Here is a 144179-nt window from a genome sequence, read left to right as displayed (position 1 = left end):
ACCACAAATCACAATATCATCTGCAAACATCATAGTCCACGGAGACTCCTGTCTGACCTTGTCCGTCAACCTGTCCATCACCACTGCAAACAGAAAAGGGCTCAGATCCGATCCTTGGTGCAATCCAACCTCCACCATGAACCCGTCTGTCGTTCCTAATGCACACTTCACTGCTGTCACACTGTCCTCATAGCTGTCCTGCACCACCCTCACATACTTCTCTGACACACCTGACTTCATCATACAATACCACAACTCCTCTATCCACCCTGTCGTACGCTTTCTCTAAATCCACAAACACACAATGCAACTCCTTCTGACCTTTTCTATACTTCTCCATCAACATCCTCAAAGCAAATAATGCGTCTGTGGTGCTTTTAGTTGGCATGAAACCATACTGTTGTTCACAGATGGTCACCTCTTCTCTCACTCTGGCGTCCACTACTCTTTCTCATAACTTCATAGTGTGACTGATCAACTTTATTCCCCTGGAGTTACTGCAGATCGGTACCAGCACACTCCTTCTCCATTCCTCAGGCATCCTCTCACCTTCCAAAATCTTGTTAAACAATCTGGTTAAAAACTTTACTGCATCTCTCCTAAACATATCCATGCTTCTACCGGTATGTTATAAAAAAACTTATAATACTAATAGTAATAATAATAATAATAATAAAAGCTGACACTTGCTGGGGCTTGGTGTTGTGGTTTAGCATTTTTCACACTTTTCTATAAACCTTCTAGTTCATGCTTTTTTTTTTTTGGATAAAAAGAAGCCAAAGAAAAATCCTTAATTTTTAAAGACTCATCTCGGTGTAGAATGGCTTAGTTAGTTTATGTAAATAACGCCTGCCTCATTACACTAATTATTCTGGATCTACTCTATTTATATGATTTAATTTATATAGTTTTTTCACTGCAGTGCACCACTGTCATACCGTCCCACCTCTAAATTGAGGTTTGTGGTAATTGTGTGACAGCAGGTCTGGATAAAACCGTGGATTTCCTGCACTAATAACAGCTGAGCTGTCACTTCCTGTCAGTACTGTACTGTGCATGTGTGGAGTGAGCTGTAGAAACTCCTCATCAACTCACTCAGCCTGGAGCGTGAAGCTCTTCATTATTATGCAGCATTTTGGATGTTGTCTTTAGAGAAGTGAAAAAAAAAGTGCAGGCAGGGTGGAGTGGGTGGAGAAGAGTGATGGCAGGAGTGATTTGTGATAGAAGGGGATCTGCAGGAGTAAAAGGGAAAGTTTATAGGACTGTGGTGAGACCTGAGATGTTGTATGGTTTAGAGACAGTGGCATTGAGTAAAAGACAGGAGGTGGAGCTGGAGGTAGCAGAGCTGAAGATGTTGAGGTTTTCTTTGGGAGTGACGATGATGGACAGGATTAGAAATTAGAGACAGTGCATGTAGGACGTTTTGGAGATAAGGCCCAATTAAGCATGTGCAAAGGAGGTACTTGGGGTATATCGGTAGGAAAATGCTGAGGATGGAGCTGCCAGGAAGGAGGAAAAGAGGAAGGCCAAGGAAGAGGTTTATGGATGTGGTGAGTGAAGACATGCAGGTAGTTAATTTGAAAGAGGCGGATGTAGAGGACAGGGTAATATGGAGATGGATGATCCTTTGTAGCGACCCCTAATGGTAAGTATATAGAAAAAGAATAAATCAATAAAATACTACGACTACTACTAATAACAATAATACTTATAATAACTCACAATTAAAAAAGAGATTGGAGTCAGTGGTGATGGGTGAAGAGTTTTGTTATTAAACTAAGTTTATAACTAGATTGCATGCTTAGATAAAGTGGCCATACACAACAATGTTGAAAATTACATAAGCTGCGAATTTATGCAATTCACTAAATTCACTAATTCACCAATGAATTTATGTTGCACTAATTGCAATCCGTTATGTTATAACGCTCAATTTGGCTGACTAGAAAACCTTTGCCATAATTTCCAATGTTCGTGTTTAAAATAGAAAAAAAAAGATTATAGCCACTAAAGAATTTATACTAATTTGTGCTATATTTAAATACTGTATTTTTTTTGGTATCAATGCAGCTTTTAAAGCTAAAATTATATATATATATATATATATATATATATATATATATATATATATATATATATATATATATATAATGGAGCAGGTTGGGAATGGTGAAGGAGCAGGTTAAGGATGGTGAATAAGCAAGTTGAGGAGGGAAGAAGAGATTTTTCTATGGTAATTGTTACTTTAAATACATTCTTTTGGGGAGTTTTTTGGTCAGATTTCAGCTGAAATGTTTAAACTTGACATGTACATACATTGCCAACATAAATATTAGCATCATAAATTGGTTTATCCTGAACAAGCGAGCCAGTCGTGACTGTGATGAGGAAAAAATCTCCCTTAGATGGAATGAGGAAGAATCCTTGAGAGGAAAAGAAAACCATCATTTGGGTGACAACAAATATCTATTCTTTATAGTTCCATCATTGTTGAGTTATCAGTTGTTCACTGATGAAGGTTTGAATGCAACCTTTTTTTTTTTCAAGTTGAAACATTTTAGCTGAAATCTGACCAAAAAACTCCCCAAAGTATTTAATTAAAGTAACTTTTACCATAAAAAATCTCTTTAATTAAACTAGAATCTTAATATTAAAATGGTTTTCATATCTGAATATTTTGCAATTTTTTAACAATTGTTTGGAGTTTGGAGAAATAAAAATGTAACGAAACATGATGATTTAATTAGATATAGATAGATATACCTTCCAGTGGGCTCACCACCTGCAGGAGGGACCGTAAGGGACGGTGCTGTGAGGATTGGGCAGCAGTCGAAGGCGGGGGCCTACTTAGACTGCTGCCCCCACGACCCGAATTACGGATAAGCGGGAGAAAATGAATGAATGAATGAATAGATAGATATATAGATATTCCAAAAGATATTCCAAAATGTATTGCTGTGTTCAATTAGGGTTACTGATGTCCTATAACAGCATGTCCCAATATGTTTTATTCCATTTATACTACAGCAAATTCCAATAATTATGATTTAAATTAATAGCATGCTGTGTTTTATACTCATTTACAGTACTGCTGTGAAACATCTGTGAAACAATTAATTCCTGTGATTATTAGAGCTGAGATATTGCAGCTATAAACCGTTGTTTTCTTAAGAGTTTCTTTTTTTTTTTTTTTGTCGAAAGGTACAGACAGTTTATTTTAGGATTATGAACAAGAACTTGAAGATGCATCAGCCACAGTACAATACCTGATCCCAGAATTGAGTTGATGTCAAGCCATGACTGTCTGTGCCTGATTGATGTTCAATTGCACTTAAATTACAGCATTTAACATACGCCCTCATACAGAGTGACCTACAATTACCTGAGCAGCTGAGTGTTAGGGGCCTTGCTTAAGGGCCAAACAGTGGCAGCGTAATGTTGCTGAGATTCAATCTCATAACCTTTTGAGCGTAAGTTCAACATTTTAAGCACTGACCTTTCGCTTTCCACCTTGCATCTTACATTTATCTCTCATGGTTGTTATTGATTTTCACAGTCCTCATATTAATAATCAGGTTATAATTTTTGTCCACATTTTTTCTTTTGTCATATTTGAACTTTTGAACTCTTAACATACATATTCTCTGCATTTGCCTCCAGTTGGAAACATGTGACATTTATGCTACTGAGAACCGACATTGTCTTCCATGCTGAAAAATGTCCTGTGTTGAAATTACAAGGTTAAAATTCAGACATAAAAAAAAGCACAATGTGCAAAAATCTGACCTTAGGGGAAAGAAAAACATTGTGATTCTTTAGAGTATTACATTAAATATGGTTGTGGCATTTTCAGGAACCATTAAAAAAATCTTGCTCTGAATACTGAAAGGGCACATATGCCAGTTTGTTGTGCTCCTTAATCAATATGTTATTTTCTGTATAAATACTTTTACATTTTTCAGGATTTTTTTTGTTTTCTTATATAAATCTACACTGTTTGGACAAAAATTTATCGACACCTGACCATAACATTGTATGTGCTCCCATTCCACATTTATTCCTAATTCACTGTTAAAGCGACCTCCACTCTTCTGGGAAGATGTTCCACTATATTTTGGAGTGTGTTTGTGCTTGAGGTTTGTGTTCATTCAGCTACATGGGTGTTAGTAAATTCAGGTACTGATGTAGGTGATCTGTGGAGGTTCATTCCAATGGTGTTCAATAGGGTTAATAACTCTATATCAGAAAATCTTCCACTCCAACCCATGTAAAGCATATCTACATGGAGCTGGATTTGTGCACAGGGGCACTGTCATGATGGAACAGGTTTGGGTCTATTATTTCAACTAAAGGAAAAATGCAATTTTATCGCATCAAATAATATCCTGTATAATTGTGAGTTTCCAACATTATGGTAACAGATTGGGGAAGAACCAGTTATGGCTGAAAGAGTCCCAATATTTGTCCATATATTGTATATAGTATATAGTATGGTCTAAAATTATAATTATACTTGAAAATCAGGTAAGTAAGAAAGTAAACTGATTAACTCAATCAGCCAATGATGTTAAATCAGCCAATGACGTGAATCTCTTCAAAAATCTGTTTTTAATCTGATAGAAAGCAATAATGAGATGATCAAATCCCTCCCTTTGAGCGCACAGTGAATTTAACCAGAGCTACTTAATCACACTTCCTGTATTGTACCTCAGGGCTGGTAGGAAGGCAAGCGCTCCACTTTCTCCCTTCTGAATATTCATGATGTGTACCAAGATAAAAATACACTTCTAGGATTTTTTTTGCAAATGATACCCGAAATTCTCCCTGAAAAGCCTGAAATAACTTCAGGCCGTCTAGATGTTCTGCTGCTGTTATTATGGCAATATGACTGTGTGAATCTACTTCTAGGTATTTGAAAGTGAAACACAACAACATGCCAGACATCCTTACAGATCACACACATCAGACACTTGTATAGGATTGAAAATGTTACAGGTCTTTCTTGCAAAAGAGATCGTTGACCTCAATGGGAATTCCTGGTAAAATAAAGCTCAACATTTTTTTTAAGTGTTGAAGATCATTTAAACCCTTTTTGCTTTATGAATGTGAAGTTTCTTCCCTACAGAGCATGTAAGTGTTATTAATGACTTGGGAGAGTTAATAGGGCACCTAATGGCTGTGCTGAATCTGAGCTCTAAAGCCTGAATCTACTAGCATTTTATTTCACCATTTGTCAAAAACTAATAATAAACCTTGCTTTGCTTTTTAGTACATTATTAATGAACTGAAATATTTTTTTATCTCTATTTAAAAAGAAAAAGCTTTTTTACCTCTGAGTACAATTTAGCCACTCTTACCCCATTATTCATTATTAGTCTTATAATGACTAATATAATATTTGCTATAATATAGACACGTTGTGGATTAAAGAATGGTAAAGTATTGTTCGAGAAATGATCTGAGTGACTCTGGAGTCTGAAGATATTTTTGCAAAAAAATTCAGAAAGAATTAAGAATAAACTGAAATGTATTAACTCCATATTAATGTAATAGGAATATTCTGGTAAAGGATCTTACACTCCCCACCCCAGGATGCATTACCTACAAATAACAAATACAGTAAACATCTGTTTGAACCTAAAAACAAAACATTTTTTGGTTTTTTCTAATTTGTACTTCTGTTATTTTGCATTTATTAATTTCTTCCCAAAGCACATTTTGGAGAGGGAAGAAAAAAGCTGACAGCTAATTTACAATGCATATCTTGATGATAAAATACTGTATACTAGTCATTAATACTCACGTCGTTTGACATCCTTGTCTAGACATCGCATTTATACAAGCGAGCAGGTAAAGGTTAAATGCTTTGCTAAAGGGCCCAGGAGTGGCAGCTTCTTGGTGCTTAATGCTGGGATTTTAACCAACCTACCAATCCAAAGTCCAACCTTTTAACCATCTAGCAACCACTTGTTGCTAAACAAGGTGCACACTGTACGGTTTTGGCCATGATTTTTTTTTAAACACATTTTTCAAATCTTAAAAGAGTACTTTAATCCCCGTTTGAAATTTGTAATCTGATTAATGGTTTAACATGTTCACAGTCGATTAATGGCCATTGAATAAATACTTTCCTCCTTAGAAATGAGTTTATTAGAGGGACAGCCCATGTAGGACGTTTTGGAGACAAGGTGAGGGAGGCGGGATTGAGATGGTTTGGACATGTGCAGAGGAGGGACATGAGTTATATTGGTAGAAGAATGCTGAGGATGGAGCCACCATGTAGGAGGAAAAGAGGAAGACCAAAGAGGAGGTTCATGGATGTGGTGAGTGAAGACATGCAGGTAGTTGGTGTGAAGAGGCAGATGTAGAGGACAGGGTGCTATGGAGACGGATGTGGCGCTGTGGCGACCCCTAATGGGAGCAGCCGAAAGAAGAAGAAGAAGAAGAAATAGTTTCCTCAGATGGAATTCTTGGAGTGTCAGAAGATTTCAGACTCTTTCCTGCGCTATGACTTCTCCTATGACAACCGTCGAACCAAGAGCTAATAGGAGCGCCGAACCTGAAGGCGTAATTAATGCGACAACTTCAAACCACCTCAGGTAAAATGTCGAAACGATTCAGGTGGACAGTACAGAAAGAAGAAAAACGTATTGAGTTACGGAGGCAAAAGCAGTGTTTGTATGAGTTTTTTATTATGAAGGCATATCATGAACAAAATGAACACTTCAGACTGTTTGCTACCATTAGCGAGAGAAAGCGGGTCTAAATGAGTCACAGATTGATGATGTCTTTTGCTTGTGTGCGTCAGTTTTTGATTGTAGTACAGTCTGACATTATGACAGCTGAGATCTTACAGTGGGACGTGTAGATCATGTACAGTTTTACAAGCAACAATTGCAATTCACACCGTGTCACACTCATAAAGCGGGCTGAAGAAGCTTGTTGTGCTTGTTATGGCTGATGAGACTCTGTCCTCTGTATGACTTCATACCGTTCTTGTGTGTCAGGTATTTCTTTTCAGATATGAACTGGGACCTCCAAACTGGGACCTTCAATGTTCATCGTCTATACAAAGCGGCAGCGTGGGATCTGAACTCATCTCTGTACATGCTTTACTTTTATTAACCGGAAATTTTCACATGCACCTAAATTTTTTTTAGTCATTGTGGATTGCTTTGTTAATCTGAAAGCCAAATTGCGTTTGGGTTTTCTTTAGCACGTCTTACTTGCATTGTGAATTGGACTTCAGTGAAACTTTTAATCACTATACTTTATCACGCCTGAGTGCTTCACCGACAGGTTTACACTTCCGTGACTACTTACTCCATGTACTCACTTTTATGAAGTACTAAGGTGCTGCTGAGGGACATCACCCCTGGGACACCCATTACCTTAATGCGGCCCTGAAGCCACTTTAAGTCTCAATCTTTACAATTGGGATACATAAGTATCTGACACTGTTACAGCTTAATACAATTCATTACGGTGCCAGTCGACAATTCTGGGACTTCGAGAGTCATTTTTCAACCTTTTCATTTAAGTTTGATGAAGGGAAAAAGAAATTTCCTGTCAGAAATTCGTTGAATTAGATTTATTGGCACCCACAAAAGACAGTTTACAGAGAACACGAAGAATGATGCGAAAATGGTAAAAGAGTGATTCCCAACCCTACAGTATGTTAATGTTGCTCGTAGATCATTTCTTGTCGGCTTCAGTGCTGCAGTTGTCGCTTGTTGTGCGTACCGTCCATCCATCTTGAATAAGCAACATTCGTGGCCCAAACACACAATATATTGCAATGTATTTATTTGTGTTTCAAGTTGATTTCAAATACATTTCAATCCAATCTAATACATTTTTATAAAGTCCAAAAATCTGTCATTTTGTCGTGTCACACTCCATCATGGACTCAAATATACAGGAACCACCGTAGCCATCCAATATGGCTGACCCAGTGGACAACACACACACACACACACACACACACACACACACACACACACACACACACACACACACACACACACACACACACACACACATATTTTAGCGTTCCCTGATTACTGATTGAGCACCAGTTGTCAGGATCTAGGGGGTTTCAGGCTAGATTTCTGTTTTTTCCACACCAAATGTTACCAGAGTGTTTGCAAATTCCTCGTTAGCTCCTATTCTTTTCATCTGAGTCTTGTTAGCATGTTGCGTATTTGCGGCCATGTTCACACTAATAAATTTTCGTTTGAATACGTATATTTTTCTCTACATTTTGTCCTTCCATCCACACTGAGATGGCGTATTCAGTCAACAAAAATGTAGCCTAATAAAAACACTCTCTAAAGTGGATCATTTTAAGTGTGGACTGTGAAAAGGGAAGCTTTTGAAAACTGTGATGAATTTTTAGTCGTTGACGTGACATTTCTAGAGTCAGAAAGTAAATTACGCAAGGCAGTATTGACGCAAGGCGACGCATCTTATTTCCTGTAAGCATTTTCGGATGTTTATGTAGCGACTTTTGGGAAACGCTAGTTTAGCTGAGTGATGATAGTTTCTCCTGTATTTTTCTCGAGTTCCCACACAGTGTAAGTCCTGTTTTTGTGAGTTTGTTTTGTTGCACAAAAGTTTTTCAAAACTTTTGGGAATTTCTCTTTTTGGATTTTTGGGACCAGTGTTTTGCGGTTTTTAGACATAATATGGATATAGATTTGGAAAAATATGGATCTTTTCTGAGTCTGCATATGGGTTCACCCACCGCCGTGTTTCACTGCTAGCGCTCCAGCCTCTTGTGCACTAAACCCCTGGTTCGACCCCTGACACTGGTGGGCCTAATTATCACCCACATGCCCACCATATACAGTACATAGATAGGGACTCTCTCACAAAACAAATTTCCTGAAATATCATAGAAGTATTTGTAGTAATTGTGCTCTTAATTGAGTTCTTACTAGGTCAAGAAAATACAATCATATAACCCCAATCTTATCGTCCCTACATTGGCTTCCTATTAAGTTTCGAATAGACTACAAACTACTGCTACTCACTTATAAAGCACTAAATGGTTTGGCTCCCATGTATCTATCCAGTCTTTTAACACGCTACAATCCGTCACGCTCCCTGAGATCTGAAAACTCTGGGCTTCTAGTAGTTCCTAGAATAGCAAAGTCCACTAAAGGCGGTAGAGCATTTTCACATTTAGCTCCTAAACTCTGGAATAGTCTTCCTGACAGTGTTCGGGGTTCAGATACACTCTCCCAGTTTAAGTGTAGATTAAAAACATATCTTTTTAGCAAAGCCTACACATAACACACATCACACACACATCACATCACAACCTTGTGCTCCAGAATATATGATTACATGCACATTATCAACTTGTGCTGTTGATATCATGAACAGCAGCTACTCTAATTCCTCTCCACTGCTTCTCTTTCTCTCCCCATCCCGAGGCATCCTGAGGTTTGGCCAGCTCCAGTCACGTCCCACCTCGTGAAGATTATGGACCTATGGATGATCATGGAGAAGTAGATGCCGAGTGTTTAAAGGCCCTGGCATGGAGAAGCTGATGCTGGATCTATGATGATCACAAATTGTTCTGTATTGTTGAAAGATTTATGACCAAACTCTTGATGTCACCCATATGAGGATGGGTTCCCCTTTGAGTCTGGTTCCTCTCAAGGTTTCTTCCTCATATCATCTAAGGGAGTTTTTCCTTGCCACTGTTGCCACTGCTTGCTCATCAGGGACAAACGCACACCATTCACCTTCACTGTTGTTTTCTGTAAAGCTGCTTTTAGACAATGTCTGTTGTGAAAAGCGCTATACAAATAAACTTGACTTGACTTGACTTGACTCTTTTGAAGCACTTAGGGTTGGTTTGGTTGTTACTATGTCGCCGTCTTCAAATTTGTCATTCTGGTTTTACTGTTTGGATACAGTTCACACATCGACTGAACCTTGCCTGATTTCCGACTCTGCTTTCTGTCTCCTGATTTGGATTGTTTTACTGAGACTGTTATTCATCTGCAACTGCATCCACCTGCGTGAGTGCACGTTACACAACACTTTTGATGTGTGTTAGACGACAGGCGTATTCCTTCTAATTATTACCAGCACAGGCTAATTGCACTCGTTATAAACAGACACTTATAATTTTTATTGCTTTCTTTAAAAGCATTATGTTTCTTTATACTGTTTATATTGGGGGGGGGGGGGGATATCCTAAAGTATTGATACTTTCGCTACCAGTGTTGTATGGAGCGGATCGATTATCACTTTAAAATAGCAATTGTTTCGTAATTCCGGGATTTTAATATTTAATTTATATGAATAGGAAAAGAAATTCTCCACTGTGCCTCTGTTTATTGGACAAACAAGTCAGCATTCTATTACTTCGCCATATATTTTTAGATCGCTGCAACGTCTGTGTGTTTTGAGAAAATTTATTTCCAAAAGCAGGAGAGTCGATCAAGTCAGAGCAGAAACAGGCTGAAGGGGAAAAATACCAACATCCTTTTGTTCTTTTACAAAAACCTATTAAGGGAAAGGAATGCAGAAACATGATGTGACTTTGGTTTGTGTGACAGATTATATTTTGCTAAAAGTGAAGTTTTTTAATAAATGTAATAAAAAAAGTCCAGTCCTATGCACAATATGTGGACAAAAGTATTGGGATGCCTGACTTTTTAAGCCATATGTGGATCTTTTTTCAAACTGTAACCACAAAGTCAAAGAAGCGTATAGGATTTGTCTTGTAGTCAGGTTTTAATAGATTAAAAGTAAAGTAACAAGTCTGGTTAGAAAATGTAAGAAGTAGAAAGTACAGATATTTGTGTAAAAAGATTTAATGAGTGAAGTAAAATACAGAAAAATCAGTACATTAACGAAGAATTTGTATACTGAAGAAGTTTACTTTCATAGAGTGTTCTTACATTGATCCTAAATGAGCAGGTAGACTTTATTTACAGAATTGCCTTTGTATTGCTAATTTGAAGCAATTGGATCCCACTACATGTGTGGTTTTGACATTGGACCTTCTAGAATGTTTAAGGCTCTGGCATGGAGAAGCTGATGCTGGATCTGTGATGATCACAAATGTTGAGCTCAACAGCTTCTAGTTTTATAACCATAAAGACTGTATAAGACTGTAGAAAGAACATCACTTATAATCTTATACTCCAGTGCTCATGTTAGTTCTCACTCCCCAGTGTTTTGTATTGTTGAAAGATTTATGATCACACTCTTGATGTCACCCAAATGAGGATGGGTTCCCCTTTTGAGTCTGGTTCCTCTCAAGGTTTCTTCCTCATAACATCTAAGGGAGTTTTTCCTTGCCACAGTCACGGCTGCTCATCAGGGATAAATACACACCATTCACCTTTACTTCTGTAAAGCTGCTTTGAGACAATATCTGTTGTGAAAAGCGCTATAGAAATTAACTTGACTTGACTTTACTTGACTTGAAGCACAAAATGTAAAATTTGTGTCATTAAAATAAAGAAATGATTGTAATCATGATATAAAATTGCTGTCTCATAGAAGTCAATGAAGTCTTTTCTTTCAGGTTATTAAACTAGCTGGATCTTGATCATGAACACCTGATTTCCTGTGTAAATACTTTTGTAAATAATGCTGTACTGTAAATCCTGTAATGTTTCCAGCTTGAAAAATGCTTGCTTGCTTGCTCAGCTTGAAGACGTGGACTTGATGGATCTGTGGATGAAATGACCGGACAGGTGCTGACATAACAAACACTGATGATTAAATAATCACAGCTAACAGAATTAGGACTCTATTGAAAACAAATCATTCGAGTCATACATTAAAGCTGGTTCCCAGATTCCAGATCCATTCATCACATCATAACCTCTGTGTGTTTTCTTCAGATCTTTCTCCACCCATTGAATTTAATACGTTTGACATACTGGAAAAGTAATAACTCACAGAACAAACATGTACTGTAATGATATTCATGAAATATTGTGGTGGTTTTTTCAAGTGATGTTAATACTGCGTGCGGCCTCATTTTTTTGTAGGGCTCCGGATAAGCAAATGTACTGTACTTGATGTGTGGTTTAACACTGAAGGGCACACTGAATCTCAGATCTTGTTTTTTAGGCAGAATTAAGGTTTGGATACAGGAAAATACTCTCACGCCAGTGGATATCTTTAAAATAACCATTAAATAATGCATTTCAGTGTCTTTTTTATTGAATTATACACCTGCCATCAATGTTACCTTTTTTGTTTAAATTTTTACTTCATCAGTCTTTTTTGTAATGAATAGATATTTTTTGGGATCCAGACGAGGATGGGTTTCCTCTTCAGGTTTCTTCCTTATACCATTTCAGGGAGTTTTTTCTTTCCACCTTTGCCATTGGCTCACTCATTAGGGATTAACCTATAGGCACTGATGTAAAAATTCAAAATTAATAACTACTTTATCTCTGTAAAGCACTTTTGGGTGACGTCCATTGTTAAAAGCGCAATTTAAATAACATTTTATTGAATTCATTCGTTTTTTTTTTTTATTTTAATTAACTTTTATTGAATAAAAAAACATAATATAGGAAATAACAACTAATTTTGTTCAAATAAATACATATCAATTAATAATTGACATTTATGGAATCAATTGTCAATTTGCATAAATGCAAAAACTACAAGATATTACCTCATGGTATTTATACATTTAATTGACCAAACTATAAAAACATTTTGCAGTTTAAATACTTATATAAATACTCAAATGCATATTTAAATATGGAGATTTTTTTATATTTTCTTTGTAAAAAGAAATATTTTGTTCATAGAAAAATAATACAACTAGATATTGTGACCCATTATTTTATGTACATTTTTATTTTCTCAAATTATTTTACCCTCTATTATATTAGTAAGACAGTTAACTGCTTTTCTCTTTTTTTATTTTGGAGGTTAATTTACAACATTTCCAGAGCAATCTGATGTTGTTGGGTGAGGATTGTGGGGGAAAACCCTGCTAGCTAAGCTAACCTGGTTTTTATTAGGGAAAAACATTTCATATGTTGATGTATTTACATCTCCTCTGGTTGACTTCATTCCCTGTTTTGTAAAATTCCCAAATGGAATTTTTTTTGCTATGATTATGGTAGTTCTGATTAGGCTAAAGGTTATGCTAGCTTAAATGAGGGACAAGCTAATATTTGAGTTAGGTCTCGTTTGTGTGTGTGTGTGTGTGTGTGTGTGTGTGTGTGTGTGTGTGTGTGTGTGTGTGTGTGTGTGTGTGTGTGTGTGTGTGTTCGTACAGCACGAGGATGGACCCCTGATTGTTTGTATATGAGCACTGCATTTAGCCACTAATGGCTGTTATTGGCTAACCCTGGGCTCCCTGATGGTTAAGTTGGATTAGTGCACAGCTGTCTGACTAAGTGATGCATGCTAATGGCAAAGGTCCAATTTTCCAGAATCCCTTCTGTGTTATAAATCAGAAACTCATAGACATAAGCGTTATAAAACCGCTAGGCTATTCATGCTGCACTTTAGGGTGAGAGAGGACACAGTGGCACATTTTCCTTCTTGAGTTGTAATGAGCTGAGAGCCTGGTGCAGAGATGACCGGCCATTAAAAACAGAGAGAGAGAGAGAGAGAGAGAGAGAGAGAGAGAGAGAGAGAGAGAGAGAGAGAGAGCCACAGAGGCACCAAAGTGCTACATGAAGGGAAATTAGATTTGTTAAACACACCATTTTTGTACCTTTTAAGAGGGTAAGAGAAAAGTGTGTGTGTACCAACTAGATGGCCGATACATGAGATAGATAGATAGATAGATAGATAGATAGATAGATAGATAGATAGATAGATAGATAGATAGATAGATAGATAGATAGATAGATAAGCACGCAGACAGACAGACAGACAGACAGACAGACAGACAGACAGACAGACAGACAGACAGACAGATTTCCTGCATAAAAGTTAAACACTTGTCCCATTCAATCCCTGTCACATTTGAGGTATCAAAAACAATATTAATAATGATCATTGTTTATATTTCTCCTGGTATCTGTTTAGAGCACTATCTGTTCTCAGAAACACTTGTCACAAATTGGTCTTAGAACCAAGTTCTTTGTGCATGGCGAATCAAATCTTTTTTTTTTCTTTACTTTTTCATATTTTACCTCCCTAAATAGATCTTTTCTAATCATGCCTAACATTTTCTACCTCAGGAATGTAATAATCATTTGCCAATTAGGCAAAAGCTCACAGTCGAATTTCTTCTGCTTTAATTAGATCATTCCTTCGCATAGACCGGCTTTAATTTGAATTTGTAAAAGCAGAAATATAAAAGTCATTACACCGAACACCCGGGGAACTGGTATTTGAAACTTATCACCAGCAGAACACACACGTGCTTTTACAGTCGAAGGAAGCCTTAGTAGCATTTTCTATGAAGCACTTATACATAAAAACAATTGTGCTTACAATTTTGTATAAGCATGTGCCACTATTTATTTTAGTGCCATGTTCTGTACTACATAATAATTATGAATTTATGATTTGCATAAATATAATATACTGTTTCTAATAATAAACTGATTATAACCAAGTACCCTGTCATCACTGTTTAAATCAATTATAGCGGACATGGGAGAAGCCGAAAGAAAGTTTATAGCGGACATGTTTTTTGTTAATAAGTCTTAGACATGACTGCTTTATAAACATGTATTAAAAAAAACACATACAGAGCGTGTTAGAACTTTGGAAACACCTAGTCTTTGAGTTTTCTATATTTCAACAAACAACAAGGCAAAAACATATGCATAGTGAAGAAAGTGGAGTCTAAATTTGGCATTTTTCTGGCTCTAACCAAAGAACTTACCTAAGACAGGGAACATAAGAGAAGATGTTAGCAGACTTCCTCACACCCTCACAGTCAAACATGGAGGTGGAAGCTTAATTATTTGGTGTTGTTTTGGAGCAGGGAAGTTTGGAGACTTATTTTGGATGAAAGGAAAACTAAACCAACATGGCACCCGTTCCATACTTCAGCACCAATTCCGCAATTCCGTCTGGACTGCAGCTCATTGGAACATTTGGACATTTATATATTAATTTGGTTAAACAAAATCTTCAAACCATCACATCACCAAGTTTGTTGCATATAAACAACAGGAACATGCATGTGTCTCAAAAACCAAAAATTTGGAAAAGAATGAATTTAAGATTAATTGAAAAGAAATGTGTGTGTGTGTGTGTGTGTGTGGGGGGGGGGGTGTTGGTTTGTTTGTTTTTTTAGTAATTATTCTGGAATTTATTTTTTCATTATAATATTAATTGCTATTAACTGTTATATTAATGAAACAATAATTATTTTATTGTTTTTAGTAATTACACTGAAATTATAACTACTTAATTACAACGAATCTATTATTATATAAGTATAGTAATAATAATAATTCATGTTTACTGTTTTCCTATTAAAACCTATAAAAAATTATTCTTTGCAATAAATATAATTTAATTAAAATGTTTTGAAAAGAAGTCAAACTTTTATAAATAAATATATCTAACAATAATCATGTCATAGAATAGATTAACTTTCCTTAAAGCATTTAGTCCTAAAATTATAAATGTTTGATTTTTTTAGGGTGGTATGTTGCATTATAAAAATTTTGTGCTAAAACATGAATTTATTCATATACTATAAATGCTGTTTCCACTCTGTTTGTACCTTGTTTTTTACACTGCCATGTTACTTGTCTTATATTTCATTCTATATGATTCTATATCTTGCCTTTTGCACTTTGCACTAAATGATTACTGCATGATCTCTGTATAGTTATCTAATGGTAAACCTTATTTTTCTGCACTTTTCACCTCTATATTTGAACACCATGTTATTTGCACAGAGTTGGTCTCTACTTACAACCTCACACCTGCACTTTTTATATATGGCTTTCTTATGAAGTGTGACATAAAGCTCCTGCTTCATGCTGACTCCTTCTCATCCAAAGCAACTCTAATGTCAGGGTGCCATAACCTAATGCACCAATGACATCCATAAAAGCTGGACTGTTAATAGTGTAGACTGGGCTCTTCTTTAGCCCCCGGGTGGTAGCTTTTTTCCCATCTGAGGCACTGTATCACAGCGGAGAAAGCTCTGCTCTCCAGCACTGAAAAGGATACCGTGGAAATTGAGCTAGCTAAACCGCTCACAGCCTCGCCACCTGAGTCGCACTCAGTAATTGAAGTAGTAGGCCCATTGAAGTGCAAGCCTCTGTCCTGCTGATTGCCACTGAATCAGCAGGCTGCTCATGGAGACCTATCCTCCTGCTGAGAATTGCTCGTACCTCAATATAACACATTCTGTTGTTGCCGATGATTATCGCAGGATCGAATATGTTAGATCCGGACTGGAGCCAAACCCTGCAGGACAGACGCTGTCGAGTGAGTGTCTTGGGTGGTTTGTTAAATATAACAGATTTTTAATTAGGTGTAAACTGTGGAGATTTGTGTATGTAATAAATGCTGCGCCATCTGCATATTGAAGTGTTTGCACGCGGAATTCATACAACAGCGCTGATTAGTTCTTCAATCTGATTGATCAGGAGATGTTGATTAATTTCCCAGAACGGCATCTTGTACACAGTAGTGTTATTTCTTACCAATTATAGAGTTGACACGTGCAAATGTATAAGTTCAGCTGAATATTTAGCAAAGACTGGTTTATACACATATAGACTTATAATATATATTTGTATATACCGTATTTTCCGGACTATAAGCCGCTACTTTTTTCCCACGCTTTGAACCCCGTGGCTTAAACAACGAAGCGGCTAATATATGGATTTTTCCTGGGTTTTTCCTGGTTTCACAAACTTCAAGACAAAAAACTGAGCCCCATAACATTAGACCAATGAAATTGCTGAACGGGTTCAGGTGAACCAATGAAACTCTTTATATTAAATCAGATGCGCTCCCACTGAATCGGGCCGCACCACATCATAAATATGGATGATGTTCCTCTGACGTTTGACCTGCCGCTCACTCGGACTGTCTACAGGAAATGCGAATCATTCTTCACGCTGAAAACAACCGGGCATGAAAAAACACACTTCACCTGTGTTCTGAGCTGCACGGCATCGGGAGAAAAGATTCACCGGTGGTGATTTTTAAACGCACGACGATGCCAAAAGATAAACTCCCGAGAGAAATAGTTGTGAAAGGAAGGAGGAAGACAGTGAACAGTGACTTTCTTGGTAGGCTACTGTTTAGATACAAGCCGTGTAACAGACACTGTCTTTCATTAAAGCCTGTGTAATGTTCATTAGTTTCAGTGTGAACACCTGCGGCTTATAGACAGGTGCGGCTTATTTATGTTCAAAATTAAAATCTTTGTCAAATTCAGTGGGTGGGGCTTATATATGTGTGCGCTTAATAGTCCGGAAATTACGGTACACACACACACACACACACACACACACACACACACACACACACACACACACACACAAACACACACACACACACACACACACACACACACACACACACACACACACTATATTGACAAAAGTATTGGGATGTCTGATTTTTTTTGATTGGTTCAACATCAAAACTGTTTTCACAAATCTGGAGGCACACAGTTGTATATGATGTTTTTGGATGCAGTGGCATAAAAATTTCCCTTAACTTGAAAAAGGGAACTCAAACCTTTTCATGACAAGGCCCTTGTGTACAAAGTCAGCTCCATGATGATATGCTTTACATGAGTTGGAGTGAAAGATCTCCTGCTATGGTTCAAGTTCAAGTTTATTTCTGTAGCTCTTTTCACAATGTACATTGCTTTAAGGAATCGTATTTTACACCTTTGGAATGAATGTGAACGCTGACCGCACCCCAGACCTCCTTACCTCACCTCACCTACATCAGTACCCGACTTTACTAACACCCTTGTGACTGAATGAGCACAAATCTCCACAATCACACTCCAAAATCTAGTGAAACATCTTCTCAGAGGAGTGAAGGAAAACAGCAGATGGGGATAAATGTGGAATGGGATGTTTATAAAGTACATACCAATCTAATGTTTAGGTGTCCACACACTTTTCTCCATATAGTGTATATATACATATATAGTTATGGTATTTCTGCATTTCTATACATTTTTATGACTAAGCCAATCTTTAACTGATTACTGATTTAGTTTAAAGTCATTATTTAGGCAAAATCATTGGTGTTTCATAATATTTTCCTTTCCATTTTTTTTAATTGATGGATTCAATGAATTGCAATGAAATGCTTTAATATTTGGCTGATTCTTATGACCAGACCTTTGTCCTAGACTTGGTTTGATAGCTCCTTGGATCTTTGGGATGCTGTTGGTTCTTCCAGGAACAGGTGCATTTATACTGAGATCATCTAGACACTTTACTCGCACACAGATTGAGTACAACTAATATAACTTCTGATGAGCAGAAATAACTGAGGGCTTTTACAGTAATGGGGGTGAATACTCATGCTTTCATGTTTCTCCATTTTGTGAAGATTCCTAACAAAAAATCCCACTTAAGTCTATTTCCGATGACCACAAAAGTGGATGAATAATTACACAAGACTCAGAAGCTACACTTTAACAGATTTACACTTTATAGAAAGGCACATTGTAGGCCATCTGTGGAAAGAGGCTATCACAAAAGCACTCAACCACACCTATGCTGGAAATGGGCCACTGTGGTCAGAGGGTGGGAAGGGGCATAGTGGGAGGCCTGGCAAACCCTTATACCAACTCAGGAAACAGGCTAGTCACGGTACACCTACAAAGTGCATTATTCATGAATGATCCTTATGTCAAAAAAAAGAAAAGAAAACGAAAAACACACACGTTAATTAAAAAACATGAATACATTATATAATTTTGCTGTGATTTTTGTCATTAAATCAAATATAAACATGATTTCAAAGCTCAGTGTAGGAGGAGATCAAAAAATATGAATGTTTTCCCTCCCACGCAGCATCATTCATCGTTGTTATCTGGGTCAATGAAAAGTGGGATGACTTTTCTGTTGATGGGACTCGCCATCAATGAGCTGCATCGTGCAGAACCGCACAACGTTATTCGAAGGGCTCAGCTGCACAATTTCAAACGCATGTTTTGATGCTTGTTTTCTCGTTCGAAATAATTTGTTTGCGTCAATTAAGCGGCTACGAGATCGTGCTCAGATTCAAAGCTGGCATTGCAATGTATCCTTGCAGCCATGTGCTCATAAAGATATTGCCCTCGAGAGGACCGCTTACACCAGTAGTGGATGAAGTAGACAAACCATGTACTTGAGTTAAAGTAGAGATTCCCTCTGTAAAATATGACTCCAGTAAAAGTGCTCCCTTTAAACTTTTACTTGAGTAAAAGTACAAAAGTATTTGCCTTCAAATGTCATGTCATGTCATGTCAAGTCAAGTTTATTTCTATAGCGCTTTTCACAACAGACATTGTCTCAAAGCAGCTTTACAGAAATCAACAGTTAAGGTGAATGGTGTGTGTTTATCCCTGATGAGCAGCCATGGCGACTGTGGCAAGGAAAGACTCCCTTAGATGTTATGAGGAAGAAACCTTGAGAGGAACCAGACCTAAAAGTGGAACCCATCCTCATTTGGGTGAAATCAAGAGTGTGATCATAAATCTTTCAACAATACAGAACACTGGAAAATAAGAACAAACATGAGCACTGGAGTGTAAGATTATGAGTAATTTTCTTTTTACAGTCTTATATAGTCATTTGTGGTTATAAAACTAGGAGCTACTGAGCAACTCATAAAATAGCTCAACATTTGCAATCATCACAGATCCTTAAGTATCTTAAAATGTACTTAAGTTTCCAAAATACTATGATTTATTATGACTGTAATGTTCTTATTCTAATTTTTGTCACAAGACTCTTTACTTAATCAACTCAGTTTATGTGAAAAGACAGCACACCGATCTCTCTCAAAAATGTTCTGCTTGCTGTTTAACTGATGCTGAACTGTATGTTGGTCGATCAAAACAAGTTTAAAATGGAACCCATGCTCGACCCTGATTTTGCAAAATCTAGTTGAGTAAAATGTAGAATGATAGAAATGTACTGAGGTTTAAGTAAAAGTCTCCCCGAATAGAAATACTTTAGTAAAGTACAGACATGTGTAAAAGCTACTTCAGTACAGTAACAAATTACATTCTCTTTATTAATGATATAGACGTAATGATTCCAAAAATATGACAGTATGTATATACACTGATCAGGCATAACATTAGGGTATTATATCATTATAAGCAGTGAAGTGAATGACACTGACACTGATTATCTCTTCATCATGCCACCTGTTAGGGAGTGGGATTTATTTAATAGGCAGCAAGTGAACATTTTGTTCTCAAAGTCAATGTGTTAGAATCTGAAAAAATGGTCAAGCGTAAGGATTTCTAAAAGTTTGACAAGGACCAAGTGATGTCTAGACGTCTGGGTCAGAGCCTCTCCAAAACTGCTGCTCATGTGGGCTGTTTCCGGTTTGCAGTGGTCAGTCGCTATCAAAAGTGGTCCAGGGAAGGAACAGTAGTGAACCGACAACAGGGTCACAGGCGGCCAAGGCTCATTGATGCACGTGAGGAGCGAAGTCTGGTCCGTGCGGTTCGATCCAACAGACGAGCTCCTGTAACTGCTGAAGAAGTTAATGCTGTTAATGCTCAATCAGTCAGAATTGTTTTGGCAGCAAAACTAGGACCAACATAATAATAGGCAGGTGTTCATAATGGTATGCCTGATCGGTGTATGTATGATGATTATAAGGCCTCCTCCCATGAGCTCTGTACTAAATAACAGCCAATGGTGACACGTTGGCTTCTGACAAACCATGTTAGCAGGGCACATATTTGTCTCTGTTTTGCACTTCACAGAGAGGACTGCTAAATAATTCAGATATTGTGCAGTTAGCATGGAGAGGTTGAGCTCTCAGAGTAAAGCATTTAATGGAAACGGGGTTACTTTCTCAACCAGCTGATGGTCCTCACAATGATCCACTGGCTCAGGGTGTGTCTCAAATCAACATCCTCTTCCACAAATAGCAAGCTACTTGATCATTCAGGCAATGACTACCTCCAGGGTCGCTGTATAGATTCTAAGCTCAGGTTACTGTCTGACTAGAGTTTCACATGTGGGTTTCCTCTGGCGTCTTTTCCCATTCACTGTCCAATATATCTCTCTCTCTAGTCTTATATGGATTTATGACCCTAATTTGGTCCTACACCCAAATGTGTGTATGCATGGTGCATCCCATCCATGGTATTATTTTCCATGCAGTGTTCCTTGGAAAAGCTCTGAAATCTTCATGATCCTGACCAAGTGATTAAGAGGATGAAAGAAGGAAACACACCAATGCTGAATGCTGAGAACTGAAATATTTGTCCAAATGTTACAGTAGATTAAAATGCACATTAAAATAGTAGGTGAAACTCTTCCTATATACAGTAAGTCATTACAATGCATTGTAAAATAAAATAAAATATGTAGTACATTTTAATAATCCACTGCATTCGCTTGTAAACACTACTACGTTATTTGACTGTCGTTAAAGACTTTCAGAGTTAAGTGTTTTCTTGCTAATGCTTTCTGTAAGTGTTCCCAACATTCCAGGAAAGGTCTCGAAAATAGGCCTGTCCAGTGTAATTTAACTCCCAAAGCACGCATACAATTATTTAAAATTTGTCTCCATGTTATTTTAGACTAGTGCTTTTGAAGCTGAGCCGGAAGTGGGGAAGTGCTAGCTCAGTGGTTAAGGCTCTGGGTTACTAATCAGAAGGTCAGGGTTCAACCCTGATCAACTTACAGTGTAAAATAATTGCTTAACCAGACTTACAAGTAAAATAGCTATAAAATAACTATACCAAATGCCCGAAATAAAGTTACTATTGCTCCCAAAACACATACATGTTTGAGTCAAATGGTGTTAATAGCAAAAAAAAATAAATGAATAAAAAGCTACACCAGAGCAAAAAGCAGTTGCCTATATGGCTTAATGGACAGTCCAGGCATACTTCCAGTAAATCTACTCCACTTCTAACTTAATCAGTTCACTCATCTTCCTGCAGGTAGTACTTCACAGGGAGTGAAACTGGCTGTTAATTTCAACTCCACTATTAGCTTACCCTTAAAAGCAGCGCATGTAGAATATGTGTGGAACGTGCGCTAGCAGGCGTCTAATGAAGTCTTCTGCACTATAAGGTCAAATATGGAAAGGGGGGAAAAAAAAGATAATGTCTTATACCTGGAAGAACGTATATAAAAAATACTCTATATAAACAAATTAAGTGGGTTCCTGACAATCACACCCATATGTGGTTCTTTCCATCACAAATTTAGAAGTTGAAGTTTTTGCATGCTGTAGATTTACTATTTCTGCTTTGTTGGAACTAAGAAACCCAAAGATTGTTTTAGCATGATGATGCTCCTGTGCACAAACCAAGCTCTGAGGACATGCAGTGAAAGAACCCAGAAGCCCAGGAGGGGTTCACAACCTTCTGATCCAAAGCCCAATGCAATGAAGATGAACGGGGGCTCCAGAATCTACTAAAAAGCCTTCCTAAATTTGCTGAGCTCATTATAATAGCGAATGTAAAGTATATCTGGAAGCTGTCCACAATATTTTAAATACAGCCATTTACACAAGCACTAAACGCACTATATTGGATCAGGTTTAAGGCAGCACTTAATGCTATATTTGCATGTTGAATGATCAGTTTAATTTCCAATCTATTGCCCCATTATTTCCTGGTTAATGCTAAATAATCGTATGGTGTTAAAAGCATTTATACATTATAATCAGAGCCATTGTGGTTGGAAGGTTTTTTTTTTTCCCATATAAAGAACAAAGTCGAACAAATAGAAAAGAGCTGCCATGGCCAAGGAAGCCTATTTTGTTGTGTTAAGTAATTTGTATGCCAGAAATCCAGTTAAAATTTACTTAAAAACAAGGAAATGGCTCTTGATGAAAAACAGGCATTTGACCTTTCTGTTTGGATTGATCTGAAAATGGAATTGGCTCATTTCCTGGACACGATGATAATTCCTTTTTAAATTCTACATAGATACTATGGATGGACAGATAATCTCAAAAAGTAACTTAATTCAAGGTCTAAGATTTCAATCAGCTAGAAATGATATCATAAGTAATCACACCTTAAAGTATATTTACAGCATTTGGCAGACACTCTTATTTAGAGTGACTTACATTTATCGTACTCATACAGCTGAGCATCTATGTGGTTAAGGGTCTTGCTCAGGGGCCCAGGGGTCGCAGCATAGTGTGGCTGGGATTTAAACTCGTGACCTTCGGATCCAAAGTCCAACGCCTTAACCATTAAGCTACCACCTCCTCCAAATGAACTTCTAAACACTTTACTTTAAACATACATATTACCATCGTTTATATTGGTTGCATAGCTAAACTTATTTCTGCACTTCGGAGGAAGTTTTGAGGTAGGAGATGGGAACAATTTTGAAACTGATGTGGATAATCAGAGAACATGCACTGCCTGCTGTCAGTAATTGTGAGCGCCACCTGTTTAATGGCAGGAATACATCCGCCATCTCCTGCTGACCCTGCTGAGGCGCAGCGTGTGATTGATGTTATTTTAAAAAGCTTCCCTTCCTCCTGTGGATCTGAACCCACATTGCAAAACATGTCAGTACCCTTTTGTGCAGCAGGACATTGATGAATGGTCCTGGATGTCAATCTGATTGTCAACTCCAAGCCCAAACAAGCTTCATAACCCAATTAATTCGGGCGGCTAAATCGGAATATATTAACTAGCCACGACTTTGTTTTCTTCCTGGTGGGATTGAAATGGGATAACTGGGGAGCTTAATAGCCTATTTGGCAACCTTGCAGGTGTTTGTAGTTGGGATTTGATCACATAGTATATCTGGACATTAACCGTAAGGACTTTAAGGAAGTAAAAGTGATTAATGAAATAAATAATGTAGTGATCTATCTATCTATCTATCTATCTATCTATCTATCTATCTATCTATCTATCTATCTATCTATCTATCTATCTATCTATCTATCTATCTATCTATCTATCTATCCATCCATCCATCCATCCATCCATCCATCCATCCATCCATCCATCCATCCATCCATCCAGCCATCCAGCCATCCATCTAGTGTAATGTGTACATTGCCAATCTCTCTCACTTTTCATAAACAGCCTCAAAAAACCCTGTGCATTTCTGCAATTATTCAATCAGCCAATCCCCATGGAAGCAGAAATACGCATAAAATCATTTACACCAGGTTCATTGCTTTTGTTCATTTTTAATTATCCAAATAAAAGACAGTTTGACCACAGTGACTTTGTAGTTGTTGTTGCCGATGTCAGATATGCCAGTTTATAGCATATAAAAAGTCCTTTACAGTTTTTCTCAGCTGCTTCGGAGCGTTTCTCAGAAATTAAATTCTCGAAACCATTCAACCTCCACATCATAAAGTCACTTGTGCACATCATAAGAGCATTTTTTGTTGCTTTGAACAAACTTGAAATGCTTTAGTACATAATCAACAAGTTCTCTAAAACAGGTCAAAGGTGAATCTCATGAACCTTCAATTGGAAATGGATGAACAACTAAGAAACAAACAAACACTTGTACAGTAAAAGTGTAAACCCTGTCTGGTCTCTTGTAATCGATATAAATCAAATAAACATTTAAATAAATAAATCTTTGCTGCTGAAATTCATATATACCGTACAGAAGGAAGGCAAATTTTGTGCATTTTCAGTCACTGTGATCCAAACCGTAGTTTATATCAAGAAATCTTGAAACTGTGTCGCGTCATACTGAAAACACGACTGAACATTCTGATGATTCTGTTTGTGAATGATGACAAAAGGGATTTTTCATTCTGATTAAATGTTCATTGACACAAATACTTACTTTTGAAAGAAGAACTAAGGATTTTATGAAAAGTACAGGCTTTTGCAAGAAATCCAATGTGTTGTGCTGTTTGTACAAATTGTTTTAAGAAATGCATTTACTGGTTCGCAAATATAAAAAATTCGAGAAATGCTCCAAAGCAACAGGGAAAAACGAAACATTTGTGCAGAAAATCCTAATAAAATCGAGTGCATGCCAACTAGTTCTCTAAAATAGGGCAAATGTGAATCTCGTGAACATTCAATTGGCGAGAGACGGAAAGAAACCCAGAATTACAATTTCTGAAAATGGATGAACGACCAAGAAGCTAACGAACACCAGTACAGTACAGTAAAAGTGTGAATCCTGTCCGGTCTCTTGCTAATCAATATCCCACAGTCATGTGCTGTTGAAATTCAAAGATGTCATACAGAAGAAATGTATCCCCGTGTGACTTCAGTTATTATAATCCAAACTGTAGTTTATATCAGGAAATATTGACACTGTGTGCAGTCACACTGACAACACGACTAACCATTTTGTCGATCGTGTTTGTGAACAATTACAAAAGCATTTGTCATTCTGATGGGAATGAGACGTTCCTTGACACAAATACTTACTTTCGGAGAAGAAATCTTGTACAATTTGATTTGAGAAATGCACTTACCGGTTTGCAAATATTAAGGATGATTCGAGAAAAGCTCTAAAGCAACAGAGAAAAACTTTAAGCAGCAGTTCTGATAAAAGAGGTTGGAGGAGAACGGGAAGACTGGTTCGAGCTGCCAGGAAGGCTAACTCAAACAACTTATTCTTTACAACCGTGGTGAGCAGATAAGATCTCCGAATGCGTAATATTGGTGTCAGAATGCTGAAGCTTGTTGTAGATAGGCCATAAATATGAATCCGAACCTAAAGGAAAAGGTTTATTCAAACTGGGTAGGTAAAGAATGAAAAATAATTAAATACATCACCTAGTCACAGTGCGATCTGGACAATTAAATGGATAGGTGAGATTCTTGAATGTTTTGTGTGGATGCCAGATGGTGATGATAAACCATTTGTCACTTCATTATGTAAGCCAAATAATTACATGAAACCAATTAGTGGTTTAATCTTATTTCTCTTTATAGAAAAGTCCGTTCCCAGTTAAATGCAATTAATCAAGGTGGGCATTCTTTAGACACCCACAGATAACTATTTGGAACTTTAATGGAAAGTATTTCAGTTTGTGCCTCTGTATAGATCAGCATCTGTAGTTCCATGGCAGTTTTTCTTTTGGTTATAAAAAGTATAATGGCGCATTACTAGCATTTATTTAAAAAACAAAACAAATCAAGCATTAGTGTTGCTTCTTTCCAGGCTGTGTACATTTTTGAACATGGCAATATATTTCAATATTTCCTTCATCAGACTCATTGGACCTTCAGGTCTTTAGTCTTTATTGGACAGCCAGGGGAAGTTCATAAGTTCAGGGGGAAGTAATAATGTAATTCCTGAGGATTTAACTAGTGTTACAGATGGACTCCAACTACAGTAGATGTGATTGTGTGTGAATTCAATTTAGTTCAACTAAAAGATCAGCCACCTGTAATTCGTTTCTGGTGCATTGCATTGTAGGTACCAGTGGTGTAAAGTATTTAAGGGAATGTATTTCGTTACTTTAATTAAGTAATATTTTGTATATTTGTGACATGATCCTGTAATTTTATTTGTTAACTAAAGATCTCTTATTAAAAGATTGCTTTACTACTTTGTCTTTTTTTTCTTTTTCTTTTTTTGACTGACTTGTTTGCTCTTCCTCCTTTCATTCTGGCATGTTGAAAAGGCTTTTGTGTTGATCTTGGTTCATGCAGTGTTGAGGTGAACAACTTGATTTGGGAAATAAAACCTTACAAATCAACTGTTTTTGGATTTTCAATAACATCTGTTTCGGTGTTGAGTTGCATCTCTGAATCTACGTTCAATATGAGTCAAATGCTCAAGAACCTAAATAGGACACTCAAAGACTTTTACTCAAGTCATATTGGAATTGGTGACTTTTAACTTTTAATGCAGTATGGTATCTGTACTTTACCTCAGGTATGAATTTCAGGTAATTTTTACACCTCTGGTGGGTATTGAGAAATTTATTTATCCATTTATTTTACAAATATTTACAAAAGACAAATATTCCTCAGCTAAAACATTAAAAAGTTGCCATTTTCTGCGTAGCTAGTGTTTGACGCTAAGCTGAGACACATACAACCGGCGCTTAAATCCCATTTAGCCCATGTAAAACTTTGGTGTTTCTTTATAGGTATTAGAGACAATATAAAAATTTGCCCATTTTTTCCCTCTGGTTGGATTTGTGGGGTATCTGGTTACACAATATCAGCTTCTGAAAATCATTAATAATGATATTATCTGGATTTTAAAGAAGTCATTTTCGATACGCAATAATCACGACCAGCAACTTTGCTATTGTACGTCTCGTATTTTTATACAGAATGATTTAACGCTGTAAAAACTGATACCATAAGAACTAAATTACACAAAATAGAGGCCATGCACTGCACTCAGAAAACATCAAAAAGTAATTACAATGTGTTACAGAGGTACAGAAAACATGTCAAAAATACTTACCTCTCAAACAGAGTTAAACAAAAAACAGTAACTATGTTAGGAATTTGTGGGGTTTTTTTTGTTTTTTTTAAAGAAGCCTACACACACAGTCATTTTGACATGCAGTAGAACAGACACACGCCCTTTCCCCCAGGAGAAAAAGTCCAGTGTTTGTTTGTTTTTTCCCTGCACCACCTTATCAAGTGTGTACACACATTTTGAATGACCTTTAGCTGAGATGTCTTACTCTCCCAGCGATCAGATGGACGTGTCAGGGTGATGGTGGCACTTTGAGGGAGTTGCAGGAGCCTTGGCTTTCTCCAGGATTTCTCTCACTGCTCCACTGGAGGGGAAGAAATTTAAGAGGTCAGGTTAGGGCTCCTAGTACATGCTTAGACCAAAGGTATCAAAGCTTTTGTACACAATGGACCAGTTTCGGCTTGCAGACTTGGCTGGTGGGGTGTGTTGGGGGAATTTGGGGGTTCTTACATATACAGTATATGACAACCTCATCGTAAGTCAAAAATATCTTAAGTGCTATGACTGTGTCTTTCCTGCTTCATGCTGATTTATAATTTTCATTCTTTGCTCTAATCTGATGGCTTTCCTCTTCTTTTTTTTCACTACAAGCAGGAAAATACTTGGGCACTTGGAAGACATGCTTTTATCACTAAAATTGCTGTTTGAAACAGTTTGAAACAGAAAATAATACACACTGAGACTTTACTCTGTCTACCATTAGCCAGAGTGGGGCATCTCACAGGGCGAGAGATACGCTCATCCCAGCTGCGCATCCAACGTATCGTACATCGTACGCTGCCTGAACATGTTGCGAGTAATATTTTATATTTTTACAATTTTGTCGTATTTAAGATCAGAAAAATGAAAGTTGAATCCTCGTAACTCTGGGACCATCTGTATATATATATATATATATATATATATATATATATATATATATATATATATATATATATATATATATATATACAGTGAGGAAAATAAGTATTTGAACACCTGCTATTTTGCAAGTTCTCCCACTTAGAAATCATGGAGTGGTCTGAAATTGTCATCGTAGGTGCATGTCCACTGTGAGAGACATAATTAATCTAAAATAAAAAAAAAAGAAATCAAAATGTATGATTTTTAAACTATTTATTTGTATGATACAGCTGCAAATAAGTATTTGAACACCTGTCTATCAGCTAGAATTCTGACCCTCAAAGACCTGTTAGTCTGCCTTTAAAATGTCCACCTCCACTACATTTATTATCCTAAATTAGATGCACCTGTTTGAGGTCGTTTGCTGCATAAAGACACCTGTCCACCCCATACAATCAGTAAGAATCCAACTACTAACATGGCAAAGACCAAAGAACTGTCCAAAGACACTAGAGACAAAATTGTACACCTCCACAAGGCTGGAAAGGGCTACGGGGAAATTGCCAAGCAGCTTTTTTTTTTGGGTGAAAAAAGGTCCACTGTTGGAGCAATCATTAGAAAATGGAAGAAGCTAAACATGACTGTCAATCTCCCTCGGACTGGGGCTCCATGCAAGATCTCACCTCGTGGGGTCTCAATGATCCTAAGGAAGGTGAGAAATCAGCCCAGAACTATACGGGAGGAGCTGGTCAATGACCTGAAAAGAGCTGGGACCACCGTTTCCAAGGTTACTGTTGGTAATACACTAAGACGTCATGGTTTAAAATCATGCATGGCACGGAAGGTTCCCCTGCTTAAACCAGCACATGTCCAGGCACGTCTTAAGTTTGCCAATGACCATTTGGATGATCCAGAGGAGTCATGGTAGAAAGTCATGTGGTCAGATGGACCAAAATAGAACTTTTGGGTCATAATTCCACTAAACGTGTTTGGAGGAAGAAGAATGATAAGTACCATCCCAAGAACACCATCCATACTGTGAAGCATGGGGGTGGTAGCATCATGCTTTGGGGGTGTTTTTCTGCACATGGGACAGGGCGACTGCACTGTATTAAGGAGAGGATGACCGGGGCCATGTATTGCGAGATTTTGGGGAACAACCTCCTTCCCTCAGTTAGAGCATTGAAGATGGGTCGAGGCTGGGTCTTCCAACATGACAATGACCCGAAGCACAAAGCCAGGATAACCAAGGAGTGGCTCTGTAAGAAGCATATCAAGGCTCTGGCGTGGCCTAGCCAGTCTCCAGACCCAAACCCAATAGAGAATCTTTGGAGGGAGCTCAAACTGCGTGTTTCTCAGAGACAGGCCAGAAACCTGACTGATCTAGAGAAGATCTGTGTGGAGGACTGGGCCAAAATCCCTCCTTCAGTGTGTGCAAGCCTGGTGAAAAACTACAGGAAATGTTTGACCTCTGTAATTGCAAACAAAGGCTACTGTACCAAATATTAACATTGACTTTCTCAGGTGTTCAAATACTTATTTGCAGCTGTATCATACAAATAAATAGTTAAAAAATCATACATTGTGATTTCTGGATTTTTTTTTTTTTTAGATTATGTCTCTCACAGTGGACATGCACCTACGATGACAATTTCAGACCCCTCCATGATTTCTAAGTGGGAGAACTTGCAAAATAGCAGGATGTTCAAATACTTATTTTCCTCACTGTGTATATATATATATATATATATATATATATATATATATATATATATATATATATATATATATATATATTACTTAATATAAGTTATTTAAAAAGAATAAACCGATATCATGCCGCATTGCTTCAGTTCTCAAGCATTGTCATGGAATGAGTCATTGACCATTTGAAAGCGGAATTATCTAAGTTGATTGTGAGTATAATACTTGTGACTTCGCTGAAGTTTTGTATTACTTTTCCTTAATAAAATGTTGCGTAGAGCAATCGGTTAATTCTTTTTGAATAACCCTGTATATCCAGGATATTCTCATAAAAGCGACCCAAAAGCAACTCTGTCCCTGTCCAGTATTGGGGGTGACCCTGTTGTTGGGCTTTTTGATTTATTGCACATTTAAAGTCTATTGCACAATGCACAATATAAACAAACTTTAACTGAAGAAAAACATAATACTTACCAGGGAAAGTCGGGGACAAATTACCTCTTTTAGTAAGTATTAAAGCAAATGGGTTACTGCGATGGGGCAAAGGTTGATGCAAGTGCTGACTTTCTTTATTAACAGCACAGTCAGACAGAAGAGACAAAGCAAACTATCCCTTTCTTGTTCAATTCAATTCAATTTTATTTCTAAAGCGCTGTTCACAATGGACATTGTCTTAAAGCAGCTGTTCAGAAAGTAAGAATTGATAAAAATTCTAGTATAATCCATTATATTCTTTTAATAAATAAAAAACTCCGTTAGATGATATGAGGAATGAACCTTAAGCTCAAAAGGGAAACCCATCCTCATCTGGGTGACACCACGAGTGTCATTATAAATTATTAAAACATTACAAACACCGGAGTGGGAAATATCATGAGCACCGGGGTGTGTGATTATGAGTAATGTCCTTTCTACAGTCTTCTACAGTCTGTTGGAGTTCTGGAACCAGGAGCGCCTGAGCAACTCATAAATTGGCTTAACATCTGAGATCATTATAGATTCAACACCAACTCCTCTATGCCAGAGCTTTTAAATGGTTAACGATGGAGAAACAGTGTATGTAGAATGGTATATTGAGTATTGATTAAGAGTTTAAGTCTTTAAAATCTTTAAAATCTTCTTGAAGTGGGATCCAACTAGAGCCAGTACATCTCTAGACAGCTCGGGATCCTCGCAGAGTCAGCATCTTCTCTTTCAAAGTCTAAAATCTTAATGAGATGAGACACAACGGGAGCTGGTGTGTAGATGCCTTGGGATCCTCATCTTCATCCTCAACCAACATCTTCATTGTTGTGCATCATCTATAATTATCTCAGGTTGTGTAGCCATTTTTGATTTCTTTGTCAGTGAACAATTCAGTGAATTAATCGTCATTATGTCTAAACCTTTAGAGCACAGTGATTTATTTTTATTTATTTTTTAACTTTTGTACTTTTTGGCTTGACACAGTTTTCAGTAATGATGGCCTCTGAAGTTTCCAGTTTCTAACTAATGCGACAAGCTGCATATTTTACCATATTATCTTCAAGAGAGAAACATATCAGGTGAGTAAAACATGGTTTATAGCTGTTATAGAGTAAGTGCTAACAGGAACGTGGTCATTCTATAACTCAAATACACATGTTTAAAGCATGACTTGTCATTCTTTAATAAATAAAACATTAAAATTGTTGGAACTTGCTGTGGAGCAGAAAGAATAGAATATTTGGTAATAAGAACTTGAATTATTTTCCTGTAACTGCATGCCTTGGTTTTTATTTCTTACATTTATATACTGTTAATACTACATGATGTGATTTTGCCAAAACTAACTTCCTCAATTCACGTATATGCAGTCATTTAAAAATAAAAGTACACCCTCTTTGAATTCTACGGTTTTACATGTCAGGAAATACTAAAAATCATCTGGTCCTTATTAATTTAAGGTTTCAAGTTATTTCAGCCCTAAATTTGCCAGTTGCCCATATAAGGAATCTCACGATAGTCCCTTCCTTCGTTTTCTCATCTCAGCCAAATAGCATCTCTTGATTTGATTTCCCTTCTTTTTTTTGCCTTAATTTGCTTTGGCCTTTTCTGCCATTCTTTTTCCGAGCTTGTTGTACGAATAGAGCTCGAACAGATGTCAAAATAAACCGTCTATTATGCGCCAAAAAGAGACTAGGTGCTGAGTGTTTAACCTTGGCTGGAGAAGCTGGAGAATTAAATAATTGAAGAAAACAGACTGAGGTTAAAAAGGTCAGCTACACATGGCTAATAGTTCCAGAGCACTTTGTAAAAAGCCTTGAAGATGTAAGATGAAAACAGGTTTTTTTGGGGGGGATGTGTGGAGTCGAAAGAGCCTCTGTGAGGGTCAACACCACTGTTGATCAATTTATTTTGTCAATTTAACCTCCATTTTAAGACACTTCTGAATTGTTATAAAGCTTAGGTATATGAACAATGGTATTGAGACATCGGACTTTTACAACCATAAATGGTTCTTCTCCAAACTGTTACCACAGCGTGGGAACATTACACATTACAGCAAAATTCTTTCTTCGCATATCTTAGGTTGATTGAATGCTGGGGTCAGAGGGCAGGGTCCGCCATGATACAGCTCTCCTGGAGCACAAAGGATTAAGGGCCCAAGAGTGACAGCTTGGCGATACAGGGGCTTGAACCCCCGACCTTCTGATCAGTAACCCAGAGCCTTTACCACTGAGCTATCACATTCAGGACAGGATATCTTTGGATGCAATAGCATGAAATTTTCCCTTCACTTGAACATGGAGACCCTAACCTGTTCTAGCATGACAATGGCCCTGTGCACAAAGCCAGCTTCATGAAGATATGCTTTATATGGGTTGGAATGGAAGGCTGACTGCACCCAGAGCCTACTCAGCTCACCTAGGAGAACACCAAGGAGAACAACTCTCCACAAGCAAACTCCATAATCTAGTGAAACATCTTTTCACAAGAAAGAAGAATAAAATAACAGTAAATAGGGACTAAATGTGAAATAGGATGCAAGTCTTATGCACAGGTGTCCATATAATGCACATTGCAAGTGTCTAAACTTCATGGGCATTGGGATTTGGTGGGATTTTTTTTCCTATGTTCCTTATTAACTAGTCATTTTGTCAGTTGCTCCCCACAAACATCTGAAACTCACACACTGAAGAAAGTGCTATCTGCCCTCTTCTAAATACACATAACTATTGACTAGAATTGCCATGACAGACAGAAGTAATAGTAACACCATGTCTCAGAGCCAGACATCACAGTACGTGTAACAGTTTTGTGTCATCTAGTGATGAGTCGTTCATGAACGATTCGTTCGAGTCTTCAATGTGACTCAGAAGAAAGAATCGTCTGAAAAAGCGATTCGTTCATTTTCTACTAGATGCACAGGAGCAAAGCATCACAAGATCTCCGTAGTTAATGTACAGGAAACAGAATTTAGTAGTTCATCTTATGCATTGCATAGTGTCAATGGGAGTCACGTGATAAAAGAACGAATGACTCGGACCAGAAAACTCATGACATGAACCACTCAATTCTGTTTCCTGTGTAATTGTCAGGGAACCACCAGCCTCGGTTCCATTCTACGCCCCGCACCCTCGCAGTGACTCTTCATAATACTAAAGTGCCTGCACCTGGCGCTCATCAGCACCCTTCCTATTTAAAGCCCTCACTTCCTCAGACCCGTCGTCCGTTCTACAGTTTCCCTGAAAGAACTCTTATGGACTAACTCCTTGTGGAACCCGTTCTAAAGGATTGAATAGATTCTATAGACTTTGCCTTTTTAAGAGATTCTACAGATTCTATGGACTTTGCCTTTCTTAAGGGCTCTACGGATTCTATGGACTTTGCCTGTACGGTGTCGACTACCTGTGTCTCCTGAAACAATCCGGATTATTCTCTGTTCCCGGAACTGCAGCTTTATTCCTGTGTGGATTCTTGTGCGAACTCATTAAACCTCTTTCCGTGTCACTTCGGTTTTCGCCTGAGTGTATAGCATTTTTGGGGGTCATGTGACAAACAACTAATGATGCAGACCAGAAGATATTCTATTTATGATCATTTTTGTTTAGCTGCATTGTCATATTTTCATTATTAGAACTATAGTCAAAGTTCGTGTACGTATACGTGTAAATAAAAAAAAAAAAAAAAAAAAAATTTAATTTCTGATCAAACGAACAAAATAGCTAAATAGCTCAAAAAAATGTGTCAATTTTGATAAACGAGATTGAAAGAACCAAATCACTAAAATGATCCGATCTGCCAGATCACTACCGTCTTCACCATCATCAAGATTGAAAATCGTGATCTCCATTTAAGCTTTTTAGAATTAGTTTTTTTAACATTCTAAGACAGGTTTAGATCCTGATTGCTAACAATCACATTTCTTAATCTGTGATCTTAGGTTATTTGACATAGCTACCTCCACAAGCGGGTGCCAGTGGGCAATGGGCTTCCGTGGGTAGCTTAGCATCTCATTCCAGTGATCCCGGCCCAGGCTCTCAGCCAGGCTCCCCACTCGACACACACCGATGATCTCGTTATGCCCGACACTGTGGACAACAGAATATCTTTTTTTATTATTAGAACCTACAAACAATAAATCTGTAAAAAACAGTGAACAATGAGTAATTACATCATAAGAAGATTGAGAGTAGCTTTTTAAGTAAACTGACACTTCAGGTAATTTCAATCAGCGTAACGGTAGCTAAAACCTTGTGATTTCCTTACACACTTAATGCCAGTAGATATGTGTCATAGTGAAATATGAGACACCGAGAATTAATTCAGTTTGTAATCAGATACCTGCTGTTCACACATCATCATCATCATCATCCTCATCATCATCATGGATGCCAAAGATAGAGAGAGAGCATTCTGTATACATAGCAGTTGAGTTTTGAATAAGCTAATAACATGCAATTTAGCCCACGAACCAGACGTGAGTGAAAGAACTTGCGATTATTTCTCCACCGACCACACATTAGTGAAGAGTTTTCCCCATTAGAGGAGAAGTCTACCTCTGCATTCTCAGAAATTATAATAAATTATTTAAATGCGTCGATGTTTTTTTAACTTCAAGGTTAAAAGCTGATTTTACAATGTGAGATCTTCACTTTGATTGCGATAAGTGCAACGATACAATCATTTTCTTTACAAAAATACACACTCTTTGTGGCGAAAGGTTTTAAGTTGAAAAATTGTTCAAGGTTCTGTAGAGAACAGTCACATCTGTGTAATTTCTGTTTTGGTTGTATCTATGCGCTTATCGATTTATAATCTGGTTATAATCACTAGTTCTTGGTTCTTGCCTGGTTAGCTTGTGCTGTTTCGTGTCTGGGTTTAGGTCTAATCATGATTTATGCCTGTCCGACTATATTGCGAAAACAATATACTGTATAACCTCAAATAGTGTAGTGTTTGGATGTACAATTGAATCCAACAACATGAAGTTTTTAGATGTTACCATGGAGAATCTGGAATAAAATGTATCCTCATCATTAATTAAAGAAAATCCTGCTGCCTTCAGCCTGAATGGTATTTTTCTCTTTAACATGCCAATATGAAATATTTAGGCATGCTTGACATCCATTAATTTTTTCTCTCATGCTGAAGAAAAGGTCATATAAATAGGAGCATAAAAATGCGTTCTGTAAGAATACAATCGGCCAGGCTCACGTCCGGGAACCATGCCATAGTTCCTTCTTTTCTTTCAATACACAGCCACGGGCGAGTTTAAATGCTTCCCCGGTACGCAGGGTTTCCTCCGAAATGCTCTTAAGCGTCCCCTGACATCGCAGAGTCTATCTCATTTGCAATCGAATGTGCTACTCAGAGGCCCATCTTTGATTGAGACATTAATGTGCGTTTCCCAGGGAGCAATGCGGGGCGGTTGAGTGGCCTTGAGGACGATGAGGATAGGGATGTTCGCCAGATGATATCATCTCATAAAATATTCACTATTAACAATACTTTGGAGCTAACGCCCACACCATTTTCCTTCCCTTTAATCTCTCTGGGTTTATCTTCCTTTCTTTCATTCTTTCTGACGGAAAACGTAGATCATAGAAAATATGTACATAAAAAATTAAAACAGTACATGATATACTGTAGGTGAAAAAATGGTCAGTGAAAAAATCTGACCAAGACCTTTATGCAGGATATACATTAGTTGTTGCATATCGAGTTAATTTTTCTGCTCACTCTGTAGAAGAGGAAAAGCAGATCTGAACTGCTACTAAATCCTGGTTTTAGCCAAAAGATTTTTGAAATAAGACGCCTCCACAGTTCTTGCTTTGACCCTGGCCAGAACTTATCGGCTTCTGAGAAAAAAGAAATCTTGGCACAGCAACTGCAGTGCATATAAGGTTTCTTACCGATCGTAGTCCATCACAGCGATTAACAGACTGATTTGGTCTATGTTCTCAGGAGGGACATCGAAAACTATGGCTTCGTTGTAGATGGGGTTTAGAGTGTTTCTCTTGGTGGAGGTTTTTCGCTTTTTCAGTCTCCGTCCATCACACATGAGCGAGACTTTCACATAAGGGTCTGAAATGCAGAAAGATCGAACAGGAATTACTTATTATACACATAAATCATTTTACAGGGAAACTAATTGACTTTCGAATACAATGGATTCTTCAATACAGATGTCAAGAGCAAAAGATTGAATTCCCATAGGATAAAATGAAGACTAATGTAATTGGAGGCACTCAGTGTGCTTGTTTGCAGCTAATTGGAATCAATTTCACCGTACAACAAGCAACCTTAAACATAAATCCAAGATCAGCAAGTGTTATTTAAAGAGCAAATAGTTATCTGGAGTGATATCTATCATGAAATGACCTGCCCAGTCACTGCACCTAAATCCTATTGAACTACTCTGAGATGAACTTACTCAAAAGGCTGGAAAAAAATCTCTACTCAACTAGTGAAGAACAACATTGGCAAGTTTTACAAGAGACATGGCAAAGTATTTCACTTGAATATTTGAAGAAAAGAACTTAAGCGTTTAAGGCTCTTATTCATACTAAAAGAGGATTTTTCAGTGAAAATAAAATTTTACATCTGTAGATCAAAGGTCAAAGTAAATCTCCATACAAATAAAAACATCTAGTTTGTTGCCTATAAACAAAAGGAATGTTTATGTGTCTCTCAAAAACCATAAAAGACTATGTGTTTCCACACGTTTGACATTTACAGAGCCATTTCTCCTAGTCATGATCTCAATTTAGTGCTATTTCAGCTATACACAGTACAGTACAGAGTTGAAAAACAAAACATTCAGGAACAAGGTTTACATTTATCTAGACTACAATTGGCAGCTTTCTTTATCCATAGTTTTTTACAGTTATCTCATGTAAACAACTGAGCAGCTATAGGGTGAAGGGTCTTGCTTAGGGACACCATGTGTGGCATGACCATGACCCATAAGTGGCAGCTTGGTGTGGCTGAGATTTGAACTCACAACGTTTGGATCCAAAGTCAAGAGTTCTGCTGTTCTTATGATTCTCTGTAGGGCCTTGCAATCTAGTACTGTGCATCTGCTATACCAGACGGTCAGGTATCCAGTTAGGATGCTCTCGATTGTGCATCTGTAGAAGAGGGAATGGACTTTGGGGGAAGAGAAACTTCTTGAGTCTGCGCAAAAAGTCAGAGAAGTGGACACCAAGAAACGTGATGTTGACTTTTTCTACGATGGTTCCGTCGATGTGTAAAGGGAAATAGTTAACCATCTGTACCATTTTGAAATCCGCGATCGTCACTTCGGTTTTGCTGATTTTAAGGCAGAGGTTGCCTTATTGAATCTTTTGACTTTTGCATATGAGAAAACTATAGAAGAGAAAAATTGGTGGCACAGAGGGTCTTAGGAGGGCATTTGTTTCACTCTTGTTCATTTCCTGTCCAATTATTTTTTTTTTTTTTGTGTGTTAAGACGGGTGTATTTCCCCTGGGGGTGATTGAGTGTGTTGCCATATTTGATGAAAGTAAAACATCAACAATCTCATTACAAATCAAATCTCATGGTGCCACTGAAAATCACAAGTTGCATTATGCAGATTAATATTCAAGACATTCAGGCTTTTTCTTAATAAAGACACTGAATACCGGAAGCTCCTGTAATGTCCATGGCTTTCAGGTTCCTGGCTTTGATGATTGTGATGGTCAATCGGCCCGCAGTCGGAAGATAGCAGAGTGAAAACATCAGATCTCCCAAATCCACATTATCCTGCAAAATAATCACAACACACAATATACCCACCACTTTTAATGTGAGCAAACTTAACATTTACAGAATGATGGTACATTACAAATGACTGTCAATGAAAATGGTCTCCTGTATCTTATAATCCATCAGACAACACAACATCCCAAGAAACAAACCGCTCTGAGCTCATTATCACTGCCAAATCATTAAAAACATGCTCTCACACTTTTGTCTGAAGGTGTCAAAAAATCCAGATGCAACCCCTAATCAAAAAAGACATACACTCATGTCCTGGAGCTAAAGATGTTCTCCAAGTTCCTCTGAGTGAGCTACCGATCCAATGGATCAGTGACTGAAATAAATCGGACTCGGATACAGAGACGTTTTTTGTGAAAACATTTTCTGAGGCCTTTTCCCACTCAGGGAATCCTGCACTTTTCTGAATACTCTGGCTTTCCATTTTACACCAAAGTGAGGAGAAGGACTAATTAATTAACACCTCTCTTCAAAATAGCACAATTTCACACAAGAACAACACCCTATTGCTTCAGAAAAATGTAGAAATGCTTTTAATAAGCATTTTATAGAATACTGTATGTATTGAATGCTATGTCTGGCCTAAGACACCTATTCAGACACCTATTTGCAGTGTACACAGTGGCTATTAAAAAATCTACACACCCCTGTAAAAGTTAAAAACCTGTAAAAGTGGGAAACAGGTTGGTATTTCATACATAATTGACTTAAATGTACTGGATAAAAATTAAAAAATTATAGCTAAACATTATTTCATTTTTAAAATATTGTTAGACAGGGCTTATGATACACTGTTTAAATTCTGATATCATGGCACTGCTGGCTAGCTCTCTAATGCTGCACCTTGATCATGCTCTACGTTTAGAGCCAATATTCTGTTATACTACACACTCTATAAAGAAAAGTGTGTGGACCCATGAGAATAAGATTGGTATGTTCTTTTCAAACATCCCATTCCACATTTAGTCCACATTTGCTGCTACAATAACTTCCACTCTTCAGGAAAGATTTTCCACTAGATTTTGTGCCACAATGGTGTTAGTAAATTTAGGTACTGATGTAGGTGAGGTGAGGGGGCCTGGGGTGCAGCCAGTGTTCACATTCTTCCCAAAGGCATTCATTAGGGTTTAGGTCAGAACTCTGTAGCAGGCCACTCAAGATCTTCCACGACAACACATGTAAAGCATATCTTCATGGAGTTGGCTTTGTGCACAGGGGCACGGTCAGGGAGGAACAGGTTTGGGTCTCCTAGCTCAAGGGAACGAAAAGTTCATGCAACCACATACAAAGGCGTCCTATACAATGGGGTGACTCCAAATTATGGTAACAATAAAAAAATAACAAATGTATCCAGCCATATGTGGTTCTTCAGGTAGCCTAATATTGTATGTATATTATATACATACACTGTATATATACACAGTATCTTACAAAGGTACACAGTGTCTCAACTTTTATACAACAATAAGGATACTTAATAATCCATATCCTTCTCTCCCAGTCACCCCTTCGATTGGGGGCCACCCCATGCAGCTGGGGATGGTTTCGCCCCAACGGCCTGGAGATCCATGAAATTACGGGGTAATTAACAATATGGTGGATTTGGACTTGTAGTTAATGTCACAGGACTATAGTTTGCATCTGATTACTATCACTGCACACCTCAAATTGTTTAGCTGTAATACATTGACATTCAATGCCACTCAGATGAGGATGGGTTCCCTCTTGAGTCTTGGTTTGACTTTATTGGCTGCACATTGACTATTTTAAAATATATCCAAGTTTAATTTCTTTAGTATTGTCCTTTGAGAGGATATACTAAAGTACATACATACACATACAGTACACACACACACACTCCTTTGCCCTCTTCTAGCTAGTTTCTTTGCCTAAGTTTGCTAGTCACAGCAAAATGAGTATCAACGTCTATAAGCAATTTGTATTTATAGAACGTAAGAGAATGATATACAGAATAGCAACAGGAATTAACTAATTAATTTCAGGTGCAATGTAACCCTTCATTCTATTTTATTTATTACATTGCTTAAACTACCACGATTTATATGCACTAATATTTATGAGAACTTTTATGAGCTCCGCAACTTCTGCACACGTCTTCCTGACTGTACCCAGTATCTACATTTTTTCTTTTATCAAAATGTACATCTTCTTTCTAAAAGCTTCTGTCACCAAAACAAATTCCTTGTGTGTATGGGCACACTTTGCAATTAAACCCATTCTGTATCTGATTCTGAATAATCTTGCAATAAAACAAAGACTTGTTTGTATTTTGGTCTCCTACTCTTGACCAGTCTTTGCTCGTAATTGATAAAGAGCTCGGGCTTGACTTGAAATCTAGCCACAGAGATTTCCTCAAGCTTTATATTGTCCATCTGCATACTTTTGCTGATATTCCGTGTATCAACAGAATTACATAACAGGATGGAAGAAATGGAAATATTAAAGAATGTATATGTCATAAATCATTGTTCGTGTAGCTTAAATGGCTTTCTAATGCGGACGGCAGTCAGCATTTTGCACGAGCGTACGGATACCAGGATTTCCATGGGCTCCTAATTATTCACTGATTATACCTACATTAATGGAAACTGCAAGATTAGAGCAGATGATAATGTTCCTAAGAGCATTTTAGAATCCGTACTAGGACTATTACCAAGAGTCTGATCGCTCTGTACCATCTTAATGCAGTCAGATATAAAAGCCTTTGACATGTTGGATAATAAGGTACCCACCCAGAATACAACTATCAATTTGAAAAGGCCAACTTCCAGTGAGATTCCGGACTCCTGCCTAACACATCCATCTCCTTTGTGCTCCCAAAGAGCTCCATGGGTGTATTAAGCTAAATTATCCTCGTAATATGAGTTCAGGGAGGTTCAGGAAGTTTCAGGACCCTCAGGTCTTTCTCGCAGCAGGATATTTTATTTATTATCAGTAGTGAAAGGTCATGGCCAGCTGCAGCTGCTTATTATCAGGATAGGTCCCCCTGACTGTGCCTGTCAGACTGGGAACAACGCTTATTACCACCCAACAGGGGGGGGAAATGGTGTTGCATCTGCAGTCAGGTACAATTACGTACAGTACATTTAATTATAGTCAGAGACATTTAAATACAGTATATCATTACTTGCTGTGCAAAAGGGGATTTGTACCAGAAGTTCAGAGTAGTGTCAGCAAGGTTTCATGACTGGACCAATTTCTAGTAATTGACCATTAAGTCCAATATCGTTGTAAGAAAAACAAACAAAGCAACACCCAGGGCTCTGGGCTTCCCAGGGTAAGACTAGCTCAAACCCAACATTTTCTTTTGAAAAAAATTCAATGCTCGCAATGTTTGTGGATAAAGAAAAGCAGAAAATTTAAAGTAAAGCTGCTTTGGGACAATTTCCATTGTAAAAACTGCTATACCAATAAAACTGAATTGGAGATTAGTTGTTAATGAGTTAAATAGCTATAACAAGGAATTAATAGCTTACTGGTAAAGATTTTGACCTGCTGCTTGGAAGGTCATGAGTTCAAATCCCAGCACCACCAAGCTGCCACTGCTCAAGATCCTCAAGCGCTCAGTTCTATAAATTCTGGATATGGGTGTCTGCCATAAATTGGTCAAAAGACTTGAATGTTTTGTGTTCCTAAATGAATATTTAGTTCAGAAAGTTCTTAAGGGGGGAAAAGTGCTTATGAACAGCGCTGCATCTAGTCGATAGTGTGTTCTCCATTGCTAGCAAAAGGGTTTCAGTTGCTGTCTGCTCTATTATGATGACTAATGGGTACCCAGGGAAGGATTTAACTTTAGCCCAATCTGAGTTTTTGTCTTGTTGGAAATACAAAGTTGAACAAATCAGCTGGATATACAGTATAGCACATATATAGTCCTCACCAAAAGTATTGGAACAGCAGGGCGGATTCTTAAATTTTTGCTTAAGGCATTTGAGCTTGAGATCAAAAGACGAATATGGAACAACTGATCAGAAATTCAGTGTATGGTCCAAAAGACAGCATACTGGAAAAAGGTATAAGGAAAAACAGGTCAGGACAAACAGAAAATGCAAACAATCAGTGAATTTACTCAAAAAGGCAAACAAGCAAAGCATGCAAAATAATCTGAAATGCTAAATTTGGGAATTCCTACAGGAAATATTAAGTGGCTCAAATGGAATTACAGTCTTAAAAAAGCTTTATATAGTTCCTTTTCAGTAACTCAAACTGTGTCGAAACGTGTTGGGAATGCGCCGAGTGTTTACGCTCTGAAATAATGTGTGTAATCAGTCAAAAACCGGTGGGGTGACGTCACAAGCAGAAAGTATAAAACGCATATGGAGTAAAGGCAGTGGCAGCTTCTGTTTGTTCGCGAAGCGCTTTGCACCGCAGTATCAAGTGCCCGCCCTGCCTCGGCCCCCTCAGGGACCTGGCCGGTTAACCCTGCCACAGCCAGCTCCAGCGAGCTTTCTCCTTAGTCTCCACCCAGCATTTTTGTGGTCCAGGGGATCTCGCCACACCTAGAGCTGTCTTAGGGCTCTGCCCTGGCTTTAGGCACACGGGAGGTCAGTCTCGAGAGACTGATACCCCTAAGGCACTTTCTGGCAGCTTGGAAAGCTCTTCCAGATGTTTCTCAGTGGGTCCTGCACACTGTAGAGGGAGGCTACTCGATTCAGTTCGGGTCTCCTCCTCCTCGTCTTCATGGGATTCTTCCCACCCTGGTGGGTAACCAGCAGGCTCTAGTCATGGAACAGGAAGTGAACACTCTCCTGAGGGAGGAGGCCATTGAGGTGGTCCGGGTTCTACAGCTGGTATTTTATAGTTTCCAAAAGGAAGGAAGAGGTTGCGTCCTATCTTAGATCTAAGTCAGCTGAACCGCTTTCTGATGAGACTCAGGTTCAAGATGTGGACTCTCAAGGAGGTCGTGCTTCAACTCAGATCCGAGGACTGGTTTGTCACGCTAGATCTAAAGGATGTGTACTTTCATTTATCCATCCTACCTTCTTACAGGAAGTTCGTGAGGTTCACTTTCGGGGCTGAAGCTTACCATTACCGGGTTCTTCCGTTTGGCCTTGCCCTTTCATCCCGTACCTTCACAAAATGTCTGGATGGGGCTATGGTTCCCCTAAAATCTCAGGGCATGCGCATCCTCAACTACATCGACGATTGGTTGATTCTAGCTCAATCAGAGCAGTTGGCGATCCGGCATCGAGATGTCGTTCTCGCCCATATAAAGGCGTTGGGGTTTCGGCTGAACGCCAGGAAGAGTGTGCTTCTAAAGTGCTTCCAATCTAACATCCAATTCTAAATCTGAAAGTAAAAGGGAATTTTATTGGAGCTTTTTTCTTAGGATGAAATGTCCACTCTGGAGCTATTTGCGCAAATGATAAATAATATGATGAAATGAGAGCAACATATACAGAGATCGCATATAATCTAGTAGAACATGGGGCAGGGAGGGACAGGGCAAGGAGGGATGGGGCAGGGTGAGGCAGGGTGGGGTTTGTTCCGAGGAAGTGTGTTGGACTCCCATTTCCTCTCTCTCTTGTTGCTTTTAAAAAGCATGTAGTGATCCATATGAAATTCTCAGACGTACGCCAGAATGTTATGAAGCCGCTGATGAATGATGCATTAATGGCTGATCAGTTATTTTACATCCGTTGTTTTAGAGTCCCATAAAACCCCAAAAAACTTTTTAAACAGAATTATTTCATCATTTATTTTTCATTTTCAAAACAAGAAACGAACAAAAGCAACATACACTAACCAGTAGAACACCTTTAGGAATTAGGAAAATAAGCTTTTCAGCATGATTACAGTAACTTCATTTCATGTAAAGCACCATTGCAAAGCCCCATTGTTGATACTTTTACAACAACAGCATGCACACAAAGTGTTTATCAGGAAAGCAAAGTAAAATTTCAGGAGTTTTTAACTATGTGCAAATGTTTCTAGCACTCAGCCTCTTTGTGTGAGCTAGGCATTAAGGGATGGGGCCTTGAGAATCCACCGCTCCTCTCAGGCTCTCTAATTCGATCACGCCCTTCCGTCTGTAGACTATAGGATAACAGTCGCCTCCATTCTCATAAGCACTTAAATCAAGTCAGCGGTGAAATTATGGTCACTCGCACGCAGTCAATGAGATTACAGCACGGTTGTGCAGAGGTTCAATATTGGCTGAGAGAGAGTACAGGCAGTCCATCTTGGGTGATTATCTGGGCTCACAATTTCCCCTGGAGCTCCTCTAACCTTTCTATGCTGTTTAAAGAAGCCTTTAATGGCGTACGTCATCCTCAAATACTGACACTGACTGCGTATGATAAGTGCAAAATGAATAGAGGTATGTTAGGATAACTGTAACCATGCTAACTCGCCATCACTGACTGCTAGCCAACTTTTCGCTACACAACAGTGAAAGGTGTGTTGCTTATATGAACTAATAAATATACAATATCTGCAATTTCTGAATAACATTAAAACAAAACAATTTTTATAATTGTAAATGCTACTTTTACAGCATCACTGTTAATATTAGTAGTAATAATGCAGCTTATTGAAGGTGCATGAAGGAATAATAATTAAAAAAATGAATTGTGAGTTTTTATGGATGGAGTATTCAATGCTAGCAAACATTTCATTTAGAAATAAAGCTGATGTTAGTTAGCTTTAACTACCCATATTAAAGTTTCTTGATTGAAACAGATTCCAATTTACCACTGACACTTAAAATGTGTGACCTGAGGGCTATTTTTCTTTGTTGCACTGTATGTTTTTATTCAGTTCACACATTTTTAACTACAGATTAAGTAAAGAATTTCCACACTTCAGATATTTAGAGTAATTTATTTCTTTTTATCTGGTAAATATAATGAGCAAACTATGACTTTGAAAGACTTCTTCTAAAGATTTCTTCTTTGTTGTCACTTGAATCATACTTAAACAGCAAAAATGCAAGCGAACTGTTATAAACTATTATTACAATTTAGCTTGGCAAATGTATCAAGCAAACTATGACCGTGTCGGCCTTTCAATGTTTTCACTACTTTTTCTACATTTGTTGTCACTTGGGCCAAACATGAACCCCAAAGAAGGCAATTAAACTAAAAACTAATCAGAAAAGGCAGACACAATAAGCGTGTGCTAAAGAATCTGACACTGAAAATCCCCACTTTTTCTTAAAGGATCAATTGCTCAGAGCTCAAATGGAATAGTAGAATGTAAAGTAGGCAAGACTTTGAGTAAGCTTGTTGACCCATTGAGTAAGCTAGTGCTAGGGAGTGGAAAACAATGCTATAACTTTAAATAAAGTTACATAGCACATATCTGTTCCCTCTAAAAATACTGGAGTGGCATTTGGTGTTTAAATCATTTGGGCTTGAGATGACATATTAGAATTTCAGAGTTTTAATTGCCTGATACAGTATGTACATCTAGATTAGGGGTCACCAACGTGGGCGGGCCTTTTCTAAAAATAGCTGTTTCCTACCTTGTTAAATCATTGTTGATAATTATTGTGAGAAATCATTAACATGATCAGTGTCTTCACATAGATCAGGGGTGTCAAACTCAGTGTCAAATCTGGCCTGATGTACAATTATATCCGGCCCACGAGATGATTTTATATAGATCTATTATTATTGTTATTAATGCAGAAGATACAGAAAGTAGAAGAGTTAAAGAAGAATCTGACATTTCATGTCCCATGTCAAGCATGTCAAGCAGTGGCGGTCCTTGCATTTTACATCTAGGCCTTCAATGTGTAGTAATATATTAGGTAATTATTATTAGTAATATACTTGTGTAGTAATATATTAGGGTAGTGCTCTAGTGATAGAGACCTCTAGCTGTGTGGAATAAGATTGTCATGCCTACCCATGTCAAGCAGTGGCGGTCCTTGCATTTTACATCTAGGCCTTCAATGGCATGCCACCTTAATCAGTCCACCTCATAATAATACCATCATTATGACACCATCAATATTATATATATAATATAACAGAGCGCTGCAACACAGACAGTTATCTCATGCAGGGAGTATGAATGCCGTTACTAAAGCTAGAAGCCCAGTGTACGCAATTCAACAAGTCTCCTTTCACTAAATCCATCGCTGCCCCACATACAATACATCATCTCTAGTAGATGGCTCCAGTGTCGCTAATTTAAATCTGTTTGGTTAAAGCAACACTTTTATTGTCATGTACTTGAAGTTGCAGAGGCTCTCAATGGTGATTGTGAAGGCCTCAAGGCAGGTTACTTTGACCTGGCAACATGTGAAGGCTGAAATGTGATTGGATAGAAACCCTAACAGAAACATACACTCCTGGAAGCAACACAACAAGGAGAAAAGCTATTAAATAAAGAGGATAGATTATTGGGAATCATTTAATACACATTAAAAAACATACGTCAGTGATTCTGATTGATTAGGCCAGAATTAGAAGGTGGTCCTTATGGTTTCCACTAATATCAAATAAAGAATTTCCAGACTTTTGACGCATAACATTTTACCCACTACTCTTAATATCAATCAGCTTAACGTGGTATGATGCAAAAATATCAAGATCACATCCTAGCACAGTAAATGTGCAAGAGTGTACTAGTACTGTTAAGAGTGTGACATTTTGATGTCTTTGTATAATTATGCGATTTGAGTTCCTGTAGCGATATTGTCGTGGATCTGAGGGCAGGAAAACATCCTTATTGTATACGTCAACATTCCGGACAGCTCATTCAGTAGCAGTAAATCATCACGATTGACCTTTCAATCCTCCTTCAATATCTGTCTCGGTGTCTCTATTTCTCTAGCTGGGAGTAATGGATTGACCTTTACATTCGTTAACGAGCTTGTATTTTATTGATAGGAGGCCCAAGGATTACAGGACAAATGCAAACACAATGATTTACATACAGCACAATGTTTTTATGGACTTTCTTTGTTTGGGCTTAAATTCACATATATGAATTGATTTGCTACTTTGGAACACATTATTTGATCTCTTTTAATTAGTTTACTATACAAATTTTGAGTCAAATGCAGATCAAATGCTAACAATAGAAACTGCAGATCAAAGATGAACTAAGTCAGTAAAATTGATTAGACCTGATCAGGGAAAATATAAGGATGAATGCTCTAAATGGCCTGGGAATAGTTTCCAATATTGTAAACAAAGTGGAAAGTAAACCATCAGTGAAACCAATATTAAGACCTGCTGCTACTAGAGACATTGAATGGGCTATCTTAAAGTTCTCGAGTATCTGATTGCTTGAATATTTGACTCATATTGAATGTAGGCTCAAAGATTCATTAGTCCTCATAACATACCATAACATGTTAGTGAAAAGCCAAAACCAGTTCATTTGTGAGGTTTTATTTCCTAAAATACAAATCAGAATGTACCTTAAAACTGCATGAACCAAAATCAACACAACAGCCTCTTCAAAACGCCAGAATGAGACTGAGGTCAAACAAGTCGGTGAAAAAAAAAAACAATTGACTTAATGCCAACTCCATACAGAGGTGCTTTTTCATTTATGAGGCTTGCTTTTGTTGCTAGGTTACTCTGAGGCCAATATATAATGTCGTGATTAAAAATTGTGACATTGTATAAGAATGTCTTAATAAGTTTAGATATTCTAATATAGTAAATGTAAACGATGGAACATTTACTAATCACTAATCATTTCTTTTGCACATTGTGCCCAGTGCGACTAGCATTAGCCTAATTAGAGAACAATAATGGATTTTGATTCTCAGTCCCCTGGTGGTCTAGTGGTTACGATGCAGCGCTCTCACCGCTGCGACCCGGGTTCGATCCCCGGTCAGGGAACCATCCCCAGCCACTCTTAGTGCCGGTCCCAAGCCCGGATAAATTGGGGAGGGTTGGGTTAGAAATGGGCATCCAGCGTAAAACATGTGCCAAATCAAACGTGCGGAGGATCCGCTGTGGCGACCCATAACGGGAGAAGCCGAAAAGAAAGTTTAGTTTTAATGGATTTTGATTCTGTGGATCTTTAACTGTGAAGTGATCATAAAAACAGGACTTGATTAAAATTGTATTTAGCTCTTGGATTAATACTTGTGTATCATTAGAGGAAGTTTGCTGACCTTCATTAACATGAAAAACAAGCTATCGAACAGTGTGACAAAAAAAAGACACCGATCAGGCATAACATAATGACCACCTGCCTAATATGTGTTATGTTTCCATTTTTCCTGCTAAAACAGATTTAAATCATTGAGCTTTACAGCTTTAACCTTTTCTCCCTATGTCCATCAATGAGCCTCGGCTGCCCGTGACCCTGGCGCTGGTTCACCACTGTTCTTTCCTTGGGCCATAGATAGGATAGATTGCCTTGGATAGATACTGACCACTGCAGACCGGGAACATCCCACAAGAGCTGCCGTTTTGGAGATGCTCTGACCCAGTCGTCTAGACATCACAATTTGGCCCTTGTCAAAATCGCTCAAATCCTTACGCTTGCCTATTTTTCCTGCTTCTAACACATCAACTTTAAGGACAAAATATTCACTTGCTGACTAATATATCCCACTCACTAACAGGTGTCATTATAATGAGATAATCAGTGTTATCTACTTTAAAGCTCATAATGCTATAATTGTCATAGCCTGGTCGGTGTAATCTTAAAAGGACACAGAATTTGCATTCTAAATCTGAACGCAGCTTTGTAGCAGTGATATTTGACATTTCTCAATTAAAGCTGAACTCAAATCATATTGGAATTGGTGACTTAGTAGTCAGGCAGTAAATATTTACATTTACTTCACTTCTGTTCACCAATAAACTTAATCCAGAGAATCAGGAACTCCGATATGGAATGATTGTGGAATATCCTGTTAGGATTGAGATCTCAGGACAAAGTAGAGCACCAACTAAATGTATTAAACAAAATATAGTGATGTCATAACAACTGCATTATGGAGGGTGACAATACCCTCAACTCAATGTGCAGAATTGCATTGTGGGTCACATGTGGATATTGACAAAATATAGGTACATAGATCTGTGCCATATGAAAATGACTGAGCAGAAATTTTTTCCCACGCTTCGAACCCCACGGCTTAAACAACAAAGCGGCTAATTTATGGATTTTTCCTGGGTTTTTCCCAGTTTCACAAACTTCAAGCCAAAAAACTGAGCCCCATAACATTAGACCAATGAAATTGCCGAACGGGTTCAGGTGAACCAATGAAACTCTTTATATTAAATCAGATGCGCTCCCACTTAATCGGGCCGCACCACATCATAAATATGGATGATGTTTCTCTGACGTTTGACCTGCCGCTCACTCGGACTGTCTACAGGAAATGGGAATATTTCGTCACGCTGAAAACAACCGGGCATGAAAACACACTTCACCTGTGTTCTGAGCTGCACGGCATCGGGAGAAAAGCTTATTAAACGCACGACGATGCCAAAAGATAAACTCTCGAGAGAAATAGTTGTGAAAGGAAGGAGGAAGACGGTGAACAGTGACTTTCTTGGTAGGCTACTATTTAGATACAAGCCGTGTAACAGACACTGTCTTTCATTAAAGCCTGTGTAAAGTTCATTCGTTTCAGTGTAGACACCTGCGGCTTATAGACAGGTGCTGCGTATTTATGTTCAAAATAAAAATCTTTGTAAAATTCAGTGGGTGCTTATATTTCGGTGCACTTTATAGTCCGGAATAAAAAGTTTGTCTTATTTTCCAAGAATCTCTCTGCGCTACCTAATGGCATGATCCTGAGCTGAATAGCCTTGTTTAAACACGTAGACTTCTAAAGGTGAAGATGAGAACGAGTAAAGGAAGTGATGGGAACGGAAACTTAATCACAACAAGGAAAAGTATGTACCGAGAGTGTGAAAGCCACGTGTGAACAGCAGATGTTTTCTTCTTTCACTGCAGACTCTAATTTCATTTACTTTTCGAAAGAACAGTGAAATACTTTCCTCTGTAGTATCGCCACAGGGGTTCTTACTCCCAATTGTGCTCTGTGAATTTTGTAAAAAAAAAAAATAAAAACAAAAAAAGTGCAACTGAGGAAATCGCTTGCAAATTTCAAATATCCCCAAGTTCTGGTGTTCCCCTAGAACGAGCTCCAGCACGTGCACACATTTTCTAATATCATAATTCCTTCATGTCACATCTACTTGCAGATTTTTATTCTACAAAAGCTCTTTTCACATGTAGGGAGTCATGTTCATAATCAGGTCTCTTGAAAATGATTTATGCATTTATGTACATACTCTGGCTAATCCAATGCTGCATTTCCCAACAGATATTACCTATATATGGTGGCTAGAAAGGCCTCGGATGCTCAGTGTAATTTTATTGCAAACCTCTAGCATCAAAAGTACGATTGGACCTACGGTAGAATAACTGGGATTGTTGTGATACAGTGTCACAGTTACTCCCAGAGTAGGAACAAAGGGTTACTCCACTTTTCAAAACAGAGATCAATAACGTCTACCAATTTTACACATGTACCCGATCAATTGTTTTTTAATGCCTTGTGTGTCTTGTTTTGCTACCTTTCCCTCAGGACTTGCCCTAAATCACGCTACAGCAACCTCAGTTTCTGCCACACGATCAAGCCAGCTGGGGTAAAAGACTGGGCAGGGCGCTTGTGCACTGTAGGGTTTTAAAGTAACCATCAGAAGCACTTAGGGGGGAAAAAAAAGCTGCCCAGTGCCATGTAATCTGCTAGTGTTTTAAACGTTACATTGCTACTTCTGCTGCCGAATGTTTCTAAGAAACTCACCAAAGAACATTGCTGACGAAGTGGAAGAGATATAATGGAAACGATATTATACAGTACAAAGGAATGTGCAAAGTTTTTTTTAAAACCGTTCTTTTACAAGAAGCTCTTTTGTTAGAGCCATTCATCATTCAAAATTTATGAGATTCATGAGATTCATGAAATTCATCATTCATCACATATAACTTCTGGTTATTTCAAGATGATATCCTGTATTTGAATTACAACAAAATGTTTTTTTGGAATATTCTTCATCCCTGGATATTAAAAGAGGCCACACCCCTTTAAGTAACATTACATAGCGACATATCTATTTCGAATCAGTGTTTTAATTTCTTTTCAAAATGAACTATCAAGTTAAAGCATATACAAAGTTCTTATTCTTGACTTTGGTTCATATTGATTTGGACCAAACTAAAAATGAAGATTCGCTTGCATTAAAGTTCAGGCAACCACCTCAGGGAACTGGTGAAGTTAGAAACAGGTTTAGACGACCCATACAACCATCTTGATTTTCTTCTCATAAACTAGATTATCATACCATGAATATTTCACCCAATGACAGCCCTACTATCCTCTTATAGGTTTCTTAAATGCTAACAGATGCTTCGGGTGAGCCATCGATGCTGGATAAGTGCTAATGACAGTTCAGACATATTGTCAGGAAATTAGCCAACTGTTTTTTTTTTTTACCGGCCTGCATAATCAGACGTGGGAGGTTTTGTAAGTAGATACCCTCCTTTTCTGATCACTCTTAAGATGAATAAAGCTGAACAAACACAGATAAAAAAAAGCTGAATGTTATTTAAACTGGACCGCACTGTATGTTGTTGTTAAAGAGCACTTTACATGCATGGATCAAATATATATCTTAACTAACTATAGTATATACACTATATGAACATATGTACTGTAGCACTGGCCTTTTCCAGTCATAAAGTTCTTCCCCAAACTGTTAGCACAAAATCGGAGGTACACATTTCCACAGGATGTCTTTGGAAGAAGTAGCATGTGTGAAGCACAGAGATTCAAACTTGTTCCACCGTGAAAATGCCTCTTTGCACAAGCCCAGCTCTGTTAAGAAATGCTGTTGAGTTGGAGTCAAAGATCATGAAAGGCCTTCTATAGAGCTTTGACCTAATCCCTACTGAACATAATTGTGAACGAATTGGAAACCTACACCAGTACCTCCTTTTTCTAACACCCTCATGGCCGAAATCTCCACTGACTCACTCTAATCCATCTACCAGAACATTTTCCCAGGAGAGTGATGGATATTCTAACAGCTAACGGGGACTAAATGTGAACTGGGAATAAAAGCCAATCTTATGATCAATCCAAACCAATCTTATAGTCAGGTGTCCACAAACTTTATTCCATTATAGTGTATATTTGTCGCATACATACAGTATTATATGGCTTCAATTAGTGTAATCACCATTCTATAATAATAAACTGGCTTGTAAATAACTGTAAACATATTAACAATTCTATTCGCAATCAAATTGAGGCAGGTTTTGTAAATATTTTCAAATGCCCTTGCAAAGCTAAACTGGTTACATTCACACCATTCGGCAGATCGTCTTTTGGATTTACAGTTATCTCATTCATACAATTGAGCATTTGCGGGTTAAGAGCCTTGCTCAAGGGCCCAGCAGTTCCAGCTTGGTGGTGTTTGGATTTGAACTCATGACCATTTTATCGGAAGTCAAACATCTAAACCACTGAGCGACCACTTCCCCAGTGTATTTTCCACAGGTTGTTTTTAGTGGCATGTATTTTATATGATGAATATGTTCATTTTAATAAATGTTTTGAACACAAGACTAATTTCATGAACTCATGATGAAAAAGCTAAAATTAAAAATATTACAAAAGCAGCACAAAGAGCTAACACCAACAGCTTCGTAAAGAAGTGTCACAAATGCACATAATTTGCACACACACTCTCTCGCTCGCTGTACAAAATATTTCATACTGAATGCATACTCATCGCACAACTTTATCTTTTTGCGATTTAGAGAAGCAGAATTCTAGATCCGAATATAAAACAACTAATGAATATTGTGATTTTTACTCATTCAGTCAGTTTTGCACTATGAACGACCAATACTGCGAATTCACAACACAACACTTAACCATGTCATGGTGTTTGGTGCATCCAAGTGTATAATATCCAGTTCAATGCTGAACTTATCCGTGTTGTAGTAATGATGAGAAAACGATGCCACCCCCAAGCCCCTGATGTTACTGAATCTTGGCTCCTGACCAAGTGCTTGGTGCTGAGGATCAGCTCTGTTGCTGTGGCAATGTGGAGAGCAGTTTGAAATCAAGCTGCCCGGCTGTGATACAGCACATTCATAGAACAAGGCTACTAGAGAACTCCTGCTAAGCCCTTGAGTAAGACTCTTTAAATCTAAACTGCGAAAAAGAAATGTTACGGATGTGAAATGTAAAAAATATTACCTCTTGTTAAAAAAAAAAACGAAAGGCAGCTTAAACGTTTCACCTCACAGTTCTAAGCAGAACCTTGTTAGAACAAAAAAAACTCAATTGGTGAAAAAAACGTTTTCAGACATGTCCACCCTAATACATGGTTTTGAAAACGTCTATTGTTCTCCCTGTACCACACTGTGACAGCGTTTTTTTTTTTAGTCAGCGAGAACATTGCTTTTTGAAAACGCTCTCCAATGTGGATACATTTGTAAATGCTGTTTTCACGTCAACGACTGTAAAAATGCAGACTTTCGAGAATTATGACTTATTTTTAGACATTGCCGCGACGTTTCGAATATCGAAACGTCTTACGGATTTGCTCATGCGCAGTGCAGGGACGTGAGCGTTTTAGCTGTTTCAGTGTGAGTAAGCAACTTTTAGGGAATGATTGAAAGCAACAGTGTGGACACGGAGCGTTTGTAGATGAAAACGCCATTTTCGAATTTATCTGGATTAGTGTAGATGTAGCCTAAGGTTAGTATGTGTTTTTTGAACATCTCATTTCACATTTATTGAAACTTTCTTTCAGCTTCTCCCATTAGGGGTCGCCACAGCGGATCCTCCGCACGTTTGATTTGGCACATGTTTTTATGCTGGATGCCCTTCCTAACGCAACCCTCCTCAATTTATCCGGGCTTGGGACCGGCACTGAGAGTGGCTGGGGTTGGTTCCCTGACCGGGGATTGAACCCGGGCCGCAGCGGTGAGAGCGCTGCATCCTAACCACTAGACCACCAGGGAACACCATTTCACATTTATTTATTGCTCTTATAATAAGCTCCACTCTTCTGGGAAGATGTTCCACTATATTTTTGTGGAGTTTTGTGCTCATTCAGCCACAAGGGTGTTAGTAAAGTCAGGTACTGATGTACTGTAGGTGAGGTGAGAAGGCCTGGGGTGCAGTCAGTGTTCACATTCATCCCAAATGTATTTAACAGGTTTGACATCAGAGCTTCATAGAAGGAGACCTTTCACACCAAACCCATAAAGAGCATATTTTTATGTAGCTAGCTTTAAACAAAGGGCCACTTTCATGATAGAACAGGTTTGGATCTCCTATTTCACATGGAATGAAAAATTAACTGCTATCACATCCCAGTTATGTGCCCCCAACCTTGTGGTAACAGTTTGGAGAAGAAATAGATATGGCTGGAAAAGGGTCAGGCATCCCAGTAGTTTAGTCCATAACAGGTTGTTTCATTTCTACAGCTCTACCTGAACACTGCTGAACATGGTTTGGATGAGGTTTTGCAACACTTTCTACACACGGTTACATGCCGTCCTCTGTGGTACAAATGGTGAGTATGAAGAACAAGTCAAAGGCAGGAAAATGTGACACTAATTGGCCGAGGTGTCATGTTCTCCAAACCTATCCAGCTCTTATTAAAAAATTGTCTTGTAGGCAAAACTGCTGCTAAATGTTTACACGGTATACAATTTCAGCTCCGAATACGTCCTTTAAAAAAACAGTAAAAACAAAGTGACACCTCTAAGCACCCAGACTCTCATTATGTTCCCATTATCCTTCCGCAGTCCGCGGCAAAATAACGCTGAGAGCTACGAGCATCACAACAGAGCAATTATCATCCTTTCATGGTCATTTTTATTGCTTCAACAAGGACGCATTTGAGAGCATGTCACGATGACTTGGCCTCCTTATCAAGAACGATGATGATAATGAAGAAATAATAAAGAAACAATCGACTTACGCTCCCATTGCCTTTGCTTTAATCCCTCAGCGCTCGTTTAACTCGGATCTCAGATTCATTCAAATCTTCGCTTTGCTTGTTGCACATTACTGACCTGACTTTCCTGTAATTGAGATTAAGGACCGTCCAACACATTTCCACAACAAACGCTGAACAATTTTAACCTTTTCCACAATCACTGATAAATAAAGACTTCTGGACTCTTTCAGTCCAGTAATTAACCTCTTCATGATGCCCCCCACACACACTGTAGCTCATAGCAGCACGGCTCTAAGATTTACACCTTCTACAGGAGGCCATTCGGCAGTTATCGATCTGGTGTTAAAAACTCCATGCAGGTGGCAGCTGGCTTTACTGCTGAGGCGACGCTCCTTCTCGGAGAGGTTTTTTATATATATATATATATATATATATATATATATATATATATATATATATATATATATATATATATATATATATATATAAAAACAGATGAGAATAAAACCGAGTAGATTTGAAGCATCCTTTCGTATCTTTGATCCAATTAGGCATCGATTCTTTTGGGTGCTGCTGTCAAAGTACGCCGTTTTTATTTATGGTTTGTATGATTATATATGGTATTTCTATCAATGCACAAAAAGGTCCTTTCGATTTTCCAATGCGAGCCAGGGGTTAAGAATCGGGCGGATGGCAACAGAGCTTGTGTGCACACGCTTTTGAAGTCGTCCCAGCAGAGCAGCTTTATTATAACCGGTATATAATGTATGCCAGAGCAGAACAGCTCTAATGTAAATTTAAAAGCACTCTTAAAAAAAGGAGCTTTCTGAGATGATGTGCAAAATGTAATTAATCAGTAGTTTGACTTTTAAAAAGTTTTGGTTTTTGAGAAAACAGAGAAGCATTCACTCCATCATTTTAATATCAGAAAAAAAGAAGGAAACTACTCAGTTACATGTACATTACAGCACAGTGATGTTTATTAAGCTCGGGTCAGCACAACGGGTCAGCCATGATACAGCGCCCTTGGAGCACAAAGGGTTAAGGGCCTTGCTCAGAGGCTGGCAGCTTGGCGACACAGGATTTGAACCTGTGACCTTCTGATCAGTAACTCAGAGCCTTTGAACTACCACCTCACCTAAGAAGTGGGTGTGATATATTGTGTTACGCCACTCCTTTGCATTGCATGATTAGCGGTTCAAAAATATTCCGTCAACCAGCTTCACAAGCCTTTAAGAAAGTACTGTACATAATAAAAGACCCAGGGGGAACCAAACTGGAAGGTGGAACTGTGTAGAAAGACAACATGGCATTGACTTTTTAATGATGTTTTAGTGAATATTTCATGTTAAATTCTCGTTTTTTGAGGAACTTTCTAATCATGTTATAGAGTTACACACTTTTTTTTTTTATAATAAAATGCTCCTAACGTAACAAGCCTTGCCAAATTGGATTAGACAAAATGAATACTTGCCCTTCCGGTGTGTTCATTTACACACAATGACATCAATTTGTCCTAGAAAACATCCTGTACGTAGTTAAAAGCCTCAATTTGCATATTTATTAGATCGAGCACAAGAGGCAGGCTTGTTTTTTTGCTGATCTAAAACACTGTCCTGTGAATACTCTTGTACTCCACTAAGACTTTTTTGAGAGTGCTCTTAAGCAGGGCCTATTGGAAGTCATTGGAAGCTCACGGGTCTCCTTTCCTCCACCTTTCAGAATAAATTAAAAGCACATAAAACTAAAAAATTCTAACCGTTTTATTTATACAAAACCTTTTATCCACATTTTTGTATATTTACTTAAAAGTGCATAATAATCAAATTTTAACTAAGGTCAACCCCCCCAAAAAAAAGAAAAAAAAAGAAAGGTCATCTGTACCAGCTCTTTTTCTTTAGTAATTTGAAAGTCAGCTCCTGACGCAGTGTTGATGTTCAGTCGATCAGCTTGGATTTAAAGCATCATACATACGCAAAGTCTTAACACGCCACGCCGCTCACGCTTTTTTAAACTACAGATCCGCAAATAATAATCCATTAACAAATGGCGCTGATGCAAATCGACAGGATAAGGCTTAGTTTATTTGGATGATATATTATTTAAAACTACGTGAAAACTAAATTTTTGCTGTCCCCCAGGGGATGCATTCTTTTGGGCGCCACCAGATCAGTATGCAGAACAGTTGGATTTTGTTCATTACTGTACACAGAATCTTCATGAATTCAGAAGGTTCCACTTCAGGTAAGTGCCAGTTATTTGATATCAAATGGACAAAGAGCCTTGTCTTATGCTGCAAGTAACTAGTGAATTACTGTATAATTTTGATAGGGTTATGGAGGCCCCGCCCCCAAGCCCAAGGCCCTAGGAAATGGCCTGCTCTGCTGTTAGCTAGCGCCGGCCTTTCTCTTAAGTTTGTACATGTACAGGATCTGGTCCTGAGTTAGTGGATTTGATATACATCACGCATATCAACTTATAAGGAACATAAAAAATATAAATATAATAACTCAAAACCAGCTCTATATGCACAACTTAAACCGAAGTAATGACCTACCGCAGTGACGTAGAGAATATCTCTGCAGAGTTTCGTCTCTCCTGGAAAGTCAGGTAAATCCAGGAAGTTGTCCACCACCACTTGGCCAATGAGATCGTGGCGTGAGAAGCGGTCAAAATCGTAGACGCTGAAGTGCAGCTTGCGAGCGTGCAGCTCGCCGTACACCACAGGAAACAAGAAGACCTCGTCGAACACAGGGTTGAGGGTCTTGCGATGCACTTTGGTCTGATGCTTGGTCTTGCGCTCAGGCAGTAGATAGATTTTTACGTACGGATCCGATGTCCCCGAGAAGTCCTTGGCGGGCAGATCCTCGGCCCGGTGGATCTTCACGATCAGTTGTTCCAGGTCACAATCATACTTAAGGACAAAGTGGAGACGGCCGCAGCTGTCCGCTCTCCGACCGTCGTCCGTGTCCACAGAGCGTTGCTTGTACAGCTCCGGCTTAATTCGGCCAAGACCCGGCCCGGATAATGATTCCTGTCTCTGGAACTGAGCCGGACTGAACTCAGGGCTCGACAGGTTCATTTGCCTCCGGATGGAGTTATGTCTGCAATAAGAAAACCAGCGGGTGTACTTCTGTTAGCTATTTCCAGTCCTCAATGTCAAGAAATCTTGTTAAGCCAAGTTTTATTAGTGTAGCTGAAGCATAACAATCGTTCAGGGTTGACAGGAAATGGCTTGATAGTTGGATGATGACCATTGAAGCAAAATAAAGTTTTATAGATTGTTTACTCAAAGAAGTCTTCTGAGCTGCTTTCTGTTGCTGAAGGAGCCACAATGTATATATATTTTTTTAGACCGAGTGTAAGTTTATTTTTAAATGAATATTAGCTACACATTAAAGTTCGTAGTTCGTGTCATATCTTTTTCTTTTACCAACAAAATGGTTTATTAATAGTTTGTATATACTTGAACTGGATATCTGATTAGGGTTGCAAAATTTTGGAAATTTTCAAGACTGGACACTTTTTATGGAAATTAATGGGAATAAACTGAGAATTTACAACATTGCATATTAGCCTATAACAGGAAACTCAAAATGTTCTTGCAGGATAATCTTGGGTAAAACAACCGGATTTATGTGCATTCCTTCATAACATAACACACATCATTTTTTGAAATGCATGTCAGCTTACGATCAAACACAATGTTTATTTTTATGCTTGTATAGGACACAGTTTATATCATTTTTTCCATATTTCTAATGAATTCCATTATATTGCCATAAATTCCTGGAGATTTTCCACCCCTTTCCAACCCTATATCTGATTGTATTTAGCTAAACGCTGTACATTTCAGTGGCAGCCACATTGGACTACTTATATTTCCTACTCTATAATGCATAATGGTATCAAATTATGCCAGAAAACAAAGAAAATTAAACTAAACTTGCTAGAATTGCATAGTTGTAAATTTTGCAAGTGAAAGTATTGTAAATAAAGTTGTACATTTAGTATTCAGAGTTGCTACAAAAGAGCCTAATAGAATTTTAGAGCGTAATGATGAGGTTTTAAAGCAAGTATGTGAAAAATGCTTAGTTACTATTTATCCAATAGTTATTACATAAGCAATGCTATCTTTTGTCTGTAGCTCCACTGCAAAATACTGAACCACATTTCAGACATACAGTCTTGCCTGACTGATCCGGTTTGCGGTAAATAAAAAATCGTGTAATGTTTTTTCCACATGTCTGGAACAAAGCTTGTGCACATTTTCACTAGACAATATTTGATATAATTTTTTTCAGTATATTTTTTAAATGATATTTAATTCAGAAAAGCAACACCAGGCCTACCGGACGGATGAAGTAGGGTCGGTAATCTGCCTCTGCACGCGTGCGATGTGCGCGTGATTGTGCTCCTTGGCTTTGGTCTGCGCCTCCAGTTGGATGTCAGGTGACGTGTGGCTGATCTTCATGGCTGACTCGGGCACAAGCGTGGCCACGGAGGTGTCTTTAAAGAAATCGGCGCTGTACTCACGTTCCAAAAGTTCCTCCTCGTTCAGCACTGGCTGCTGTTCGCCCTGCTGCTCCTTCAGGCTGGAGGGCCAGAAGTGATCGCGCCATGGCACCCAGAACAACTTCCATGACACGAAGAGCGAGACACCAAACAGAGCCAGGCCACATGCGGTCACCATCAACGATAGCAGACTCACCGACACATCTGGCCACAGAAACAGAACAGAATTGCTTGGTATTTAAAAAAAAATAAAAAACAGCAAGCCTGTGCTAAATAGCCACTAAAACTGCTAATCATTGAATAATGTCAATAAGGTACAAAAACAAATATAAAAAAAGCACAAACTCATACAAATGTCTGTCCATAAGACAGCAGAGTATAACAACAGCTCATTGGATGAGATGTAAGACTTCTCATCAGAAGGTCACCTCAGCAAGACCCTTAACATGTATAAACATGTATAAAGTTATTGAAAGTCGGTCTTGATAACGGCATCTGCCAAATGCAATAAATTTACTGACGCTACAGTTCTGAGTCCTTCAAGAAAAATCAGCATCTCATTACAGAAAAAATGTAACATATCCATGACTACACAAGATTTTTCCATTTTAAATTAATTTATCCTCTATACGAATATAATCAAAAGAGTGCATCGGTGTGTACAAATCAGGCGTAATATGTTAATGGCCATGGGCTACAGACTGCAGCCCCATATGGAACAAACTGTGATGCACTGTGTATTCAAACACCTTTCTATTAGAACCAACATTAACTTCTTTAGCAGTTTGAGCTACAGGAGCTCGTCTGTTGGATCGGATTACATGGACCAGCCATGTGCTGGAGATTTGTGCTAATTCAGTTATAAGGGTATTAGTAGGTAGTGATGTAGGTAAGGTGAGGAGGCCTGGGGGGTGCAGTCAGCATTCATATTCACCCCAAAGGTGCTCAATAGGGTTGAGGTCAGAGCTCTACAGTCAAGATCTATCACTCCAACCCATGGAAAGCAGATCTTCATGGAGCAGGCTTTGTGCACAGAGGAATTGTCATGCAGGAACAGGTTTGGATCTCCTAGTTCAAATAAAGGGAAACTGTAATGCTACTGCATCCAAATGTAGGACTACAATTATGTAGTAACAGTTTGAAGAAGAACCACAAGGCTGAAAAAGCCAAGTCTCTGTGTCATCTCTGTGTCTCCTCTCCCTCTTATGCAGGACACTTGAGTTTTTTCACTCCAAACTTCACACAACATATCTTCATGAAACTGCCAGTTTCATGAAGATATGATGTGTGAAGTTTGGAGTGAAAAAAAGAGACTTGGCTTTTTCAGCCTTGTGAACAGCCTTGTGAATACCCAAACCAGTGACTCCTGAAGTCCTTCAACATCAGTACCTGATCTCACTAAATATCTGAATGAACACTAATCCCTATTGATACGATACAAATTCTGGCAAAAAGAATTAAATCTGGAATTATACAATTAACAAGCAAATTTGGGTGTGATCATTAGGTGCCCACATCCCTTTAGCCACATTTTCAGGTTTTGAAATATTAGAAACGATTGAAGTGGGTTTGTACATGAGGCTTGTGTTACATCCAGTATATGATTTGAGGCACATCCTTGGATGAAGCACATTAAAGATGAAACTGCAAAAAGAATCCTAGCAAAAAGATGAATAGCTGAATAGCCACAGCAAGTAATATCATCTTGTCCATCATCCTCCCTCACACCTCACTCACACACTTTATTCTCCTTCCCTGTCCTTTCTTCTTGTCTTGTCTTACTTTCTCTGTTTTCTTTCTCTCCATTATTCTCAATAACCCTCTGTTCTTCCCTCTATTTTCTGCCCTGGGTCTCTCAACGACTTTGCTCCTCCTCTTCCACAGTTCATAACCCATCCCCACCATCATCTACTCCCATGCATTAATTTGTCTCTGTTCTTTCTCATGCTCTAACGCTCTCTCTCTCCCTCCCTCTCTCACTCCCTAGTTGTCCTCCATTCATACCGTTTGGCCACTCTTGAGGGAATGTTCGTTCTCTGAATTAGGGCAGACAGACAGACAGAGCTTATAGTGAGGACTGGCTGAGCCCCACTCTGTCCAATGCTTTCATCTCTGTGTCTCCTCTCCCTCTTTTATAGACCAGAGGAAGAGAGATCCACAGTGAATTATCTCAATGTCTATAAAATCACTGTCGGAAAGATCAAAGCGAAGGAGAGAGAGAAAGAGCGCGATAGAGAGAGAAAAAGCTACAAAATAACGATGGCGTGTTTTAAAGCATGAGTTACCGAATCATGTAAAGGCTTAAACACGGATGTCCAATTTACAGCAAATAAATCATGAGTCAGGCGATCGAAGCTTAGAGAAATGAACAACATTAATGTCCTGTGCATCTCATTTAGGCTGGATTTTTTATATCTCGGTCATGAACTTATTGAAGCAGATTATATGAATATATGAATTTGCATTTAAAAGATTCGAACTGAATAGTGATGCTTGCTTTTGCTTTTTTTTCCTATTATTATTCTAAAAACGTGTTATAGTCTGTGTGAAGTTTTTTCATATTCTCTGTGTCTGTATGAATTGCAATTCCGAAAATTTTCTTTCATCTTCGTTAAATAATTGTATCCTGCTCAGGCCTGTAGGGGATACAGAGACCACCTTTAGGAACAATGTGTGTGAAGCGGGAACTCGCACTGGATCGGATGCCGTGCCATCACAGGGCAGCAGCTTGCAAAGTCAATCCACCAACAGTACGTTTTCGGGAAGGTAGGAGGAAACCAGAAAACACAGAGGAAACCCCAGGAGTAACTGCACAGACACTGAGTAAAAACGCTGCCTTGTGCACCACTGTTTTCACCTCAATATTTTCGCTTTGATGATCTCATAAATCTCCTAATCTTGAACTTAATGATAGCTGCATTCTATTTACTTTGTCCTCCTTGGACAGGTTTCTTCATTTCTGTTTTTTTGAGGTCTAAAAGCATTAGACATGACTTAGCAAAGTTAGCAAGTGTTACTAAAGAAAGAATTGTGAAAGCAGCTTTACAGACGTTACACTGAAGATCAGCACCAAAACAAGAAGGTATCCCCAGGCTTATGAAACACAGTGTCAGGTTTTCCCAACATTATGAGATCAGGACACATGGTCCACTCTGGTTTCTGCACCCACATTAAGATTAAGTGTTTGACTAAACCAGAGTGACAGCACGGATTCTGTTCCTCCAAGACTGGAGCTCCACAATATGCAGGATTCAATATTCAAATTGGCCTAATGGCAAAAAATGTTTTAAAATAAAATATCAATGTAAATAGTGCATCAAATATTTAAAATAGGCAGCTGTGGGTGTCGGACTAATAGGGCAGCAATTGTAAACAATTTGAGGAACTATTTGATCTACCAGATTCTAGCAGATGTTCTGGAAAATCCTAAACATTGTGTGGTCAGCAGTAGTATACAGTAAAGAAAGTAAATTATATATTTGTTACTGTACTTAAGTAGTTTTTTTTTTACGTATTTGTACTTCACTAAAGTATTTCCATTTGGTAAGACTTTTACTTTTTTACTACATTTCAAACTCAAATTTCTTACTTTTTACTCAACTACATTCTGTGAAATCATTTGCAAGCCACCAATCAGGGTCGAGCGCACGCTCTGTTGTAAACTTGTTTTGATTAGCGCTTGGTGGTATCTACTTATCATCAGCATACAGTTTGGCGTCAGTTCAACAACAAGCAGAACATTTTGAGAGGAATAAATGATGGAAGAACCTGACTCTAATTTGCCACAACGGCCGTTGCCTTTTTTGCGCAATTTGTTTGAAGTAGTTAAAAAGAAGGCTTGGTCTATTGAAATGATAATTGGAATAGACATCAATCAGTGTTTGACTCATTAATATCATTCTATTCATTGTTTGGTGTGCTGAGAGGAACATTTGAGTCTTTTCACATAAACTGAGTTAAATAAGGAAGTGACAAAAATGATATTAGGAACATTATAGCCATAATTAATCATAGTACTTTGGATATTTAAGTACATTTGAAGGCAAATACATTTGTACTTTTACTCAAGTAAAAGTTTAAAAGGACACTTTTACATTTACGGAAGTAATATTTTACCTACTGTATCTCTACTTTACCTGAAGTACATGGTTTGTGTTACTGAAAACTTTTGCTCAGATGCTCTTGCATCTGAATGAACACCAATCATCCTATGGATACGACACAGAATCTAGCAGAAAGCCTTGCCAGAAGAGTAAAGTTTATTATAACAGGAATTGAACAACTAAATCTGGAAGGATACATTAAACAAACGCAGATAAGCGTGATCATTAGATGGCCATATACATTTCGATCCACTCTGAGATTTCAAAATGATAGCAAAGATGCTAGTAGTTTAGTACATGGAGTGGAAAAGTTAATTATTTTTGTCACATGTACTGTACATTATGGCACAGTGAAATTCTTCCTTCACATATCCCATAGCCATGAAACAGCATCCTTGGAGCACAGAGGGTTAAGCACCTTGCTTAAGTGCCCAAGAGTGGCAGCTTGGTAATTCCCTTTCAGGAACTGGAGCTGCGTTGAAACGCTTTGGGAATGTGCCCGAGTGTTCATGCTCTGAAATAATGTGTGTAATCAGTCAAAAATTGGACGCTGGCCGTCACCGGCGGGGTGACATCACGACCATAAAGTATAAAACGCATATCAAGGGAGCGGCAGCTTCTGTTTGTTCCAGAAGTGCTTTGAGTGTATGTGTTGAATTGTCTGTCAATTGTTCATCAGAAAAGAAAAAAAAGAATAGATAAATAAATAAAAATAAGAAAAAAATATATATTTCTGGGAGCAGAGCACGCTAGTCGGTTCTCGAGAGAGCCGGCTGCATGTCAATGCCATCGCTCGGCTCCCGAGTGGCACTCTCCGAGGAGAGAGCTCGCGCTCCTCGCGGTTCTGTCCCTGCTCTCGCTGAAGCATAGCGTCGCAGCAGTTCCTGGGGCTCGCAAATCGACCTCACAGAGGGTTTCGAGACAGGCTTGTCCCTTTCTCTAACCTCACCTGCTTGGTCCAGCACTCGCTCACATGCTCGGAAGCACACCGTTCGGCGGTTTCTTCCCCCTGTGACGAGAGCATTAGCTCTGCCTATCATCCTTTTGGGGGCATTCTGCCCACTTTCTTTAGCCAAGGCATCTTGGAGGCACCTTTCAATGAAGACCGCGTTCTTGTTAGCCATCTGCTCTATCAAGAGAGTAGGAGACCTGCAGGCCCTTTCCATGGCCCCCTCCTTCCTAGAGTTTACCCCAGGTATGGCTAGTGCCTTCCCGTACCCCCGTACGGGTTAAATCCCCAGGGCGCCCTCGGTCGTCCCACGACCCGTAAGATTACAGGCATTCTATCCTCCTTTGTTCCAGGTCCCAGACCAGGAGAAACTGAATTGGCTCTGTCCAGTGGGCTCACTGGACACCTACGTCCACAGGACAGGTCCTTGGAGAAAGACTGATCAGCTGCTTTTCTGCTATGGCCCTCCCAAGAGAGGCCTCCCCTCTAATAAGCAGATTTTGAGCAGGTGGATTGTTGATGCTATAACATCTTCTTATGAGACTTCTTCTTACGTTTCAACGCAGCTCGAGTTCCGGAAAGGGAACGTCTCTAGGTTAAGTATGTAACCCTAGTTCCCTGAGGGAATGAGAGACTGCATGTCTATGCCACACCTCCGGCATCCCTGCAGGAATAATTTCTCCCTTACAAAAGCCGATATGCGTTTTATATTTTCTGGTCGTGACGTCCAATTTTTGACTGATCACACACATTATTTTAGAGTGTGAACACCTGGGCACGTTCCCAAAGCGTTTCGAACACTGCGTTAGGGTTACATTCATAACCTAGAGACGTACTTGTGTTTAAACCCCAAACCTTCCGATCAGTAACCAAGAGCATTTACCACTTCCCAAATAGAACATACTTGATACAGGCAGGACACTTATTCGAGTTTTTACTCTTGCATCAACACAATAAATTTAATACCAATGCCTGGTGCATTATTCCAAGTCATTATACCTTCATTATACATTATACGATATACAGGAGGTGTTGATTTATCATCTATAACAACAGCTCTGACAGTAATTCTAGCTCCAACGCAAATCCCAGCTTTAATACTAACACTCTCATTTTAAGATATTACTGTTTCTATACTCGCTTGCATGTTGGGCACTTTATGTAATTAAAGACTACAGATAAATGCGTTGTTGTTTAACACAAACGTGATTTCAAAGGGAATTATGAACAGTAGGCAATAATCCTGCCCCATAGAAAATAATGGGGGATTGCAAGCATTCACAGTCACTGAGAAAAAAACATTGTAGGAACTGTGTAAAAGGCCAAAGACTCTAGGCATGCTATACATCAAAGTAAACAGCTCTGTGAGAAAAAATGCATCATGGGAGATAACAATATTGATGTGCGGAAGGGCAAATTTGGTGGGGTCACAAAACTACAAGAACACAGACATGTGACATATCAACAGACTCAGCTCAGCATAAGGATTTATTCATTCATTGTCATTTATTGTCTCCCGCTTATCTGTAATTCGGGTCGCGGGGGCAGCAGTCTAAGCAGGCCCCCGCCTTCGACTGCTGCCCAATCCTCACAGCACCGTCCCTTACGGTCCCTCCTGCAGGTGGTGAGGCCACGGGAAGGTGGCCCCACGTCACTCCGACGTCACGGACCTTGATATTTCCCTCGTAAGGGACCCCCGGAGCATAGAGGGTTAAGGGCCTTGCTCAAGGGCCCAAGAGTGGCAGCCTGGCGATACCGGGGCTCGAACCCCAGACCTTCCGATCGGCAACCCAGCGCCTTAACCGCTGGAGCCACCACTCCCCCCCAATATCACATCACAAGCTCATTAATAGGTAGAATATATAACAACATTTTTAAAACGCTTCAACATAGGTGCTTGCCGATAACCGATTAAATCAAGCGTTTTTTTTAATACTTTGATATAGATATTAAGATACCACAAACGATGCTGATGGTGGAAGAGTTTTAAAGTATTAATGAACATGACAAACAATCAGTGGCAAATTGCTGTGGTATAAAATGCTTATAAATCACTTTGAGACATGCTGATATAAAAAAAACAATCACCTGCAGGTTGGTAAAAGTAACTGCTTTATGTTATGCTAGTCTTTTGCTGGATATTTGCTTTTGTTCGATGCCAGAACTGATCCAAACACATGGATTGGTCAGGATTCAGTTGGTCCCCTTCATACGTTTTTATCCCATTTGTCTTTCTGCCCCCTTTATAACTCATTTATTATGTGTCCTTGTTTCTATCAATTATTTCTTTCTTCATATCACCGTATCACATGATTCATAAAAGCTAGCGATGCATGAGAGGAGAAAAGTTAATAGTTCAATATTATAGTAACCCTGTAGTGTTTAAAAATTTATTGAAATGGTAAATAATAGTAGGACTTAGCTTGCATTATTTACACTAAAATGGAAATCCTGGAGCATGGTTAAGACTGGGCTGAACTCTTTACTCTTTCACAATTGGTTATAAGGCTCGTTGACATATTGCATCCACAACTATGGTAAAAAAAAATAATAAAAAATTCATTCAGATATATCGAGCAATCCAGGCCTGATCAGATAGCATGTAAGAAGCAGCTGTACAATGTAATGCGTTTTAGTGGCAACAACGTTGTACCGAGGTTTAATATAAAAAGCTTTTTAATGTTTACTGGAGCACCGCTCAACAGACCATAAACCATAAAAACGTGTCACTTGGGCTTTTTAACCGAGACAGTGTGAAATTTGTAGCAAATTGTCCCCTGCTGCTGTTCTAAAGTCAATACGAATGCTGCTTGAAGACGCTTTACATCATATTCATTAGGAGCTGAGGCCCTTTTAATGGGCTGAAACCCTCTGACCCATGCACTCCATTTTGTAATGCTTGACAAGGTGTAATCGACCTAATTAAACACAGACACCGGTCTCTGACTGAAAAAGGACCCGTGAATTCGGCGAGCTTCGCTAATTGCATGCTACGTCTGGAAAGACTCAATGACAAGTTAAATTGCTTTAACTTAATTTGCATAGAAAATGCATTGTTTCTAATGAATGGATACTCATCAAAGAGGAAAAACAACAATGAAGCACTCAGACAGGGGCTTCGAAGTGAAAGTAGGGCTTTCATCAATTACATTTCTCAAAAATTTATATATATATATATATATATATATATATATATATATATATATATATATATATATATATATATATATAAATATATATATATATATATATATATATATATATATATATATATATATATATATATATATATATACATGTTGTGGTCTATGTGTGGGGTTACTGAGCTTCTCAGTGTTAATTAAGTAGGTGTGGCCTCATTTAATATCAAGATACGAGATGGTATCAAAATGTTTAGCAACTAATCATGCTTAAATTAAAACCGTTTGGCAACTTGTGCATGATTATCGTCGGAGAACAATCCACATGATCTCACTTCCGAACCCACCCTACTCGCCAGATTTGGCTCCTACGGACTTTGCCCTATTTCCAAAGATCCGGCTCAAAGATCACAGTTTTGACACCACTGTGGAGATCCAGCGTGAATCACAGAAGGTGCTTGTCATGCTTCAAAAAGAAGACTTTCAGAAGTGGCAGCTGTATTGCAGTGCAAGGGGACTATTTTGAAGGTGATAGTGTGAAAACAGATGAATAAAGTACTTTTTTGTAAACAGAGTCAGTCTCGAAACCTTTTGATACCACAGGCATTGTTCCATCTTAAGCAGAGATACAAGCCCACCAGTACCCAGGTGACACCTAACACATGGACTATCCAGTGGGAGTGTTACTTGCAAGAACATGACTATCAAACCTCCTATATCATCAGTAGAAGACATTTCCAATCACATTAGCACTCCATGCATTCAGAACAGCCTGTGCTAAACAATGTGATTTCTGCAGGCTACCAGTTCACTACAACAGCCCAGAGCACATAGCATTCACACACCACTGAGAGTTTTTTTCAGGGAGGCAATTATTAAACTTCACAGCAACAAAGAGAAACATTTATAGGGGAGGTCTTGTGCCATTTCATGCATTCAGAGTTACTGTGAAAGAGTTGGATCCTCATGGTAAAGACAAATTTTGACAAACAATTGGACATACGATGGAGTATTTCTTTGCCAAATACACTCTGAAAGTTTTTTTTTTTTTGGTGCTTCATGATGTCATAAAGGGCGAAATTCCTCATATGGGCATTTCTCCCAATGCAAACACAGCATACAGAGCGGGAGCTAGAGCACACCCATCACCGGGTTTCATTCCGCTGTGGAAGTCATCGCAACACTGCACAGGACTCGCTGGAGAAGAATGTCTCAGAATAAGTGTGTTTTTACATGTGAAGGAAAACCTTGTTCAGTACTTACCATATAGACACATCCTGCTGTAGTCGTTGTTGCTGCTGTTGCTCATGATGTTTAATTTCAGATTTAGGATCCGATTTTCGGCTCGAATATGTACAGCTGGATATGATTGTTAGCCATAGATAATTTAAGACAATAAAGTTTTTGTTCCTGTTTAATTTATAGCAATGTCACACCTCTCAGACGATCGCTACAAAAAAAAAATTGCTGCACATGCATGTGACTCTTTAGCTCCGCCCACAGCACGTTTTTACGAGCTTGGATGTTTTTAGAGATAAACGTAAAGCTGTATCTTACTTTTATAAATTTGATTAAACTAAAGATTTTTTATAGATATGGAGGTATGCAGTTCTACTCTATAGGTATAAGATTAAGCTAAAACTGTGTTTTATGTCCCAGATTTATTCCAAAAAGGTATAGCAATCTTCGATCCACCAATCGATAAAAAGGAGGAAGAAATAAATAAATGCAGAAAAAAGCAGAAAAAGAAAATGAAGAGCAAAAAAATTTAAATTCTACAACTGTCAATTCTACATTAGAAAAAGAGCACAAATCACCAAACAATTATTATGTAACTTGGCCACAGAGGTTTTCCAGTTAATTCAACCATGCTAATGATTACAGTTAGCATGTTTCTCTTCTAAGCGCTAGCACTGATATTCATTCACCGATATTACAGTCGCAATTCCATTTATAAAAAAATCCAGATTCCAGATTAGATTATTCACTCCTTTTCCCCGAAAACCTTTGAAAGAACGTCTACAAAATCTTGTTAAAGCGTAAAAGAGCACATAAGCGCCATGAAAGCTAGCTTTGTTCCAGGTTTCGGTGTGATTAGCATGTCTTTTGAGTTGCGCTTCAAAGAGGGCTCTGTTTTTTTTTTTTTTTTTTTTTTTGTCTTTATTTTCCTCTCACCCACACTGCTCCAAAAAAACCAGCACAGAAACTGCACTGTGCTCTGTGACGAGAACACCAACGACTCGCTAAAGCTGCGATGTTTCCCTTAAAGCTCTGACTCTAAACACCACTTTAAATTCAAATGCACCCAGGTGCATCTCCCCTCCTTATTTATTGCCTACGGAGGACCTGAAGTGCAAAACGAATGAACAATCAAAAAAAAAAAAAAAAAAAGATGACAAATCCACGTTGCAGCATTAAACCCCAGACAATCTGGAAAAACTAAAGTTAGGAATGAACCACGGTGGTATAATTTAAGATGAATTACAGTTTGCCATTTTTAGTCTGATAAGAAATGCAGCCAAAATTTATAGTTGACAGCCCATTATACAATATTATTCACACCACTGTTGTTTTAGGTCTATTTATGTTGGGTTCAATCTTTTTTGTTTGGAAAATAAAAAACAGATGATGAAATATTTGTTAAAAAAGTTTCTTGCCATCTTTCTTTTTTACGTAGTGGCTTTTAAGTTATTTGGTTTTGGCGTGCTTCACTCAGCATTCTGGATTCACTCCAAGAAGTTCACATTGGTCATTGTGTGCTTTTCCAAGCAACACGAGAGTGAATCCGAAACATGCCCTTTTCTTTCAACGTTATGCCGAGCACTAAGTCTTCAGACAATCATTACAGAACAACCCAACCTGCCCCATCTGCCCCATGTAACACCATGTTCTACCAGATCTCTGTATATGGTGCTTGAGCTTGTATCATATTACTCATCATTTACAAAAAATGGCTCCAGATTAGACATTTTTGCTTCCTAAAAAACACCTCCAAGGAAATTTCCTTTCACTTTCAGGGTAGGATTGGATGCTTGATGATAGATTGGAAATACTGTGTAATTGAGCGTATGGATTAAATGTGTGATTGAGATTTTAATATTTACAATTTGTGTAATTAAATGAATAAAGAAAATGAATAAACAAGTCATTTTCTCTTTTTCTGCTTCTGTAAAATTCAAATGTACATTTTGTTTTCAATTGTGAAATAAAAACGTATGAATGCAATGAACACACTGTTAAATTTTTATTTTACTGAAAAAACTGTTGATGCCTGATTTAGTTATACTGAGTCTTAAATCACCATCTGGAAGACTGTTAAACTGTGAGTGGTCAGAAACTGATATTAGCACCAACTGAAAAAACAAAAGTTCTATGTCTTTGTGTTCTTTGTGTACATTACTACAGTAACAACTAATTTACATACTGTAATTTTCATCAAAGATTGATTTATTTGACCTTTTATGAAGGAGCCTCTAGTGCTAAATTCAAACAAAACTTCCATCCAAAAGATCCATGAGGTTGCTGTGGAGAGCTAAACTCAAAAACCATAAGGGTTTGGACCATAACAAATATACAAATTTTCTACAAGGCGTACTATTTCTATGGCCATGAACAGTTAATAACCTCAACAATGATGAAACTATAAATAAATGGACATTCAGTGTCACCCAGATGAAGCCTGGTTCCTATTAAAAATGTCTACTCATCCCATCTCAGGTAACTTTTCCTTGCTATTGTGGCCACTGGTTTGCTCATTAGGAATATATTTAGAGGGACTAATTTATGATGCTTAAATTTATGGTCATAATTCTGTAAAGTGGTTTTGGGACAATTTCCACTGTTAAGAAGAATAACATTATAATAAATTGAAATTAAGCTGGTTCCCTGGTGGTCTAGTGGTTAGGCTGCGACGCTCTCAATGCTACGGCCTGTGGTCGATCCCCAGCCATTAGGGTTGCACAAGCCAGTGCACTCTTAGTGCCGGTCCTAAGCCCGGATAAATGGGGAGGGTTGCGTTAGGAAGGTCATCCAGCGTAAAAACATGTGCTAAGTCAAACATGCGGATCATAAATACGGATGATCCACTGTGGCGACCCCTAATGGGAGAAACCAAAATAAAGTTACATTGAAATTAAGCTAAAAAAAAAAAAAAAAAGCTCTTTTAGAAGCTATAAACAAGCAATAACAAAAAACTAATTTGTTTCACAGATTTTGCACAATGTTCTTAACATAAAACCAGAGATTTTAAATTGCTGGGGTAATCACATCACCCTGCTGCTGATTATTGTCTTCCTCGCACCCTATTGTGCTTCATACCTTACTCAATAAATGCAAAATCTGTGTACAACTAGTTTAGGATGCGTTTTTATACATTTATTTAAAAAAAATTTTAATCAATATCTGTATCATTTGCTGTTTTACAGTTCTACTTCTTACAGCAGAAGATAGGCAGCTGCAAAGGTCTCAAGTTGTCATTGCCACACTCTATCATCCACTCTAGCCTTTTCCCACCCATAAAGGAAAACAGAAGTGCCTCTGTTTTGTTGCATTATGTAATGACATATTTTAATTATTTAACAACAGCATTTAGACTTACATTAGAAGGGAATTTTAAGTAAATAGGCTTTCTGGGCTTTTCATGGTACAGAGAAAAGTAGATCCAAATATAAAAAATGCTGCAGGGTTTAAAGTAGTCTAGTTTTTTTTTCCTTACTCAAGCCAGAACTGTGCTGAAGGTGCTACAGTACATTTCATCATTACACACACCCATAACCTGCCTACATTCACAGCTGGATGGCTGACAAGGCAGACGGCCAAACAAACATTTTTCTCACAGCCTGTCAACAAAAGCTCGTTTGCTCACCAATAATATGAAGACGTCCTGAAGAAGTATTCTGTGAGCCAGCACAAAAAAGTCGTCTCTGACGAAGGTAACTACAGAAAAGCCAGTGGAAAGAGCATAGAAATGTTTGCAGCTAGGTGGTGGAACAAACTTCTACTTGATGTCGGAACCTGCCTTATCAACTAGTACTTGAATTTGTGGTAATCCAATATACAAATATTTTGCTTTTCAAAAAATATATATGCTCTTCCAACCAAATTTTTTGTCTGATTATATTCTGTGTATAATTAAACCAGTATCGGATGTAATTAATGCATTTTTGTCATAAGTTCCAGATAAGGTGTAAATGTATCTGAGGAACAAATCAGACCTTCATGCAAGCTTGTTTCCAGAAAGGTGTACAAAAGAGATAAGACCTTGCATCATCATAACATGATTAGCTGTAATATATAACCTTATGGATGAAGAAATTATATGAATAGTATAAAAGTGTTTTTTTGTGCATCAACTGGTATATTGTATTTTCATCAAGGACATTAATATGATGACGGTTAATGCTGCTAAAGTGTTGAGTATCTGAATGCATACAAGAAATTCTGAAGGCTTTAAAAAAAAATACAGAATACAGTAAATACAGTAATTACGAAAATAAACCACTCGGACGTGTGCTGTTATGAGAAAACTATCAATGATGGGCCGATTATTTTCCTATAAAAACAAAACCTGGATTGTTTTACTCCTCTAATATTACATTGATTGTTCATTTACTATTTATTAAAACAACACGTGGTACTTTTTATCTGTTTATAGTTACATTTAACGTAGAAAGTCTGATAGACAAGGTTCATTCTGTGATCACTTATGTTGTAGCAGTTGTAAAGTATCATCCACCAGACTCATATTTTTTCCTATACAATATAATATTAATATGACAGACGTTAATGTTACAGATGAACCACACATACACAAAAAAAAAAAAAACACTGCTTCAGTGATAATACAGTTTTAAAATTTAGGTTTGTTGGCTGAACAGGTTCCTTGAATTGAGTTGTTTAATTTTATTTGACTTATTTGGTTATATAAAGCTTTTTATTTACTTGTCACATATACATTAGAGTGAATTTTATCTTTTACTTACCCCAGTCATGTTAGTTACCTGGGGTCAGCCATGATGTAGCCCCTCTGAAGGTTAAGGGCCTTACTCAAGGGCCCAATAATGGCAGTTTGGTGATACAGGGGCTTAAACCTCTGACCTTCCAGTCAGTAATCCAGAGGCTTAACCACTGAGCTACAACTTCCCCAATAATGTGAATTATCTTGTAATCAATCAAATCTATAAGATACATTCTGGAATCTAATTTGTTGATTTCTGTTGGTCTGATTTCCATTAGACTTTTGACAACTAGTTGCTCACATGCAGAAATCTACTGGACACCATTAGGGACCATTAGGACATCATTAGGGACCAAGTTTCTATAAAGGTTGCTATGGTATGATGATAAGGATTTAATTAAATGCGTATTAAATTAAAGACATGCCATAATGAAATACATTTGGTTCTGGTTTGAACCGTTTTTGTATTGGCAACTATTAGACTTTCTGTTATGTTATTTTTTTTTTTAACAGCGATAATAGGAAACTTTTTTCAAAGTTGCTGTTCTAGAAATGAATCAATGCATTTTGACCAATCAAGTTCTTGATTAGTTGTTCCCAGTTTGCTCAGATTTGTCATTGAACAGCTTGAAGTCTTTAAGATGGGAAGTGGTGCTGTAGCTCAGTGCTTAAGTCGTTTGACTTATGGCCAGAAGGTTGTAAGGTTGCTCAAATCACAGCACCAGCAAGCTGCCACTGCTGGGCCCTTGAGCACTTAACCCTCAGCTGCTCAGTTCTAAGTTCCATTCCCAAATGCCGTAAACTTTTTTTTTTTGTCAATTGTGTTTTGCCGAATAAAATTTTTGAATCTTTGGATTAGATTTTTTTTCCACTTGAGGGCTTGTGTTGAATATTTTTAGTCATATTTAGATTGTATTCACCCACAGACCTGCAGGAACATATGCCGTTACATAAAACACCGTTCACTGAGTTCAGTCCCTCACCATCAGCTGCTGAGAATTTTCCCACTTCTGTCAACTGCTGATCTAAATTTGAACGTGTGACGTGAGACCTAGAGAGTCACACATAACACGTGCGCTGTATCATAATGCTGGAGATAGAATGTGGATGAGATTTTCGATCACACAGAAGGAAAGATTAGATCTCTCACCCCTACTATAAATTATACGGCGCTGATTTTTCGTCAGATGGGGAAAAAATTGTACGCTCATGTAAACCATATAATAATAGAACCGAGTTTGTGCACGGGGGCATTTTTATGCTGAGTGGGTTTGGGTCTTCCAGGTTAAGTGAATAGAAAATGTAATTCTACTGCATTTACATTCAAAGCGAAATTATAAGACTTGAGCTTTGTGGTAACAGTTTGGCAAAGGGCCTCGAATGGCTGAAAAAGTCAGGTGTCTCAATACTTATGTTATAAGAGACAAAAAATTATATGTACAATGATATAAAAATAAAATCCATACCGATAGTTTTTCCAGGTTCCGCTCATTTTTTTATTAATAATTTTATATTTGTTTCCTATAGCACATTTTCATGATTTGGTACTTATTTTTGTCAAATGTTTGTTATACTAATTTTTGTAATACTATTTGACATGGAGTGTTTTTTTTTATTTTTATTTTTTATTCAGCATTCATTGTAGAAATTATCTGATTAATGGGTTATTAGCAGGTCCGATCCAACCAAGCTATCGGTATCAGTAAAATCCTTATCCCACTCGACCTCTGATTGGAACATAATTTCAAAAACTGATCGTTTTCGCTATCACTGGCATCGAATTTCCTTAAGACTTTCTCCGTTATATAATTTCTGGGATGAGCTAATCCCATGCCGCTTCAACCTCAGCTGCTGGCTTTTAAATAAAGCATAATTCTACTTAGGGGACAGCAATGACAAGCAAGGTTCAGTGGCGGTGGACTCATATGTAGGACGTGCGACATGATACACTGTACTCTATACATTTATACAAAGACTACATGAGAGGTGCTTTTTTTATATAATAGGAAAGGAAAGGATATGGGCGATGGGACCCTTAAGACCCAATGGAGGGCTGGTTATTGTGGATGAATGAACAATACTGTAGAAATAATGCCAAGTGTGATGAAGAGAAGAGTAAAAAAATACAGTATAAGAGCAGACAGCATACAGGTCATAGTCACATTATAACAAAGGAGGTTGCCAGAGATAAATAGATTCAGAATATAAATGTATAAGATAGAGACTGGTGGTGAGGAAAACTTACTGAGCTGACACGAAGAAGAAGCTTCAAGAGGAACTCAGACTAAAAAGTCCATCCACATCCAGGTGATGACTGTGTATTTTATGGTCAAAAAGCACAATGGTGGTACCAGGATTCTTATATAAAAATATCGGATTAGTACAAGTACAGTAGTTAAGTAGTAAATTTGGGGGGGAAAAGCTGCTTTCCTCAAATCATACCCATTATTTACAAAGTCCCGTACTTGAGTAAAAGTACTTTCCCATATGTATATAAGACTTAAGTGAAAGTACAAAATATTCTTACTCCTGAATGACCTTAAATGTGAAAAGTAAAAGTAGTAATGTATGAAAAGTGTGAATAATGGATGCAGTTCAGGGTTCCATTCTCCTGCATATCAGACCTTAATAAGAAACGAAGACACACAGTGAGAAAACCCTTACTCCATTCACACAGATACAGTACAGATACTTACAAAATATACACAATCACTAGTTTACTGTCCACCAGAGATCAATTAATCAATATCTTTATAAAGTGTTGTGGGGGTTTTTTTGTGAAAGTGATCACGCCTCTTTCTTCTTTTCTGGATAGGGATTAATTAATAGGAAACCTTTTTGATGCTAAAATTTATATTTGCATTCTATTTTATTCTGTAAAGCTGCATTGAGACAATGTCCATTCTTAGAAGGTGTATACAAATAAAACCAAAATGAATTAAATTGATTGGGAAAAACATGTCACCAGATTTACGCACGTTTCTGTCATTTTGTTCATATTCCTTAATAAACATAAAAGATAAATATGCATTCACATACACATGATTTAAATATGGTGTCATAAAAAAATGTTTTAATACAGTATTTTTTTTATAATTTTTTATAATAGTTAAAAAAATATGTATATATATATATATATATATATATATATATATATATATATATATATATATATATATATATATGTATTCCTTTTTTTTCACTATTATAAAACTATATATATTATTAAAAAGTATATATATTTTTTTATTTAAATTTTTTATTTTTTTTATTTTACAAAATACAAAATAAATGATAAAATGATGAAAAGCAGAGAAGCAGAGCTTCCTGGACAGATATGGCATGTTCTACTCCTTTTTATTTTTTGTTCTTTTGGATGGCTCATCGTAATTGTTTATATTCATAGATTTGCTTTGGACTTTTTTATTTCGAAGTAAGAAAATCTAAACTAAGCTTCACAATGTTTTATCCAATTATAAATAATTGAGATAAATTCAGGTTTATAGCTTGATAGAGCAATTAATCACAAACCAACAAAGAGCAAAAACACAAAGCATTTTTCAAAAATGACAAAATGATGGTAAACAGTGAAAATGTCCTGTAAAAACACCAAATGTGCTACATCTTCTTGTTGTTGTTCTACTTGGATGGCTAGTCTTAATTGTCATTATTTATGGATTTGTTTCGGGCTGCTTCCTTTCAAGTCATTAAAATGAAATGAGTTTCACAAAATGTACAAAATTGCACTCATCACCGATCGAACGATTTGAAGCTGTCAGTGTCTCCTTTTTGAATCGAGATCTCCTTATCTGTAAATTGCACTCAAATCTAGTAAAATACAAATAATCTGAATGCTCTTTTAGGGACCCAAAGATAAACAGTATTGGGGCACCTGACGTTTCCAGCCATTTAGGGTTCCACAAACTGTACACAAAGTTAAAGGCACAAAATTGTACAGGATGCGATAGCATCACACGTTCCTATCACTTGATCCTGTTCCTGCATGACAAGGCCCCTGTGCACAAATGAAGCTCCATGATGATATGCTTTCCATGGGTTGAAGTAGAAGATCTTCTGATATAGAGTTCTGACCTCAACCCTAGTAAACACCTTTGAAACGAACTGGAACGCTGGCCCAGGACTCCTCACTTCACCTACATCACAACCTGACTTTACTAACACTCATGTATCTAAATGAGCACAAATCTCCACAAACACACTCCAAGATCCCAGAAGGTTATACCAACAGTTGAGAACTAAAAATGGAATGGGATGTTAAAAAAGGATACACCAATCTCATAGTCAGGACACACAATGCCATCGAGCAGGAGAAAATAGTTTACCAACCCTTTCTGAAGGTGACTGAATGTAATTAAGGGTAATGATTTCTCTGGATCGAAGAGAATAAAGGAGTAATGAACATTCCCCATATCTATGCCAATAATAAACAAATCACATTTCTTATCTGCTGCAAACCACTCAATAGAACATCATTGATCAAATTTGTTTTGACAATGCATGTTTTTTTTGTCACAAGAAAACTTCTGATGTTTTCCTATTGCCGTCTGTGAGTGTAACACTGCACGAATCCAGCTATAAAAGATGGCGAATCGAATCCGATGCCCTTTTAATGACATTTCGGACCTTCAAAGAGAAAATGCCGACCCCGAGAGGATCTCGAGCCACCTACAGCCACATGCCAGCTCCAGTTAGATCCCAGTTTATGAACATTTCCGACTTTAAACAAGAACAACCTCTTAAATCAAGCTCCAAATAATCTTCTTCGGAGTTGGTGTTGAATTTATAATGATCTCAGATGTTAGGTTAATTTATGAGTTGCTCAGAAGCTGAAGACTGAAGACTCGATCGATTAATCGAGTAATCGGATAAGTAGTACTTTTTCTTTATTTAAAAGCAATACTAAACAAGAGAGAGAAAATAAGACGGGTCTCTTAAAATGTACAAGTAATTTGTTTCCTTTGTTAAAATTTTTTTTTTTTTTTCTCGAAAAAATTAACATTTATTTGCCATATTAAATCAAAATACAAATACAGACGCTCCTCACTTTCATTCACTTTACGAACTTTCGCTAATACGAACAAACCTTTGCTAAAATGTAAATCTGTTCAAAGTTGAAAAAATTCAAAACGGAGGAGAGCCGCCGCGAGACCGTAACGAGTCGACGTGATCCGCACTGGACTCGGGCGAATCAATTTTTTTAAGTACATTTTTTAAATAAATTTTTATTATTTCTAATTATTTAATACAAAATATTGTATACAGTATTCCGATCATTTCGATTCGTTATATATTTGATTGTTTATTTGATAGTATTTATAGCTCTTACATTATTAGGAGATATGCGATGTCAATAACGAACACAGTAACAACTTAACGTAACAAATAAACGTGAGTCATTCAAAAAGTCAATCTGCAGCGTCCGTGTAGAGTAGGTTATAGAAAAATATTGATTTATTAATATATGTAATCATAATATGAATATAAATCCCAAACTTTGGAAACTTTCTTCCTTTTTCTTTGGCCTGAATCTTCTCCTCGACCCTCGCTGTTTTCTATCCGTTCCTTAATTTTTCCTTCTGCGGCGTCTTCTGTGTTACCTGTTCAAAACTCTCCAGAGTTTAGCGGGTGGTGCGTCAATAATAGTAGTCCGTGGGAAACACAGTGCCCCATGTGTAGTTAAATGGACTAAACAAAGCATCGAGGCAAATAATCGAATTACTCGTGTTACTCGAGGAATCGTTTAAGCCCTATATTAAACTGAATTGAATTAAAAAATCCATCACTGAACAGTACATATCAACAATGAGGGAACTGTAGTGAATGGAGATTTGGTATCACCCAGATGAGGATAGGTTCCCTTTTGAGTCTGGTTCCTCTCAAAGTTCCTTCCTCATGAAGTCTCCCTGTCACAGTCGCCACTGGCTCACTCATTAGGGATAAACTTACAATTATAAGGAGCAAACTTATAGGCACTGAACTTAGACATTTGTTTATACAACTTTATAGCCTCTTTATCTGTGTAGAGCTGCTTTGAGACAAAGTGCATTGTTGCAAAAGTGCTATACGAATAAAAATGAATCGAATTAAATTAATGACACGAATCAGTATTGTTTAACTGCTCAAGATTTGTTTTCTGGACTTTAGTCTAATAATGGTCCAGAGGCAGCATTAAAATCATGGCCAAACTTCTGAGCAACTTGTTATTAAACCTGTGAACAGCAGAAGATGAGTCGATGTCGTTCTATTCAATCCTGAGCTGTTCCACAAAGACATTATGAGAAGTTAAAAAGTCTAGTACATGCAGACATGTTAGTTTTAATTCACAAGCATTTTAATAGTGATTTTCTTTTCTTTTGCTCATGTTTGTGCACAAAAAAGCTATAGATTATAAAGCAGTGAATGCAGTGGAAAGAAAAGGAGCAAATATTGGCATCTAAGCATATCAGGAGTGTCCTGGTTTCATTTTTGCCCAACAATGATTTGATGTTGAGGACATTAAAAGCATCTTTATTTTACCATTTTATTTTGTGGGGCATGAGAAATTTCATGCATAATTCTATTTGAATGAGTTTTGTACTAGTTATAGAGGGGTTGTAGAAAAGGAAGTGGAATAAATATACCCTGAAAGCAGATTGTGGTCAGGGAAAGGGTGCGGCTTTCAAAGCAGCCTCAATCTCGTAGGCTTTAATACCTTCTTACATTAAAGCAGAAGAGAGATGAAGGCAAATCCAATTAGCAGGAATGGAAATAGGACGTTTTTTTTTTTTACCATGCACTGCTTCAGGAATGCCCATGCACAGGTGTTCAGACTCAAGAATCAACTCTTTGAGACGCGCAGGAAAGGGGTTTGGGGGTTGTGAGGAGCGCATCTGGAGATGATTTGGGAACTTACCGGAGTCTGAGTAGTCTGGTCGGCCGAGATCACGGAAGGAATAGATGAAGTCTGCGCACTTGTCGCTGTGCACCTCCCCGCGCGAGCACAGCTCGGAGAGCAGCTCGAGCGCCTTCCCGCACATCTCATCCTCCCTTCCCGCAGGCATTTCCCCGCAGCATCCTCATGCAGCGCGCGCCGCTCCGGCTCGGCCGCGCTCATCCAAATAAAAACACGCGCAAAAACCCCCAGACTCCCTACTGCAGGCGCGCGCTCTCAAACTCGCTCCATCTGAACCGCATTCAAGCGCGCGTTCAGATTAAAAAAAAAAGAAAAGAAAATAAACCATTTTATAAAGTTGTTGGTATTTATTTTAATTTTTTAAATATTTTTTTTCAAATTTTATTTATTTTATTTGTTTTATTGAAAAAGTGCGCTCTCGCTGACGGCGACTGCACGAGCGCACGAGGAGGCGCAGCGCGCGAGATCCACTTCTTCCAAAAAGCACCAGCCTTGGAGATCCCAGTTTGTACAGACCGACGATGAGGCTCCTCCTTCTTCTTTTTCTTCTCCTCCTCCTTCTCCTCCTCCTCCTTTTTCTCCTCCTCCTCCTCCTCCTCCTCCTGCTCTTCCTCTACTTCAGTTCACATTATCAATGTTTGTCATAGGATTCATTTATCTGACAGAATGAATCTCAAAAAAATACTTTTAGTTCGTACAAGACTGAAAAATCTGTGACTCCAGCAATCATAATTTAAGTTTTGTAACTGCTTCATCATGGGTATGGGTTTTCAGTTCACCTACTGGGATGTTTTAGAAGTTAGGAGAAAACCAGAAAACCCAGAGGAAAGTCAGGGATAATAATAATAATAATAATAATAATAATAATAATAATAATAATAATAATAATAATAATAATAATAATGGGCATGGCTCCGGAGATTTTGCACATTTGCACATTGTCCATGTGCCTCACTGGTTTCCTCCAGGTACTTCAGTTTTCTCCCTAAGTCAAATAAACATGCATTACTGGCTGACTGAAATTTCCAAAATGTCTGTGCAAGATTTTGTGTGTTTGGTTGCCATTTCCATTCAGCGTATCCCCCACATTTGTGCCCAGGTTTCCCTGAACAACTCTATAAACTCCAAGACCAACTCCATACCAAAACCAATGCAGGTGACCACCTCATGAGTCTGACTGAGAGAATGCCATTAGTGTGTGAGTAGCGCAGAAGGTAATTATTTAGTAGAATGGAAAATATAAAACATATTCCAATTTTTTTGAATACATAATTCCATACCTGTTCTTATATAGTTTGATGTCTTCAGTATTAATGTACAATGTTGAAATTAATAATAATAAAGAAAAACAACTGAAAGTGTATTGATTGGTATTATATTTATTATAATAGCCTTCTGTGCAGGCCTAAACTCTATCAAAATCACTGACTTACATTTTAATATATTTTATTTCCATGAATATGTATTAAATTATTAGTCAAGTCTCTGTTGCTTTAACCAATCAGATTTCCAGTTGCTGACTCCGAGGTCATCTATCAGGCATTGGATAATGTCTGCCTTTTCACGTCCTTTGATTGGATGGTCAGAGAGCGCACTAATCAGAGCTCACTAACCGCATTTGTAGCAAACTGCCAAAGCTCAAATAAATTTGTGTGGATTTATTAGCTGTTTTTTTATTTTTATTTGTTTTTTTATGGCTGACAGAGGAGAAGAAATGTGTTTGGTTGCAGGACAAGGATATTTACAAGACGCACTTTTCAAAAAAAAAAAAGCTGGAGGATTTTTGCGTTTTCGTTTCTTTAGAATTTGCAGGAAAAACTCATTTTAAATCCACAGGAAAACCATAGTCATGGAAAAAATGTACAACAACTGTATAATATAATGTATAATATACACCCAGATTGCTTTTCTTTTAGAACCTACTTGAATGAACAATAGATATTTGCTTTATGATAACATTCTTTATTTCATAAAAAAAAACAAAAAAACTTTTTTTTCTCTGCAGTTTATTTGAAAACGTCAACATGCGTCAGACAGAAGAGCATAATGATGCTTGTCCACAGCTTGTTACTCTGGGTGTTGCTTGGTAGCTCCAGAGGATGTCCCATTCCTTATTTCTTACATTGACTCACATGTTTAATGGGAAATATGATAGGAAAGGAACGTTTGCGGTTTGTGGTAATTGCATATTCATAGAATCGGGAGTTGTTGATGAGGGTAAAAGGAGGTTGTGTGCCAATTTTCTTTTGTTACTTCAATTGTTCAGTTCAACACAGCAAAAAAATAAATAAATGAATGGTCTTCAAAACTATGTAAGCAGATCAAAAAAGCTCCCTTGTGTTATCTCTTCTATTGATTTAACCACTGGGCATGTCTGGTAAGTGAAAACTCAAAAAAAAGAAAAAAAGAAATAAATAAAAACCACAAGGAAGATTAGAAGATTATTTGATTCTTCTTCATGTTTTTTTGAGTAATATAATGATAAGTAAATTCATTGGGGGGGGGGGGGGGGGACCCAATGAGAAAACTGAACAATAAGACAATAACTATTGGAAATCTCTCTGAATAAAGCCTCTATAAAAGCATTCAATCTCATTTATGAATCTTTTTTTGTGAAATGGTTTCAGGGGACACAACACAAACATTTCCCCCCACTAGAATCAGATTCACAAAAGTTAAAGTAATGCTAATTTTCTCTCTGTGTTCCCAGGTGCATGTTGATAAATGACAATACGCCACGAGAATTTTTAAATGCGACACAAACAATAAAAGGTAGAACAAATAAATCGTGAAAAAAAAAGCAACTCTTTATAGCGTAGCGTGTCCTAAATCTTGCATATATAACATTATAATAATGCAGCTAAGCCATTGCAGTAGTTCGCTCACAATAGACACGTAATAACTTCCTCCGTCTAAAAGAGATGAATAGATTCACTTCGAATTGCTTTTTTTCAGGTCACTAATACGAGTTTGCCTAAATGTTAAATATATTAATGTGTGTATTACAATAACATATATACAGTATATTGTACATTTGCAATCTCATCACATTCTTGAGTGCCGATTCGATTCGGAACTATCTGCGTAGTCATGATCAGGTCTTGTACAAATGCTCTTATAAATGATTCACAGATAAATTCGATTCATGATAAATGAGGCCCACTATGTCTGATCCACCCAAACATGCGCTATAACCAGGTATCGCGCTGTACTGCTTTGATAAATACAGTTTACTTCTTTATTCTCGAGCATCCTCTCATTCATCTCCTGTTGTCTATGGCAACTAACAGAGTAAACTTCCACACAGAGAGATTCCCTGTTCTGCTACATAAACTATTCATGGCTCTCTAAAGGCTGCAGCCAAAGCTTAGATACACACTCCCCCCCCCCCCCCGGTGCTATAGACATTTTTTCTAAATAAAACACATACACAGACTATTATGGATTATTTCTCACTGTAGTTTAATCTACACCACATGGCAATTTGTATACTGTGATGTAAGTATATTCACTGAGGCCACCTATTTTCAAACTGCACACTTATGCACTGTGACTTATCTGTAGACAGTCGCTGTATAGTGTAAAATTCTGTAAAGCTGCTTTGAGACAATGTCTCAAAACTCAACCACTTTGGTTTGATTTTGCTACTGCATAATTATAATATTTGTCTTATTACTAGTCTACTCTCATTTCTAACTTCCTCTTTTATAAGTGGTTGGCCAAGGAGGAGATTTATGGATGTGGTGAGGGAAGACATGCATTTAGTTGGTTTGAAAGTGGCAGATGTAGAGGACAGGGGGGTATGGAGACAGATGATCCGCTGTGGTGACCCCTGAAGCAGCGAAGAAAGAAGAAGAACATATTTCATTCAATGACTATGAGACCAAAAGGAGTTTGATGATAGATATGTCAGTGCCCAATTTGTTAATGACTGTCAAGTGAAGAAGTGGTAGCTCGGATTTTTAATTAGAAGGTTGGGAGTTCAAATCTAAGCATGACCAAGATGCCAATGCTGGGCCTAAATGCCCAGGTCTATGACCTAAATGCAAACTGTCTGGGCTATGGTATATAGATTTTTTTTCCATTTGTTGATTCTGCATTATTAAAATGATCAGTAAATTAAGCAGCAGGCATGACTGCTCCAGGAAGTAAAAAAAAAAACTGCTGATTTTTATGGCAAGAACCGAAACAGGCAGAAGGCTCATTATTAAGATCCTTCGAAAGGAAAGGAGTAAGAACCTATACTGTGTGAGAATGTAGAATAGAGGAACTGGAAGTGGGCATGGTGTTGTTTGCAATTCACTGATTAAAAAAACAGAGCTTTTATTAAGATTAGTGTATAAATAGTTATATAAAGAGCGATAAATGCTGGTGTGCTTTCAATGGCTTCAATGGCACTTGGGCAAAGAACATTGGCCAGCTGACAGAGTAACAAAGTCTTACTGAGAACTGACTGAGCTGCAGGTTGGAATTAAGACTTATTAAAAATAAAACTGGATTGACGGCAGTGAGGACAGTCGCAAGGGTAAGCAATGAAGCAGAGTCCCTGATCTTACACTGAAAAGCTCTGGGGCAAAAAAGACAATCATGAGAAGAGTCATTGGCTCCTGCAGAGAATGTGAAGTTCATTGGTATACCGCTTGACTTACATGCACTACAATCTACCTTGACAGATTGAGCCATCTTTGTCATGGGCATGCAGTTAGGAAATTGGGAATGGCCATCGGCAGACTTTTTTACATTTGCCTGGAAGTTTTTCAGCAACAACTACAATAGTAACTGCACCTTTGACCATTGCAGCATTGGCTGATTGTTTAACTGCTTGTCAGCCATATCACAGATGCATGTGTCAGTAAATGTGACAGGAGTATGTGTGTGTACCCTAAGGGGTTGGTCCAGTTCATGTTTTCTCCTCTAGGGCCTATGCTTAGATCTTCTTCCTGGAAAAACTGAACAGAATAACCACAGCTTGCCTCCATGCTTAGTGTTCAGATCCACTAATAGGGAAGCGTAAGCACCCAAACTGTGTTCTAATACAGAGTAAAGGAACCGGCAATTGACATGAGACAAGACAAGTGGCAATGCACTAACAAAGACCAGAGCTTGGAGAAGATCAGTATAGATGCCTCTCAAAGAATAGCTGCATCTCATTGTTTAATCTTTAGACTCACTTGACTATAGCACAAGACTGACTGAGCACTGACAGAGAAGAGCTCAACCGTGAATGTGCTGCAGTTTGGAACTAAGACTGTCCCTTGGCAAAAATAAAACCAGACCCTTCACCTGGTACAGCTAATCAAATGCTTGATCTATTTTAAGTATATTTACCTATGCACCAATTGCTATGTACTCATTTTATTATAAGCTACATCTACACTAATCCGAATTTTAATACAACGTTTTCGTCTGAAAAAACACTATCGTTCAAAAAGTTCAAAGTACCAAAAGTTGCTTATCCACACTGAAATTTCTCAAAATGCTTAGGTCCCTGTACTGCACATGAGTAAAACATAAGATGCTTTAATGTCAGTCATTTCCGCCTGGCGTTCATTTACTTTTTGGCTTTTCGAAACGTGGCTGCAATATCGAGAAAAGTCACCATCACATGACTAAAAATGCATCATCGTTTTCCACACTATGTGGAAAGGGTGTTTTCAAAAAGCTACGTTTTTGTTGACTTAAAATGCCGCCTCAGAGTGGATGGTCCAAAAAGTCCAAAAAGTCCAAAACCGAGTAAAAAAATCTGCATTTTTAAACTGTATTTGGACATAGAGATTCATAATGTATGTACAATCCAAGATGTACTGTATATGTCTATTCATATGTCTATTCAGCTGTAGAGATTCATATGTACATTCAAAAGCTCAATGAATCTGTGACCTAATAATATGCCATGCAAACTGACTGTAATGGCAGATGAATGAGATCAATTCCTCTGCAAGAGCAACTGGTGGCCTCACCAGCGATCTATGTAAATATATCCTAGATTATGCTGTAATTAGAGCCTGAATACAAAAGGACTACAAGCAGTGTGATATCTGGTTTTGCATTGAATATGATGCTCTAGAAGCCATAGCAACGAGGTGCACTAAATCAATGGATCTGTGAAAATAGAAAGAGAAGGCAAATTTGCTGGCCTTATTTCCAATGGGGAGCGTGATTTATCAAAATTGCCAGAAGATGCTGTTTCAGAGTGTAATTTGTGAAAATATTCTGTTGGTGTGGGTGATGGTTAGGATTTAGGAAGAGTGATTTGACTTGAAGTTCATTGTCTTCCACCTCAGCAGGTTGAGGCCTCTCGATGATGGTCGTGATGCTAGGAAATCATGAATGGCAATAGACAGACTAGATGGATGGATGGATGGATGGATGGATGGATGGATAGATAGATAGATAGATAGATAGATAGATAGATAGATAGATAGATAGATAGATAGATAGATAGATAGATAGATAGATAGACAGACAGACAGACAGACAGACAGACAGACAGACAGACAGACAGACAGACAGACAGACACGGTTGGAAATGAAGGAAGGAACTTCAATAGTAACTCTGCACCTCTGGAGATTTCAGTGTTGCCTGATTGCTTAACCTCAGCCTTGTCAGCCTGATTTCAGATGCATGTGTCAGTAAAAGTGACAGTAGCATGTGTGTGCACCCTAAGGGGTTGGTCCAGTTCATGTTTTCTCCTTAGGGGTATGCCCTTAGGTATTCTCCCTGGAACAAAATAGTCAAAATAGCCCTAGGTGAAGAAGATTTTTGAGAAAATGTCAACATTTATATACGAGGTGGAATCAAAAAGTTTCGAGACAGGCTCTGTTTACAAGAAAGTACTTCATTTATTTATGTTTCCACACCACCACCTTTAAAATAGTCCCCTTGCAAGCAATACTGAGCCCCCAGCATTCCTGCCACTTCTGAAATGTGACCTGAAGGTCTTCTTTTCGAAGCGTGTCAAGCACCTTCTGAGATTCGCGCTGGATCTCAGCAATAATGTAAAAACGAGGACCTGTGAGCCGAATCTTCATCTTCGGGTAAGTCCGCAGGAGCCAAATCTAGTGAGTAGGGTGGGTTGCCAAGTTTTTACATTTTCAGGGGTTGATCTCGTTGAAGGTCTTCCTGATCTCTTGTCGTCTTTCGGCAATTTTCTTCCGCTGTTGAGCATCATCGCCTTGTTTCGAACGTATATGTCATGTCAAATGTCTCTGTGGCAGATTTGCCCAGTTCCACACAGAATTTCACGTTTGCACTTTTTTCTATCCTAGACATCCATGATGAAATCGCAGACGTGGTAATGCGTGTGGTCAGAATAGCACCAGTTAGCACTGTTAGTCTCAAGACTTTTGATATCACCTTCTAAAAGCTGTACTACTTACTATTGACCGGAACATTTTCAGGAACCCTTTTTAGTAGTGCTTTAGAACCCACCAGGAATGAGGTAAAACTAAATCCTTAGTGCAGTTGATGTGAGTAAACACGTTCTGGAAGGACTTATCCGGATGGTATTAGAACTCATTTCCGGGCTAAGCTTGTGTATTAGCAAATTCCTTTTTCCACACCATATGCATCGTTGTTTAAATAGCCAAACCGACCAGAATGCAATACAATATTGTCATTATTAAGCACCAATATACATTTCCTTCAAACCGGTATTTAGTTATTTATTTATTTGCTCCTAGTAAAAAAACTAAAAAAAAACTCGTGTTTTAATTAAGCCATTGTCCTTAGTGAAAAACCCATCATCATCAGTCTAAATAGACAGGATAGGGGCAGTTCTCTCCATGGCAATGAAGATGCAGCAGATCCTCCTGGATTATTTATAGAAAAAACAGGCTGACCATTTTTAGCTCAGAACAGATGATCCTAGATCAGTTTGATGGCCTGATATTGAGCACCTTAGTCTTTTGTCTTTTTATTCAAGCTATTTGCAGCAAGACATGACATTTTAGCTCTAGAGAAATACCTAAGTGTGTGTGTATGTGAGTGTGTGTGTGTATGGGGGTTTTCCATCGACAAAGCAGACATGTTCCATCTTACGTGCAGGATGATGTTTTTCTTATTTCCCTGGGTGGCCCAAAAGGACAGGTCTGCATTCGAAATGACTTTGATGTATTCCGGGAGAGAGCAATTAGACCCGTAATCCTAGATGAAGCACGGTATTGTGCTCTGCGAAGGTGCGCTCGACTACATGGAAGACGCTAACGTGAATCGAAAAGCGCGCATGAAAGAGCTCAAGAGCTTGCTTTGAATTCTACTCTAACACACTCCGCTTTTAATGAAGTACCTCGTTCTGACAAGAGCAGCTGACCCAGATCTAAAAATCATTCACCACAACCCTACGTCTTTTGCTTCATTGACAACAGAATTACTAAAGCGCACCTTTTCTAGCGTTTTTTTTATATATTAGCCTTTGTGTGCAAAAGGTAAGATCATGTTGGAACATTTTGAAGAAGCACTAATGGCCCTTCTACAAAAGCAATTCGAACAAAAACTCAACATTAAAATGGATGAATGGGTTTATACTTTTGTTGTTATCAGTCCTGCACAATTTTAAAGCAATACTTTTTTTTTTCATGAAATCTTTTAAAATTATTTTTTGGAAAATGGATGCATTATAGATGTCTCACAGCTCAATGAATGCGCTATTAGCCAAAGTACATCCATTACATTACATTACATTTATCTCCTTATCTTATTACATACAATTACCTCTTTCATACTGCTGAGCAGTTAAGGTTTAAGGGCCTTGCTCAGTGTCCCAGCAGTGGCAGCTGGTACAGCCAAGATTTAACAACCCTTGTTTTGGACTCGATGGTGCCTGAAGCAGTAAAGCTATTCCATCTAAGCTAACAGGAGGAAACCAACCAGAAGCTACCAGATGGATATTTTCCAGGTTCTATTATGACATTTGCTGTACGGATGCATAAACATTCATGATCCCAGATACAGGATGGACACATTTAGCTCCAGGTGAAACAGTGATACAGCAAGTATTGTTTCTACAACTTAGAGCTCCACTGTCCAAGTTTAAACCTGAGCTTAGGTTACTGTCTTCTCATAGTCTGTCTGTCTGTCTGTCTTGGTTTCCTCTCGGTTCTCGGAAACTGATGATAAATGGACATTTTTTTGTATCATTAGGTGCAATTTATAGAGATTGTTTAGTAGGAAACTTCTAGAAGATCAGCGGTTTCTAAAATACTCAGACCAATAGACCATCATCCATGCCATGGTCAATAGGATCACTTTTAATGAAACTCCTGACCTGCATCTGCTTAATTTTGGACAGTAAATATATAATAAAAACAGCTTTATTGAACTGACAATCGGTGTTAAATGTTATCACTTAAACAGTTAAATAGTTTGGTAGTTAATAGTGAATAGACAATAATATGTTGTTCAAAAGCACACAAAATAAACTATGTGTTATGGGGAACAACTTAACATGAATATGTGTCATAATGCAGGTCCACACACACAAACATATGCTCCCCCACAGCAGGCTTATTTATAGCTAGCTAGCTAGCTAGATAAGAGATTTTGGACAGCCCCTATGGTACCTTAGTGAATTCATCTAGACATTATGTCACTTTAATACAATAATGTGTTTTGAAACGTTAACGTTCCTGAACATTCGGTCCTGCTGCGGATTCCCACGAATTTTAAGATAATCCACAATTTGCTGTTAGTTAGTTTCCAAATGAGAATTATCTGAACGGAGAATTATCGGGGGTTGACTGTATAATTCGATAGATAGTTGTGTAGAAAGAGAGACAGATAAACACTGCTAGATGAACCGAATAATATCCAGACAGACATATAGATTGATTGATCACAATAGAATATTGTCCACATACAGTTTATGAAGCTCCTTGTATAGATGACGCACACAATTGTAATAAACATCCCACATTTAAGACTCCTGACATGCTGCTTAAAATCGTTTATCTCATTAAAAACTTTTTTAGAAAGGTTTCCCTGAGCTATTGCCACACGGTTGATGAACTACTTTCAGTTTTTGCCCTGTTTTATATGTCGACAAGACTCTCCCCACAGATTTCTCTTAGCTCTAAGCTAGGTGCAAAGTCATATTTTTTAAACCAGTTTAAACCAGTCAGGGGAATGCATTTTCCTTCACTTCATAATCCCTATGGACTCATTAAATTTGTATTGCCTGAAGTACAAACAGACATCTAAATGCTATTACATCTGCCAGTTTGGATATTTTAAGTTATATAGAAGAGGGAGGGGCAAAAGGGTTGTTACTGAACTAAAAAAAAAAAACTAAAAAATCTGAAAGTGCACACAACCATATTCAGTGTTGATTGACAAAATTGTAATGATAATAATTATATCTTTACTCAATGTTAGAAACTATTAAAAATAACTTAACAGCTCTGTCTTTAAAATGTGATAGTGACAGGTTTATATCTAAAGGTCCCACTAATCTACCACAAAGTGGACACTTGATTTTTTCAAGCCATATGTGGCTCTTTCTCCAAATTGTTAGCACAAAGTTGGAACCACACAACTGTATAGGAGGTCTTTGGATGTGCTAGCATGACATTTTCACTTAACTTTACCTAGGAGACCTAAACATGTTCCAGCATGACAACGCCAGATCCATGAAGGTTATGGTTTATATGGGTTGGAGTGAAGGTGAAAAAAAAGGATCTCTGACCTCAACCTTAGCGAACACCTTTAGGAATGTGAATGCTGACTGCACCCCAGGCCTCCCCACCTCACCTGAATCAGTACCTGATACGCTCTTGTGGCTGAATGTGCCCACTAGTGGAAGATCTTCCCAGAAGAGTGAAATTTATTGATAAATGGATCTTTAGAAAGCACATACCAATAATATGGTCAAGTGTCCACAAACTTTTGTCAATAGAGTAAAATTGATGCCCTGCTTATAAAGTCTGTAATAGATTCCACGTATTGTGTTACATTAGAAATATGGTGTGGATATGAGGAGGTTTTGAATGAACCCTAATCTAAAGTTTCAGGCATTTAATACATTTTGAAAATCTCAAAGCAAAGAAAAAGTGATGGATTCAAATGATTTCAGCCATATACATCTTTATTAGGTAAAGCTAAAACATGTAGTACTAGCACTAAAGCAATCATTTATCCTTAATTTCCAAATAAAATGCAGTTAAATATTAAGTTGAGGCAAAATGACAGCAGTTAAAAAACATCTTAATTTGTTTGTCTTATTTGTTATCTACATTTATGGGCTGGATCGTGTCATTTAGCACCCACATGAGTACATTTGGTTTAGTTCGCCTTATGACTTGTGCTCAGTAAAACTTATAAAAGGACAAATCCCGTGAGAACGTGAAACGTGCCATAGCTGTGCTTGTTACTATGGCAACTATGGTGTCTCTTTTGCCAAAGGGTGCATCTGCGGCTAACAAGGTTAAAGCATATTTTTTCTATTCTCATCATTAGTTTCCATAGTGCCCATGTTCATTCACTATTATGCCACGATTCATAAAAAAAAAAACCCTTCACTGACAGAATCCAACACACTGAAAATAGCTATAGACTGCACTGGTTTAGGAAAATAGCTATCTTGTCAGCCTGGTCATTGACTACAGGCTGCAAACAAGGTCTCTTCCCATTTGGAGTTTCTTTGGAAACAAGTTCAGGCTTCTGTTGCATTTCTATATTTCCATGGAAACAGGTTTAAACATGTGCTAAAGTTAGAGAAGCTTGTAGTTTTTCTCTTCAGCAGGGTTGCTGAGACTCAGGCTGACTGTGTATTAAAATGAATGGACAAAACAATTTCATTGAATCAACTAATATGAAAGCATTTCATTTGTTCATATTCTGAATAAAACAAACAGTTTCCCCAATCAAAAATAAATTTTGCTTTAGAGAAACTAAACAAAAAATCTACATCAGTAGCTAGCTATCTAGCAAACACTAAATGAATAACATATAACTAACTTTAAACAATGTAAAATGCTCTAAAGATTTTTTAGCATAAAATAACAAGCTGTTTTCACTAAGAAACCTACACATTCCTTAGAAACATTTTGGTATGCTAAATTAGCCAATGGTAACTATCTCTAAACTGATGTTTTTGTTAATATTCATTGACTAGCTATCTAACTTAATAGTCACTTAAATGTTTAGCATTCTATTTAAAGCTTATGTTAGTTTGAAAGATGCAGATGTAGAGGACATAGTAGTATGGAGCCGAAAGAAGGAGAAGTTAGTTATCATTAAGCTAATTATGTTTGTTGACTAACCACAGTAGATAATTTTGTGGTCATTTCAGGATCTGACATATTAGCCTTACCTCCTAGCTAACTTATAGCTAGCTATTCAGACTCAAGTTAAGCATGTATATCTTATGCATTCCTGTAAAGCTTGTTTGAACATTTGTACAGTAAAAAATTAATGATTGAATGCACCAACCAATTGAGAGCCAAATGAGCAAAACTGATTCTGAATGGATTAAACAATTGACCTGAAACAACAATTGACCTACATTTTAAGCCATTCTATTTGTTAATTTTACATCCAGTCCTGGTCTAGCATCAAGCAACAACAATCACTCCTTTTTACATTTTTGTTTAATTAAAGACTTGAGCTGTGGCTAAATTGGCAGATGTCTCCAAACCAGCTGAACCCATAATCATCCCCAAACAGAATTTCACAGAACCTTCAAGAAGAATCTTCTGGAAACCCTTCAGTATTCATGACTGCAAGACTGCTGGTGTAAGTATCAGACTGGTTTTGTTGTTTAGTCATCACATCTGCAGTGTTTTATTATTTGTCATTTGTTTGGCAGTTACAGTTTGGGGGTGGAAACAGTCAATCCAATTTGGCAAGTGGTCACAGAGAAGCCTGGCGGAGGCTGGTTGGGTTATTTGCACAAATTTTCTTCCAAACAGCGAAATTCCATATGCATCGGATCTAAATGTCACTTGTCGTCCAAGCTAAATTCATTTCTGATGTTATTAACCCCCTCAAATGTCATCTCTTATGCAGCAGCACTGTCTGGCATTTGCCAACAAAAAATTAATGTTCTAGGTAAAACTCTTAACTGCAGCTAGTGATGAATAAATGGTTAGTAACTTATCATATAGACAGTGAAAGCGAGTGTGCAAGACATTTGAGAAATCATATACAGCCCTGGGCTAAATATTTGTCATGGGCAAAAAAGAGAGCTGACCTTAGAATAGGTTAAGCAGAACAGTTCTAAACCCAAATAGTTTGTCTGAGGTGAATCATAGTGTATAAACCTGTGTAATTATAACAGTACAACACAAAAATGGCTTCAATATAACCTCCTGGATGCTAAGAAATTACCCCTAAAAACTAAAGGGTAGCTAGCTAGCAATCAAAGAATAAAGATTAGATTGGATTAGATTCAACTTTGTCATTGTGTAAGGTACAGTTACAGAGCCAATGAAATGCAGTTAGCAACATTTTAGTATGCCAAGTTAACGATGGGTTACTTAACATAATCCCGGATTCTTTGATAACAGAGTGAGGTGTTTCACTATGGGAATCGCTTTGGGCGTGACCAACTACGAAAGCTTTTATGACACCACGTCTGTCTTGACAAACAAGTCGACCTGAGATCAGTCTCTGCCCCACCTTTATCCCTCAGGTCGACCCCTTCTAACATCATTGCAGCGAGATTTCTTCCCGTCCCCGTGCAAGGAGGGAAGTGCTGGTAAAACACCTCACTCTGTTATCAAAGAACCCGGGATTACGTTAAGTAACCCATCATTCTTTTTCTAACTTCGCTCTGTGTTTTACTATAGGAGATATAGACCACTCCCGGATTGCACATGATCCCGCTACACCCAATTACATGGGCTCAGGACGTCTGGCTCCCAGCACTTCATGTGCCAAGGACGACTCAGACACATCTAGTCTATAAAACTGCACAAAGGTGTGTGGCGTAGCCCAACCAGCCGCTGCACAAATTTCCTGAACAGAAACTCCCTTAAGTAGGGCCCTTTGTGAGGGGTAGCCCAAGACACGAACAGCTGGTCAGACTTCCTGAAACCCGCTGTTCTCCTGACATATGTACGGAGGGCCCACACTGGGCACAAGGAACTCAATCTCCCCTCCTCCTGAGATGAGAACGGAGGAGGGTGGAAAGCCAAAAGTTCCGTAACGGGACATCTATAAGAAGAATCCACCACTTTAGGTACAAACGCCGGGTTAGGGCGAAAGGAAACTGTAAACAGGATGGACTGACAGACAGAGCTTGCAGCTCGCTCAAACGCTTAGCAGTCACTAGAGCCACAAGCAGTGCCATCTTAAGAGAAAGAAATTTCAGCCCTATGCCATCCACCGGCTCGAAGGGGTGATGAGAAAGGGCCTCCAAAACCAAAGACAGGTCCCACTGAGGCACTGACCGCTGAGACACCGGCCTCTTATGGAGTGCACCTTTCAAAAACCGGCTAATCAAAGGGTGCCGACCCGCAGGTTCGTTACTAAACCCGACATGACACACAGAAATAGCCGCCAGATACACCTTCAAAGTAGAAAAAGCTTTCCCTCTATCCAGCAAATCCTGGAGAAAACACAATATGTCTCCCACATAACACTGGAAAGAGACAATGTGACTACGGCCACAACACATCTCAAAAACTTGCCGTTTATTGTCATAAAGCATGCGAGTAGACGAGGCTCTAGCACTCTAGTGTGTATAAGCGATGGGGGTAAACCTGCCACAATCAAGTTCCACCTCTCACGGGCCAGGCCCAGAGAGCTATCCTGTCCGGGTGCGGATGATAAATCTCCCTGCTCGCCTGGGACAGAAGGTCCCTCCGTGGAGGGAGTGGCCACGGCTGATCTGAAAGTAGCTGAACTATGTCTGCGATCCAGTGTCTGGACACCCAACGTGGAGCTATCAGAATCAGTGACAAGCTGAGTTCTCTGACCCTGGCCAGGGTGGGGGAAATCAAGCTCAGTGGAGGGAATGCGTAGAGAAGAACGTTTGGCCATGGGTGGGCTAACGCATCCACACCCAACTGCGCATCTTTGTCCCTTAGAGAAAAGTACAGCCCGGCTGTATCTCTGCCATATCTGCTCCACCACCTGGGTGTGCAAAATCCATTCCCCGTACAGGGGGTTTCCCCTGGACAACAGATCCGCACCCTTGTTCCATATGCCTGGAACATAAGTCGCTCTGATGGACAAAAGTCTCGTGTCTCACCTCCTCGCTAACTGATGCAACTGGAGGGAGTGCACACCCCCTGCCGGTTGATGTATGTGACCACTGTGGAATTGTCGGTTTTCACCAACACATGTTGGCCCTTTATAAAAGCCAGAAAATGTTTCAGTGCTAGAAACACTCAAAGTATGTTTATATGTCTCGGGATTAGCCCGCCAAAGACGTGTCCGTCATCATAGTAACCCTCGACGACACCGCCCCCAAGGGAATCCTGGACCGAAGAGTCGCGGGGCATCCCCATTGGTGGAGCGCTAAGACGCACGCATGCGTTATTTTGACTGGCCGAATGGGATGATGTCGGGGACATAAGCGCAACCCATCTCTGAAAATCTCTTTTCATGAGAAGTCCCAGACGCACCACAGAAATCACTGAGGCCCTTTAACCCAGCATTCGTAAGCACATTTGGAACGGGACCATAGTCCTCGGCCAAAAATGGGAGCGACACTGTATGAGAGATGCGATTCTCCTCTCTGTCAGCGTGACTCGATAGGAGAGGGAATCTATACTAGATATAACTAGAGTCCTAGATATTCCGCGCACTGCGCGGGACACAAGCGGCTCTTTTACCTGTTTATTTTAAAACCCAAGTTGCCGAGATGTGTGACTACGCTCTCCGCATCACTGATCGCTCGCTCTCTTGATGAGGAGCATATCAGATAATCGTCTATATAAGACAAAATCCAAATCCCGCTGTTTCTCAATGGCAAAAGAGCCGCCTCCCCACACTTGCTGAAAGTTTTCGGAGTGAGAGACAGTCCGAAAGGAATGTTTTGAAACTCGTAGGCAGTGCTTTTGTGTGCAAACCTCAAATATTTTCTGTGTGACGGGTAAACGTCTATGTGAAAATACGCGTCCGATAGGTTGATCGTCACAAACCAATCGTTTGGACGGATCGACCGACAGAGTGCTTTGTGTATCAACATTCTGAATGAATATTTTTTCATGTGCTTTTTTAACACACGCAAGTCCAAGATCGGACGAAGAGATGTGCTTTCTTCTCTGATCGCCTAGATGCGAAAGTGCGACATTTATTGTGTTTTTTATTTTTTAACACATCGCCCTCAGCTCGCGGCTTGGATGCAATGATGAAATCTTTATTGTGCAACACAAATATTTGGACACCTGAAATTTCCAGCCATATGTGGTTCTTCCCCAAACTGTTTTCACATACTTGGAGGCACACAATTGTATACAATGTCTTTAAATGCAGTAGTGTTACATTTTCCCTTCACTTGAGATAGGAGATCCAAATTTGTTTACTGACACCCTTGTGGCTGAATGAGCAAAATTTTCACCAATGCACACTCCAAAAAATCTGATGGATTAGCTTCCCAGAAGAGTAGAGGTTATTATAACAGCAGATGGAGACTGAATATAGCAGTGGCGGGTCGTGCATTTGGTACCTAGGCCTTCAGTGGGGCCTTACCCGACTCAATCCACCTCTTAATACCACCACTATTACGTCGCAATTATAGAAACCATTAATGCTAGGCAAAAACGCAATGTAACAACGTGTGGCATTACAGAGAGAGGCATTTCAGATATAGAGGGTAAATATCATTTTACTAAATCAAGAAACCCAGTTAGGACTCCAAACCTCTACACTACAACTGCAACTGTGCACCTACATCATCTGGAGCAGTTCAGAATCAATTTTTGTCTAATAACATGACAAAAACATTACAAATCTAAAGAAAATACAACCTACTCAACAGAGTTGCAGACTCGTAATTTGCACTGCTCCTTAGAGGCTGTAATCCAGTGGTACTGCTCATATTCACTATTCTAGAAGAGGTAAACAAACCCTTTCCCGGGCTGAGACAAGCTAGCTAGCTTCAGGGTTGGACGACCTCTTCTCAGGATGTCGAGACCAAATCAATTCCTCTTCCTCCGTAGGTGTAAAAAAGTCTAACTCGAATGTATTAATGTGTGCAGAGCTAGACACGTGTTTTGCCAGTTGAACTTGGTTGTACCAGTTTCCCTCTGACCAACCAATCAGAGGACGGAAAAATGCTGACGCTATTCTGGGCCAGCTAGCTGGCCTGTGAGGCAAATTTGAAATCTGATTGATTAAAAAAACAGAGCTATTTCTTAAGGAGACAATGGTAAAAGGGCCAGCAGTGCTGACTTTGAAGGCTCTGGGCAGATTCGATTGACATGGCAGCATTAGAGACTAAAATCTGTTTAGACAAAAGAAATCTAACAACCACATCCACATACTGGAAGCAGTGCAGCCAAGAGAAATTTAAAATTGAGAAAATAAACTGTTGTTCAAAACCCCTTATGAGAGATACTACATCAGGGACCGTGACGTCGCCCGGTATGGCGCAGCCGGGGCCCCACCCTGGAGCCAGGCCCGGGGTTGGGGCTCGTATGCGAGCGCCTGGTGGCCGGGCCTTCCCCCACAGGGTCCGGCCGGGCTCAGCCCGAAGGAGCGACGTGGGGCCGCCTTCCAGTGGGCTCACCACCTGCAGGAGGGACCGTAAGGGGCCGGTGCTAAGAGGATCGGGCAGCAGTCGAAGGCGGAGGCCTCGACAACCTGATCCCTGGACACGGAAGCTAGCTCTAGGGACGTGGAATGTCACCTCGCTGGCGGGGAAGGAGCCTGAGATTGTGCGTAAGGTTGAGAGGTTCCGACTAGAGATAGTCGGGATCACCTCTACGCACGGCCTGGGCTCTGGAACCACACTCCTCGAGAGAGGATGGACTCTTTACAACTCTGGAGCTGCACATGGTGAAAGGCGTCGGGCTGGTGTGGGTTTGCTTATAGCCCCCCAGCTCAGCCGCCATGTGTTGGAGTTTGAACGAGAGGGTCGTTTCCCTGTGACTATGGGTCGGGGATAGGTCTCTCACTGTCGTGTGTGCCTACGGGCCAAACGGCAGTATAGAGTACCCGGCCTTCTTGGGGTCTCTGGGAGGGGTGCTGGACAGTGCTCCGACTGGGGACTCCGTCGTTCTACTGGGAGACTTCAATGCACACGTGGGCAGCGACAGTGACACCTGGAGGGGCGTGATTGGGAGGAACGGCCCCCCTGATCTGAACCCGAGCGGTGTTTAGTTATTGGACTTCTGTGCTAGTTACAGTTTGTCCATAACGAACACCATGTTCAAGCATAAGGGTGTCCATCAGTACACGTGGCACCAGGACACCCTAGGCAGTAGGTCGATGATCGACTTTGTGGTCGTTTCATCTGACCTGCGGCCGTATGTCTTGGACACTCGGGTAAAGAGAGGGGCGGAGCTGTCAACTGATCACCACCTGGTGGTGAGTTGGATCCGATGGCGGGGGAGGAAGCTGGACAGACTCCTCAGACCCAAGCGTACTGTGAGGGTCTGCTGGGAACGTTTGGCCGAGCCTCCTGTCAGAGAGATCTTCAACTCCCACCTCCGGCGGAGCTTTGACCAGATCCCGAGGGAGGCCGGAGATATTGAGTCCGAGTGGACCATGTTCTCCACCTCCATTGTCGAAGCAGCCGCTCGGAGCTGTGGCAGTAAGGTCTCCGGGGCCTGTCGAGGCGGCAATCCCCGAACCCGGTGGTGGAAACCGGAAGTAAGGGATGCCGTCAAGCTGAAGAAGGAGTCCTACCGGGCCTGCTTGGCTTGTGGGACTCCTGAGGCAGCTGACGGGTACCGGGAGGCCAAGCGAACTGCAGCCCGGGTGGTTATCGAGGCAAAAACTTGGGCCTGGGAGGAGTTCGGTGAGGCCATGGAGAAGGACTATCGGCTGGCCTCGAAGAGATTCTGGCAAACCGTCCGGCGCCTCAGGCGGGGAAAGCAGTGCCCCACCAATGCTGTTTACAGTAGAGGTGGGGAGCTGTTGACCTCAACTGGGGATGTCGTTGGACGGTGGAAGGAATACTTCGAGGATCTCCTCAATCCCGCCGAGACGTCTTCCATTGAGGAAGCAGAGGCTGAGGGCTCAGAGGCGGACTCGTCCATCACCCAAGCTGAAGTCACCGAGGTAGTAAAGAAACTCCTCGGTGGCAAGGCACCGGGGGTGGATGAGATCCGCCCTGAGTACCTCAAGTCTCTGGATGTTGTGGGGCTGTCTTGGCTGACACGCCTCTGCAGCATCGCGTGGCGGTCGGGGACAGTGCCTCTGGAATGGCAGACCGGGGTGGTGGTCCCTCTTTTTAAGAAGGGGGACCGGAGGGTGTGTTCCAACTATAGGGGGATCACACTTCTCAGCCTACCTGGGAAAGTCTATGCCAGGGTACTGGAGAGGAGAATACGGCCGATAGTAGAACCTCGGATTCAGGAGGAACAATGTGGTTTTCGTCCAGGCCGTGGAACACTGGACCAGCTCTCTACCCTCTACAGGGTGCTGGAGGGTTCATGGGAGTTTGCCCAACCAGTCCACATGTGCTTTGTGGATTTGGAAAAGGCATTCGACTGTGTCCCTCGCGGCGGCCTGTGGAGGGTGCTCCGGGAGTATGGGATCGGGGGCCCTTTACTAAGGGCTGTCCGGTCCCTGTATGACCGAAGCAGGAGCTTGGTTCGCATTGCCGGCAGTAAGTCAGACTTGTTCCCGGTGCATGTTGGACTCCGGCAGGGCTGCCCTTTGTCACCGGTTCTGTTCATAATTTTTATGGACAGAATTTCTAGGCGCAGCCAGGGGTCGGAGGGTGTCCGGTTTGGTGACGACACGATTTCATCTTTGCTCTTTGCAGATGATGTTGTCGTGTTGGCTTCATCAGACCAGGGCCTTCAGCATGCACTGGGACGGTTTGCAGCCGAGTGTGAAGCGGCTGGGATGAGAATCAGCACCTCCAAATCCGAGGCCATGGTCCTCAGTCGGAAAAGGGTGGCTTGCCCACTTCAGGTTGGTGGGGAGTTCCTGTCGCAAGTGGAGGAGTTTAAGTATCTTGGGGTTTTGTTCACGAGTGAGGGAAGGGTGGAACGGGAGATTGACAGACGGATCGGTGCAGCTTCTGCAGTAATGCGGTCGATGTACCGGTCTGTCGTGGTGAAGAAGGAGCTGAGCCGCAAGGCGAAACTCTCGATTTACCGGTCAATCTACGTTCCTACTCTCACCTATGGTCATGAGCTCTGGGCTCTCCCGGATACAGGCGGCCGAAATGTGCTTTCTCCGCAGGGTGGCTGGGCGATCCCTTAGAGATCGGGTGAGAAGCTCAGTCACTCGGGAGGAGCTCAGAGTAGATCCGCTGCTTCTCCACATCGAGAGGGGTCAGCTGAGGTGGCTCGGGCATCTCTTCCGGATGCCTCCTGGACGCCTTCCTGGGAAGGTGTTCCGGGCGCGTCCCACTGGGAGGAGGCCCCGGGGAAGACCTAGGACACGCTGGAGAGACTATGTCTCCCGGCTGGCCTGGGAACGCCTTGGTGTCCCCCCGGAAGAGCTGGAAGAAGTGTCTAGGGAGAGGGAAGTCTGGGCATCTTTGCTTAGACTGCTGCCCCCGCGACCCGGCATCGGATAAGCGGGAGAAGATGGATGGATGGAAACTGTTGGGAATAAATTATTTAAATTTCATGGAACAAATATTAGAATTCAGGTTGTAATTGTAGGTCAGAGCTTCTGATAGTGTTTAGACCAGCAGAGAATGCTTTGCTGGCCCTGACCACCCGCCACTGATATATAGAATGGTATGTTTAAAAATCACACACCAATCTTATGGTAAGTCATCCAAAAACCTTTGTCCATGTAATGAAAGCTGATAAGTTTAATAATATTGACTGCTAGCTACCTTTTAACAAGCTAGTCAGAGTTGAGTTAAGTGTGAGTAATGAGGAATTAAAATTTAGTTCACTGTATTGTACTGTATATGTAAAATTACTCCAGGAAAAGTCCTCAGTGGAGAATTTCGCTTAAGTAAAAGTACGAAAGTATTTGCCTTGTACTTAAATGTACACTTAAAATATCATGTGCCCAAAACCTTCTTTTTTTTTTATTTCTTCTAAAAGAATCGCGCAAATGAGGCCACAGGTGTTGTGGCAAGTTTGAGTCAGGAGTTTCTTCCATCTTTTATTTCTCTCAAAATGTTCTCATTTACTGTTAAATTCATGCTGAACTGTATGTTGGTGATAAGTAGACACCACCAATCGGCAATCAAAAGTTCAAAACGGAGCATGATTGGTGGCTTGCTGCATGCTTGGCCAGTTAAGTGTTTATCCGCTTATAAATAAAAAGCAATGACTGATTTTGCTAAATTTAGTTAAGTAAAAAGTAAGATAGTTGACTTAGAAATGAAATGAAGTTAAAGTAAAATTCTCCCCAAATGGAAATACTTTAGTAAAGTACAGATATGTAAAAAAAGCTACCAAAGTACAGTAACAAATTACATTTACTTCCTTACTGTCCACAACCCGGAAATTACAATGAAGACTGTTTTAAAAATATTGTCAAGGACCTGCTGGTTTTTAATTAGATTGCACCGTATCTAAATCTCCAAAATTTAGAAACTCTTCCATCGCCTGGTATTGGGTTACGACCTGGTGGTTGGGAACTTTTGATATAAGCCAATGAAATCAATGTAGGTCACTGGTAAATAGTTTAGTGAGAGTTTTAGGTAAAACCTGAATATTTAACTATCAAGAGAACCAATAAAGAGCAGCATTTTTTATATTCTAATGGCAGCACTGTAGTTTATTGCACAAGATTTCTCCCAGCATTTGAATTTTTGTATTATTTGTATACTCATACACAAATGTATACACCTCTATTTTTATATGCATTGTCTTATTCTTTTCTCTTGATAGCAGCTGCTGACTTTGTTCAAATTATATCTTACTTCTCCTTGTACAGTAAGTAACAGTAAAGCTTTGCAGGAGTGGCAGGAGTAACTGTAAGTGTTGTAAAAAATGGACGTTACTCTATATAGACAATGTATGATTTAAAAAAAAAACTTTCAGGAATGGTCAGATATCTTCATGATGTCAGACCCGGAGAACATTTTGTAGTGTTTTCTTATAGCGAAACATAATGGCATAATTTTCTTGTGTATGGGGTAATTAAATGTCCTGTAGTTTTAGCCAAAAATAGCTACCTACCACACACACACACACACACACACACACACACACACACACACACACACACACACACACACACACACACACACACACACAGTGTTTATCTGTGGCCAAATGTTGTGTCCAATCATATATACAATTAAAAATATTCATCAATCTCTAGTTTCCAACAAACTATTATTCAACATTTATATACGTTTAGTTTTAATGCTATATGAATTGGGTAAAATTACTATATGGTACATTCACACATGTAGCTTGTTTTTTTCCCCCTTCATGCTTCCTTGTTGTCCTTGGACGCAGCTGCATCATGATTGCTTTGTTATTTTTACATCCTTCAAATCTTAGACACTGTTTATTATTGACTGCTTTTACACACTTCATTCTCCAGCAAGCACTCATGCTTCAGGAGAAGGTTTTAAAAGAACTTGCTTGAAAAAAGTTAATTCAACCATTTGTAGTCGAGTAAAGCTTGAAAAATTGTGGCGTTTTCAATGCCGGTTTGCCTCGTGGAAGTGTCAAATCAGGTAAAACGACCAGCACCAAATGTATGCGTGAAGTGTTTTGGCTCTGGGTTCAACCTGTACTCGATTTACTTTAACTCTATAGGTTGATCTGTCCATAAAGACCCATTTCTCTGCAATGTGCCTTCTGGCTTGGAATAGTGGATTTGGGACACGGAAGGATGAGATTTTTTTTCCCTCCCTGCAGAAAGTAAACAATAAAAAAAAGAGGGAGAGAAGCAGACAATATATCCCACAGGACCGATGGTGAGTTACGGTGCAATTAAGTTTAAGTTTACCCAGAACGCTCAGAGCAAAGAGAAATTATTTTAAAAGAGAGAGAGAGAGAGAGAGAGAGAGAGAGAGAGAGAGAGAGAGAGAGAGAGAGAGAGAGAGAGAGAGACAGTACATAAATAACTGGCTCTGAGGTGAACATGGATGTGTCAAAAACAGTAATGAATTCCATCCTCTGCCTGTAATAACAATAAAGTGGATTCATTAAAGACAAAACAATAATCAACACCACCATCATTATCATCATCATCATCATCAAGGGTGACTCAATTAGTATTCAAAATGACAGACTCATCATTTTGAGTCTGTCATTGCCTTCAAGACAAATAAAACAAGCAGCGAAATGTCAATCATTTCATGATACAATATCTTTACACAACTCTGTGATCTTTTCTTCAGCCACTGACTGTAACCTTGGGGTAACCCTGGAGACAATCAACTGAGACGCTCGTGTCTGTTCTTTACAACATCCGAATGATTCGGCCATTTTTATTTACACAGGCTGCTCAGGTTCTTGTTCAATCTTTTGTCATTTCAAAACTAGACTACTGCATCTATCTGCTGGAAGGCCTACCTTTGAACTCAATCTTTTCTCTGCAAATGATCTAAAACGCAGCTGCATGACTTGTTTTCAACCTACCTAATTTCTCCCAGACCATCCCAAAGCTGCACTCACATACCAGATCCAAAACATGGATGTTTACCTACAAAGCCAAAATTTGACTCAAAATCCTCAGATCTTCTAGCACTGCTCACTGTCACTCAGGTTAAGAGGTAGGTATACACCAAGGCTCCTATGTTTTGACACTGAGGTGGTGGAATGAGCTTCACCGACTATCTTTAATCTTCTTCTTCTTCCGGCTGCTCCCATTAGGGGTCGCCACAGCGGATCATCCGTCTCTTACTACTCTGTCCTCTACATCTGCCTCTTTTAAATCTTTAAATGACAGGTGACTTAAATTAGTGCTTATTTTACCCTGTTCATTTTGTGTCTTTATAAACAGGGTAGCGCAGGCTAAACAGGAAATTTTGGAACAAGGATTTGGCGACTCTGTAGCATTGAAAATTGCTTGAAACCAGTGCGAGCTCATTTAGAACTCCATGCCATTAGTTATAATGGAGCAGTGGAGTGGTGCACAATGAGCATTTGCTAAAACCTATTATAAGAAAAGTGATAGTGTGAGTGTTGAAAGGGAAATTCGGCATCATTCCCAGTTAGGAAGTCCGTTCTGCTAATTATTAAAAAGACCATAGTTGATTTTTGATAATCTTCAGGGCTGAAAAAATCCTTTTACATGTTGCGCTGATTACTGGTATCACTACAATAAAGTTCTAACAAATTGAAGCAGATGTATAAACATAATTATATGTATATTTACACAAATGCTTAATTTTTTATTTTTTTTTATTAAAAAAGAGCCGGATTATAGTCATTTGTTTGTAATCAGTGATCAGGCTGGTTGCATGTGTTGTTGAATTTGTTTGATTCACTTCACTGCTTTGATTCACTGCTTCAATGCAGAAGTTTATAAGAGACGTTTGTTCGGTCTACAATTTCTTGTCATTATTTACGGGTATGTGTAAGGAAACTGATAAACTCATGCCAACCGGTAGATCAACCCCTGTTGTATAATGTATTTAGTCTTGCACTGTAATTTATTCGATGTACTTCTATTCTGCATTTGAAACTGTTTTTAAAAAATGTTTGTTGTTGAAATATTTGTCACATTCAGAAATATCGAATACTCATTCCTTAATACTTTTGTGTAGTTGCACAATGTTGCAGGTTGATCTGTTTATCTTTCCTCATCATTATACCCACTCTTTTACCTTCTTCCTTGCTTCATCGTGGACCTTTAGTCATAATGATTTATGACTCTGACTCTCCGGTGCCCCACTTTTTCCCTAGGAGTCTGCAACTGAACAATAACAAACAACTATGTATACTACTGAAATGACAGGGAGCAGTTATTCCTTGTGAGGCTCATACTCATAAATTGGAACAGGTCATCATAGTGTTCTGGATGAAGAAATCACGCAAACAAGAATTAATCAACTCCAGAGAAGCGCTTTATAAAACATCTCTATTGATTTAAACAGCTTCTGCCAAGAACAAAGTATTTACTGGGCTAAGCTTCAGGACCTTTTGAAAAGTTTGTCAACATTAGGACGCATCAGTGGCCAGACATCTAGGAAAATTAATTAGTACAGTAATTTTCAATATAAGACTCTCAAGCACGTCTCTGAATCATTGTTAAATTATTACTGCACCAGTACAGTGCTGATACTCATGTTTTAAAATATTTATGTAAAAGCTGAAGTACTGACTATACTTTTTTACTGAAGTTAAAGTAAAAAAGTTTAGACTCTCACATTACTTAAGTAAAAAATTAGCTTTTACTACTACCTGTTTTCCCACATAGCAATTTTTCTCTGGCCCAGCTCCGGTCCACACAACCAGCTTTTGCTTGGCCCACATACCGCAATGAATTACGGTCCTAGTGTGGACCAGGTCTCAGCCAAGATAAATACCCAAAATTACATCTGGCCCATGTTTTGTGAGCCGCCTTAAAATCGGTATACCACCTCAGCCAAACCTGGCCATGTTTGGCCCACATGCTGTATGCCAGTGCCGGATGAATGCCAGCTGTGCCAAATCTGGGCCAAATTTGTTTGCTGACTGGGTTAACGTCACGCTGGTAACTGGACCTCACGTTATTTTAATATCAGCGCTGTCAATCAACAGTTAATAGTTAAACGCGATTCATTGCACGATTGTCATGAGTTACCTCAGGATTAATCGCATTTTTATCTCTTCTAAATGTACTTTAAATTATTACTTTACAATTTTTTAATACTCTAATCAACATGGGCATCAACTAATATTGATGCTTTACGCAAATGTATGTTTATTATTTGTGAAACCAAACTCAACATAGAGCATGAAGACAAAATATTCTTGTAAACTTTTTAAAGTAATTATGGTGTTTTAAAGTACGCAAATCATCAGGACACTAAACAGAACCTTTGCTATGTTTCTACACAGACTGTTAATTAGGTGATGCTGGAGAAACTGTACCTCTACTAACTTTCATATTAATTACATAATTGGTCTATTAATTAAAGTACATTTTGAGCTTTTTATACATATATATTTATTATGTCTGTGAGTCAAATATTCACTGAGATTAAGGTTATTTATGTGTCTGTGATGAGACGGCACAAAGTGTACCGTGTCTGTTTGCTTTATTTTACAGAAGTACAGCATTTTGTTGTTTATTTGAGTTTATACAAATAAAAGTAGACCCTCTACAGATTCGAATGATGTATTGCTCTTAACTGTTCGATCAAAAAGGACCGAGTAATTTAGGTTCATTTTGGCGTTATGAGGAAAAAATGACAAAAAGTGCCGGCGCGTTTATGGACCCCAGACACAGAGGGTAAATTGTTTGATTTTGGTGCTGATTTGAGATTCGCCACATCAGTAAAACAAAAGTATTTATTTTTGATATCTAAGTAAAAAAAGGACGTTGTGAATAAACATGTTGCGCTGAAGGTTTTAATTTCGCCTCTTTTATATTTATTTATTTAAAAAAATGGGCTGCATTAAACGTGTTAATAAAACCAGTGGAATTTGAATTTATTTACATTTTGACAGCCTTAATTAATATATTAATACCAAATCGAATATGCGGGTCACGATTAAGAATTTCATACCGGATCGGTCGAGGCCCGGGTTACTAAAGAATAATTAATATATTAATACAAAATGAATTAAAATTGTATTACCTAATGAATGTATCCATTCTAAACATCCAACATATAGAACACAAGCAAAGAGAAGATGATGATGATCAGAAATGTCTCTCTTCTTATGCTTACATCACTGACTCCCTCTGTCCACGTTAACCCCAAACTTCTTGTTACCTTCTGCCTGCTCGTTATTAGCTTCGTAATCTAGTCTGTAGTGTGTGAGAGCCAGGAAATGATACACTAGTGGTAGATTGAAAAAGCTGCACAAAGACAGGTAATCAGCTGATTGGCTGAAAACGGTGCAATGAGAAGAAAGAATACTGACAAATGAAATGACGAATATTGAAAAATGCTGAATTTATTTTATTTTTCACATACACAGGGTCAGACAACTGCTGGATTTGTACTCAAATTCCCACCGGAGACCACAGCCTTCAAATATAGCTGCCTAAATGCACACAAGATTTTTCACATACATGAATATTAGGGATCTTGTGTCCACAAAGGTAGCATTTCTAAGTAGCTCACAAGACCAGCCTCAATAAGGTTTCCCCTGAAAGGACAAACAAAAGAACCCGTTTATCATGCTACGCAAAACATGTAGGACTTCTGTACCATCCACTTACATGTCTAGAATAAGCATCAATATTAACCTCTTAGAATTTCCCCGGGTTTTCCTTGGATTACGTGTTTCCTGGGGATTTTAAATAAAGGCAAATTGTGTTTGTTTTGTTTTTTTTACAAATTCTACACTCAAGAAAATGCCAAAGAATAAATGGTTCATTAAAACTCTTTTGCACTGTTTTGGTCTACACAATGTCCAGCTTTTCTTGAAAAATAAAATGTGCTTGTAGGCAGGTAGTTGGTTTGAGAGAAGCAGATGTAGAGGACAGGGGTTTATGGAGACGGATGATCCGCTGTGGCGACCCCTAATGGGAGAAGAAGAAGCAGAAGAAGAAAAAGAAGAAGGTATATCAGCGACCAAATCGATTTCGTCTCCTCTGTCAGCCATTGTGCAATGAAAAAAACAGTTATAAAACTCACACAAATATATTTGACCTTGGGCAGTCTGCAGCAGTTGCGAACTCTGACTGACTAGTGCACTCTTTGAACATTCAATGAAAAGATGGGAAAAAGATGCTGACGTTCTAACGCCTGCTAGGGGGCATCAGAGTATATACATAAATAAATAATAAATATATAAACAAATAAATACAAGATGTGACGGCTGAAATCTGATTGGTTGAAAAACCAGGAACAGTGCACCCGAGAGAAACGCTATCAAATAAACAGAATAGACTATTTTAATCATTTTATACTGTATATATATATATATTAAAGGATAAAAATATATTAACCTAAGTCAGGAATTCTGATTGAGATTGTGCCAGCAGAGAAATCCTTGCTGGCCCTGAAGGTCTGCCAATCTTCTATATATTTCACTCCTATGTGTTTAATGTTACACCAGGTAAAACAACCTTTCATATTTAAGAAATATAATGAAATCAGCCTGGTTTACATTCAATTTAACCTTTTTTTCCCCCCCGTATGATTTACAGTGTTACCATGACTTTGAGTACAGGATGTTCCTGGTTGGCTTGAAGCTTTGCTAAAACACAGCAGCTGGTCAGGCTTGAGACATGCACTGACTAGCTCATCTCGCCATGTCTGGACATGCGATCGATTCCTGTGTGTTTTCCGAACATGTAATGAAATATTTAAAGCCACCGGTTATGTCTGTACAGGGTCAAAATGCAGGAAATGGTTATTCAGGAAACGTCAGCTGGAACGGGACTGAACATGCCGTCGATATATAAGTGAAGTATAAAACACTTGGGACATGCCATATAGGAAAACTGATCAGCAACGAGGCAGCGTGAAGCAGCCTGATGTACATTAGAGTTACTGTTACCACCCCCAAGGTTGATTTTTTTTATATCAGCATGTCAGGAAGTGGTGTATTTTTCTTACATTTTTGGGTACACTTTTTATTGAGAAAATAAGTTTAAATGAAAAGCACTATATGGTCATTTGTGGACACATGACAATAAGATTTGTGCTTTTTCAACATCCCATTCCACATTTAGTCCCCATTTGCTGTTATATTAACCTCCACTCTTCTGGGAAGATGTTCCACTGGATTTTGGAGTGTGCTTTTGAGATTGAGATTTGTGTTAGTAAACCCAGGTACTGATGTTTAAGTTCAAGTTTATTTCTATAGCGCTTTTAACAATTGACATTTCCATAACCTATCTACACAAAAACTTTCTTTCGGCTTCTCCCAGTAGGGGTCGCCACAGCGGATCATCTGTTTTTACGTTGGATGCCCTTCCTAACGCAACCCTCCCCATTTATCCGGGCTTGGGACCGCCACTAAGGTTTGTGCAACCCTAATGGCTGGGGTTGGTTCCCTGACCGGGGATCAAACCTGGGCCGCAGCGGTGAAAGCGCCGCATCCTAACTAGACCACCAAGGAACCTAATCAAATAAATTAATTTAAAAGACTGGGGTAGTCAGTAAAGTATCATTGCACTGTAAGAAAGTGTGTTTTTAGGGTCTTTCTGTTTAGAACTGGAACAGTGCACGCTAGAGATCGCAAAAAGGACACCACACACACACAGATGTAGGTGCACAAAATAAATATCTGTGTACTGAGTTTAGAAGCTCAAGGGAACGAAGAAAGTAAGAAAAAGAAAAAGCTTCTCCAGAAAGAAGGAAAATGAACACAAGTACAGCCTTAAAGCTGCATTTTAAAGCAGAATTTATTTATTTATTTTTATTTATTTCATTTATTCTTTTTTTATTTATTTATCTTTAAATTGAAATCTACAATATAAAATTTCACAATGGTAACACATGAAGATCGCTGATGCAGCATTAATGATCATTTCCCATGCTTATTAAAATAAATAAATAAATAAATAAATAAATAAATAAATAAAAACGTATGCATCCAATATTTGTAAAAAAACAAGAAACATGATAGTTTACTGTTTAATTTAAACAACTGATCTCATTAGTTATAAGACATTATGACTTCCTCAGGCAGGGTTTATAACTGGTCAATCATAACAATCTTTAAAATAATGTATGTTCTCCCCTGTAGAGTAAAGCTGAATGATTTATGCTCTTCAGACCTCAAAATCTGTGCCAGCAGTGCAGATCTAGGTCAAATTAGCATCCAAGAGCTTACGAACGTAACGTGCCGGAGCACCTTCATGATTTATTCACAATTCGTTTACTTCATCTAGGTTGCCCTTATTTGATTTTGTTGTGCCAATCAATGGTCTTTTAATACATCAAGGCAGACGTTTTGGATTTCACTAACCTGAATGAATAGATTTTGCCCGGAGCACATCACTTCTCTTTGGCATTTTGATCATCGGAGTTAAATGACTTTAGCTCTCAGCAAAGCCAAAGTCCACGTTCAAACCCTTAAAAGCTTTTTGAACTTTATAATCATGTCAGTTATCCTGCAATAGGATTCACCATCAAAACTAGTACTTATAATCTATTCTCTGTCTTTCATCTGAGCTCTATCCACACTTTTGGAGCTCAGTGTGAGGTCATCATTAGATCCTGATACACTTCTAGTGCAGTGGCTCTTCTCAATCTTCAGACCTGCCTGATTCACCTTCTTGGTCTACTTTGGCACATAAAGCATTGCTTCTGCTTTGGATGGTCCTACATAACTACTTTAAAAGACCTAACCTTCTTAAAATCAGTTTTACCCTTGCTGTGGATGATCCCAGTATCCAAACGCACACCAACTAGTTAATCTCACCTGGAGACTGATTTTTTTCCCTATTTTTTTCTACTAATTGTGTTCGTATGTTTACATTTATGGCATTTGGCAGACACCATTATAAAGAGCAAATTACTTAAGGGTCTTGCCCAATGGCCCAGCAGTGGCAACTTGTTAGTGCTGGGATTTGAACTCACACCCTTCTGATCAGGAGGTCCAGCTTGATACCACTGATCTCCTCCAGCTTGCTCATCAGGTATCGAAATATAGATGCTTTGTTTTTAATCAAATGAAAATAGAATATTAGGTTAAAAACAAATGGTTGCACTTTAATTTTAAGTCTAGCACAATTATTAGAAAGTAAAATGTGAAATACAGCTTGAGAACTTTTTTTTTTACAGACAATTCTTTAATTCTACTTCTACTAACTTCCTACAGTCTTTACCAAAATGACTTAAAACTCAAAAAGTAAAATGCTCAAAACAGTGGTTCAAGGTAGTGGCTCATTTCTGGCATCTTAAATTTCCAACCTTTAAATTTCCACCGCAGAGATTTTAAGCCCCAAGAGACAGCTTTTACAATCCAACACACAATCCTCACACGGATTAATTTGAACACAGGATTAATAGTCCGGGATTTGAACACCTGAACATTTGAAGCACTCACACTTCAATCTTAAATGACACCTATTTTTATGCACAGCAATATCGACTAAGCTAGCAAGAATTCCAGCAAGCTCTTTTTAGCACTTATCTACAGTAGAGTGCCACACACACTGCTACATTTCTAAACAGCCAGTTTGGTAACTAGATAAACTGAATTTGTGTTCATTCTAGCCCATTTTTTGGCAAATAGCTAGTGTTAATTTAATCCCATTTTTGGTAAAATCCTCATAATAAACAATTGCTTTGGTAACTAGCTAGTGTTTATTTTATCCTGGTTTTGGTAAGCCCTTTTTTTTTTTTTTTTTTAATAACTAGCTAGTAATAAATATAATTTATTTCTTTAACTAGCTTGTCTTCATTCAAGACATTTTCTGGTAACTAGCTAGTTCTCATTCTATCCTGTTTTTGGTAACTAGCTAGTGTTGGTTCAAGCCAATTTTTGTTAACTAGCTAGTGTTCATTTAATCCCATTATTAGTAAAGTCCTCATAATAAACAATTGCTTTGGTAACTAGCTAGTGTTCATTTTATCTTGTTTTTGGTAATAACCTAGTATTCATTTTTTTTATAACTAGCTAGTATTGATTCTAATTAATTTCTTTAACTAGCTTGTCTTCATTCAAGACAGTTTTCTGGTAACTAGCTAGTGTTGGTTCAAGCCCATTTTTGATAACTAGCTTGTATTCATTCTAATTAATATCTTTAACTAGCTTGTGTACATTCAAGCCAATTTTTGGTAACTAGCTAGTGTTGATTCGAGCCTGTATTTGTAACTAGCTAGTGTTAAACTAAGTTTATTTTACTGGTGACTCGCTTGCTAACAAAAATGAAGTAATGTTTCCTCAGCTGCCATGTACAGATGATGTTAGAAACATAAAGCAAAATCTGGATCAATAAAATAAATAAAAATGTACTTTTACTAATAATTATATTACATGATTTTTTCATTAATCAGCGAAAAACATGAAGCCTAAGTTGATCACTATGCACCGCCCTACTGTACGATCTGTTCCCAAAGTCTACACCAGTATTAAGTTGATTCCTCTGAGCCTCTGAAGCCTCATCTCCTGAATTTCGGTTGATCTGATAAGATAATAAAACGGCCTTTAGAAAGGCCCAGGGACTGAGCTGAGGGGAAATGCCAAGAGCACAATAAAACAGCTTGGAAATTTATAAACATTCAGAAAGAATGAAAAAGGACAGAAGGACAAACAACATTCCACCAGTATTACTTCAGTAACACATGACGGTTAACCAGTTAGTGTTCCTTCTTTCCTTTATCTCTTTATTCTTTCTTGCCTTCCTTCCTGCCTTTATTCATTCCTGCCTTCCTTATTCTTTCTTTCCTTCCTTCCTTCCTTCCTTCCTTCCTTCCTTCCTTCCATTTTGCCTCTCATTTCTATCTATCTTTCTTTCCATCCTTCCTGCCTTCTATCTTGCCTTCCTTACTTCTTTACTTTCTTTCTCCTTACAAAATGTTAAACACAGTAAAAAAAGGATGTGTAATATTGCACACATAAAAGTATTCTTCATTTGTCCATCTCTGTCCAAGTGATTAATATAAAAGAAACCTTTCACACGGATCCACAGTCAGATCTGCAGAAAATTACTCAACACCTTCTGACCCGTATGAATGGCAGTAAACCCCATTTCCTCATGGTGCCCCCTGGTGTCCTGGAGGTCACATAGCACTGTGTGTTCAGAGCACTGCTCCTGAATATGGAAAAACTGCATGTTATTTAAAAAAGGAAGTAAAAGATGGGTGTCTTCAGGCTCATCGCTGTGTTATTTGTGGTTAATTACTTGTGGTCTGTCACAGAGTTTTGGAAAGGAATGTGGTTTTGTTGCACTTTGCACATGATGACTCTTTCATCAGGCCCAAGTCTCAGCGGATGCCTCCATCTCAGCACGGATATTTATACATAATGCATTAGCAAAGCGTCTCCCAGTGAATGTTTCATGAGCTTGCTGTGTAGGCCTGTGTGTATGTGTGTGTGTTTGTGTGCTAGGATTGTGCTGATAAACACCACTTCTCTGGAAGCTTATTGTGTGATGATGAGCAGAGCCCAGGCTTTAGTGTTATGTGGTTCCCCACTGAGATCTTTTAGGAACAATGAGGTTAATGTTTTAGAGCAGCTGCTACTGTATATCAATCATTTCGTGCTTTGTTGGTAATCTATTTTCTCATTTATTAATTTGTTACTTGCGCCTACAAACAGTTTTTGATATTTGTTTCTTTCTCTCTGGTTTTTTTTTTTTTTTACTTATTTTTTATTTCTGATGACCTTCGAATTACTATATTTTGCAACTCCCCCCGTTTTAATTGTTTTTCTCACTTTTTTATTTTTGTCCGTTACTCTTCATTCATTGAACATGTTTGTTATTTTCTCTCTTTATTTGTGGCAGGTTTAAATATTTTTGTGTTGCTTGTTTTTTATTTCTTTGTATTTTTTTCCTCTCTCATATTCTCAGTTGCACTTCTTTCTTATATTTTTTCTTCCCTTTTCTTGGATTTGTTTTTTTTTCTACTAATTTCTTTTTTCAATTCCTTTCTTTGTTTCTTAATTTTCGTACTAGTTTTCTGCAGCACACCACAGCCATAGCACCATTTAAATCTTTAAAAGCTGTCATTCTTCCTCCCTCACGTCACCTCACTGAGCAAATTAAGCAGCTTTCATTACCCCACACAGGTGTAGACATTTCCTAATTTCCTGCTCTGTGACTCCACCCCTTCTTCAGCTTCACAATTACACTGGAAGTGAAGGAAAACCAGTGTTAATAATCACCAGGTAGCGTGTTAATAGGGGTTTCAATACACAGATCTATTCTTATTTCTATTTGGCACTCATGCAAGAGTTTGCTGTTTGTTCAGAAATCACTTTGGCTTGAAAAGGGTGTACACTGAGAGTGTATCCACAACAGCTATGCTTTAAAGTGCTACCTCATTTCTACACAACTTCACGACAAAGTACTTGATGTAGGGTCTGTCTGTCTGTCTATCTCTCTCTCTCTCTCTCTCTCTCTCTATATATATATATATATATATATAGATAGATAGATAGATAGATAGATAGATAGATAGATAGATAGATAGATAGATAGATAGATAGAGATGAGGTAAACAAACTATTCATGAAATCCAGAAGAATGAAACTTTGTTCTACCCATTTTATTTTTATACAGCTTACAAATTTAACCAAATAAATAAATAAACACTCTTCTTTTACTCCCTTTCTTCTCTTACTCATTATATTTAAGTAATAATTATGATAATTTGTGTGAGAAATGTGTGTGTGCACATGGGACTGATTGAGAAACTTTTTAGCATGCCATTTGTACACAAGCAAGTACACAAAACACTCAGTACCTCAGTGCACACAATCTCCAAGCCACAATGTTTTGGGGATTTGGAGTTTCATATTGAATAATTGTACATTATAAAACTCTTTAAAACGTGAATATGTTCTTGTTTCATGTGTTTATTGAATATATATATATATATATATATATATATATATATATATATATATTCAGAAATTTACTAAAACCATAATAAATATATTAAACAATTTTGTTTTTATGTTTTTTAGTTTTTATATATATATATATATATATATATATATATATATATATATATATATATATATATATATATATATATATATATACAGTATATATATAAATATATAAATAATATAATGCAGTCTTGTATTATATAGCTGATACACCTGATTGGCTTTTGTATTTTTTGATGCAAAACACTCACCTTTAGCTTTCGAATTCCTCTAAGACAGGGTTTTTCCATTCAGAGTAAAAATACTTAGTTACTGTACTTAAGTAGATTTTTCTGGTACTTTACTTCAACTATTATTTATACAACTTTTTACTTTTACTCATTACATTTTTACACACACCTGTACTCTCTACTTCTTACATTTTCTAAAACAGGCTCGTTATTTAGTTTTAATCTACTTGGTGACATGATCGATATGTTTTCTTCTCATTGTGCCATTTTCAGCTCATCAACCTGTTACCTGTCATTGTGCAACTTTTGCAACCCACTACAACAAGCAAGACAGAAGACAACAAGAAGTCTGTGGTTAACGTGGATGAGATTGAGGGCGTCAGTGATGTAAACATGACAGAGAACAGAAACATTCCTGATCACATGATCATCATCTTCTCTCTGGGTTAATATTTAATTAATTAATATGATGTGGGGTTCAGTTACCAGCATGTCACTAAAACAGGTAGTAGTAATGACTACTTTTTACTGAAGAACATGTCAGAGCCCAAACTTCTTTACTTTAACTTGAATAAAAAAGTGTAGTCAGAACTTCATCTTTTACTAGAGTCCTTTAAAACATGAGTATTTGTACTTCTACTGAGTGTATGATGCGTGTATTTCTCCCATTTCTGAATGATGCTAGCTAAATAATCACTAAAAGCAAAAAATTCAATATTCAAGTATATTTAATGTCTTGATAACTCTAAAGGCAATAAAGCTGAAGTCAGGATCCCCCTGGATAAACAGTAAAAACATAGTTCTGTTTTGTATGTTTGTTCATTTGTTTCTTAAAATTGGACATATTAGTATAATATTAGCATTCTCCTTATTGTATGTTGTTTGCTGTATATAAGTGCAGTGTTGATCTGCACCACCATCTGGTGGAGAATTACATATTTGCAGAAAAATCCAAAGAATTATTTGTTGTATTATTATAATAATCTTTGTCTCCATCTAGAGGACGCACTAAAATACAACACCGACCCATTAGCTCTGATGTTAACAAACAGTTATTGATTAATTTTTTAGATTATCCATCTTGGAGCTTCAGTTCCAATCACAGCTCATCATCATCAGCAAAATCATCAGCAAAACCTTGACATGAAGAAAGTGACCCACACACCAGACACTACAGGTGGTAATGAATGAAACAGTGATCTATTGGAATTAGTAGCTGATTAGTTAAGATGTAGGACTTCTGACAGAAAGACTGTGGGTTCAAATCCCAGCACTGCTGCTGCTGCGCACTAGAGCAAGACCTGATCTGAGATCATTGTAAGTCTTCAAAGGAATTTATGAAATTATGAAACTGATTTCCAACCATAATTACACAACACTCAGAGTTGTACACAATAGTACAGGATGTCTTTGGATGCCATAGAATTACATTGATTGAACTAGGAGACCCAAACCTGTTGCATGACAATGCTCCTGTGCACAAAGCCAGCTCCATGAAGATGTACTCTATATGGGTAGGAGTGAAAGATCGTGAGTGGCCTGTTACAGAGTTCTGATCTCAACCCTGTTAAAAATCTTTGGCATGAATGTGAACACTGCACCCCAGGCTTCCTCACCTTCTCACCCACATCAGTACCTGACTTTACTAAACACCCTTGTAGCTGAATGAATCTCCACAAATATACATTTCAAACTCTAGAAGAAGATCTTCCCAGAGGAGTGGAGGTTATTATAACAGCACATGGGAACTAAATTTGGAACGGGACGTACAAAAAGCACATAAATCGTATGGTCTGGTGTCCACAAACTTTTGATCATACAGTGTAAATTATAACATGAAAACAGAACCATATGTACAGTGTGTAAGTATAAAGATGGTGACACTTTACATGATAGAAAATCATGAAGTCTGATGACTGTAGAAAGAACATTACTCATAATCACACACTCCACTGCTCATGTTAGTTCTCACTCTCCAGTGTTCTGTATTGTTTTAAAGATTTTTAATCACACTCTTGATGTCACCCAAATGAGGATGGGTTTCCCTTTTGAGTCTGGTTCCTCTCAAGGTTTCTTACTTATAACATATAAGGGAGTTTTTCCTTGTCACAGTCACCACGGCTGCTCATCAGGGATAAATACACACCATTTATCTTAACTGTTGATTTCTGTAAAGCTGCTTTAAGACAATGTCTGTTGTTGAAAAATAAATCTTTTGCCAAACAAACCTTTCTTTAAAATGGATTATGCAGAGAGCATCATCAGAATAAATTTCTAGCCTATGAAAGAAAGCAAAAAAACGATTTCAGTGTTTTGTAAAGTTGTATTAACCATTAGAATGCATTCATAGTTGATTAATTAACATTTTAATAAATATAAATATTTTTTTTCCAATGTTCTAATACAAAAAAATACTCAATATTAAAAAAAGATCAACTTTCATATGTATTTAGAAAAGTATGGCCATTCTCCCCGGTATCGCCAAGCTGCCACTCTTGGGCCCTTGAGCAAAGCCCTTAACCCTCTATGCTCCGGGGGTCCCTTACGAGGGAAATATCAAGGTCCGTGACGTCGGAGTGACGTGGGGCCGCCTTCCCGTGGGCTCACCACCTGCAGGAGGGACTGTAAGGGATGGTGCTGTGAGGATTGGGCAGCAGTCGAAGGCGGGGGCCTGCTTAGACTGCTGCCCCCGCGACCCGAATTACGGATAAGCGGGAGAAAATGAATGAATGAATGAATGAATGGCCATTCTCATTCAGAGCTGCAAAATGAGGTATGCAGTATAGGGGCATAGGGGGCGCTGCAGAAGAGTTTGCATATAGTGTATTTATTCTTGTATTTACCCATTTTTTTGGGGGAAAAGGGAAATGGGGGTGTGAACCATGATTTTGCAGACATCTCAGCAAATGTGCTGTGATTATATTCACCTACAGTGTAGTGACACATGTCCTCAATTAGAAATCCATGGCCTCAATATTTGGTATTTAACCAAACAATTGATTGTGGTGATAATAATATACATATAGAATATACAATAATATATCGTCACCATTCATGGTAATATACACCCCCAGGACGCTGTCTCGTCAGCTTCACACTTAACCGCTTTTGCCTAGTTTCTAGTAATCGTGCATGTAATCTTAGATGAATGTGAATAATTGAACAATGAACTACATAAGCGAGTTGGAAATTTGAATAAAACGTTGGCTCACAAGAGCTGTAGGATTGCGCTGTGTTGCATCTTAGCTAAATAACAAACTAGCTAATTTCCTTGCTAGCATGAATGAAATGATCGCCACGCTGTATGCTAGGTAACTTCATTCTGTGTAGAATTCCATATATTGACACATTTTGTTAAAAAATTTTTATTAATTAATTAAAAAGGCTGATAAACAGGCCTGGAGAAAGCATATTAGATGACAAGAAGAAGCAAAAACACGGCGACTTTTGTCACATTTACTTTTATTGTAAAGGTGATTTATTCCAAAATAGTAATATATTGTAGAGGAGAGGAGAAAAAAAAGAACAATGAGAGAGATCGAGAAAGAGAGAGAGAGACACATACACATAACCTTGGCACGTTCCGGGTGTTGAGTATATCAAAATTCCACGGCGGGTTTTAGAAAATTTTTAAAATGAATACCGAACGTAAGGAGTTACTTCCGACGGTGGAGTTACTGTGCACACATGTGCTCTTACCTGTGCTTTGTGATCAGCAGTATCGTTCTGAATCGTACGAAAGCTATAATATGTGTATATCTTTGAACCATGTAAAAAAAAAAAAAAACATTTTGTCAGCTGTGAATCTTTGAGACGATATGACGGAACCGATTTGTAGCGACGGGAGAAAATCGATTCCTCCTCGGCAGATGGTCGCTGTCGGGATCGATCGGTCATTGATCGTGAGGGACCCACCTTGATAGTGCTCGATAGGGAAGGGATGATGTGGTGGCGCTCACCTCGGATTAGAGGCAAGGATGGGACAAGTGGCTGTGAGGGAGGGCAGAATGAGAGGAAGGGGGGAGATTGATTGAAATGCAAATCCTGTCCGATGTCCTTGACCAAAACGAGTGCAGTGCTGCGCTTGTCCTTCTACAGGGTGTAGAAACTCTTTTGCACTTGGAATGGAAGTGACATAATAAAATGTAAAGAAACCTACTGATTTTGGAAATGACTATTACTACTATTAGACCGTACCAAATGGCGCACTAGTGGTCAGTCTTGTTTCAACACATCCTGTTTTGCTGATTCATGGCTTGAACTTGTATTGGCCAAGAGTTGGGCCTCTTCTATAAACTCTATACTGTCTTTGACTATGAGGGCATCTCAGGCAGCTCCCCAGCTCAGTAGTTCAGTCGTCAGGCCCCTGATATGGGAGGATTCCATTTTTTTGTCTCAATAGCAAAATACGTTCTCCAATGCACCACAAAACCCATCGATTTTTGAAAATATCAAAAGAAAAAAAATACAGGCAAGGGTTGTGTACGCTTTCCGCCACAAAAGATTTTCAAAATGAAGGACTTTCTCAGTTGTTTGACGAGAAGCGTATTTTTTGGTCTTACAAACTTAAAGAGAGGGAAACAAAGAAAGACATAGAGAGAGGAAAAAGTGAGAGATAAAAGAGAGAGAGAGAGAGAGAGAGAGAGAGAAAGAGAGAGAGAGAGAGAGAGAGAGAGAGAGAGAGAGAGAGAGAGAGAGAATTGTGACTTTACAGCTGCTATAACTAAAGTGACAACATGAAATTGGCTGATTTGGCTACAAATTGTTGGCTAGTTGCTGGGGTACAGTATCAGAGGAGTAAACACATTAGAACATGCTGTTGCAGTAAAATACTCAGCTTCAGGGTGCTTTGTGTTGTTTTGTCGATTATTTTCCTTTTACAGTACAGTGTTTTGTGTGTTTCGTTCTTGTGTTATATTGTATTATATTACTATTCTGGATAATGTACTACAGTCGAAGTAATAGGACAGGCGTGAAGAGAAAAAGTCCTGCAAGTCGGAAGCCATCGCAGTGACCTGGGTGGTTTTCTTGGGGATTCAATCAGATGATATTCAGGCGAGACCTAATCTGTATTGGGATGAGAATATAGCCCTTTTAGCACCGCAATGCTGTATGTGTAAATGGGCAAATGGTAATTTACTGGTGTGAAAAGCACACTTTAATATCAACTGTACACTAAAAATGCCGAAACAGGGTTTGGAAATGAAAAAGAAAAAAAAAAAAAAACAACGGAAATCGAACAAAATGGACAATAATATTCAGTAAAGAAAGCCAAGCGGTGTGTGTGTTGAGTGTGTGAAATCGGATGTTAGCTAGTAATACATACAGTATAGCTGCTGAAAAAGCAACTAAAATCTAAAATCACAGATGCCTGTGTGGTCTCCTCTAACCATGTGCATACTACACTAAAATTACAGTCCAGAAAAGACAGAGCCCGTGATCCACGCCTGTGTTGTGTGTTTTGCGTGTGTGTGTGTGTGTGTGTGTGTGTTTGTACTCGTGTCTGTGTGTAAGAAATGGAGAGTTCTTTAGCAGGGCTGCACATTGCACATGCGCTTCTCTTTCATAGGCCTGCATTTGCCTTTGCCTTTCTTCTTCACGGGCTTTACACGCTCCTGGACACCTCCGTCGCACTGCTTGGTACAGTCCGTCCAGCTGGACCACGGGCCTATTTTGCAACCTGCTGGGAGAAAAAAAAAAACGTCCAGGAAAGTGTTAATAATGTCGCGTGAGGTAAAAATTAACTGCAATTTTTAAGAATTAATGCAACTTCCTGTGAAATTGAAAATTGTTATTGATGTCACATGGGTTTAAGATTGGGACGGTTTAAGGCAAAACTAAGACTGAACTAAGAATTGAGAATAAGAAGGTCAAAATTTCTTCAGTACCGCATGAAGAACTGATTTCGACTTTATTTCAATTGAAATGGCTTTCGATAGCAAATTTTGCTCGATATAATGAATACCCTTACATCTTATTTGTATTTTAATTATTTCATTTGGAAAAATATCTTTATCTTTTTCTATATTGCTTTTGTGAGACACAGGGATATAAACCAGGAGAAGTTTAATATCAGACCTGGGATCTCCTCATTCATCCAGGCAGTCGCCCGTCCCTCTTTAACTCGCCGCCTCTCTGAGGCGTCCTGCTTGACTTTTTTGCGGTCGCTGGCCCGTGGACCCCGTGTGCACTTCCTGATCTTACACTTCTTCCTCTGCACGGTTTCGGGACACGGGAGTCCGCCAAACTCGGGCTCTAACTTCACCATGCGGGTCCGGATGGTGTGTCCCTTTCCGCAGGACTTGTTACACTCCGACCACTCGCTCCACTCTGAGAGCATGCAGTCCACAGCTGGAAGAAAGACGGTGATTGAGAAAAAGCTTAGAGTTTAGTGCAGTTCAACAACAATCAACCCAAAAGCGTACTCATGTCAGAGAACATCAGTGGTAAAATGATCCGTGTTTATACATAATGTTCCTTCCCTCCAACACTCAATTAGCACTATCTTTGGAGTGTCCCAGAAATTCGTTCCTCCCCAATTACCATTATCTTCACACATTCTTTCTTTTGTTCTTGGAGTTGTACACTCATTTTCATTCCTATTAGTATCATCCTACACTATATTGCTAAACGTTTGCGGACATCTGGTCATAAGTACCTATAGCTGGAGATCTTCCACCCCAACCCATGTACAGCATATTATCATGGATTTTGCACAGAGACACTGTCATGCTGGAACAGGTTTGGGTCTCCTAGTTCAAGTTAGGGGAAAATCTCATGCTATTGCATCCATAGACACTGTATACAATTGTGTGCTTTCAGCTTTGCGTTTACAGTTGGTGAAAGAACAACATATGGCTAAGAAAGTCAGGTTTCTCAATAATTTTCTCCATATAGTGTATTTAGGGTTAGGCAAAAAAAATAATAATAATAGTTTTAATTCTAAATTGTTCGTATTATGTTTAATTTCTGTTTTTGCACATGAGGTAATCCAAATCTCCATGCTCACTGTAAGAAAAATAACTTACCGTGATTTCCGGACTATAAAGCGCACCCATATATAAGTCGCACCCACTGAATTTTACATATATTTTTATTTTGACCATAAATAAGCCGCACCTGTCTATAAGCCGCAGGTCTACACTAATGTACTTTACACAGGCTTTAACAAAAGACACGTTACACACGGTGTAACAGGTGAAATATGTTGCGCTTCCTTCAGGAGCATAGCGGTATTTTGGGAATAGCCTGCCACTGCATTCCCCTGGTATTACTGCGTGTGTGTAAGACTGAGGATTATGTCCTTATTATTTTCCTTTGCTCATTTCTAACGCTGTTGCCAAGAAAAATAAAAAAGCACGAGTTTTGGAAACCTGTCTGTGCTTATATGATTTCTGTTGCAACTGGAGTTAGCGAGCTCTCCCTCAACGCGTTACAACGGCTTGTATCTAAACAGTAGCCGACCAAGAAAGTCATTGTTCACTGTCTTCCTCCTTCCTTTCACAACTATTTCTCTCAGGAGTTTATCTTTTGGCATCGTCGCGCATTTAAAAATCACCACCGATGGAAGTTTTTTTTCTCGAAGCCGTGCAGCTCAGAACACAGGTAAAGTGCGTTTTTTCGTTTTCGTTCGAAAATTTCATTGGTCTAATGTTATGGGGTTCAGTTTTTTGGCTTGAAGTTTGTGAAACCGTGAAAAACCCAGGAAAAATTCATAAATTAGCCGCTTTGTTGTTTAAGCCGCGGGGTTTAAAATGTATAAAAAAAGTAGCGGCTTATAGTCCAAAAAATACGCTAATCGTGCATGGACTTTATTGCCAAGCGAAGTTTGTTTGTCTACCTGTTTGAATACCAGACAAAACAGAAACGAGAAATCTAAACATGAACGAAAACCAGGGAAACGTGAAACAATCAACGACTTGGTAATCTACAGAAACTAAACAGGTTACAACAAAAACACATGGATAGAACTGTGGTGAAAAGACATGTAAAGACATGACGGAATGATGAGACGTGATGGAGACGTTACATGAATGAAAACAAACACGTGACACAGAGGCAATGATGAGACAGGATTGAGACTAGGATTACTAGAGATTTTAAGCACTTTTGTACGTCGCTCTGGATAAGGGCGTCTGCTAAATGCCGCAAATGTAAATGTAAATGAGACATTACATGAAGAAAAACGAGGTCATATGGCAGAACCAATGATGAGACAATGATGGAAAAGTTACATAAATGGAAGCATGCACACGTGACACACAAATGATGAGACAAGGTGGAGACATTACATAAACGAAAACAAAGACATGACAGAACCGATGATCAGACAGGTTAGAGACATTACATGAACAAAATACAAGGGTAAGTGACATGGAACCAAAAACAAGACAGGGTAGAGACATTACATGTAGGCCAAGAAACGTGCAACAAAAAAACAATGAAGAGAAAGAGTGGAGACATTACATGAATGAAAAGATGCACACGTCTCACAGAACCGACGATAAGACGAGTAAGGCGACATTACATTAATAAAAACAACGACATGTGACACAGAAGCAATGATGAGACGGAAACGGGGACAATACATGAATGAAAGCAAACACATGACACAGAAGCAATGATGAGACAAAGGTGGGGACATAAAAACTATTTCTCTGGCATTCTCTGACACTTTGGGAATGTGCAAGGGACTGAAATTGGTCTTCTGCTCCATTCCATGCTGTTTTTTTTGCACTGTGTTTGTTTTGCATGTAATACAGGAAGCGTGGAATATGACTGTTTTTATAATATGACTTTTTAATTTAATTTTTTTATAAGATCTTCCAAATGCATCAAGCACTTCCTTTTTTTAGCTCCGGCTCAATCAGGTACCAACCGAGCAGACCCACTGGTGGTGAAAAATGAGTCTGGTTAGTGAGCGAGATATGAGATTTGGGGCATGAGACGTCCAGCTCGATTTACAGGTAAGAAAGACATCACCAGGATAATTACCACCAGAGATAATCGAATCTAGGTAATAAAGTACAGTTTATCAATGAATTAGATACCAGACAGATTTGGGAAAAGCATTGTTATGGTGAGCCAATTTCATACTTTTGTCAGGAGAACAATGATGAGGAGATCAAATCCTGACAATACAACAAGCTATTTGTATATAGGGGTGGGGTAGAAGGTGATGGTAAAATGCATTCACTCCCATGTCATTAACCAAAATGCTTTTAAGGGAAATTTCGGGATCTTGGGTATGCGGAAGAGGGCAGATAACTCCCTGTGTCCCTGTGACAAGGAGGATGCGAAAAAAATTCCAAGATGAGATTGAGGAGATAGGAGGGGGATACTTGGAATAAAATGTAACAAATGAACAACTTTGCTGAGGTGTTTTTTTTCTTGGTTGCTCATTTACGTTAAACAAAATTCAGAACAAGTGAGTTTTCTCATATTCATTACAAAGGATTGGAATGAAATTTCCAATATATGCAAAGAATAGTATATGCAAAAGATTAAACCAATATGGATAGATATTCTTTTAAAAAGGGTTACATGTAGTTTTGCCCGTGTTTGTGTGCGTAAATGTGTGTGTGTGTGTGTGTGTGTGTGTGTGTGTTTTTTGTGTGTGTGTGTGTGTGTGTGTGTGTGTGTGTGTGTGTGTTAGAGGTCGACTGATTCACAGGTTTTGCTAATTAATCAGCACTGATAGTTGCTGGAACAAACAAAAATCCATACCAATAGTTTTTCCGGGTTGTGTCTGTTTTGAAGCGACCGAGATGGTCCGCTGTCATTATACAGTAGGAGAGCGACCTCTAGAGGAGAATCACTGATGCCACATGCTGTTTGTTATGAAACATCAGACACACGGTCAAATTTTGTTATTTTGAAATCACTTTTTTATTCATTTTGGACGTAAGAATTCTTATTTATTCGGAGTGTTACTCTTTGTTTCACTTTGAATGTTCCTCAATATTAATAAATATAATTGATATATTCATATTTTTCATGTAACACAGTTTTTATGATCCAGTACTGTTTTTTTCATTTGTTTTTGTAATAATGTTCAGTTCTATTTTACACAGTGTTCTGCTTTTTTTCAATTAGTAATGATAAAAAAATAAAAAATCAGTTCAATAATCGGTTATAGGCAAATACGATTCAACCTAGCTTTCGGTAGCGGTAAAATCCAGTCAACCTCTAGTGTGTGTGTGTGTGTGTGTGTGTGTGTGTGTGTGTGTGTGTGTGTGTGTGTGTGTGTGTCTGCTACTCACGGCACTCGGGCATCATGCACTTGTCCGCTTGCTCCAGCTGTTCTGTACACTGGCCGGGCAGCGCCGGGGTCTTCGACATACGACGTCTCACGTGCATTCCCACCCCACACGACACACTGCAGTGACCCCAGTCTGACCACTCAGATACCATACAGGACAAAGCATCTACACACACATATACACACACACACACACATACACACACACACACACACACACAGACAGACACACACACACACACATTACTAATACATCATAATCTCGTATCCCCTGTACCTTCTCCTGACCTTCACAGAGGTATTTGTCTAATTTCTGTCTAACAGGCCATGGTCATTTAGTTTTGAAGCGCAACAGCAATTTCATACACGAGCTATAAAAAAAAAGAAAAGAACAAAGCTAATAAAGACACCAGCAAGAAAATAACAAATCAATAAAACATTACAGACCTGAAACAACACAGTTACTCAGTGTCAGGTTTTTAAATCAGAAGCAGCCAAGTGATTCTGGCTCACAGTGAGAGAGTTCACGATTTGCCCGACTGCAGGAGGGATTGGGAAACAGCGTGCTGAGGTGACTTAGAACTCGAGAAAGAAAGAAAAGCTCTCGATGCTGTCCTTCACTCCAGGCCAAAATTTCACTTCTGTGTCCTTTAGAAGACCTTTTCAACAATCATGTTCGGTTTTCTTGGTAAATTCTGTACATCATGAACTGCATCATGTACAGTGAATCTGAAATATGTGATCCTTGTATAGTTTTATTAACATTTTATCAAATGAATGGGCAAAGAAATCTAAATTAGACAGGATCAAAAGATAAAACAGGCTAACACGGTAAAATGACAGAGAATCAACGGGATATCAGACACATGGGGCATTTCAATACGAACAAATGAACAAGTGATTATAATCTATATTACAAGAAATGGCACAAGGAGTTAACACCAACAGCTTTATTCTTAGTAAATGAGGCACAGACAAATGTAATTCATGCATACACACCCCCACAATCCCTCTCTCTCCCTCAACTACTTATTAAAACTCTTTCTTGTTTATCTCTGCGTATGATTTAGAGTGTGTAGAAGCCTAGATCTGTATATAAAATAACTTCTTCTTCTATCAGCCTCTCCCATTAGGGGGCGCCACAGCAGATCATCTGTCTCCATACCCCCCTGTCCTCTACATCTGCCTCTTTCAAACCAACTACCTGCATGTCTTCCCTCACCACATCCATAAACCTCCTCCTTGTTTTTTTTTTTTAATTAAAATATATAAATGTCATAAGTGCTCTGTATTTTGTTGCCTGCACAAGAACACAAGCTTCATCCATCTTCCTTTACCTCCCTGTAGAAAACCAAACCACGGCTGCAGTGCACTTCAATTTTACATCCAATTGCTTATAAAGATTTTCTTTACAAGTTCTGAAAACCAAACCAATTAAAAAAATAACACAACAAAAGCAATCCCAACTGTGTCAAAGACGAAAGCTAAATAATAATTGTTAGCATTACAAGGGAAGAAAGACGTCATTAAACAGAGAGGCTCTTGCTTTACCCCTGAAGCAAAATCGATACCTGAAATGAAAAGAACGACTGTTAATAAAGGACAGGGTCTGTATCTCTTCATCTTCAAGACAAGTTTGTTTTTTCTTTAAAAATATCAAAAAGGTTTTGCTTAAAAAAACAAAACAGCAGTGGCAGTTTGGCAGTCTTGGGATTTGAACCCACAACCTTCAAATTAAAAATCCAAAATCCTAATCACTGAGCTACTATTCAGGACATTGACATGGATGACTACAGCGACGGGAGCTCACACCAAGTTTAACTTATTCAGAAAGATTCAGAAATTGATAGTATGGTCTTTCTCGGAAGCCTCATTTACGAGTTGGAATCGAAAAGTTTTCTGTTTATCAACTTCTACTATCTACGTTTCCACACTATCACCTTACAAATAGTCCCCTGGACAGCAATGCAGTGCTCCCTGCGTTCGTGTCCTGGAAGTCTTCTTTTCGTATCCTGTCCTGCGATTCGCACTGGATTTCCGTAACGGTGTCAGAATGCCGATCTTTAAGCCGGCTCTTCGTCTTCGGGAAGAGAGCAAGGTCTGCAGGAGCCAAACCTGGCGAGTAGGGTGGGTGCGGAAGTAAGATTGTGTGGATTGTTCTCCGATGATCATAATGCACGAGTTGCTAAATGATTTCGACATTTCCGGGGGTTGAGCCCGTTGAAGGTCTTCTCTCGTAATTTTCCAGTGAACGACTCGTTGCAGCATCGCCGTATGTCAAAAGTATGTCATGTCAAATGTCTCTGTAGCAGATTTGCCCTGTTTCACACAAAACTTCAACTTGGTAACACTTGGTCAGGAAAGCACCAGTTAGCACCATTAGTCTCGAAACTTTCGCCGTGTATGTTATAACTCCAAAATTTGGATCAGATATTTATTCAGAATTACACTAGAAAGACTGCCACCAGGAAGGAGGAAAAGAGGAAGGCCAAGAAGAAGGTTCATGGATGTGGTGAGGGAAGACATGCAGGTAGTTGGTGTAAAAGGGGCAGATGTAGAGGACAGGGTGTTATGGAGACGGATGATCCGCTGTGGCGACCCCTAATGGGAGCAGCCGAAAGAAGAAGAAGAAGAAGAAGACACTAAAAAGACTAAAGAACACTGTGGGAGGACTTGGAAGATTTCGTCCCCACTAAAGTGATGTGCATTAATAATCCTGTAGCTTGCACCTAAAACAGATCGAAACAGTTTCTAAAATGTAATTAAAGTTCTATTCAGACAGTGTTAGTGTCACACACACACACACACACACACACACACACACACACACACACACACACACACCCGCCTGAAGCCTGTGTTTATCCACTGCCATCTGACATTTCTACACGTCGCTCAGCATAAACACACACATTTAATGACCAACATTACGATTCTAGACGTCTCCGAATTCAAGGGCAAGTCTGCACTAACGCCACTTAAAGAGATGATTTTTTTCAGTTCGGCAGCACGCCTGAACCTCTTGTAGATAAAGAGTGTGTTGTGATAAGGTAGAAGGAACGTCGGTTTCACGAAGAGCAGACACACAGTTGGGAAATTACAAGGCAGTGATAGAACTTGGTTAAGAGCTTTCCAGCACTGAAGACTACAGTCGCTTGACTCCACTGTTCACTTTAAAAGAAAGGCAGGCTAATGTGTTTCATATATATATATATATATATATATATATATATATATATATATATATATATATATATATATATAAATAAATATAAAGAAGATCACAAAACATCTTGAGTCAAACGACATCGTCCTGTGTACATTGGGACCTGTGCAACTGGTGCTATTCCTACCATGTGCTTTAACCGAATGTCCTCTGAGAGGACACATTAGGTGAAAGTTCTCGGCTAGTAACATGACCTTGAACCACATTAAATACACAGTATTGCTATGCCGCTTTTTTAGGTTCCTTGGTGGTCTAGTGGTTAGGATGCGGCGCTCTCAGCGATGTGGCCCGGGTTCGATCCCCGGACAGGGAACCAACCCCAGCCATTAGGGTTGCACAAGCCTTAGTGCGGGTCCCGAGCCCAGATAAATGGGGAGGGTTGCGTTAGGAAGGGCATTCCTAAAAACATGTGCCAAATCAAACATGTGGATGATCCGCTGTAGCGACCCCTAATGGGAGAAGCCGAAAGAAAGTTTTTTTATAGCTATGCTGCTCCTTGTTTGTGGAATCTACTTCCTCATTGAATCTTGTTGAAAGAAATGCATCTTTTTAGGCCGACATATTAGTGATACTGTATATGTACCTCTTTTTGTTTGTATATGCAGGGTTTCCACTCTAAGCCAAATGTCCTGACTTTTCAATGAAAGTCAGGAAAAAAAAAGTCAGGAAATTTCACATTTGGCTTAAAGTGGAAACGCTGCCTATGCAGAATTTCCTTGACCTATACTAGACAGAAAAACAGGCCTCTGTTGTGCTAAGCACTGAGCAGACAAAAACTGGCCACAGACAGTATTTGAAATCCATCCATTTGCAAAAACCTTGTCAATCTTTTCAATTAGCCAAAGATGATGCTCCTTTTGGCTTCAAACGGGTAGCATGCTTCTCACTGTTTGTGTGGCTGTGAAGTGGTCCCTCTCCCATATTTGATAGCTCTTTTCTGATGTCTACTTTTTAACACCCAGTCTTTAAAATGATTATTTTTGTAGCCAAAGCTCTTGAAATGTAAATTTTTCTTGTCTTTCCTTGCCTTAGCTAACAGGTACAGACTGGTGATTGCGTAACTACAATTTAAAGCGACAAATAAAAATCCCTGATATTCCATGATTTGGGAAAAAATATATATAAAATGTAAGACTTTTAATGTCTGGAATAGAGCTTTTAAGATTGAACGAAAGTCCAGAAATTCCATGACCTGTAGGAACCCTGTCTAGTGTTTTATTCTTTCAAAGTATTGTTGTTTTCTGTGTTTTAACTGTATGTAGGTGTCCTTGAGTGTCATGTAAAGTGCCTATAAATCAAATCTATTATTATTATTATTATTATTATTATAGACTAAAGTATTGAGACACCTGACTTTCCAGCCATATGTAGTTGTTCCCCAAATACAAATTTGCTGCCACAAAATTGTACTAAAGCATAAAAATTTCCTTGAACTAGGAGACCCAAACCTGTTCCAGTATGACAATCTCTATGAAGATATGCTTCACATGGGTTGGAGTGGAAGATCTCCTGCTATCGAGCTTCACAACTCTATTAAAGAACTTTGGGATGAATTGAAACACTGACTGCACCCCAGGCCTCCTCACATCACCGACAGTACATCAGTACCTGATCTTTCAAACACCCTTGTGGCTGAAGGAGCACAAATAGTGATCTATAGATCTATACTCACTGCACTCAGGCATCATGCACTTCTCCACTTCCTCTAGCTCAACTCGGCATGGAGAGCCAGTGTACGTGGACGTCTTCAGCATCCTTGCCCTCTTCTTCATCCCCACACCACAGCTCACGCTGCACGGCTCCCAGTCGGCCCACTCTGTCACGATACAGCTACTGGACGCTAGTGCGTGCAACACACACACACAAACAACACACACACACACACACACACACACACACACACACACACACACACACACACACACACACACACACACACACACGCACACACACACACACGCACACACACACACTCTTTCGGTCACCAAACATTCTATATGAATCATTTTATTTGTCATCCATTAATAACACCAGTGATAAAATGTATAAAATATGAATACAAACATAAAGTGATGTATAGTGCAGCTACATTGCGAACCTCAGCCTTTTGCAATGTTGCATTGTTTCTCCTGATTACAGCTTTCAGTCGTGTAGGATGAGGTGAGACGTGTGTGTAGGAAGATTGAGCATTAATGAGAGCCTGAGGAAGGAAGCTGCTCAGGTGATGTTGAGGTTTATGGAGGAAAGTCTCGCTGGAATTTATGTGACTTGATAATGATCATTACATGATGGAAATGTTTATAGTGAAGCGTCTGTGTTTCTACATAAAGACAAACTTGTTTTTTCCTATAGTTTCATATTGCCATATATAGTTTGGCATAGCGATTTTTGACATTAGAAAAAAAACAAAAAAACAATAAACAGTTATTTACATTTATTCTGGTCAATGATTGTTAGTCATTTGCAAAATCTTAGAATGTTCACTACATTTTAATCAGTCTACTGGATTACTCTCAGATTATGCTCATTTCTCTACAACTGCTTTCTGTCAGTTTCCAGACATTCAAACTAGCAAGCAATTAAGCAAAAAGCAATGATTCATCAAAATCGATGACATGACGTTGATAACGTGTGTTGACTAGAAGTGGAAAAAAAAAATGAAAGTACTTTATAGCACAGTGAAATCCTTTTTCCGCATATCTCTACGATGTAAGGACGCTGGGGTTTGAGGGTTAAGGGCCTGCCGAAGCCCCAGGAGTGGCAACTTGGTGATACCGGAGCTTGCAATCAGTAAACTTGAGCTTTAGCCACTGAGCTACTGTACCACTTACCCAATACACAGTCAAATGTAGTAAAGTTTTCTAAAATACATATACATAAACAATTACTTAAATATATTACAGTTTTTCTCAGTTGTTTTGGAGCGTTTCAAAGATCAGAAATTCTCAAAACTATTTGTTTAACCTTCACATCATTTAGTCATTTGTGCACATAACAAAAAAAATTTTTTTTTTGTACATTCATTTAATCGATTGTGTACGAGTGTCTGCTGTTTCCTACATTATCAGTTGTTCATGTTGATCAAAATATATTCTACTGGTTTCACCTGAATAGTTTTAACCCCCAAAACAGTTCATTGTGTATGTAATTGAATGCAAAAGGGTTAAACCAGTTGTCAGAATCTGTCATCTAACATTCCTATTAAACTTAATGTGTTGAACTGATGAATCGTATGTAGTGTGACTTTTTTTCAGTTCCCCTCCCTATGTCTTGTAATCGGTTTACATTAACTTACGAAAAAACGTTTCCCGTGAAACAGTATAGAGACATTACAATAAAAAATAAAGCTTAGAAGATAGGAACAGGGTTTGTTGGCAGCTCTCTTGTAGCAGGCAGCTAGTACAGTTATCTGGCTTTGCTAATTTGTTAACCAAGATAGCAGAAATTCTCATTATAGTAATATTAAAAATATTACTATAAATATAATTTTTTATTATATTTGTTATAAAAAAAGAGCCCAATGGTCAATTTACACAATGTAATATATGCATATGTGGGAAGTGGTAGCTCAGTGGATAAGGTGGATAATCGGAAGGTCATGGGCTCGAATCCCTGTGCTGCCACTGCTGGGTCCTTTAGCAAGGCCCTTAACCCTGTGTTGTATAACTGTGTTGTATTAAGCACTATATGTAAAAAATAGATAATCAGTTTTAAAATCCAGCAGGCAGAGAGTATTTTTTTTCCAGAAGTTTCATGTGAGATTGGAACTAAAAACCTTTTAAAACTTACGGTGTTTAAACACACACACACACACACACACACACACACACACACACACACACACACACACACACACACACACACACACACTAAGCATGGTGACTCACAGCAGTCGTCGTTGACCACGCACTTCTCCGTTTCCTCCGTGGGCTCCCTGCAGCTCGAGCCGTCCTCGGGAAACACTTTAATGTAGCGCTCTCTGGACCTCATGCCCATCCCGCAAGTCGCACTGCACGGAGACCAGCTGATCCACTCAGACAGCATGCACGGAGACGCCTCTGCAGGACACCACACATTTTTGCTTACTGCTCCATAAAGGTCACAAGGCCTTGTACACACCCACAGGAAAGCCTGAGGCAAAACATGTCTATCACAGAACAAATTACTCATTCATAATGCAGAAAACAGGCCGTGGATAAAACCCAGGGACCGGCTCACTGCGTGCCACTGCGCAGCTGTTAGGTATAGATCTTCTGCATAACGATGCGCAGCACGGACACACGAGAAACACATTCGACAACACACTTTGGAAAGAAAAACGCTTTTTACTTGTCACATATACAGTGAAATTTTTCTTGGAGTGTTTAGGGCCTTGCTCAAGGGCCCAAAAGTGGCAGCTTGGAGATACTGGGTCTTGAACCCTCTCATTGGTAACCCAAGGCCAAAACTAGCATTTCCCCCTTGTGTTGAGATTCTAATGTCTCGCAGATTCTAATCTACACTCTATGCCAGGGGTCCCTGAACTTTTCCTTTCTTTGATGGGGGGTGGGTCGGTCTGTAACAGAAAATGACATTGCCTGGAGTGACTACCAGTATTATTGTGGAGATTTTATTATGATTTAAAATGCCTCGTAATGCTAGATACGTTTATTATACTGTTATGCACTGTACAGACAATTGAGCATTACTTTTCTAGAGATATATACTGTAGTCTATCTAAAAAGCATTATCCCTATCATAACCAAATTTTGGTTGGTGGGTGAATTAAACAAAAAATTTGGCTATGCTTATAACAAGACACACAAAAAAAAAAAAAAAAAACAAACATAACACTCCATGTAAAATAGTATTGAACTTTATATATATATAAAAAAAAAAAAAATTATGAAACATGAAAATGTTCTAAAGGAAATAATAATAAATATAATTATATCATTGATTAATTAATTTATTATTATTAATAAAAACAATATAGAGCTCTTTGTTCAGCCGCCGTCTCGCTTGTAAAAAAAACAGTACATGGCCTCAGTGATTCTCCTCTAGAGGCCGCTCTCGTAATGACAGCAGACAGCAATCCGGAAAAACTATTGATATTGATTCAATAGTTCCAGAAATACACTATCGATTCTTCAACTCCTGTTAATAACTAAGAGAATTTTTTTTTAAAGCCAATCCTTATTATCAAATACAGATATGATATGAGTAAAACATATATTTAAAAAATGGCATTGTTCAGAAAACGGTTGCAAATGTGGGGACGGCCTGCCTTACACTGATGAACTCACAAAGTTTCTTTGTATTATTTGTTTTATAAGTGTGACATTGTTCTGGTTATTACACCAAGATGTCGAATGCGCATCTATAATTTGCAACCTAATGCTTTATTTGTACGGTTTCATTTGCAGATAATTAAAAAAGTATTCTACAATGCAGTGAAAAAGTATTTCCTGAATTTAATTTTTTTTTGCATTAGACATCTTTCTTCCCTTTAAAAAAATGAAATCATCATTCATCAACTGCATTTTGTATTCATTCAGGTTTCTTTGTGTCATATCAACATTTGCTCGATGATCTGAATCATTTCATTGTGACTAATGAGCAACACTCTGAGAACAAATACTAAACTAGAAGTGCATTTGATAGTCATGAATAAAATATTCTCTGGTAGCTTTGGTAACTTTGTACCCTATTAACACCTGTTCAAGTCCTTGTCGTTAATTGTAGATAATAGATGTAATCGATTATGCAATTTGGGAGCTATTCTTTAAGATTGATGTGTTGAATATCGAACATTATTTCTGTGTGTGTCAAAAAAAATAAAAAAAGGTAAAATCCTGAATATCACAGCAGAACAGCTATGCAGCTAACTTGAGATAAAAACCCATCTGGAATAAAAAAGTACAGAGTATCAGTGGAGCATTTTTTTCATTTCTTTTTTTACCTCCCAACCCGTCAAGCATAAAACACACTCGCTTCATCAATGGTTCCCAATTAGCCCCAAAGTCGAAGCTTTGTAAATAGATTTCTTACCCAACAAAACGAATGAACTTTGGGCCAATTCTCAATAGATTTTCCCAGCCTCCTGAGACTGATTGGCAAGCTGTGTTAATGAAGCACAACTAAGCGAATCATTAATAAGAGATGTAAATTAATAATGCCGTGCTGAGGGGGGACTCCAGCGCCAGCCACACCGTCCCTGGTGCCAGTCAAGCCCATCATAAATCAATGTGAACGGCTAACGGACCATTAAATAAAAACAAAGCAGCACAACTTGCAGTGTTAATCGATTGAGAGCTTCAGAGGGAAAACTAAAGCCTGCAATGACTGGAAGAGGACACAGCGAACAGAGACCCTGGAAGAATGAGAACAAATCGCTGGGTCAAAGGACAGAGATAGAGTGTTAAAGATAGATGCAGCAAGAACAAATATGGTTCCCGGAACCCTCCCATGCGGAAAGACTGTTAATGGGAATTTATGTGGCTAGCAACTAAATGTACTGGGTATTTTTAATAAGAAAGTCATAACTTGTATATGATTATAATCCTCCCTGCTAATATTAGTGAGCTAGCTAACATGGATTACGCTGCTTGAGTAATTTCATAAGCACATTCTTAGACATTCATCATCTCTGCTAATGCTAGTCAGCTAGCTACCATGAGCTAACCTGGCATGTTTGGTGAGCAGATTTCCAAGCTATTTTCATATATAATGTACAGTTTTGGCTGCTAATGCTAGACGGCTAAACTAAAATGTTCAGCAAAAGCTGACAGGATTTCTGTGAAGTTCTGAGAGAATTTTCATGACAAAGATATATTTTCACAAAATCTCTAATGACTGAATTTCTTTGGGGAATTTAAAAAAAAAAAAAACATAAAAAAATATTATCTACTTACGCTAGTCAGTTAGCTCCCATGAGCTAACATGATATGTTTACTGAGGATATTTTTAACCATTTCCATAAAAAAGTTACTAAAAACTGCTAATGCTAGTCAGACAAGCAAAGCGATTAGCTAAGCTGATACGATTTCCGGGATGGTCTGAGAGAATTCTCAAGAGATCTTTTTAGCTGGGTACCATGCGCTAACTTTGCAATAGTCGAATTAAAAAAATGATTGTATTTTAAATCTTAACCAGTGCAGGATTAAAGATTGAGAGATCTCTGACAGAAACGTGAACATATTTAATCATCAATGCTTATGCTAGTAAGATATCTAATGTGACAGGGTCTCTTTATTTGACCTAAACCAGCTCAGATCCCAATGCTGAAATGTTAGAATGTTCTGTATGTGTATAAAAGCTGTTTTACTTATATCTAATAATATTTGTAATACTTAGTGTGTAATATCATGCGTTTAAAACTCAAAACCTTTGGGATATGACTTTTATACACTGTATTAACACATTTTTCATATTTTTTCATATTTTCAGGAAATATATTTGTTTCTGGCAGAAAGTTTAGCTTAGCTTCCTACAGCGTACTTTCAAAATGCATTAATAAACTTTGTTGAAAATTTGCAGATTTCCTAGTGTTACAGGCAGGAAAGGAAATTGCCTCAGTAAGTGTGGGTGGTGGTGGTAGAAGGGGGTTACGGGAGCAATGGGCATATTTAACTCCATTGTGGCTTTCTGATGCCTCACTATATTTGAACCTGCTAATTTGCCCAATTCCCCTCTGATTTTACAACCATCTGCATCAGATATACCGTTATTGCTTTTCACAAATTTAGCAGCCACCTTATTTTCATCTCCCCAGTAAAGCCGAGACATGCAGAGAGAAATACAGTAGTTCAGTGGTTCAAAGAAAAAATTTTCAAAAGTTCAATCAGCAAAGGTGAAAACCTCCCATCAATTCCTGTAAACGAAATGCAATTTCTACCACCAGGTTCAAAACTTCTTTGTTCACAAAAAAGGAAATACATTTTCTACACTGGAGTTGGGGAATAAGCCACGATTTACCGTCAACCCTTGAGAGAAGATCAGATCAGGTGAATCCAGAACATGGACAAGACGTTTATTTGTACCTTTAACCTTCGAGAAATACAAAAAGGGCTGAAATGAACATCTAAACTTTACAAACTTTCACAGACCTTTAGATGTAGTGAAAAAGTGCGAGTCAATTTCATGTTTTCCGTACCTGCACCTCACTAAAACAAGATTCACTCAAACTTTTTGAGTCTTTTTATTTCATACAGTATGAACCCAATCTAAAGTTGCACCCTTAGAGGGAGAGAGACGCTCCTATAAACCTTTTTTATTTATTCTCAATTTATTTACAATTTATTTTCAACTTTATTTTTTTTTTGTTCCCGACTGTCAAACCACTTCAGCAAAAACTCTGTTTTGCACTTCTCCTTTTCTCCACTCTTGTCTCGGCTCGGCTCGCTTATGATGTCCATGCTGAGATCTTCAGTTCATCTGCACTGGGACGATGATACAAATATGCTCTCTGAGGTTTGCTCAAACCACAATCCTTCCTTAGATATACTCCATCCAATCTAATGTGTCCTAATTAAAGATCAGTCTCCATCCATGATTTAAATAAAATAACTTCTACCTTCTCAGGTACTACAGATCTACCTCAACCTTCAGCTGAGATATTCTGAAAAAGGAATCAAGTTAGTCAAGTCGATTTCAACAATATATACAGTGGTGTGAAAAAGTCCTGATTTCTTATTTTTTTGCATGTTTGTCACACTATAATGTTTCAGATCATCAAACTAATTTAAATATTAGCAAATGATAACACAAGTGAACACAACATGCAGTTTTTAAATTAAGATTTTTAATATTGAGGGAAAACAAAATCCACAACTACATGGCCCTGTGTGAAAAAGTGTTTGCCGACCGACCAAAATTACCCCAAGAGCACAGCGACGATTCATCCAAGAGGTCACAAAAGACCCCACATCAACATCCAAAGAATTGCAGGTCTCACTTGCCCCGGTTAAGGTCAGTGTTCATGACTCCACCATAAGAAAGAGACAATGAATGGAAAATGAGAAAAATGGTCTGCATGGCAGAGTTCCAAGATGAAAACCGGTGCTGAGCAAAAAGAAAACATCTTGATGGTCCCCAACACTTTTGGGAAAATACTCTGTGGACTGATGAGACAAAAGTTTGGACCACTACGTCTGGCGTAAAAGTAACACCGCATTTCAGAAAAAGAACATCACACCAACAGTAAAATATGGTGGTGGTAGTGTGATGGTCTGGGGCTGTTTTGCTGCTTCAGGACCTGGAAGACTTGCTGTGACCATGAATTCTGCCGTTTACCAAAAAAATCCTGAAGGAGAATGTCCGGCCATCTGTTCCTGACCTGAAGCTGATTCGAACTTGAGTTCTGCAGCAGGACAATGATCCAAAACACACCAGCCAGTCCACCTCAGAATGTGTGTGTGTGTGTGTGTGTGTGTGTGTGTGTGTGTGTGTGTGTGTGTGTGTGTGTGTGTGTGTTTATTTAACCTGCACTCACCCTCTTCGCTACAGCCGGGTGCCATACACGGCTCGAAGTCCTGCGTGTGAGGGCACGGCAAACCGGCGTCCAGCTGAGCCTTCAGCATCCTCTGCCTCATGCGCAGACCCTTTGCGCACGTGGATGAGCTGCACGCCGACCACGGAGACCAGTTCGAGTAGATACACGTCTCCGAAGTGCTGTCTCCTGTGGAGAGGATTGTCAGAGAAGTGAATTATTACTTACAGATGTAGAGAAATGAAAGTAGCCGTGTGGACAAGCGGATTTGCATTTTTGCATTTTTGTACACGGACTATAAATCGACCTCAAAAAACAAGTGAAGAGAAACAACAGAATTTGGGTTTGCAGCCAGTTTTCCACCTTGAAGGATACATCACTGGAAACTAAACTACAAGAGACAGCCACGAAGCCCAGAAAAGAAGATTTCTGAATGCTTGATGAAGTAAATGCGTACTAAGTCTTTTTTTTTAATGTGTAAGTTGCTTCCAGGACAATAAAAAATGAATGAAAATGAATATTTCAGATTAAAGATAATCAACAGCTTAGTATAAAACATCATAAAAACCTCATATTTGGTCAATAATTCCTTTTAGACTTACAACTTAAGTCGAATATACCCTGTAAAAACCACCTAAACTCCCATAAACCTCTTTACGCAACCTCATAATGTCGCTTGATACCTTATCTTCCAGGGATATACAGGGTGGTATCAGAAGGTTTCGAGACTAGCTCTCTTTATAAGAAAGTACTTCATTCATCTATGTTTCCACACTATCACCTTCAATATAGTCCCCTCGCACAGTAATACAGTGTTCCCAGTGTTCCTGCCACTTCTGGAATATGTACTGAAAATCTTCTCCTACATTTCAAGCACCTTCTGGGATTCACGCCGAATCTCCGCAACGTTGTCAAAACGATGACCTTTGAGATGGATCTTCATCTTCGAGAAGTAGGTGAAGTCCGCAGGAGCCAAATCTGGCGAGTAGGGTGGGTGGGGAAGTGAGATCATGTCCGGCAATCATTGTGCACGAGTTGCCTAATGGTTTAGATTTTTTTGGGGGTTGAGCTTGTCGAAGGTCTTTCTGATGTTTCGTTGTCTTTTAGTGATGTTCTTCCGCTCTTGAAGAGCAGGTCACTGAAAACACCTTGAACGACTAATTGCAGCAACACCGTAGGTCAAACATGCATGCCGCTTAGTAGCACCAACACTAGCGGGTGGAACTTGTATCCCTGTAGCGATGGGGACAAATATCAAATTTTCCAAGATGAAAGACAGTAAATAACGCTTGCATGAAGTGTGAATCAACTGCCATGACATGATCACTGGAACTATTGTACGGAAGGTCAAGTAAAAAGCACATTTAAAAATGAAAGCTTTTTAATAATTAAAAAATAAAATAAAACCACATTATTTGATATATTTTAGAAATTATTTATTGGAAAGCTGTAGCTCAGTGGTTAAGGCTCTGGGTTACTGATCTGAAATTCAGAGGTCCAAATCCCAGTATTGCCAAACTGCCACTCTTGGGGCCCCTGAGCAGGGCCCTTAACCTTCTCTGCTCCACAGGTGCTGTAATATGGCTGATCCTGTTCTCTGACCCCAGCTTTATAATATTTCAGGGATTATCTACTGTAAATTACATGTGAAAAGTATAAAGCTTTTTTCTTATCGTAATTATATATATTTTAGGGAGCAGGTTGAGAAGAGCCTGGAGAGGTGGAGGTACGTGCTGGAGAGAAGGGAAATGAAAGCCAGTAGGATTAAGACAGAGTACATGTGTGTGAATGAGAGGGTGGGCAGTAGAGTGGTGCGGTTGCAGGGAGAAGAGGTGGAGAAGGTGGAGGAGTTCAGGTACCTGTGGGTCAACAGTGCAAAGTAATGGAGAGTGTGTTAGAGAAGTGAAGAAAAGAGTGCAGGCAGGGTGGAGTGGGTGGAGAAGAGTGATAGCAGGAGTGATTTGTGATAGAAGAGTATCTGCGAGAGTGAAAGGGAAAGTCTATAGGACTGTGGTGAGACCTGAGATGTTGTATGGTTTAGAGACAGTGGCATTGAGTAAAAGACAGGAGGTGGAGCTGGAGGTAGCAGAGCTGAAGATGTTGAGGTTTTTGTTGGGAGTGATGAGGATGGACAGGATTAGAAATGAGTTTAATAGAGGGACAGCGCATGTAGGACGTTTTGGAGACAAGGTGAGGGAGGTGAGATTGAGATGGTTTGGACATGTGCAGAGGAGGGACATGGGGTAAATCTGTAGGAGAATGCTGAGGATGGAGCCACCAGGAAGGAGGAAAAGAGGAAGACCAAGGAGGAGGTTCATGAATGTGGTAAGGGAAGACATGCAGGTGGTCAGTTTGAAAGAAACTGTGAATGAGTCGCTGTGGTGACCCTAATGGGAGCAGCTGAAAGAAGAAGAAGACATTATTTTATATATTGTAGCACTATTGTAATTTGTTACTTTACTTAAGTAGCTTTTTTTTATGTATCTGTAAAGACATTTTCTTTAACTTTACTACATTTTAAAGTCAAATATCTTGGTTATAACTCAACTAAATTTTGCAAAATCAGTCTTTGGTTTTATTTATGAGGAAAACATGTAACCGGTCAAACACGCAGCGGGTGACCAATCAGGGTCGAGGGCACCCTCTATTTTGAACTTGTTTAGATTGCCGCTTGGTGTATCTACTGATCAACAACATACAGTTCAGCATCAGTTCAACACCAAGCAGAACATCTAGAGAGGAATAAATGATGAAGAAACTCCAGAATCAAACTCGCCACAACACCTGTGGCCTCATTCACATGATTTATTTGAAGGACTTGGAGTAAAAGGAGGTTTTGTGCTCATGATCATTTTAATATCAATCAGTGTTTGAGTCATTAATATCATTTTATAAATAGATCAGTGTGCTGAGAGTCACATTCGAGTCTTTTTACATGAACTGAGTTGATTAAGCAAAGAGTCTGGTAATAAAAATGATAATAGGAACATTATAGGAACATTATGGCCATAATACATTCTAGTATTTTAAATACTAGTACATTTGAAGGCAAATACCTTTGTACTTTTACTTAAGTGAAAGTTTAAAGGGACTTTTACTATTACTGGAGTGATATTTTGTCTCTACTTTAACTCAAGTACATGGTTTAGCCTATTAGCCAATGCAGACAAAGTGAACTTTTACTGAGATGAGAGCAAGAATAGAATCTATCCAGCACCGGGATGGGGTTATGCCTTAGGCTTTTTATTCCTTTTCCCCTCATTTTGATGCTTCCTCACTTTTAGCATTAGGGACCTTCAAACTCTGGGCTTGAAATAAAACATTATAAATGTAAGGTCTGGATTTTTTTTTACTTTCATTTATTTTCTAAAAATAGAAAGAGAGAGAAAAAAAGCAAATAATTACGAGAATGCTTTGAACTGCTATAAAACCTGACTTGCTTTTCCTTTTCATTAGGACACCGATATCCTGCTCTGAACGTTAGCTGAGATGTGATACGATCTGATACGCACGTTCTCTTCATTGGTCTTGATTAAAGTTCATTTGGGATTATCAACCGACATACACTCCCCAATGCCCCAGTAAAATTGCCTCGGGTGTTCGGAAAACCGAGGCAATGTTGTGAATGGTGGTGGCGAAGGTACATCTCAAATTATCTTTTAATAATCCTTAAATATCCGTAAGTGACAGGTCAATAGCGTCGACCAATCAGCATGCTCGGCATGAAGCGGCGATGGTTTGAGAAGGAAAACGATGTAGTTATTTGAATAAGGGAGGACGTCTACAGAAGATCTCATTACTACAGAAGTAATTAGGTTGTTTAAGAGCTTGTAATGGATTGAAGCCGGCTGAGTCCGATAAAAATGTTACGTTGGGAAGTTATTTATCTGAAAAATACGCAGAGGTTCCACATTTTTAAAGATTTTTTAAATCTTGGCTTATTTTATGGTGGCTCTGGGGTGGAAGTCTCTGGGTTACTAAAAAGAACATTAAGGGGTTGAGTTTACACTAATATGGTTTGGGCCCTTGAGCAAGATCCTCCCCTCTCTGCACCATGGGTGTGTCATGGCCAGTGTTGGGCAATAACGCGTTACTAGTAGTAACTAATTACAGTAACTAATACTGTAACGCATTACTTTTTAAATAAAGTAACTCCATTACCGTTAGCGTATGGGGTGTTACACATTACTTTTATAAATGAATTAATTTCAGCTGAAGTGTAGCCTACAGACTAACCTGTTTACAGCAGCGACACGCTGTAGGATTGGTGGATGAACCACTGTAAACACGAAGAAGACGCACTGTGGGCGTGTCTCCGTTTATTCAGGTCTGTGCGGCAGTAATGGCGAGTCGAAGCGAGAGCAAGACGAGTTTCTCAAAGTGGAAATATGCTCATTATTTCACTTTAGTTGAGCATAAAGACAAAAACTTTTTAGTCAAATGTAAGCTGTGTCTTTCTGTTTCGAAGCTCGTATCTACTGCGATAAACAGCAATTCCAATCTGTTGAAGCTGCTCCAGAAACTCCATGCTAGAAGCTAGAAGCTAACCGGGTGTTCTGTTGTGCATTGTTGATAGTTTTCATACTTAAGCTGTGAAAGGAACATTTTTAAGAGCTCAACACAACAGCTTTTATGATGCAAAAGCCACTTTAGTTTTTGATTCTGAATCTATTATTCAGCTTGTTTTGTTATTTATTTCAGAAATCCTTGTGATATATTCAGTTTTTAAATGAAGTAACTAGTAACTGTAACTAGTTACTATTACTTAGTAACTAGCACAACACTGGTCATGGCTGTGTCATGGCTGTGCATTGACTTCACACACTTTCGAACAAGCTGGGATAAGAGGTGCAAAGAATATCACATGTGACTACTAATGCTTTTATTTATAACTAACAGAAAAAGAACAGGAAGTGAGAAGGTGGGAGAGGTGCAATTGAGATGATTTGGACATGTGCAGAGGAGGGACATGAGATATATCAGTGGAAGAATGCTGAGGATGGAGTCGCCAGGCAGGATTAAAAGTGTTAAGCCAAGAAGGAGGTTTATGGATGTGGTGAGGGGAAGACCTGCAGGTAGTTGGTTTGAAACAGTGTTAGACGAAGTACACAAAGCGTGTAGTTGAGTTAAGATTCACTCGGTAAAATACGACTCCAGTAACAGTGTCTATTTAAACTTGAGTAAATGTACAAAAGTATTTGCCTTTGACTGCACTTAAGTATCCAAAATACTATGATTTATTACAGCTATAATGTTCCTATTATCATTTTTGTCATTGCTTAGTTTATGTAAAAAGACTCTCAGCAAACTGATCTATTAATTGAATGATATTAACGAGTCAAACACTGATTGATTTCTATTCAAATGATCAGGAGCCCAAAACCTACTACTTAAAGAAATCATGTGAATAAGGCAACAGGTGTTGTAGCGAATTCGAGTCTGAAGTTTCTTCATCATTTA

General features: G+C 38.6%; 2 protein-coding genes across 6 annotated transcripts in view; both read right to left on the bottom strand.

Annotated features, from left to right (window-relative positions):
• Positions 1-27019: 27019 nt before the first annotated feature.
• Positions 27020-81405, bottom strand: syt9b (synaptotagmin IXb). Of its 2 annotated transcripts, none has more exons than XM_083561067.1 (7): positions 80863-81405; positions 59639-60005; positions 57844-58390; positions 38208-38328; positions 36476-36647; positions 34522-34651; positions 27020-27855 (listed from the first exon to the last, which is right to left on the bottom strand). In XM_083561067.1, exons 1-7 carry the CDS (start codon positions 81008-81010, stop codon positions 27784-27786), a joined length of 1557 nt encoding a protein of 518 aa, XP_083417193.1. In that variant the 5' UTR covers positions 81011-81405; the 3' UTR covers positions 27020-27783. The 2 variants fall into 2 exon arrangements, with proteins under 2 accessions (XP_083417193.1, XP_083417194.1); XM_083561068.1 differs by lacking the exon at positions 80863-81405 and adding an exon at positions 69257-70473.
• A 37803-nt stretch (positions 81406-119208) lies between these two features.
• The window catches only part of spon1b (spondin 1b), a 133112-nt gene continuing 108141 nt past the window's right edge, over positions 119209-144179 (bottom strand). For 2 of the 4 annotated variants that reach the window (XM_083561022.1, XM_083561020.1), the window contains exons 11-16: positions 138723-138908; positions 133138-133308; positions 130923-131090; positions 126026-126190; positions 121842-122114; positions 119209-121446 (exon numbers count right to left, since the gene is read on the bottom strand). In XM_083561022.1, the coding sequence (XP_083417148.1) occupies positions 121292-121446; positions 121842-122114; positions 126026-126190; positions 130923-131090; positions 133138-133308; positions 138723-138908 (1118 nt within the window). In that variant the 3' untranslated portion in view covers positions 119209-121291. The remainder of the gene's footprint in view (positions 121447-121841; positions 122115-126025; positions 126191-130922; positions 131091-133137; positions 133309-138722; positions 138909-144179) is intronic. The other 2 variants (XM_083561023.1, XM_083561021.1) reach the window with 1 other exon arrangement.

This window comes from Silurus aristotelis (genome assembly GCF_946808225.1).
Source record: "Silurus aristotelis genome assembly, chromosome: 14".
Classification (NCBI taxonomy): Eukaryota; Metazoa; Chordata; class Actinopteri; order Siluriformes; family Siluridae; genus Silurus; species Silurus aristotelis.
Note: the sequence above shows the minus strand (reverse complement) of the source record. Positions and strands in the feature narration are given on the sequence as shown.

What these genes read in the sequence shown, in the direction of transcription:
- syt9b (XM_083561067.1), bottom strand. Translation starts at nt 81,010, where the DNA reads ATGCCTGCGGGAAGGGAGGATGAGATGTGCGGGAAGGCGCTCGAGCTG. An exon ending in ACCAGACTACTCAGACTCCG is followed by an intron (nt 60,006 to 80,862) that starts GTAAGTTCCCAA and finishes TTCTGTGGCCAG; the next exon opens with ATGTGTCGGTGAGTCTGCTA. An exon ending in GGACATTACAGGAGCTTCCG is followed by an intron (nt 36,648 to 38,207) that starts GTATTCAGTGTC and finishes TCTGCATTTCAG; the next exon opens with ACCCTTATGTGAAAGTCTCG.